This window comes from Canis lupus, chromosome 3 (assembly GCF_048164855.1).
Source record: "Canis lupus baileyi chromosome 3, mCanLup2.hap1, whole genome shotgun sequence".
NCBI lineage: Eukaryota > Metazoa > Chordata > Mammalia > Carnivora > Canidae > Canis > Canis lupus.
In genome coordinates, this window is record NC_132840.1 from 39076060 (window position 1) to 39220238 (window position 144179).

The window sequence follows — 144179 nt, forward strand, 5'->3', positions numbered from 1 at the left end:
CTGGGCCAAAGGCAGGCGCTGAACCACCGGGCCACCGGGGCTGCCCCCGTTTATTAATATTTTTACAAATCTGAATATGAATCCTTTGTGCCTTGAAATCAAGATCAAAGGCTCAACTTTTTCAAGGCATGTGGAAAGACACATTGCCAGACAGTCTTCCAGCCTGGCCAGGTCTGCATGGCTCTCATCCCCAGGAAGCCCCCAGGTCGTGTATCACAACGCTTCTATTGCAGGAATGATTTTTCTGTGCTTTCCCAAATGGATGGAATGTGAACAGAAAGTGATGCGAGCAGCCCCCTGCTCACCGGGATCGCCATCTGTAGATGGTAACGTTAAAAGGAAACAGAGGTGAACCCAAAATGGCTTATTTGAAACCATTACTTTACTCTCTACTTTCTTATTTGAAACCATTACTATACTCTCAGCAAAAACCTCGTTGCCCCCTCCGCTAAATGTTTAAAAAAGATCTCCGAAGTTATCAAACAAGAGATGGGGTTACTTGAGTGGCATCACATGAACATATTTGAAATTATTTTATAACCCCATCTTTTCATTATTCTCTTCTTCCTCTCTCTTGTTACCCTCCTTCTGCCCTCTTTTCTGTCTTGCATCCTCACTTCATCCTTTTCCCTTCTGGGTCCTAGTTGTCCCCCAGAAGAAAGTAACTAGACCCTCCTAGCAGAGGACAGCTGGAGGGGTTGGTGGAGGACCAGGGAGGAGAGACGGGGAAGGGGGACAGGGCAGCTGGTTGCTGGCTTTCACTCCAGAGGGCTTCTCCATGAGGATCCCAGCAGAGCCCTGGGGCACCCCAGTTCTGGTCATCAGCACTGGGTGCATGGACAGGGACAGCGTCTCTGGTTCCACGGACTGGTTGTCACCAGTCAGATGGATTTGTGGGAGTGGTGGGGAGTCATGAGGGCACAAGTAGGGGGACAGAGCACACATATTGCTAAAAGGGCCATTCTGTGTCATTTTTGTGACGGGCATGTACCTTTCCCAGTGGCTCTATCCAAGGTGGAACTCAGTGGCTCCTGCTGCACTTGTAAATTTTTAAACCACTGAAAGTTTTGAAACCACTAAAAAGTTTTGAAACCACTGAAAAGTTTTAATCAGGAAAAGTTGATGTTCTAGAGCCCTCTATATGAGGGATAGGACACCTGCCATTTCAAGTTCCATTCCTACACGTAAGCTCCCTTGGTTGTAAGGATGCCCAGTGAAGGCAATAAAAACCCTTCGTGGTGTTGTTCATTCTCAGCTTGTGGAAGACTGACCTGTTTCCATGAAGGAAGAAAACCATGATGTCAACACCATATCTGTATAGATATTCAATAAATATTGGATGATCGCTCATTTTCCATGGAAATGTGTTCTATCTATATTTTTAAATTTTGCTATAAATCCTAGTAATCCCATGGCCCAGTCTCAGGAGTGTGTGAGGTACTTGAAATTTATCTGGTGATGATTCTATGTTAGAGCTCATTAAGTATCAGAACTGAAGGGACCCGTGACACCACCTTGCACAGAGGAGGAGAAATACTTGCCAACGACCTCTAGAGAGTTTTTGGTAGAGAAAGGAACGATTGCTTGATTTATTGGGCAAAACTTCCCATATAACATTTGCATAAAGCAAAAGAGTATGACGAGTCTTGGGTATTGCCACAACCCTGAGAGCTAGTTCAAGGAGCTCTCTGACCCCAGCTTGCTCTTAATTATTCCCCATTACTGCTTCAGATATATCCTTCCTCAACCTGCTTCCCTTACTGTTGTCGCTGTTGGTTGGAAACCCTCTTAGGAGCTTCCCAGGCATAATCTGAAACCAGGCCCCCCTGGGAGGAAGGCAGGGCGATATAGAACCAAGAGGCACATCACTCCAGGTTGGTGGGTGGCAGTTTTAATAAGCAAAGGGAACTTACATGTGAGGTTTGCCTTTGGCAGGAGCAAGACGAACCAATCCCTGCACCTGCCCACCCACCAAATCTTCAACGTTTATAAAGAGGTCTTAACTGGATCCAGTCATGTATGTCAGGCAGGTGTTCTCAGCACCACATTACTGTCTCAAGGCCATGTCCTTGCACCAGTTTCTGGGAGCAGGAAAGGGAAGCTGAACCTGTATTCCAAGGACAGGGGAGGTGGGAAGGAGCCTCCAAATGCGCCAGGCCAGCTCATGGGTCAGACGGTGGTCACATTTTTTTGAGGATGTTCCTAAACAGTCATCTCCCTGGTCTTATGGGGAGAGATAAGAAGGTCTCTCTACTTCAGATGCTTGGGCCCAGACATGGCTACACGTTCTTCTCCTTTGTCCTTAGCATGGCTGAAGAACGCTGGGGATGGGGGTTTAAATGAGATTTTACTAAAGGGACGGAATAGGAGGGATGGGGGACAGGCTTGCCTCTTTCCTGGTTGATCCACATCATCAGGAGTCAGGTTTACCTACAGGTCCCTGCAGGGTAATCCCCACCTCGTGATAACCTGGTGGGACAAATTCAAGCTGGGAACAGATTTACAGGAGCTGTTTGGGGTGGGTTGGGTGAGCTGCCTTTTTGTTTTGTTTTTGTTTTTTAACCAAAGACAATCAGCTTCTTCCTCTTCCCCCTCTATCTTGGGTTTATTTCCTGCAGCTTTCTCTCCCTTTACACAAGAGGGCGCTGGAGCCCATGGTACTGCGCACTCGGCTGGGAGACTAGGATCCAAGAAAAGGCAGAAAAGCGGCTTGGGTGTGTTCCAGGTAATGGCACCAGCCCTGCCAGCTCAAGGTTTCAGGTACTCAGCGTGTACCCCTGATGCAGAGACTCGAAGGGAGCATATAAACCGCAGCTGGTGTCCAGGAGCGTGGGATCCTGGGCTCACCTGGGATAGAGCCACTGGCCAGCTAGCTTGCAGGGTGTGGAGCAGGGGGCTCCCTGTGGGAAGTGGCTCTGTGAGAACCCAAGGAGAGACTCAGGGCCTGTTTGTCCGGAGAAAAAGAGATTAGGGTGATGGGACCAGGCCCTGCATTTTTGAAGGGCTTTGCCTAGAAGAGAGACTAGGCTTATTTCATGAGGCTCCGGCAGCAGAACTGGGACCTATGATGGATATAGATCAAGAAGGAGATTTCAGTTGAACACAGGAAGAACTTTGTGGGTGTGGGGGGCAGCATGGTCCAGGCAGTACGCGTGGGCTGTGGAGGAAGCCCTGAGCTCACCCGGCCTGCCGTTACTAGCTCTGTGACTCGGACAAACTACTCAGCCTCAGTCCTCTCCTCTATAAAATGGGGATAATGATGTCTACCTTGTAGGCTTGTGGAGAGTGAAGATTTTGAGGAAAGACCTCAGCATAGTGCCTAGCATCCATCTATCTATCTGTCTGTCTTTCTTCTTTTTTTAAAACTCATTTTTTTTAGGGAAAAAAGATCATAGCAGCTAACCTTGAATGCTTATTCTGTGGAAGACACTGAGCCATCTCCCACTCATGATCTCTGAGCCCTCAAGCAACTCGATGAGGCAAGCGCCCCTACCCTTATTTTACAGAAGAGACAAGCGGGGTCTGGAGAGGATAAGAGATTGGCCCACGGTCTCCAGCCCGTGAAGCTGCGAGGCTGGAATGCTAAGCCAGGTCTGTCTCCGGAGCCGCTCTCCTGCCAGGACACCATGCTGCCTGCCTGTGTCAATGTGGGGTCTTCACCCAGAGGGCCCCTGGGCCTGGCGAGCTGTTGGCGGGCTTATCTATCACACACAATGACGCAGGGGCACATATGTTGTTCTGGCAAGGGCGAGGCGCATTTTCCAATGTCGGTCGAAGCAGTGGATGAATAATACACGGAGTGGGATCAGCAGAAGGGGCAAGAGGAGGCCAGAACCGCATCAATTCCCCTGCCCCCAACAGGGGCAGCAGAAGGTGCAGCTGGCGGGCCCCGGAGTGGAGCCGCCAGCCCAATCATCTTGCCGCTGCGTCTTGCCCAGCTTTCCTTCTCCATTCTTTCTCGTTTTCTGACACTTGTGATTATTACCAATCCTGGTGGCGCTGACGCCCGGGAGTGCAATGGTTACCATGGCATGCTTAATAGTGAGAGCAGATGTTTGGCAGGCTGGCTGCACGCATGCTAAACACACAAGGCGAGAGTCGGTGGAGGGCGTAATTGATTTGCTGGCTGCAGCGCGAAGCCAGGCCGTGGCCGCGCCGGCCTAGGGCGCCATATACTGTCACATGGCACATGGCCTCATCAGGAGCTGACCCCTCGCCCGCCCCTCTGGCCTCTCGTGGTCTCCCTTCCCACCTGCTCTTGTCTGCCCTGTGCAACACCTGCAGCCCCACGAATGAGCTCTGGCCTGTCTCCTGCCTGGGTCTTCAAACAAACTGTTGCCTCTATCCAGGACCCCATCCTTCTTCATGCAGGCAATGCCCACGGCCCCCCCCCAGTCCTCAGCCTAGACATCACTTCCTAGCATGCCTCCGTGAAGTCCCAGGCGCAGGATGGCCCTGTTCCTCTCCTCTCCTAGGGCTTCCTGCTGTGCTGTAACTGCTCATTTGTTTACCTTCCCAATAGAAGGCGAGTTTCTGGAGTGCAGAAACCATATTTACAGGATTGATTTTGACTGTAATTCATATAAAAATTACATGAGATAAAAACTTCCATCCTTTAGCACTCAGTATCACATTTCTTGCAAAACACATCGCAACTGGCCATGACAGCAGGTGCCCAGGGCTTCCCTCCAAACAGGGTTATTATTATCTGCACACCAAGTACACTTTCCCACCTCTGAGCCTCTGCTGGCAGCATTGGCTCCATCCAAAAACCCGGGGTCCTTTTCACCTTCACCTGTACCTTAGTCACATCCTGTCCCTCAATCAAGATAGTTGTCAACTCTTTAATATTCTCTGATATGCCCTCCCCCCAGCAAATGTGATCATTTCTCCACCATAGAACCCTTCCCTAACACCTCCACTTCTACCACACTAACCCCACAACATACTGGGTACATCTCTTTCAGTGTCCTCAGCTTTCCAGGATTCAGCCAAAGGCAATGGAGAGCCCGCTCTGGCTTCACATCCCCAGTTTCTCCAAGCCAAAGAGTGTCCCTGTGGGTTGAGTGCACTTTTTTTTTCTTGTCTCTGTGCGCTCAGGGCCACCTGGTGCTTGAAAGGAAATGGTGGAGCCTGCCATTTACTTGTTATGTATAACTTTGGACATGTTGAGTGACCTCCCAGCTTCATTTCCCCCTTTGTTAAAATGGATATAATCACACCTGTTTCACTACCTGGATAGTCATGTGGATTAAATGAGTTGCTGAAGAGGGGCACCTGGGTGGTTCAGTGGTTGAGCGTCTGCCTTTGGCTCAGCTTGTTGTCCTGGGGTCCTGGGTTGAGTCTCGTATCAGGCTCCCTCTAGGGAGCCTGCTTCTCCCTCTGCCTCTCCCTATGTCTCTGCCTTTCTCTGTGGGTCTCTTATGAATAAATAAATAAAATCTTCTAAAAAAAAAGGAGTTACTGAAGAGAAAATATGTAACTCAGTTAATGGAACACCATAAGAACTCATTAAATGGCGGGGGGGGGGCATCTGAGTGGCCTGGTTGGTTAAGCGTCTGATTCTTGATTTCAGCTCAGGTCATGATCTCAGGGTAGTAAGATGGAGCCCTGTATTGGGCTCCATGCTCAGCATGGAGCCTGCTTAAGATTCTCTCTCTTGCCTTCTGCCCCTCCCTGCTGCTGCTTGTGTGCATGCTCTCTTTATCTTTCTCAAAAAAATAACTCATTAAATGGTTGCTATTGTAAACTCACTATTTACATATTTGCCTAATTCCACCAAGGGGAGTGCCCTTCTTGAGGTCAGGTACCATAATACCTCGGTACACCCTGCAGCATGAGCCAAGTCATGGCTGGGTAAATGGAAGAAACTTGCCCACCCCGCTGAGCTCTACTTTCCTTGTCTGTAAATTGGGGTTATGAGATTGTTAAGAGCATTAGATATCTGAGTCCCTTTTAAACTGAGAGGATCAAAAGCAATTTGAGTCAACTTTAAAGAGCTTGCATGAGTGGAAATGCATGGAGCAAAGGCATATTGAATTTCTGCTTCACTTTGAAGATGCTAGGGCTGTGGCTAGTTTGTAGTTGATTACTGCCCTGGTGATGCAAGTAGTTTGCATTCACCTCGCCCAACCAGTTCTGAACCAGGTAAGGAAGAGGCAGAGAAAGAGGTGTGTGTGTTTGTATTTATGTGTATATTCATATGTGTGTATTCATGTGTTTTGAAGAAGGACATGGAAGATAGAGAGGTTTTCTGGGGACAGAACCACTGAGAATTTGCCTGGAGGAAAAAAAGAGGCACTTCAGTTTTTACATGATTTTCCAATAACCACAACCAAGAGTAAAGAGACTACCAGCTTTATGATAGTGACTCATATATCAAATTACTAAAGAAGACCAAGAAAGCCTTTCCAAGTGGTTTGATGTGGGGTACTGACAAAAGTGAACATTTGTGAAGGTCACTGAGCTGACCCCTGGCTGGGTGGTAGGATTGTATCATTTTTGCTATACCAAAGTGTTCATAGCCTTCCCCCTCCCATTTTAATAAAAATTCTGTGATTTTTAAAAAAACTGCTTTAAAAGAAATACAGCCATGACTCATATTTCTCAAATTATGAAGTGCATTTTTTATGTCATGTTTTCAACAGTTGGCATTTCCACCTGTTTTGGAAAGTTACGAGGGATACCTAATCCTTCCCCGGCTAACCCAGAGCTCTCTTGGTTCTGTGCGTATATGCACGAACCTCAGATGCTTCCGAGCACAGTAGGGCTAGAGTTAGCTTGTTCTGACTGCCTCACGTCAGTGCACCATGTGAGAGCTGCGGATGAAGTCTCTGGATTATTGCCTCTCTGTACTTTAAGGACTTCTCTGGCTCCCACCATGGGATGATAGGCCCACACAATTCTGAGGTCTGGAGAGCTGGATTCTGAATCCGAGTTTGTCAGATGTGGTGCACCAGATTTGTTACATAAGAATGTATTTCCTCCATCCTGAGCCTTAGCTTCTCATCTGCAGAACACCAGGCAGTCATCTGGTTTTTCTTCATTAGTCTGTTGATACGATGAATTGCATTGATTGGTGTTTGATTATCAGACCAGCCTTGCATTCCCAAGGGAGACCTCATTTGGCATCACACTTTTCATGTGTTCTTGGACTTCATTTGCTAATAATTTGTTCAGGATTTGAGTCTATGTTCATGAAGGATACTGGTGTCTTAGATTTCTTTGCTTGTAATGTCTTAGGTTTGGGTATCCGAGTAATCTAAAATAATGAATTGGATAGTGTTCCCTCCTCTTCTATATTCTGGATGAGTTTGTATAGAAGTGGTATTATTTCTTCCTTAAATGTTTGGCAGAATTTTTCAGTAGACTCCATCACTTTGAAGCTTTTTCCTATTCTAAACAGCTACAGGATAAGTGAGGGTGCTTGCTGGGGGAGGTTTGGAAGGGTGGCCCACCTCAGGTCCTTTAGAAGATACCTATGAATAGAAGAATAAGGAAACCACTTTTCTCCAAACCATGCATAGAAGGCTCCTCTTCTCCAATCACTTCTGGTGCTATCTCACCAACTTGTAGGCCACAATCTTCCCAGAATTATTTTGAGTCTTTGGGAGACAGTATGGTGTGGTGGAAAAAGCTCAGATCCTTGGCTCTAGCATGTACCAGTCACATGATGTCAGGCCCACATTCCTGAACCTCTCAGAGCCTCAGTTCCTGCGTCTGTAACTGGGCACAGCAAATTTTAGCTGACCAGGCTATTGTGAAGATTGAAGGAGATAATACTTGAAAATGTCTGGCATAGTAGATTTTCAGTGAGTGTTAGCCTCCTTCCTGAGGAAATCGGAACACCTTGTCCCATTTTATTCAGGCCACAGGACCCATCTGGATAAAAAGCCTGTTTAGTCACCTCTGAATGTGAGAGAGAGGTTTGGGTTTTTTTGTTTTCTATTTTTTTTTTTGTTTTGTTTTTGTTTTTTTGAGGAGAGTCAGAAATGCAAAGAAAGACTTTAATTTTTTTTTTTTTTTTGCCATCTGTTCAACAAGACGAATGAGTTTACCTTGAAAATAGTCACATTACAAAGTGATGGCTGGATGGGAACAATTTGTTATAATGCTCCAATTCCACTGCTTCTTTCCCAGTGGGGAGAATGCCCTCTTCAGTTACTGAGGCTCCAGAGCGTTGCTTCCTAATGGGAACTGGAGAACAGACAGCTATTCAAATTCTAACTAGAGCCTAGAAGGATGGTTCCTTTTGATTGAAAGAGAAAAAAAAAAAAAAAAAGTCATGAGTCAGCTGCTTAGGAAAATGCCTCACTGATGATATTAGTACATAGAAGCAATTTCATCAGTCAGGGAAGCGCATTTTCAAGAGGTAAGATTGGCAGGGCAGAAAGGAAAGAATATTAATGAAGCTGTCAGGAGGGACGATAGTGCTGTGTCGGTTCTGAGCAGCAGAGGGAGCTTTGCTTCCTAATCCCGAAACACGTATTTGGCAAGAAGGCGACCATCATGGAGTCTGGGAGAATCTTGACCTCTCCTTGTTGGCTGTCGTAGAGTTCCACAATTTACTTACGAAAATTGCATTTGGATGGCTCTTAGGAAGAACCAGAGAGCAAAGGATGGTTAGTGACAATATTAGCCAACACTGCATAAAATTGGCTACGAGGCAGGCACTGTTCTAAGTACTTCATGTATATTATCTCATTAAATTCTCACAACAGCAGTATGAGGTAAGTAATAATGTTACTAAGCCCATTTGGGGATGAGGCAACTGAGGCAGAAGGAAGTTAAGTGACTTTTCCAAGGTTACACAGCTAATAATTGTCTATACTCTTAGCCATTAAGAACAAGTCGTATTTACGCTTTTGATTTTATTTGATTTTACGAACAGCTCTATAAGGTATTACTATTTTATTACCGTTATTTTATTAGTGGAGAATCTCAGGCCAAGAGAGAGACAGTCAGAGAGAATAGGGTAGAATGAACTTTACAGACTTTGGGCTTGGAGTGTTCAACAGATACTTTTAGTGCTAATATTCTAGACTCTCTATAATTGGCCAATAACAGAAGACTTGGAGAGCAGGACTCTGTTCCGAGCTTAATTCTAAGTTCCCTGCTTCTTACTGCTACCCTGTTTCCTACTACCTCCCTCCTCTGTGCTGGGCTCTGTGGGTGAGAGGTCAAGAGATGCAGAAGCCTAGTCTCTGAGCTGCAGGTACCCTGGACTACGTTGACTTCTCCCCTACTTGAGTTTCTCAGCCACTGGATCTGGAAATATGGGGTGTAATTTTAGCTCTCTCAGTTGGTAGCCTGGTGACTTTGACCTTGGGTTTCTCTAATCAGTCTGGAGCAGTGTGTTTGCAGGAGACAAGACTGAAAGAAGAAACAAAAATATCGTTTCCATCACTATGTGAGAGAGGGAGAAGGGAAGTCCTTGTACCTCCAAGGTTTACTTTCAGTAAAACAGGTATTTGGATCACACAATGGTGACTCTAGGGTCAAAAGTCTCTTTTGGGGCTGACAGTCTATGAAACCACAAGTTTCTGTAAGGCCTTGAGTGTATTATTAAATCTTCATATGGTGGCAGGAGACCTCAACCCAAAGGAATGACTCTAATGCAAGATTCTTCACCTTGGCACTATTTTGATGTTCTGAGTTGGATTATACCTCGTTGTGGGGGGTGTCGTGTGTCTTGTAGCAGCATCCCTGGCCTCTGTCTGTAGCACTATAACCTACTTGAGTCGAGTTGGTTGTCCCATAACCAAGATATAACCCTTAATGGTGGGAATGTACACATCATGGTAGACCAGGAGGACAGATGCTTTGGGTTGTTGATGATGATGATGATGATGATGATGATGATGATGATGAATAACACTTTTTCATTGGCTACTATGACCCACGCCTTGTTTTACAACACAGTCACACATGTAGTCATGATCTCTTTTCATCTTCACAGCCTCCCTATGCATTTGGTACTGTTAACCCTCTTCTGTAGAAGAGGAAACTGAGGTACAGAGAGATTAAATAACTTGATCAAGGTCATATAAAACTCATTAGTAGTGAGTTGAGACTATCTACTCCAGTGCTTACACCATCTGCTTTCCTGGAGGTAGTCTAGATGGCAAGACTCAATGTGTGGGCCACAGTCTGGTGTCAGCCAATAGACTGTTTGCTTCAATCTGTGTTGAAGTAAATCATCTGCATCACTAAGCACACCATTTAGTTCAACTAGTATTTTTTGGTAGCCAGACTTTCTAAATGAAGGAAGGATCGCATAGATTTATACACTGACACAAGCTCCTTGTCTTGTTGCAGGCAAACATTTTGTGGCAAGCAAGCACAGAAATGAAAATGTCATCTAATATGTGCATAGAACTTTATCATTGGCAAATTGTACTCCCTTCTATATAATCTTACATACTCCTTATTGATGCGCCTTTCCCTACCCTGTGAGGGTCAATGAAGAGGCAACATAGAGTAGATTCACTTTCCAGCTGAGGAGACTAAGGCTCAGGAAACTAAGTGGTTTTTCCTTGCTATTAAGTAAGCTGGGAGTCCAAAATACGAGTCCAAGTTTTCAAATTCATAGTTCACTGTTCCAGGTGCTACGATAGGACTGTATTCTGACCATATCCGTAAATGACTCTCTTCCTCTGTCCAGCTCCATGTCATTGCAAGGACCTAAAAATGGATTACCTTTCCTTCATTGGATACTCTCCTATTATAATATAACATGGTACCAAAAGAAACAACAGCATAGTTCTTTGGTCAATATACTTTCCATTCAAAAAGCACAATGCTCTCCTGAATCTGGTATTATGGAAAGAGCCTGAGTTTTAGACTCAGTCCTCACTCCCTTATTTACAAATTATGTGGTTTCAGGCACCTTTTAAAGCCCCTTTGACCCTTAGTTCCCTCATGTGTCAGATGGACATAATCACATTTACCTGTTGAATTGTTGCGATGGTCAAATTACACGTGGTGCCTACAAGATCAAGTGCATGGTGGGAGTGAAGTCAATGTGACTTTTCTCTCCTTCCTTTTATCTAGCATGTATTTTTTGATCCACTTCCATATCTCTAAAACTGTCTCCTAACAGTAACAAATAACAGTAGAAACTAATCTTTATCACTAATGCACAATCCATCTGGGAGAAAACCATTCCTTCTTAAATCAGGACTAATCAACGGGGCTTCAAGACCCAGCTCCGTCCTACCATGAGCTTGTAGGAACAGATGGAAAATGGTCTGGGCAGATGGAAAAAGTCCATTTTCCAACAGGAATTATTTATTTGTGAAGTTGGAACCACTTGGAATGAATATTTTGAATTAGGAGGATGAAATATTGTAAGATTCACAACAGGGCCATGAAATTAACTAATGCACTGTGACTACCAGCGTCACTGTGAGGCAGGGAGTAGGAATAATAATGGGGCCTTCAAAAAATGGTTCAAACACATAAATTATTTACTTGTGTGTGCGTCAGTGTCAATGACTCCCTTGAAGCTGTTCTGCTGATGGCATTATCCTTCATGCCCTTCCTAAGAAAGGCTGTTCTTATTGCAAGGTCCTTTGTCTCTGTGATCAGGTTATTATAGAATGTGAATATTATAAAATACATAGCTATCATTTTATGAGACCTGTTTGGTGTTAGACACTGTATGTTTTCCATGCATTATATCTAGCCTCTATAATGATCCTGCAAAATAAGTACTTTAAGTCTAAAGTCTACTGTTTTATAGATGAAGAACCTTAAATTCAGTGATATTAAGTGACTTACCCAAGTCATACAATTGTGTATAAGAGGTGTTCCTGTCTCTATTCTTGCATCTTAGAACTTTCCCCCCAAATGGCCCCTGAGCAATTGAAATATTCACCTGACCATACCACAGCCCTCTGTGCTTCGTACGGAGTCTTGGTTGGGCATCAAGGGCCTCCAAGACCTGATTCTGCTTTCTTCAGCTTTGCCTCCTCCACTCTCACCTGGAGCATCATGCTTGCAGTGTATGTAACCATAGTTCCCAGTTCCCAGAACAGAGGGCAGATTCATGTCTCAGGGTTTTGTTCACCGTCTTTTGCCTACTTGGAATGCTCAGTCCTATAACCCAAACACTCCCCACCCATCCGTATTTGGCCAGTTGCTTCTCCTTTGCCAGGACTTGGCTCAGTCATAAATGCTCTAGAAAGCTTACTTGACAACAGCCATGCTGCTATCACTGGACTGAGCCATGTGCCCCTCCGCTGTGCCTCAGTACTCCTGGCTTTTCTCTCACATAGCACTTCTACTCTGTTGTATTCAGTAGCTTTAGTGTCTGCTTTTGCTAACAGACTATGAGTTCTATCTCATTCATCTCCATATGCCTAGTACCCTGCACAGCTCTAAGCACAGTGGGGTGTTGGTTTTTGTTGAACCGATGAATGAGTAAGTGGATAGATGGATAGAATGACAGATGCTTCCTGCTAAAGTATCTATGTGGTATATCTGTGTTTTCATAATGGCCTCAGACCAACAAATAACAAAGTTATCCATATAGGAATAAGTCATTAATGCCTCATCAGGATCCCAGAGAGGGCTGAGGGAAACCATGGTGTTGGCTGAGTGATGTTCTCAGAGTGAGAAGGATTAAGTGGGGGGCAGGGGGGGGGAAATAAATGGGAGTAGACATGCATTTCCTTTTTTTTTTTTTAAATATTTTATTTATTTATTTGAGAGAGAGCATGAGCAGGGGGTGAAGGGCAGACAGAGAGGGACAAGCATGCTCCCTACTGAGCAGGGAGCCTGATGTGGGGCTTGATCCCAGCACCATGCTGGAATCATGACCTGAGCTGAAGGCAGACACTTATCCGACTGAGCCACCCAGGCACATCTAGACATACATTTTCTGACCCATTAAGAGCCAGGGGGAGAAACTACCAACAGATCAATCTAGACAGGGGTCAGTTAGAAAGAAGGTAGTCCAAGTAAGCCAGTGTTATTTGGGCAAGGGAATTTTCTGGGAAGTCTAGAAATATTTTGGGAAATCCATTCAAACTGTTTATTGAGACCTGACCATAGTAGGTGCTCAGCAAATACTTGTTAAATAAAAAAGAGACAACTGTACAGGCCTGAATTCCTCGTTTCCCTCCCAAGACACAAAAAACCCAGGATTATTAGAAGCCCCAGAAGGAAGTAGCACCCAGGCCATTTCTGCCCTCCTAGGCAGCCCAGGGTGGGAGTTATCACAGGATTTGGAGCTGGGAAGGTCTGTGTTAAATCATGTCTCTACTGCTCTTTTGCTGAGCCTCTGAGGTTCAGCTCTTCATTCATAAAGTAAAAATAATTCCCATCTCTAAAGGCCATCATGGGTATTAGGAGAAATTATAGTACCTGGCCCACAGCATGGGTTCAATACTGAGAGCTCCTTTACCCTTCTCTTGGGTTCAAGGAACCTTGGCATGAGGCAGCAGGACACAAATCCCAAGGCGTAGCAGTGTGGGGGAACACAGTTCTTGCACTCTGCCAACCTACTGCGGGCAGCTGGAAAATAAGCCAGGATGGAGGGGGACTGGCAGGACTGGTGAGGAATGGCCCCTAAGAGCTGTGTGAGGGAAGGCAAGTTCTCATCTCTGTCTCTAGCACCTCCTGCACCTTTAGCAAAGCCACAGAATTTCTCAGTCTCAGGATGCTCATCTGCAAAATGCTCACCGTTGTTCTTGCATTTTACTCCACTCCTGGCTCACTCCTGTATTTCCCCCTCCCCCAGGATAGAGGGTTTTCCTGAAAATATGCCCTAGATACTGCATAGGATATTACAGCTGAAATCAATTCCTTCAGGAAGTGGGGGAAATAATGAGCCCCAAATGTGTCTTCCAAAGGCAGAGTGTAGATTGGAACTCAGGCTCTGGAAGCTCCCATTGTGCATAGGTCTTTGTTTGGGGTCTTCCTGAGAAATAGCAGGGGTCCAATTAGACTAGGCCTCCTGGACTGCGTGCAGGTCAGCTAGGGGAAATATTGATTTAATTACAAGTGTAATGATGGTAACAAAAGACCAGAGGAGACTAAGCCAATCTGGGGATAGTGGTACCTTCTCTCTCCTTCTCTGCCATTGTAAAAGGTGGCCAAGACCTGGCAACCTTTCAGAGGCTTCATAACCTGAGGCTTCTGTCATTCATGTTATCCTATACTTGGAAGGAACCATCTTTCCCAACACTGACAGATTTCCATCCATCTCAAGGGCTTCTGAGGACAGAAAGCTACTGCTCTTAGGGAGCAGCCCACTTTATTATTTATCAGTTCTGATCACTAGCATGTCTTTTCTCTGGCTGAATCAAAATCCATCTACCTATCATTTTCCCCATTCCTCACTCCCTCCATGGACCCAATGGGAGATAGACTGCCTTTCCTACCTGCCTTTTTGTTTCTTTGCTCTCTTTGTCACCTGCTGAATACATGGTTGAGTAAGGAGTCAGAAGTGTTGCTAACCAAGGCCAGTGGGTGGGGGTATTCTGAGGTTGAGATGGCTTATTTGGGATGGGCTGTTTATTCAGAGGTACATACATAGGAAAGTAAAAATAGAGAGTGTAGGTCAGCATATGGATTATGGAAACTTTTATACAGTAAAGGACCCTTCCCAAGCTATCTATCTCCCCAGTGGGAGTCAGTGGTGGAAGAAAACAAAGTTTTCTTTCCTTTTTTTTTTTTTTTTTTTTTTTTTTGTTGTTGTTGGTTTTTGTTGTTGCTGTTGTTCTTAACTCTAGAAGGGCGGTTGTTGTTGTCATGATTGATCAAACTTTACATCCACTTTGGCCTCAAGGGAGGGTAGAAAGGAGGTTAAAACAGAGACCAATTTTAGAAGAACAAATTGGAGCTGTCTGGAGAAGGAACTGTCTTAGAGATGTTAAGTAGTGAGGTCCACATCCCTGGAGGTGTTCAAACATAGTGAGTCTGAAGGAAACTGCTTAGAGACAACACAAGTATGTTGAAAAATGGTTTTGCTGATTGGAATCTCCCAGGGATTGACCTATTGATCAGTATTTTGGAATTCCAGTGAAACAGAACCCTGGTAAGGGCCCCCTAATGGAATTGTTGAAGTCTGTATGGGAGAGCAGGATATGTGTTTTGAGCAAAGGCTTGGTGCAAGTCACTGACTGCTCTCCACCAGCTAAGTCTTTGTCAGAGCTCAATCTGCTTGTGAATTTGTCTGGAATCCATTCCTAGTGGCACCATCTGTTTGTGATTGTCCTATCATCTGACCATTTACCCTCTGTCAACTCCCCTCCTCTGGGCACTCCCACTGCCAGTTAGAGTTCTACCCATTGTCCAGTCTGGATAAACTGAGTCTGAGACTGGACAGCAGAGAGGGGAGAAGGAGGGACACCTTCCAGTGTGTTGGCATCCAAGCCCATGATGTGTCTGGGAAGTCCCTATCAGGCCTTCACACAGAACCTGGGGAGAGAGCATGTGGCTGAGCCAGAGCCATATTGTGCTCCAGGCAGTCTGATGGCTCCACAAATAATATTGATGCCTTTTGTTTGGAAACTTTTTTTTGGAGGCTTCCCATTTCCCAAGAAGCCATGTTAAATGCTGGGCCTCCCCCAAGCCACTGCCTTTTGCGTGGTCCTGAAGCTAACTGTGCAGGCAGATGAAGAGCCCTGAATGCTAATGAGAGGAATGGCTGGCATTCCTGAGGCACCCCAGCCCTGGGAAACCCCGCCTTTGTTGCTAAGGAGCCTTGGAACTGTAGCTGAAAGGCTCTAATGAGGAGGGGCAAGGAGAGAAAGAGAAGAAAGGCCAGCATTTGTTTGCAGAACTCCACAGTTCTCTGGCCAGCTCCAAAGCTGTCCAGTTGCTGATCCCAATTAGAATATCAAACCCTGTATTGTTTCTCTTAATGATCTTGGGAAATTCCTCTGAAGAGTCAGGGAGCACTTAGCAAACTCTTTGGATTGCCTGATCTATACAGTTGTTTCTCTGCTTGTGCAAACACACAATGCCAAGAGTCCTGAAAACACCTTTCATTTCAGTCCCCGCAAGGCAGGGATGTAGCCCTGAGAGCTGCAAGAGGGCAGAAGGCCACCGGCCTTCACAAGTTTCATGTAGGGGCTCCATTCTACAGATATTTTCCAGGTGCTCACTTGGGAGTGAATTTGGGCTGTGAGCTGGGGACAAAGCTGGGTAAGACCTCAGGCCTTTTTGGGAATGACCTCCAGACTTGCTGGGGTAACAGACCACTCATGCTACAGAGAATTTTGCAGGTTATTTGCTCTGACCTGCAAGCCACTGTTGGACTTAAAGTTGTGCACTGGGTTCTAATCCTGACTCAGTCATTCCCTAGCTGTTAGCCCTTAGGCGAGTACTTTTACCACCCTGGGCCTCAGTTTCTCATCTGTACAATGGGCTTCGTAGTGAAACTAGCCTAATCGGGTTACTGGGAGGAGTCAGAGCAGGTGAGAGAATGAAGAATGAGAATGTGGAGGGCATGGTCCCTGCCCTCGAGGACTACATGATCCTTGAGCCACCTGTTGGCTTGGAAGGGGTCTGTACTTGGAAAAGGGATTTGATGATTTGGGTTACTGAATGGAGTAAATGGAGATACTGTATAAGAGTAAAATAGGAGGCCAGTGTCCCCTCTGGAGCATGTCTATGTGACAGGTATAGTGCTGGGCAATTTGTACCATTATCTCCTTCAATATGAATGACTCCGGGAGATAGGGAGTGAACTGCCCAGGGTCATACATCTGGGAAGGACGCTGCCCAGCTGGTGAGATTCAGCCTCTGTCATGTCTTCAGTGATCCATCTTTAGAGGCTGAGGCTTTCAGACAGTTGGGGCAGACACAGTTGACCCTGAGTCACTCCAGGGCATTCTGGAGTTTGAACAGTCCACCGCACACAGACACCAGTATAGAAAGGTTCTGCTAGAGAAAACTGGTCAAGACCGCAGACACCAGACTTCTCTACCCAAGTGTTAGAAGCTCACAGTGACAGTCACTGAGAGTATACAAAATAACACTAATATCTGAGGGGGGGAAGAGAGAAAGAGAGAAAGGTAATAGATTTTCCATAAAAACAAATCATGGAGAAGTCCTAGGATAGAGGTCAAACCAGTATTCTAGAGCATAATGACCTCATAGCATTTTCCTGTTTATGTCCAATGGTTTGTTTGCCTCAAGGCCTCATTTAACATCTGCTGTCACACTGTCACCTTGATATCTTCGCTTTTCTCTATGATATGACTTAAGTTGAATTTTGTTTCTTTTAATGTTTACTCAGAGAAAATTGAACGAGTATTTACTTTTGCAAGGTGGAAGTCTTGCAAATGCACACACACACACATACATACACAAACCCCTTGGGGGTAAAGTAGTGGACAATTCCAGACAGGAGATGATTCAAGAACAATTGTTCTTTGGTCCTAGAAGACAGATATATCTCAAAATTTGTTTTTGCTATAAGGGTAGCCTTATGTCCCTGTGTCATTTCACGCAGACCATTGTTCAAGCATCCTGATGCTCAGCAGCTAAGAGAAGGGGGCATAAGAAAGGTCCATCTCTACCATGTGTAAGAACCGTCCAAATGGCATGACTCTTGGTGTTTATAACACTCCTGTGAAACAGTGTTTATGTTACTGAAGCTCAGAGAGATTGAACACTTGCCAAGGCTATTACCTACTAAGTGCCAGAGCTGGATTTGGGTGGGTTTTAAAGCCTTTTCTTTTTCTGCTTTCTGTTTAAGAACGGGTAGTGGTGGTGGGATGACTGTGGATCCACATATGGCCATGGCTACCCCACTTCCAGAAGCATTTAGCCAGCCAGCCCTAAGTACAGGGTGTGTATGACTTGTGGTCACATAGCTCTGGGACACCTTTCATGCTGCATTCTGGGTCAGTGGAGTCACCTCCAGCTGTGTGAGTTGGTAGGTGCTGAGGCTATCCATCAGGAGCTAATCTAGATATTGCACACAAAGAATTGGGTAAGGTAGGGTTACACCCTCCAGGACCACACAAATGAGTCTGATAACCCTGGCTTCATGTTTAGAACCTCTCATCATCCAATCCTCTTTCCAGTCCACTTCCCCACAGAGATGTAGGGTGGACAGGGTATTCTTAGGTATGTGACCAGTGTTCTTCAGAAGGCTCTAACCCTCTGGCCAGTTATCAACAGGCACAGCCCTTTGCTTTTCTACCCTTTACTTCTTTGAGTCTCTTTCCTCAACAGTATTGAGTACTGTTGAGTACAGTATTTACTCAATATGGTAAAACCCACCACAGTGAGTCATCAGAATTGGATGAAGCAAAATATGTCCAGTTCCCAGCACAAGTTAGTTGCCCAACGTATACTGATTTGTCTGATCTAATATTCTAATTTCCCTCATTTGACATTTTGGTAGCTTGAAAAAGCCATGTTTATTTGCTTACTTCTCTGACCTCAAAAGCAGCTAGCAGGGCCAAGGGTTCTAGAATGTTAGAGAGATGGTCAGTGGGCCTCAAGAGGCATTTTTTTCTGGGTTACTCCAGGATTGTGAAAACTAAAGCAGGTCACACTTGAAGCCTTTAGAGATCATTGATGTTAGTGAATCAAAATTATTTTGTTCTTAGGGCTTTGTTTATGAGATTTTATGAGACACCCCTCTACATAAAATAGATAAAAAGAGATGCTCAGAGATCTTTTTACTTTTCCCCTTGACCTAACTCCTTTGTTCTGTCTGAAAACCAGAATCCAGGTCACTCAACATTAATGATGGTTCTGGGAACACATTTGTCTCTGAAGTCCTGGGTCAGTATTCCTTCAGTGAGCTCATGCTACCTGTGTGGTGTGATGTGCGTGTTCTGTGGGAGGTGCAAAGTTGGATAGGAGAACTGTGGGAACTTGTGGAAAGTTTTGCTTGATTTTTCTGCCAGAGAGAGCAAAGAAGATGTTGCCTATTTCCAGAATCCTTTGTCCCAGGTGTCACTTATTTAAAAACTTCTGATACTTTGGGAAGAAGATAATCCCTGGGGATAGTGTAACATCATCTTGCTTTGTACTAGAGAAAATATCTCACTTGTTCAGAAAACTTGCTTGGAATTCTGCTCTTACCCTTACCTTAGTATTAATATATTGCCAATAATTTTATCTTTTATAATGCGAAAATCCTACCTAGAATAGTGACTAGAGGAAAGGCTAGTTTACTTATCTAAAAATGATGTATCTAGGGATCCCTGGGTGGCGCAGCGGTTTGGCGCCTGCCTTTGGCCCAGGGCGCGATCCTGGAGACCCGGGATCGAATCCCACATCGGGCTCCCGGTGCATGGAGCCTGCTTCTCCTTTGGCCTGTGTCTCTGCCTCTCTCTCTCTCTCTCTGATGACTATCATAAATAAATAAAAATTGAAAAAAAATAAAAAGAAATAAAAATGATGTATCTAGGTCTCCTATGTGACAGGCATTTTTGGGAGTTGATAAGAATATCTAGCTTTTTTTTTTTTTTTTTTTTTTTACTATTTGGAATTCCAGGGTTTGCAAAAAATAAAGTTTTATCAGCAATATAGGGGGAAAATCATGTAATGACAATAAGGAGCTTTATGAGAATAGAAGAGGACTTTAAGAAATTGAGTTCTTGCCACCTCAGGAGGGGAAACCTGGTTTTCCAGGGTCAGTCTGAGCTGCTTATGGGGGAGCATCATAGCCAGAAAAGAAGTCCAAGTCCAAAGCATCTCCAGTGCTGTATCGGCCTCAACTCTGACAGTGCCTCTACCACTACACTCAGGACAGGGAGGAACACATGTCTGGGTAAAAAGGAAGATAAAGGAAACATCTGTTCTCACAATATGGGCTTGTTATCATAGCTCCTTTAAGTACTGAAGTGCTGGTTCCAAGAGCATATTTTCTCCCACACGGAATCTCCGCAAGGCTTGGTCGATTTTCTGAGGGCTCAGGGACAGGTTGTAAATGAGATTGTAGTTGTGAATGAGACGTCTGGCCCGTTCTTTCTCCAGGACCCCTGCAATTTGGTCAGGTGGGTGGGAAGTTTTGAAAACAGGATGGAGAAAGCAAAAAAGAGAAAAGAAATCTATATTAGCTTGAATGACTTCTGAGTAAAAAACAAAATGCTAATTTTTTGACACTTTCAGCTTCTTAAAGCGATTTAAGCTTGTTCTTTGTGGCCATAAAACTTTACCGGCCAATTTTTAAAACAGGTAGGGTGTCTGCTAAACTCAATTTCTTACTTTTCTGGTTTATTTTTATCTTACTGAAGTAGCCAAACATGTTCCAAACATGCAGGATTCAAACAGCTCATTTTTATGCATCTCTGAAAATGTATTTACTGTGACTCCCTCCTGCTTGCTTAAGTGTAGAGCATGACATCAGCAAAGAGGAACAACTCATTCATAAGCCCCTAATTGTGAGCTGGTATATGTCAGATACTATATACTTAGGAATATAGAGGATTTAGGGAAGGAACATTTTACCTCAGGAAGATCCCCAACCAGTTGGGACAGTAAGATATGCAGAAAATTAGCTAGAGTACAGCAATAGTAACTGAGACTTATGTAAGTAACATTTACTACGTTTCAGGCATTCCCACGAACATTTTACCAATAGTAATTCACTGAATGCTCACAACCACCCATTTTACAGAGGGATAAACTGAGGCACAGAAATGGTAAGCCACTTGCCCAAGATTGCTTGAATCCATGCATTTAACCATGACACTACATCATAGAGTAAGGGGGAAGAGATTGTTGCAAGGAAGGCTCAGATTGTTTCCTAAAGATGTTCCTTGAATTGTGGAGATCTACAACCCCAGGTGTCCAGAAAAGCTTTTCAATATCTTTTGTAGGGATTAAAGATACATCCCTTGCATGTTGTTCTTCTACTTTCCTGTACTCATGGAGGCTATGATAATGATTGTGAAATTCTTTTTCAAAGAGGTCAGATGCAGTCCTCTAGTCATTTTGTAAACACCACAACCAGTCCATTTGAGGTTGGGTCTACTAGACACTTGTTATCTCTGTTTAAGCTGCCAAGTATTTATATTTCAATGAGCAAGTACTGTTGAGTATGATGCTCCCCTCTGGACCTCTCTGTGATGGGTGTTCTTAACAGTGGGCTACAAACATTTTGGGTCCTGATGTGATTTATTATATTAAGTTCTATTTAGTTCTATCCCATCCCACCCCATTCCATCCCCATTTGTTTCTTTTCTGTTCTATGTAGGCTTGTTTATTGTCTCTCTCTTCTATTAGAGTGTTGATCCTTTCTTCTGCAGAAATATCTTTCTTTGGGTTGGCCAATTGCATCTTTGCAGTTCTCTACATCGGGTGGATTCTCTTGATCTGGTCTAGGTTGGATCTCTCAAGACATTGCCTCATAGTCTGCCTCTGGAAATAGAAGTCATAGGCTTTGGATTAAGTGTCTGACTGGGGTAAGTACTTTAACTTTATGAGACTCAGTTTCCTCAACTTTAAAATAGGGATAATTAAACTGTATCAAAATCATTAAAATAATGAAAGCTTAGCACAGTGCCCAGAACTATTAAGCACTCATTAAAGCAAGCATTATTATAGGATGAGAATAGGTATAGCACCAGTATTATTCCAAATAAATAAGAATATGTCTTAATAAGAATATTTTTTAATATATAAAATTTAGTTTGTATTTTAATTAAAAATTAAAAGTAGTAGTAGAAAATATATGCAGGAATCACCACTGGTGGGCATAAGGGACATTTTCTACTATCTTCTAAGCTATGCCACTGTTAGAGGATTCCTTGTGTCAAACAAAAGTCCATTGACTGAAATTTGTATCTATCTAATTTACTGTCATTAGGGGCTGCCCAGGACAGCTGCATAAAATAACCTTTACAATCCATCTTAGTGTTGGGAGGCTATTCTTGTCCCATCACAACCAAAATGAAAGGAATAAGAAGAGCCTCTTTAACATCCACTTCACTCTACAGTTTGCAAAGAACTCTCAAATCTCATGTGATCCTTTCTCAAAGCAGGGAGGTATGTTTTATTATTATCAGTCTTAGTTTATGATGAGGAAATAGGCTCAGAGAATATAAACAACTGACTTTCAGGGCTTAGCAATTAGTAAAGTCTGGACTCGAATCTAAGTCTTCTGGTAAAACCAAACAAATAAACAACTGACAAAACAAGAAGCAAAACCTCATGTTCTTTCTAGTATGTCATGGGAGTTTAGTGTAGTGGGAAGTCCAGTACAACTCGGTTTGAATTATGGCTCTACTTCCCACTGGCCCGTCTTTTACCACTTTGAGCTTGGCTTTTTCCTCCGTAAATAAGGACACTAATCCCTTCAGCATGTGGTTGATGTGAGGAGTTAGTGATTCACTGTGTGCAAAGTCCAGACCCATGCAAAGAATGTCCTTGAGGGCTGTCATTGCATTCTGCCTCCTTGAACTGGAAAACATTTTCTATCTAGCCTTCAGTTCATTGGGAAGATTCCAAATCTACCATTCACCCAAACATTTATCCCAACCGCCCTTCTTTCTTTAGAAAACACAACCAGTTATTCACAGTCATTTCTTATTCTTTCTCCTCAAGGATATTTTCTTGACAACCCCTGTTAGAACATAAGCACAGAGTAGGTTCCCAGAAACACTAATTTGATGATGGATGGTCTGTCTTCACCCTGAATGAAGAACACCCTGGCCTACATATTTCCTTGCACATAATAAAGAACACTGATTCATCAATAGGCAAAGTAGGTATCATCTGCTCAGTGTCTCAAATGAGGCTGTGGTGGTCAGCTAAATACTGTGGGTAATAAACCAACTAAATGACCTCAGTTAATCCTCTTCCCTCATTAAAGATAGTTATAGATGTTCCCAGATCAGGCTGACACATTCCCTGGCTGATGAGGAACTAATGAATTTCATAGAAACAGAGAAAACAGGCATAAATAGTGAAGAGGCCATGAGAGAGGCATTTCAAATCTGCCGGAATCTGTCTCCAAAGTCAACAAAACTCTGTTTTTCCTCAGAACAGTTCAAAAGTATGAGAAAGGTCCTGGTCTTTGGGGAGTCTCTTAGCAACTAAGTTTATGATCCATCATCCATCACTGCAACTCAGCATTTGTTTCTTTAGAAATGTCTTCCTTCTTCACCTGATGTTTTTTGTTTTTGTTTGTAACCCCATCACCACTCTTAGGTAAGAATACCTAGACTTATACATATACAACATCATTAATGTCAGATGTAGAGTTCAGTGATTCATCAGTTGCATATAACACCCAATGCCCATCACATCACATGCCCTCCTTAATGCCCAACACCCATTTACCCTGTCCTCATTATTACTATTTCAGTAACTTTTGGATCACTTTTTCTCCAGTATCTTCCCTAAATTATCTGTCTCCACTTTTATTGTGTTCTCCTCTGATCAAACCTTCGGTGAACACTGGGTAGAGGATTAAGCCTCATCCTAGCACTCAGGATTTGCAGTAGGATCTCACCTTCACTATCTAATCCAACATGAACCTTCTAAGCTTTGCAGAAGATGGTTTCAACTCAGAACGCACTCCCCAACTATCCAAAGTAAACCCCAACCTCTCCCGAAGCCTCACTTAAACTCTCTCTTCCATGGAGCCCTCTCTGAACACTTAGGTCACATTAGATAAGCTGCTGTTCATTTTTCTTCTCTTTCTTTTGGACTCTTTAACTCTTCTTTATGTATTCAATTATTATACTTTATGTTGTCCTTGAAAATGTTTGGTTTTTGGCATTACTATCTGTCTTGGTGTCTTACCTAAAGGTCCTTTAGTCCAAAGATCATGTCTCATTCTTTCTGGGTTTCCCTCTGGTCCAGCCTCTGACACAGTGCTGGGTTTATAACACATGTTTAATAAGTTATTTTCTAATTCAGCTATATGAATTTTTCATTTAAAATTTTCACCTCCCCCTCTCTTTGGTATGATTATTGGAATTCCTTGGGTATTGTGTAGTAGTACCCAAGGGTATTCCTTGGGTATTGTGAGTTCTTTATATTGTCTACACTTAAGTGCTTTGGAAATTTAAAACAAAAAAACAAAAACACACAGAGAATGAAAACACAGGCATTGCTACTGTTACATGATTACTTCTAGAGTGTGCTATATATCCACTATTTTTTTTTTTGTTGTTGAGATATAATTGACATATACCATTATATAAGTTTAAGGTGTATACTGTGATGATTTGATACATGTATATATTGGGAAATGTTTAACACAATAAGGTTAGTTAACATATTCTTTATCACACATAGTTACCATTTTGTTGTGGTTATAGTTTTGGTGGTGAGAGCATTTAAAACTCTACTGTCCTAGCAACTTTCAAGTATACAATACAGTATTGTTAACTGAAGTCATCATGCTGTACGTTAAATTCTTGGAACTCATGCATCTTCTAACTGAAAATTTTGCTCTTTGACCAATGTCTCCCATTTTTTCCCAGCAATTACCATTCTACTTTCCATTTCCATGGGTTCCATGCTTTTAGGCTTCACGTATAATACACTAACTCACTATAACTACAGAATGTCATTAAATACCACCATTTCAGTCCATGTGCATTTGTATCTGCTCCCTCTTCCCCAGGTTTCTGACCTTGTCCTGGACTTTGTTTTCACTTGGACATTGCAAGTCCTTTCTCCTTTCCTTACTTTCAGTTTCTCCTTCAATCTGTAGACAGCCATCTATGATCTTTCTGAAATACAACTTCATCATACCGCCACCCTGCCTAGAAACTCTCAGTGCTACTCACTCTTTTTGAACTAAATCCAAATTCCTCGGTCTGGCATCTAAGATCTGGAATCTTATATTTCTACCTTTATCATTTCACATTCTTCTTAATAACCCTTATATTCTTTCCAGTCCAAACTTCTTGCCCTGAACTTCACACATAACACTTTACTTGGCTAATGTGTACCTTTGCCAGAAAGGTCTATTTTATTCCTTTGCATGTAAAGCACACTTTATCCTTAATGGTTAATTTCACACTGATATCACCGTTCCTGATCTCACTAGGAAGGAATACTCCTTTCTCTGAATGCCCACATAGCACACTGTAATGGTACTTATTACCTTCCATCTTGGATTTATTTATGTATTTACATTCATTCCTTTCTTTGTTCCTTCAAAAAAAATTTGAACAGAATTGTGCAAGGTGCAAGGGCAAAAAACAGAATAGAGTCTACTGGTGAGATTGTTTAAGTCCCCAAATAAAAAATATTTATATCAACTATGATAATGGTTGTTAAAGAACTCCAAGAGGCCAGATAAAAGTTAGCCTAGATCTGTCTGGGGAAATCTTGGGTGTCTCAGGGGAGTAGAGCCTGAGTTCTAACACAAAATATGTTTAGGCATGAGATAGCCAGGTGGACTAGATGGAGAGTTGGCCCAGGGGGGTGGGTGGGGTAGGAAGAGGAGAGGCAGACAGCTTAGATGGAGGGCATAGGTTGAGTAAAGGAGCAGCCACTGGAGAAAGCATGGCATGTTTGAGGAGGGCAAGTTATTCATTATGACAGGATAGGATACACTGAGAGAATACAGTTGAAGGAGAAAGGACTTGTAAGGTGGACAGAACCAGCTTTTGCCTTGCTAAGGAGTTTGGAATTCAGCCTGTCAGGGGGTGCACTGAAGATTTCAGCTGGGAGTTGCAAGATTGGACTGTGTGTTAGACTCCAGGAGTTGAATGGAGGAGGATCAGACACGAAGGACTGTGAGTAATCTGGTGGGGGATTCATGTCTCAGTCTGATTTATCTTTGTATTTTCCAGTTGCGTTCCCAGTATCAGTGCACATGGATTATATACAAATTGTCTTTGATAAGAAATGAAAGAAGAGGTGTCTACTTCCAGACTCGAACAAAAATAGAAAGCATATCAGCTCTCAGCGGCTCACTTCACCTGTATTACTCAGATCACACAGGTAGAGGGCATTCTCCAGCTTCCTGAACCTGTTGATCCACATCTCCTGTTCTTCAGACTCTTTCTTCATCATCATTGGTCTCACAAAAGGCTGTGAGACTGGCCTGACCTTCAGGGCTTGTAGGGGATCATCTGGGGCTGAAATCTCAGCAGGACGGTGTTCTGATGGCAGCTTCTCTTCTGGAGTTTTCTACCAAAACAACACAAGCATTGCACTGGCAATACATTCACCACAAAGAACTCTTCCAGTCTCTTGGCCAAAGATGAGGCCACACAGCTAGCAAGGTTTATTGCAAGGTCTGGCTTTGTAAAGCTAGAGGATGTGTTTCAAATCCTCTGTGCCATAGGACCATATCTGCCAATTCTTGCTGGATATAAACTATGTTGAGTTGGTTTTTTTTTTGGTTGTTGTTGTTAAGAGAAGGGTGGAATCATGCCTTTATTCAGTTTACATTTCTGACTTACACAAAACAAAGGTTTTTGTAACTGAGAATTTTTATGATATTCTACTCTGTTTTATACTAGTGGGATACACAAGAGATAGGCTTCAGGCAATGCTTATAATTTCTTTGTGGGAAACCTCTGCATCATGAGTGTGAGATTCTTGACAGAAAGTGATTGAAACAATACTGATATTATCTTAGGCTCCTGGGCCCATTCTACTAAACCATAAAGCACCTCTGTGGTCTGTCCATTCTACACATTTAACAGAGGAAGCTGCGACCCAGGGAGTGGAAGTGACTTACTAAGCTCATACAGTCAATGGTAGACACAAAACTAGAAGGTAAGTGTAGAGCTTATGTCTAGTCCCTTTTGGTATTCTAACTCCATGTCCAGTACAGAATAGAGGTGGTTTTAGAACAAGTGGACAAATGAGTCCTTACTGTGCCATGTAAGACATTCTATCACCTACCATTAAGAGAGAGAGTGGGCATCAGCTGTTTGATCTGCCCAGCCCCACTTTTCCAGACATTGCCCATCCTCCCTATCTACATGACTGTGGAGAAAACCACCATGTATCTAAGGACATGATGCAGGACTGGCCACCTAATGCAAAATGGGCCAATAAACACACTGTCCAGTGGTTTTGGAACTATTTGTGAGAAATAGAGACAGACAAAGAAAGAAAAATAGAGGCCATTCTGTGTGAGATGTAGGAACTCTAGCAGGTTTTCCACTCTGTGTATTGAAAATGAGAAAAAGATGGTCTTCCAAGAAAGATAGACACATACACAGGAAGATACATAGATAGAGGATGTGAAGCTGACAGCAGAGAGAAAAGACACAGGAAGTCATGATGTTGTTCAAGTCCCTGACTTTAGTGTGTTGTTATGGTTCTGACCTTAGTGTAATATGCTTGTCTATCCTTCCATTATATTAAATTGGTAGAGTTGGCTCTGTTCACCACAATGCAAATAATCTTAACTAATTTGCCTTAGAATTATGCCTCTAACTTCTGTATCTCTGTGGTTCCTCCAATTTTCAAATACCTGAATTTCTCCAGTTTTGTACCTTTTTCTCAAACTTCTCACATGAGTTGTGAAAAATCCCATAGCTCTAAAGAATGGAAATTGCAATAAGACACCAAGTTTTGAGTTTGTTAACAAACACGGATTGAGCTGCTTCTGGGGATTGTAAAGAACTGTTTTGTTTCAAAGAATAGAATGCGATATGAAATTGCAACCATATGGGTGACCAGCAACCGGTAAATTGCAAGAGATTAATATAAAAGAATTCCACATTGATAAAATCAATCTTGAGAAACAGATAAAGTTTTCATAAAGTAAATAAATAGGATTATTATACTTTTTAGAGATTTGGACCCCTTTAGAAATCTGATGAATACTTTAGATAATCTACCCAGCTAAATGCACACTTGCATAGAGTTTGGTGGATGACTTTAGAGAATTTAAAAGAGGTCCTTGGATCTGAGAAGCTGATTTTAAATAACTTTGTATTCCTTCAGATAGTTTAACATTCTCTTTGATCACTAAAGGCAGGGAAAGGGAGGATTTGTATAGACCTGAATTAGGCTCAACTAAGTAAGTAGGTGACACACCCTATATTGTTTTAGTCCCGCTGTAGATGTAACAGGGTAAAGTCCAAATTCCTTACCTGGCACATAAGATCATTCAAGTTTTTGTTCTTTTTCTTCTTTCAAATTCTATGTATGCACCCTTTTTCTCTCATTTTTTCCAGCCTCATAAAATGAAGCTGTATAATGCCTTTATGCTTTATACATGCTATTCCCTCTGTTGTGAGAGCCCTTCTTATCACTCATGCCTTGATTGGTTGGGCTTCTACTCATCCTTCAAGACCCAATTCATATTTCACTTCTTGTGGGCAGCCTTCCCCAAAGCCCCAGGGTGGGTGACGGGTGATTCTTTGCAGCCCTTTTATCCATCGCAGCACTTATTAGAGGATATTGTAACTGTTACAGCATCTCTCTTCTCTACCAGGGGTCTAGAGACTGGGCCTATGAGGTGGTCATTTGTAAACCTTCAAGGTCTGGTTAGTGACCGGCACAGGTTGGTTTTGAAGACATGTTTACTGAATGAATATGGGAATGAATAAATGATTTTCTCTGGGAAAAGAGGAAATGTGTCTTACCAAACTTCTGCTTCAATTTCTCTCTCTAAAGTGGGGCAATGAATGCTGCTTATAGAGAAATGTGAGAAGAATCAATTATTGTAGAGATGCAGTAAAATCCTCAAACAAGAGGCAAAATAAAAGAGCAAAGTATATTTTTTATAATCTTGTTCACAACAGACTTAACACTCAAGGAGAAAAGCATTTGCTGTTGTTTCTTGCATGGCAAGAGGCTTGCCAAAATGGATACTATTTTCTAAAATATTTCGAAGTGTGAAGTGCATGAAGAGGCCTCCCGTCATTTTAAGATGAATTTTGTTCTAATCCGGGCATTTAAAAAACAACAACAACAGAAAAACTCAGGCTGTTTTTCAATTCTATCTGCATCTTCTTTTGGCTAAGTGCTGGGAATATTAAAACGGATTTTAACTGCTTGCCAGATTTTTTTTTTTTTTTTAAATCAAAGAGCCCATTACATTTTAAAATGTGACGTCTGGGGAAAAGGTCACCCTCAGTTTCTGGAAGCTGGACTTAAGATGTTAAAATAGGTCTTATAACCATCTTTTATTTTGACAGCAGTTGGTGGATTGGTCACAGACTTTGGAAGGACACCTGTATACATGCTACAAGTCCAGTGTCTTGGGGCAGACAGCAGGTCCATCACTGCGTGTTGAGAGATTTCTGCTTCTGTATCAGCGGGGACAGGAACCAACCTACGCACTCCCAAGAGTTCTGCCTCCCTTCTCTGTTGGAGCAGAGTCTCAAAGTCAGACTAGCCTGACATCAAGGTGTTGGGTGGAAATCAAAAACCCGGAAGGGAGGCCCTCACCCAGCATGAGAGAATAGAAGGCGAAGGATGGGTGAAGCCCTTCCTCCAGCCCCATATAGCCAGGTGCATACCATATGTTCTGTTTTGCCTGGAGACATCTCAGGAACTTCAGCCGGCACTGCGGTGCCAGAGGTTTTCTTTACATGCTTCCCTGGGCGGGAAAGAAAAAATGGAAGGGTTTAATTTGGTCTCTTTATTTTAGCACATACTCGTATACACTCAGGCAACGAGAATGTTGAGGCTCTGTTAACATGGTTGGCCCTGTGTTCGGTGATAGGGACACACTGGTAGAGAAAAACAGTCCTGGTACTGCCTTGATGGAGCTCACAAAGGGGAAGTAGATGCTAAATCACTCCTCAAATTGATTATTTGGTTACAAACTACCATAAGCACAGCCAAGGGAAATGTGAAAATCTTTACACTTATTTTGAGATGGGGGTGGGAGTGCTGGACGATCAGAGAAGGCTTCCTGGAGGAAGTGACACTTAAACTGGGGGCCTGAGTGATGAATAGGAGTTTCCAGGTAGAAGTGATACTGGTGGTGCCTCCTGCACCAGACTGTTCCAGATAAGCAGAGACAACAGCCTATAGAACCGCCTTGAATCCGGAGGGCTTTCACAGTGTGGAGTGTGGCAAGGGGCCTCTTTCCATAGCTTTGCCTCTTTACAGAGAAGTGGGAACATTTGCCTCTCTCTCCATCCAGGTGTGTGCCTGAAGGATCAGGTAAAAGCTTTGTCTTCCTCCTTCCTTGGTTCTTTCCGTGTTCACAGGTTATCCTGAACCCAGGGGAGTCTACTGTCTGGGTGCTACTTGCTCAGGCTGCTGCCTTCATGCATAGAAGACATTTCCTTAGGATCCAGGAAAAAGACACGCAGACTTTCTGCTCAGGTCCTCTTAGGCTTATTATGGGTATCATTCATTCATCATTAGCACCTCTGGTGCCTTACTCATTTATTTTACAAATCCATGCAATGGCCATCCAGTACAGATTTCTGGGAGCTTCAGCTCCCCTATTTAGCGCGTAATTCAAGTCTGCCAAAACAAATGCACACTGTTTCTGAGTTGTGACTCACTACTTTCAGCAATGATGGTTCAATCAATACGTTTTTTTAAAAGGGTGGAGAGTGGCAGTGTAACCTAATGGTGGAGAGTGGAGGCTCTGCAGCCAGATGCCCTGGGTTTGAGTCCTAGCTCCTTTTTCTATGAGCTGCATCACCTTGGGCAGGTTACTGGTCCTCTCTGTGTCTCACTCAGTGTCCACTTCTGTAAAAGGTGGCTAATGCTGCCCATAGATAATCGTGAGGATTAAAGGGGCTAGAAAATAAAGCAAATACCTAGAACATAGCAAATGCTCAATAACTGTTAACTAAGAGTGCCATCTATGTAAGGAGGTTCATGTAAGTCAACTTATATATCGGATTAAAAAGCCTTTTGTTGCACTTTGAATATTACACCTATGAATTGTTATGAATCCTCTCCCTCAGTTTCTTGGTGAAGACAATGTGACTTAAAAATATCTGAAGCCGGGATCCCTGGGTGGCGCAGCGGTTTGGCGCCTGCCTTTGGCCCAGGGCGCAATCCTGGAGACCCGGGATCGAATCCCACGTCGGGCTCCCGGTGCATGGAGCCTGCTTCTCCCTCTGCCTGTGTCTCTGCCTCTCTCTCTCTCTCTCTCTATGTGACTATCATAAATAAATAAAAAATTAAAAAAAAATATCTGAAGCCCCAGCACCCAGCATTAGAATAAGTACTCAGTACATACTTTATAGATTAAGTGAATGACCATGTGAATGGGTGATTTGGGGTTTAGAAATTAAAGCCGCTGCATATATAGTTCTATTTATCCCAATTCCTTTTCAGGCCCTACAGGAGAAATTTTTCTTCACATTTCTTTATCATCTGATCCTTAACCCAGATGCTGTATAGAGCAAAACTTAATAGATGCTTAATTAGAATCATGATAGCCAGTTGAGGCAGCCCCTTCAGGGCAGATCTGTTTTAATTGCTGAAAATTTGTCACGGGAACCCATCATCACCCCTGGCACCTGTTTATTTCACCCAGTATGTGAAAGAAAAGCTTTCTGGTTACTGTAGGTGAAAAAAGATTCCAGTTACTCTGAATTATCAAGTTTGAGATTTAAAAGGATTCTAGAAACAGTATTTAGCATATAAAATAATCTTTGGTTTATTCAGACCTGAATGCTAATCCTGATTCTTCCCTTTACCAGCTGCAAGCTTTTAGATCCTAATTTCATCAGTTGTGAAAAGGGAATGATACCAGCAGTTTGCAGGAAGATTGTGGAGATTAAAAAAAAGTTACTCACAGAAAATACTTAATACAGGGAAGATGCTCAGTGCAAGGGATGATCATCTGTTATTGTGTTAACCCTATTATATGATCTTCAACAAAGATTATTATAGGATCTTCAACATTAATTATTATGTGCCAGGTATTTTTCTGAGCACTGCTCATGTACATTGTCCCTTTTAGCATAAGATCTAGAACCTAGTCTTTGCCCCAGGCCAGTTTCTCTCTGGTGTCTGCACCTCTCAAAGTTCCATTAGGAGAAAATACATACTAGTCTCCCCGGTCTCTCTTAAGCTCCCCTTTCTCCTAATACCTATCAGCATATAAAAAGGTAATGGTTTGCACGTGTAAAAATGGTTTGAGAAACCCGAGGCTGGGTGGATTTTTTTTCTTTCTAACACAGCAGGAAAGATAAATAATAACCATCTGTCTAGTCTGCCAGTTGATGATTTGTACGGGAGGAAATAAGCCAAGCTGGCTTCTAGAGGTTTCCAGGTGTTGGAAGGGCCAGGTTTTACAGGACTTCCAGTGAATTCTGATAGTCACGCAGCCAGTGCTCCCATCCCCCCCGCACTAATGACTTGAAATCAGTGGTCTTCAGGGCTGCCAGCTAACATGCTCCCACCTGGGGAGCTTTAAAAATTACCAGTGCTTGGGCGGCACACCAGACCAATTAAATTAGAATCTCCGGGGGTGAGAACCCAGCTCTGGACAGGCTAAGGAATTCCCTAGGTAATTCTAAAGTGAAGCCACAGGAGAAAACAACAGATTTAAATAAAGACTTCTGGCTTCATTGGACCTAGTGAATGAAACTTTTACGAGAAGGAAACACAAATAAATATACTTTAAATATCTACATATGCCAGACATCTCTCACAGGTTTTCTTATTTACTCTGAAGAATAACCCTGTGAGGTAGAAATTATCTCCATTTTACAAATGAGGGGACGGAGGCAATACCAGGTTCAGTTTCTTGCTTAAGACAACCGAGGTAGGGTTAGGGCTGGGATTCTAATCCATTCACTCGTTCAACAAACATCCATTAAATGCTAACTGTGATACCATGACGAACAAGACAGAATCATCCCAGGGAGTGCACATTCCAGTGGTGAGGGCAAACAGATCTGTAAAATGACATCAAGTAGCCATAAGTGCTAGAAACGCAGCTAAGGCCAATTATTGGGGGCGGGGGGGCGGTTGGAAGTCTTGGCAGTTGCTATTTTAGGAAAGGGATTCACCAAAAGCCTCTCCAAGTGACATTAAATCAAAGAAACAAGGGAGAAAGACACGCAAATGTCTGCAGAAGGAGCATCTCAGGAAAAAGTTATCATAAACGCAAAGGTCATAAGGGAGGGAGGAGTGTTTGGTGCATTCAGGAAATAGCTGAGAGAAAAGACCAGCTGAAGCCAGATGAAAAGGGAAGAAAAGTGGGTTAAGTATTCACAGAACTGAAGAGCCTCATGGGCCATTCATGTGAGTGGAATTGTGTTTTGTTTTGTTTGCTTCCATCATTCATTTCTTCTATGGTGATTGTTCTCTTCATTAGCTCCCTCTAACGATAGCAACTATATTTTGCTTTGTGGGGACCACTCCTCCTCCATCCTAGTGCTGTGGTTTGGGAAGAATGATCCTCCAGTTCCAATTCCAAGCTTGGTCTCTGATTTTTTTTTTTTTTAATTCATTTATGATAGTCACACAGAGAGAGAGAGAGAGGCAGAGACACAGGCAGAGGGAGAAGCAGGCTCCAGTCACCGGGAGTCCAACGTGGGACTCGATCCCGGGTCTCCAGGATCCCGCCCTGGGCCAAAGGCAGGTGCTAAACCGCTGTGCCACCCAGGGATCCCTTGGTCTCTGATTAGTTGAAGATAGTCATGGTATCCTAATCACAGTCTTGGTTCAAAGGTAGACATAAAACTCAATCTAATCTAAGTCTCTGAGACTAGAGGAGACATCTGCTACAGTTTCTCAACTTGTAAAATTCTCTCCTTCTGGGAAGAACTGGCCAAAAGAGAGAGAGCTGTGAAGATATGATGACCTTGGCTGCCATAGCTATTTTGTTATTGAAGAAGTGTCTGGAGTAGTTGAGGTACCACCAAGTAGAGCCTGAAGATCATGCCAGCACGATATACAGTAGAGCAGAGAGCCAGAAAGAAACCAGGTCCTGGATTTTGATATTTTAATGACTACAGCAAATCAGCCTATAGTTCTTGCTGCTGCCAGAGTTTTCACTTACATAAGCCTATAAAGAGTCTAAACCAACTGCGTTGGCTTTTCTGTTCCTCCAATACAAATAGTTCTAAGTAGGAATTACTATGGATTTTTTTTTTTCTTAATAAAAGAGAGGTTGAACTCTTAGTCATTTTTCTGTGTTATCTTGAGTGATAGATCTTCAAGAGTGTTTGCGGGGATCAATGAGCCTCCGAGGCTACCATCATTCTCTCCAATCTCCCCCCATTAACAGCCTTGCTATAGCCCTGCTCTGTGCTTCCTGCTTTTTCCTCCTATTCCTCACTCACAGGCTCCATAGTGAAGAGATTCAAAGTTGGAGCCTTACTTCATTTTTGCGAAATACTATTTTAGACCTCAGACCATAGCATGTTTGGAGGGGTGTAAGCTCTTTTGTATTTGGCTTCAGGGGGATTCACAGGACTTCCTGGATCTGTGGCTTGAGGTCTTCTATCACTTTTGGAAATTTCTCGGTCATAATTGCTTCAGATATTGCTTCAGCTCTATTCTCTTCCTCCTATCTTTCTATGACTTCATTATATGTATACTGGATATTCTTGCCACTTCCTATATGTCTCATACACTTTTTTGGTATGTTCTATCCTCATTGCTCCTTCATGCTTCAGTCTGGATGTTTCCTGCTGAACTATATTCCAGTTCCAATTCTCTCTTCAACTATACTCAACCTCTTTCCTATTCAACTCACTTGGTGAGTTTTTAAAATTTAGTTTTTATATTTTTCAGTTCTAGATACTCTATATATATTCAAATTACTTGCCGAAATTCTCCATCTTATCCATTTTCTTAAATGTATTAGTTACAGTTATTTCAAAATCCATGTCCTGTTTTGTATCATTCCTGATTATTTGTAATAGAATGCTGGACATTTTATATGAATAATTCTAGAGATTTTTATATGATAACTTCTTCCAGAGGGTTTTTTTCTCCTTTCTTTCTGGTATTCAAATTCCAAATAATAGCTTTCAAAGAGATACTGTTTTGTATTTTAACTACTCTTCTAGTTGATCTTGCCAAGAGGTCTGATTGCTGTAAACTAGTCCATCTAGGGCTTAGCCTAAATCACAGATATTATTTATGTGATTATCATGTACATTAAAAAACAAGTTCATAGGATTCTTGTGAGTCCAAGTGAAATAAAATTTGTGATATATAAAAATGAGTCACTTTGATAGGCTACTATAGAATCTTTGAGTGAAAACAAGCCCCAAGAATGAGAAAATTCACAATTCTTCACACCCAAAAATGAGTAGCTGCCTTAGTATCTTATAATATACCTTCTTTCCTTTCATAACACTCACCTGTGGAGCTAAAAAACAGGCAAATAAAATGCCTCCCTTAGTGCCAAAGAGCACTTAATTATCATAGCTCCAGCAATACAGAAATGGGAAGAGATTAAGGCATTAACTTTCTCAGTAAGCAGTAGGTCATCACAACAACAATCAACAATGGTATCGCTAAAGTCCTGTTGCTCTGTAGGGTGCCAAATAGCCTTAAAAAATTTGTCTGTCAGACTTCTAATCACCTTATCAGAGCAATAGGGAAGATATTTTTTATTTCATATTTTCAGTTCATTTTAGAGATGAAAAAAATGAGTCCAATAGAAGAAAAATAAATGTTCCAATATAAGGTGGCTATTTGGTTGCAAAAGTGAGACTTTGACCCTTCTTTTTATACACTTTTCCATGTAAACCATTATGGATTGCATTCTGTCCCCCTCAAATTCATATTTCAGACTTTAACCCCTAGTACCTCAGAATGTGACTGTATTTGGAGACAGTCCATTTAAAGAGGTGATTCAGTTCAGTTGAGCTCATTAAAATGAAGATACCAATCTGACTGGTGTTTTTATAAAACCAAAAATTTGGACACACAAAGAGACACCAGAGATGTACAATGCATTGAGAAAAGACCATGTGAGGACACAGTGAGAAAGAAGCCATCTGCAAGCCAAGGAGAGAAGCCTCAGAAGAAACCAAATGTGCTTACACTAGGACTTTGAACTTGCAGTCTCCAGAACTGTGAGAAAATAAACATCTGTTGTTTATGCCTTTCTAACAAACTAATGCATTGAATGACTTGGCTTATATTAGAGAGAGAAGGAGAAAGTATTTGATTCATACATTTGTTCTTACCACCTTTTGATATACTTGTCTTTTCAACAAAACTGAGTTCTCTGAAGTTACAGATGACAGCATGAAAGATGAACCCTCAGTCGATGTGACTCTTGATCTTCTAGCACATCTCTTCTATCTCTTTTCTGTAACGTTGGGCTGGGGATCTACTACTATATTTCCCAGATACCCTGGCTCACTGGCTTCAGGCTAGATTCCAACAATGGGAGACAGTTGGAGGGGGATTAGACTGTGAGGAGAGTAAAAGTACTCTCTTCTTATTTTTGGAGTTTGTTAGTATTTGTTCAGCATCATGGGAGAGCTATTGCTGTTGCTACAGCCTTTGGTAAACTTTGAGCTGTCAAGAGAAGCATCCTGGACCTCACTCTTAGGTCTGAATGAGACTCCTTAAGTGTTTTTCAACATTTTTAGCATTGGTCATATGTGAAAATCCAAAATTTAGACACAGGACATCCCATTCAGTAGGCCCATCATTGACCACATGGTGCTTTGTTAGAAATCCAAGCACCAGCCCCATTTGTAAAGGTCGGAGTTTCAAACTATGTGGTGTTCCAAGGATCAGCTGCATGGCACCTCCTTCAAAATTCTTTCTCTAGCTGCTTGCCATATTCTTGGAGGTCCTAGAATCAGCTATGCAGTAGCACTGGCCAAGATTCTGCTAATAGTACACTTTTCCCAATGTTTCTTTAACCCCAAGAATGAGAGCTGCTTTCTACAAACTACTAATCTCTGGGTTGCCTCAACTCTCATGGGTTGAATTGCGCCTTCTGACACAGCTACCACTGGTACCTGTTAATGTGACCTTATTTGGAAACAGGATCTTTTCATATGTAATCAAGTTACCATGATATCATTCTGGATTAGGGAGAGTCCTAAATCCAATGAATAGTGGTGTCTTTATATGAAAAAGAAGATACAGAGAAGACACAGAAGAAACAGAGAGGGAAGAAGACCATGTGAAGACAGGGGCGGACAGTTGATTTAAGCAACCACAAGCCAAGGAATGCCTGGGAGCCATCAGAAGCTGGAAAAGATAAAGAAGAGCTCTTTCTTAAAGCCTTCAAAGGGAGCATGGCTCTTCTGACACCTGGGTTTCAGACTTCTAGTCTCCAGAACTGTGAGAGAATAGATTTCTGTTATTTTAAGCCACATAGTCTGTGGTACTTTGTAATGGCAGCCCTAAGGAAATGAATCCACACACCATCCTCTTTTTTGCTCTTTCAAACTAATGTTTGTGCAACCAGTCCTCCAATCCTCTGTTATAAATTCCCTGTTTGAAATATCCAGCAGGGTTTCTGTTCTTCTGCTGGAATGCAAGCTGAGATACCATCCCTCCCCTCAAACTTTTGGTACCTTGTATTTTGATCCAAAAGGTAATCAGCAAATAGTTGATGGATGTAGTAAATAGAGAAATTGCAACAGCAGATTAATATCAATGCATATTTTTTCACCTGTCATATTTAAAACTTGCTAATTGCTAAATATTTTGCCCAAATTTATCTTTACAATTTCACTTAATATGTTTTGGAAATTTTCCTGTATCAAGGCCAGCCATGTTACTTTACAGCTGCATAATTTTATCAATTGGATATACCATAATTTAATTAAATTACCCCTAAAGGATTTCTCATTGTTTCTATTCCTTTTTTTTCTTTTTAAGATTTTATTTATTTATTCATGAGAGACACACACAGAGAGAGAGGTAGAGACACAGGCAGAGGGAGAAGGAGGCTCCATGCAGGGAACCCAATGCAGGACTTGATTCCGGAACTTCAGGATCACACTCTGAGACGAAGGCAGGCACACAACCACTGAGCCACCCAGGAATCCCTCATTGTTTTTATTCTTATTTTTAATTTTTAAAACATTTTAATTTCCATTTTATAATCATTTACCAAAAAATGCTTCACTAAACTGTATTTTATTTCTAATTTTTTTAATTTTAAAAATTTAAAAATTAATTAGTATCTATATGTATGTATGTATGTATGTATGTATGTATGTATGTATTTTGTGAGACGCCAGTAGGATAAGTACCTAGCTGTGGGATTCCTAGATTTAAGGAACTATGCAACTGAAATTCTAGTAATGTGCACTTCTTCTATAAGCGCTGCATTCATCTGAAAGGGCTCTCACTGGAGAATGCTTCATGATATAACACAACTTGGAGAATCATGCCTTTTATGATTTAACTGGCCTAAAACAATAGCCAGTAAGGCAATTCTGATTCTTCTTATTTTTCTGCACTGCTGAGCCATTTACATTTCTGAGAGCAATGAGATGAAACCCAACAAGCAGGGACACCTGGGTGGTTCAGTGGTTAAGCATCTGCCTTCAGCCCAGGGCATAATCCTGGAGACCTGGGATCGGGTCCCACATTGGGCAGGGAGCCTGCTTCTCCCTCTGCCTGTGTCTCTGCTTCTCTTTCAATTTGTGTCTCTCATGAATAAATAAATAAATAAAATCTTGAAAGAGAAAGAAAGAAAGAAAGAAAGAAAGAAAGAAAGAAAGAAAGAAAAGAAAGAAGAAAGAGAAAGAAAGAAAAGAAAGAAGAAAGAGAAAGAAAGAAAGAAAGAAAGAAAGAAAGAAAGAAAGAAAGAAAGAAAGAAAGAAAGAAGAAAGGAGAAAGAAAGAAACCCAACAAGCAAACCACTGGAGCAAAGCAACAGAATCAACAGTAGCTCTGAGAAATGGGAGGCCTCTCAAGGAACAAAATCGCCAAACTTACCTGCAGGCAAATCATGTGACAAATCAGAGAAAGCTTTGCTCAACAACTCAACGAAGTTCTGCCATCTGTGCAAGAAAAGGAAACAAGTACTGGTTATCAACGTAGAAAGCCCTGGAAGAATGTGCAGTAGAGGTCAGTTTATATTGATATATTGATAGTGATATTGAAGGCGATTTTTTTTTAAGACTTTATTTATTCATGAGAGAGAGAAAGAGAGAGAGACACACACACAGGCAGAGGGAGAAGCAGGTTCCATGCAGGGAGCCCAATGCATGACTGGATCCCGGATCCCAGGGTCACGACCTGAGCCAAGGGCAGGCGCCCAACCGCTGAGCCACCCGGGCATCCCTGAAGGAGCTTTTTGATACCTGTATCATTCAGGGTATTAACTCAGGAAACAGAAATTACTATAGGTGTCTTTACTAGAAAGAGCTTTAATATAGGAAATTAGGTGCCTAAAAAATTATTGCAGGGGTTAGTAGAATGGAGGTTGGCATCTGACACTCGTTCAGGATCAGGCTTCACCAGTTCTGGAGACCAGTGAACTGCAGGAAATTCTGACTGATGTCTCAGTTGCCCTTGACTATGAGGTTGGTGACCAGGCCATACAAATTGCATTTTGGCCACTGCAAGAACTGATGCCTGCCAGGGTCTGGAGTGGCTACTACTTCAGGAAAATAAATACTTAAAATATCCCTGTCCCCACCTCTACCCCTTCTGCCTTTCAAATCTCACGCAATTGCATCTCACTGATGGAGCTTAAATCAATTCCAGAACCTTGGTGTCAAGGGAGTTAGAAATGTTCTTTTGTAGCCTTCCCAAGAATGGGAAGTATTGCAATACAGGAAAAAACAGGAGAGGATAGAAATGGGTTCTGAGTGCCAACAGACAATATTTAGCGAAATCCCCAAGCAGCAACCACATTAAGCAATTATGTGCATGGGACAATCAGGGAATCATTGAAGGCTTACAAGTAGTTTAGGAACATTTTGGCAGTGAAAATCACCTGTATTTGCTTGCCTAGCATCTATCCTCCATTTATATACAAATATGTTCTTCTCTGGGATGATGGACTACAATCAATGTCCCATAACCTACCCTGGCCAATGTTTTGACTCACCTTGCCTAAATAATCTCTATTACATTTATTACATAACTCATCCATCCTTCTTTTCCTCCTTCTCTCCCATTCCCTGTGTCTCTCATTAGTTTTTGGTTCAGGTTTTCTTTTTTCCCCCAGTTTGGTGTCTTACTTCATATCTTTTCAAAATATTTCTTTCTGCTTATGTTAACAAAAGGCAGTTTCGGTTGCTAGCAACTGGACTGCAACTGATAAGAATTTTTATCTCCTTCTTGCCCATCAGAAGTCAAGCAAATATGAAGGCCAAATTGTGAGCTACAGAAGCCCTGAATTTTCTGAAAGAGTCTAATGTCATGTGACCTTACTCTCTTTAAATAAAAATGATTCATTGTTTTGCTTATACTGCATAAAACTTTTCCTATACATGACATCACAAGTCAGAAAAGATCTTTGGTTGGTATGGAAATATGGCCTCTGGAGCTTCATGTCAGTTTGGGTACAAGAAAAGATAAGATGTGGGTATGCAGAATCACATGCCAGGTGAGCTGATGACAATGTCACCTGCTGAAGGGCTACACAAAAGAAAGTTGGAAAAACAGCAATGTCGAGAAATACCAATATTCATGCAAAGGTTCGATATTAGCACAGATCTGAAAGTGAACTAGAGTGGAAGCATCTCCTGTCATCTATGCTTGCTGCAATCTGTCCTCTTAGGAGGACCAGCCTTAACTCCTGCCATCTTCTGACCCTGAGAAAAACAGCCCCAACAACACGACAACAAAAATCTAGATCCTTTGATGTTTCCATATTACATAACACTTATTTTTCAGAGCTGTTAGAAGTTATCAAATATGAGGTAAGGCATCTGGACAAGCGGTAGCAGAAGCCCTTCTTCCCCTTCTTGCATGGTGCCAATAGGAGGAGGGGGAGACTGTGGGAAAATCTTGTTAAGTATTGAGCCTGGACACTGCCTGTTTTAAATGGTGTATAGAACTTATGCAGCCAATGAAATCCTTGAGATCCTTCTAATTAATTTTTCTTTCTTCCATATTCTTTACATTACCCTAGGACCTGCAAAGAGCCATTGACAATTTAAATGTGAGAATGAGTTCCAGTTACCGTAACAGGTACTGTAATTCTATTCACAGTAGCAAGTGCCAAATTCCCAATGTAGAGTTAGAGAGTTCGGGAGGACAAGCTCTGTGGGCCTGATTTAAGATTCAGGCAGATCTGAGTTCAAATTCTAACTTGCACAGATTATTAAGTTAAAATGGCCTTTAGTAAGTGTTCTGAGTACTTCATGTGTATCACTATCTCATTTCATTTAGATAATCATCCTATGAACTGCACAAATGAGTTGCCTAAGGACACACTGATCAATGGGGTTGCCTGAATTTAAACTCTAGCTGTTTGACTCCAAATCCTATACATTTAACTATTGTACTATATGGCCTTACATGTGAATGTAATATTATTTGGTTTCAGCTACATTTTTTCTCATGAACACAGCTCCAGTGTCTTCTGATATTTATTATTGCAGAAGTTTGAGGTCAGTCTGATTTAGGTTCACTTAAAATTAAATTTTTCCTTCCTTTGCTTTGGTTTAGTTTTATTTTGGTTTTGGCATGCATCCTTAAGTAATTCTCTTTGTCTCTGTAAACATAAAACTTTCATCAGGATAGACATGGATACGTTTTTTTCTTAAATTAGCTTAGTCATACTGAATCCTCTCGATCTGTACACCGAGGGTTTTTTCTTTTTTTCCATCTCTGCAAAGTTTTTTCAGTTGTGGCTTTTGTTGTTTGTTCTTATTCCATTTTTCTAGTTTCTTCTTCCACAATGTCAAGGCCTCTTAGGTTCAATTTCTATTCTTACCCTTCTATATCTATGATCTGTCTCATTTTTTTCTGTTTTTTCTTTTCTAGATTTTGTGGAAACCTCTCAAGTTTGACATTATGTATTAGATTTTCTCTAGTATTACTTTTACTTTTTATTGATTCCTGGTTCCCTCTTTTATTTTTTTAAACAATATTTTATTGGGAGGTACCTGGGTGGCTCAATTGGTTAAGCGTTCAACCCTTGGTTTCAGCTCAGGTCACAATCTCTGGGTTGTGGGATCAAGCCCCATGTTGGGCTCTGCGCTTAGCATGGAGTTCTGGTTAAGATTCTCTCTCCCTCTTCCTATGCCCATCACCAACACTCATTCACTGAGTGAATATTAATTAATTAATATTTGACTGGAACACAGCCACAGCCATCTATTATGTGTTGTTTGTGGCTGCTCTCGGGCTACAGTGACATAGTTGAGTAGTGGAAACAGACTGTAGACCTACAAAGCCTAAAACATTTACTATCAGGCCCTTTATAGAAAAAGTTTGTTGACCTAAAAATGTAATACAAATATCTCAATATCATCAAATATCTAGCAATATTCAGATTTCTTTGCCTCGTAATTTTTTTATTGAGATATAATTGGTATGTAACATTATACTAGTTTCAGGTGTACAACATAATGATTCAATATATGTATATGTAGAGACATGATCCCAATTAGTCTAGTTAATGTACATCAACACACATAGTTACAATCCTGATTACCTTTTAATGTGACTTGTAGAAGCTTCAGTTTCCTTGAAATTGTCCATGTTTTACCAAGTTCTTCCTAATTTCTTCTTTTCACTTTAGTGCTTTCTAAATCTCATTTTAATAGCTTTTAATCTCATTATGCTTATTACTTTCCAGTTGATTTCAATAGAGGACATGGTTCCATACAGCCTAGAGAGAACACCAGTGGTTTTCTAAATGTTACCTAGTTCTTAGAATAGATCATTTTCAAAAGTTTGGAGTCTGCAGGATTGTCATTGCCTCTCTATGGTCAGCAGTATTTTTTAAAATTAGGCCTCATATTTGGGGGTTTCTCTATCCGCTGCCAAATGAAGAACTGCTCACATTCTGCATAATCCAAGAGATGGGTTGCATAGATTTTCCTTTGTCCTGTTCATTGCTTACTTAGCTCTGCAGTCAAGAAGTGAGCGATGACCCTCACCGATGCCTGGTGGCCCTTAGCTGGGACCACCACAGAGATGGGTTGCATGTCAGACATGAAATTAGTGTGTATGTCATAACTGATACATTCAAGTGTATACAACTACCCAGGAGCTCCCTCTCTCTGCTCCAACCCACGTGACCTTATTGCCAGGAATTACGCCACAGCATATGCAGACATTGCAGCCAGTTTTGCCCCTTCCCTCCTTCCTCACCCCAACTTCTGTTCTGTCATTCTTTGAAGTTGTACTTTTGGCATAGGTACAGAAAAGCAGCGTGTGGGTAAGGGTATGTGTGTGTATCCTTGGGTGAGGATGGACACAGGCTAACAGTACTCAGATAGCTACAGAGAGTAGCACCTGTGTCATTTTTATGGCATGTTAAGATGTGGGGCCTCCAGGGGCACCTGGGTGGCTCAGTGATTGAGCATCTGCCTTCAGCTCAGGTCATGATCCTGGGGTCCTGGGATTGAGTCCTGCATCAGGCTCCCTTTGGGGAGCCTGCTTCTCCCTCTGCCTACGTCTCTGCCTCTTCCTGTGTGTCTCTCGTGAATAAATAAAATCTTAAAAAAAAAAAAAAAAAAAAGACTTGTGGCCTCCAAATCAAGGAGAAGTTTGGTGAAGGGACAGGAGCTCTTTTGTCTGCTGTACTTCTCACAGGTAGACAGGGCAAAGCATGGGCATCAACTCACTGATTTTCCTAGATTCCATTTACTTACAGTTAGTGGAGATTCTTTCTCAATTTTGACACTAGAGTGCCTATTAGTTTTTGCTACTGGTATGGTTACGATTCTCGCCTCTTTATTTACTCATTGGAATTTTAATCACAGCTTATTAAGTGGATGACATTTTATATAATAAGTCATTTTATAAGTCTTATATATCAAAACAAAATGAAACAAACGTCTACATATAACAAACATACAAAATTTGGGCTATTTCACAGAAACACCCTGGTAATCTTGATGAAGTTAATTCCAGGTGACATGTTTCTTAAAGGAAAGCTAGAAGTCAAGATCAAGGTGTCAGCAGGTTTGGCTTCTGAGGCTTCTGTCATTAGCTTCTAAACGGCCACTTTCTTGCCATGTCCTCATGTGGTCTTTTCTCTATGTTGGCCCATCCTTGGTGTTTCTGTTTTCAAATTTTCTCTTCTCAGATCAGATTGGATTAGGCCCACCCTAACGGCCTCATTTTATTTAACTCAACTGTTAAACAGGCTTTATCTCCAAACACAATCATAATATAAGGTACTGGAGGTTAGGGCTTCAACATATGAATCTGGGGCGATGTAATTCAGCCTATAACAGAAACAAGACTCAAAGAAGTCCAGCTTTGGAGACAATTTACTTAAGGTCTCTGAATTCCAGTTTACTCATCTGTGAAGTGGATATAAATACATAACTCATTGGGCTGTTGGGAGTATGAAATAAGCCATACAAGGCATCTAGTCCCATGCCTGGGGCGTATTAGGTGGCACAAACATCGACCTCTTACAGCCTCAAGTCAGGAGGTTATTTTGGTTATGTTATTTAACTCAGCCACTGGAATGCTCATTTCACTCCACCATCTTCCTTTGTGTTTACCTTCTGAATCATGGGCCCTACATTGTATTCTTCTTGCCTTCCAGTTAATTGTGAGAAGCACAGTCCTTCCCTGATTTATAGGCAATAAATTCTCAAATCCATACCAAAAAAAATTCTTTGTCCATTTGGCAGATGAAGAAATTGAGGTTAAGAGAAACTGGTTACTTGCCGAACTTCCCCAAGCTAGTACATTTCAGAGCAAGGATTTCTATCTAGGCCCATGTGATTCTAGAGCTCATGCTGCCTTTCTCCAAGGACAAGGGATGAAGGGGTAAAGGGGGGTGCTATACCAGTGAGAAGATGTTACCTCCTGGGCTGGGCCCTGGGCTTCTTTGGGTCATGCCTTCCCCTGGAACTTAAGAGCCCTTTTGCTTTTGTGTATGTTTCTCACACCTCTCCTGGGTCTTAGGACAGAAGATACTGAGCTCCTCAAATTCAGACTGCTCAGCACCAAGCCCAAGGGTGGAGCCAGCCATGGAAATCAGTCAGTTTGCCTAAAGCACCTGTGCTTAGTCACTATCCTAGAAACTTCTGAGTTTCCTAGGACTTGTAGGAGAGTCAGTATAGTATATTGAGATTACAGACTCTGAAGCTAGAAAGCCTGATTTTGACTCAGCCTGATAATTCATTTATCAGTTACCTATTGGTTTTGCCCTCTCTGTGCCTTAGTTTCCTCTTTTGAAAAATAATAGTATCTACTTCATGGGCACTTACAAGGATTAAAAGAATTAATATTTATAAAATATTTTAAAAACACTTAGAACATTGCCTGTAATATAGTAATTACTATAGAAATGTTGTCTCTTAATAATAATAATAATATTATTATTATTATTATTATTATTCTCACCCCAATATGGATATGGACTTCTGCAAGAGAAGATGAAATTCACGAACTCTTAAAAGCCAGGTCCAGTTTCCAACACCCAGCTGATGAGCAGATCTATAACATGTCTCTAATTGCTCACTGTCTACCAATTTTCCTATTCCCATTTACAAAGTAATTGCTGAATCAAACACCTCATGTTTGCTTTATCTCCTAAAATCCTCTGGTTGTTCCTGGGATTATCAAACCAGTCCTTTTCAACCTAATTGCACTCTTCATAATGGGCCAGATGTGTATGATAAGTCCTACTTGTGGCTGTGTCAATTGCTCCATTCTATTTACGCAGCTTCCAGAGCAGCTTCATTATTTATCCCCTCCCCCAACACAATTTGGCTTGTGTGCCTGTGTTTTAAACTGGGTTTGAAGCATTTAATTTTGCCAATACAATTTTAGGGTATTAGTTTGCCTCCTGTTCTCTCTGTGCCCTCCTTAATTACCATTTATTGCAAAGTCACATAGAAACATCAAATGCTAATTCTGACTTACATGTTCCTGGCCAACAACGAGGATAATAATTTCCATCCAACACAACCTGAACTCATTTTACATAAGGGTGATTCAGATTCGAGATTTGAAATCATAATCAAGTCTTTCTCAAAATCGCCTTACCCTAGCAGACATTCACTAATGTGTCTGCTAATTGGTAGGCAAATGGCAAAAAACAAAATCTCAGTGTTAAAAAAAAAAAAAAAAGCAAAAACCAACAACTTTGTAACAGCATTCATGAAATTACTCCTCTCATCAGCTCTTGCAACGTGACAGTTTAAGAAGGGAACACAACTCATTTTATTTGGTTAGATGGGGCTAATCCCACATCACCATAATCCCTCCTGATGTTTTATTGATTCTAAAGGACATTTAATCAGGAAGCAGCTCAGCACTAGAATCCTGCTAATTAGCAAGCAGCCACATTCCAAATGGGTTCCCAATTGAACAGCAGATTAATGGACAATATGCACTAAAATAATGATTCGTGCATTCAGCTCCTAAAATGTGTGTCTAAATTGCATCTTTAATCTCTTAAGGATATAGGTTTGCATACAAAGCCTTTAGCAGAATGGATTTAATTCAACAGAAGAAGCTTTAGCCAATGACTGTTTAAGGATGAAACAGGTTTATCACTTATAAATGCAATTCTTCACTGGTTCTTGTGGTTCAATGTCCTTGAACATTCAAAGGTCAAACACAGGGGAATAAAGAAACTGGTGTGCTTCTCTGATATGCACATAAAACAGTGGGAAATTGAAAATATTGCTATACACAGCCTAACCTCATTTGCTCTTGTCCTCATTAGGGACAATCACTCTTGTTCTCAAATCTCTGTTTCCTGGAATCTTAGTTCTGGATCCCCCCCTTTTAATCAAGTATATTATGTACCACGTATACTGTGAGCTTTGATACTTGCATTTTCTCCATGTATATTGGAGCCTTTTTGGAGCTCCCAATTTTAGCTTATTGGTTTTCTACTTGGCTCTTAGCCCACTTTTCTGCTTCTGCTGCTTAACCACCTCCCCCACTTACTCAACCATCCCCAAGGTTTTAGAGAAGGGAAACCCCCACATGCCAAAGCTGGTCTACTGGAAATTCATTGGTTAGACTCAACCTCCTTCCATCATTCATTTATCAATTGATGTTCCCCATAACCTTTACCCTTCTTTGTTTTTCTGTATTGCTCTTATCATCATGTGATATATGTCACACATTCCAGCTTATTTATTGTTTCTCTTCCCCATTAGAATATAAGCTTCACAAGGGAGGAGATTGTTCCACTCATATTTAAATCCCCAATGATTAGAGTAGTGCTTGGTATACAGTAGGAACTCAATAAATATTTGTTAAATAAATTAATAAATGAATTAATAAAAATATATATATTTAAAGATTTTATTTATTTACAAGAGATACAGAGAGAGAGAGAGAGGTAGAGACAGGCAGAGGGAGAAGTAGGCTCCATGCAGGGAGCCTGACGTGGGACTTGATCCCAGGTCTCCAGGATCATACCCTGGGCTGCAGGTGGCGCTAAACCGCTGAGCTACCCAGGCTGCCCTGAATTAATAAAATATTTATTGTGTGCCTATCATGTGCCAAAGTATTGGCCTACAAGATGTTGGGGATATAATGTGAGGGAAATAGTCATGTTCCCTATCAGCATGGAGATTACTATCTAGACATTAAAGTAACAAGCCACACAAATACATGCATAATTACACATAATGATAAGTTTTAGGAGAGAAAATAATTGAGTGCTAAGAGAGACTATAGCACAAGGAACCTGATTTTTTAAAATTTAGATTAGCTAACATATAGTATATACTTTGTTTCAGATGAAGTGTTCAATAATTTATCAGTTGTGTATAACACCCAGTGCTTATCACATTATGAGTCCTCCTTAATGCCCATCACCCAGTTACCCCATCCCCCACCCAACTCCCCTCCAGTATCCCTCAGTTTGTTTCCTATAGTTAAGAATCTTTCATGGTTTTTCTCTCTCTCTGATGACTTCCCATTCAGTTTTTCCTCCCTTCTCCTATGATCCTCTGTCCTGTTTTTTATATTCCACATATGAATGAAGCTGTATAATTGCCTTTCTCTGATTGACTTATTTCGCTCAGCATAACACCCTCCAGTTCTATCCATATCCATGTAAATGGTAAGTATTCGTCATTTTTCACAGAGCTGGAATAAATAATCCTAAAATTTGTATGGAACCAGAAAAGACCCCAAATAGCCAAAGGAATGTTGAAAAAGAAAACCAAAGCTGGTGGCATCACAATGTCAGACTTCAAGCTGTACTACAAAGCTGTGATCATCCAGACAGTGTGGTACAAAAACAGAGACACAGATCAATAGAACAGGATAGAGAACCCAGAAATGGGCCCTCAATTCTATGGTCACATAATCTTTGACAAAGCAGGAAAGAATATTCAATGGAAAAAAGACAGTCTCCTCAATAAATGGTGCTGGGAAAACTGGACAGCCACATGTAGAAGAATGAAATGGGACCATTTTCTTACACCATACCAAAGATAAGCTCAAAATGGATGAAAGACCCTAAATGTGAGACAGGAATCCATCAAAATCGTAAAGTAGAAAACAGGCAGCAACCTCTTCAACCTTGGCAACAGCAACTTCTTGCTAGACGTATCTCCCAAGGCAAGGGAAACAAAAGCGAAAATGAACTATTTATTGGGACTTCATCAAGATAAAAAACTTCTGCACAGCAAAAGAAACAGTCAACAAAACTAACGGACAACCTACAGGAACGGGAGAAAATATTCACAAATGACATATCAGATAAAGGGCTAGTATCCAAGATCTATAAAGAACTTATTAAACTCAACAGCAAAGAAACAAACAATCCAATCATGAAATGGGCAAAAGACATGAACAGAAACTTCTCCAAAGAAGACATACAAACGGCCAACAGACACATTAAAAAATGCTCTGCATCACTTGCCATCAGGGAAATACAAATCAAAACCACAATGAGATACCACCTCACACCAGTCAGAATGGCTAAAATTAACAAGATGGAAAACAACAAATATTGGTGAGGATGTGGAGAAAGGGGAACCCTCTTGCAGTGTTGGTGGGAATGCAAATGGCATAGTCACTCCAGAAACAGTGTGGAGGTTCCTCAAGAAGTTAAAAATAGAGCTACCCTATGACCCAGCAATTGCACTACTGGGGATTTACCCTAAAGATATAAGTGTTGTGATCTGAAGGGGCACCTGCACCCCAATATTTATAGCAGCAATATCCCCAATAGCCAAACTGTGGGAAGAGCCAAGATGTCCATCGACAGATGAATGGATAAAGATGTGGTCCATGTATACAATGGAATATTACTCAGTCATCAGAAAGAAACCTGATGTTGATGAGGTCTTTAGGAATGGCCTTCTTCAATTTGACCGTCAGAGGGACTTTTCAGAATCTGTGTATCTGCACGCATCCCTGAGAGTATTCTGAGAGTCTATCCTTTCCTTAGTTCAATTCAATTTCATAGATATTTGTTGAATTCTAATATGTACCAGGCAGTGCTCTAGACACTTAGGATACATCAATGAGTATAACAAAAATTCTGCCTATCCCTGGCACTATAGTTTACCATCTGTCAGAAACCCACAGATGACAACAATAAACATCATTCATCAGCAAATCACCTGATACATTAGAAGTTGACAAGTATGTAGAAGAGAGCAGAAGGGAGCAAGTTAAAAGGAAGAAGGGCTGAGAGACTACAACTTTAACTAGATGGCTAGTGTAGGCCTCATGGACAAGGTGACATTGGAGCAAAAAATAAGATGAGAGAGTTAACATGAAGATATCTGGGGAAAGAACATTTTAAGTAGAGGAAACATTCAGAAGTTAGTTGCTGAGGTGAATATGTACCTGGTGTAAGAAAGACAAGGAACACAGTGTAACTGAAACAGAATGAACAAAGGAAGTTGTAGATGGAGCCAGAGAAGTAATGGGGGAGCAGAGCATTTAGGACTCTTTATAAGTATTTTAATGTTTTTTTCTCGCACCCCCCCTCCTGTGAAATAAGATTCTCTTGCAGTTTCATGAGCAAAATAATGACATAAACTGTTTAAGGTTTTGATAGACACTGTAGCTGCTGAATGGAGGAAAAACTAGGGACAAGAGATAAGCCTACTTCAATTAGGAAGCTATTTTAGTATTCCAGGAGAAAGACAGTGGTAGCTTGAATGAGGTGTAATTAAGTAACAATAGAGGTAGCAAAAAGTGGCCAGATTCTGGGCATACTCTGAAGATAGAATTGATTCACTAATGAATTTTTGTTGGATTGGATAGGAAATGTGAGAAAAAGAGAACAGCTAAGAATTACAGGTATGTTTTGTTTTCATTTTAATTCAGTTCATAATATTTTCTAATTTCCCTTTTCCCTCTTACCATAGGTTATTTAAAAGTGTGCTGTTTAGCTTTATGATGTTTGGAGATTTCCAGGATTTTCATTTGTTTGCTTTTAATTTCTAATTTAACTCTGTTGTGATCAGAGAACTATTTTGCATGATTTCATCATTTTAAACTTATTGAGACTTGTTTTATGTCTCAAAATATGGTTCATCTTTTAAATATTTAATGTATGCTTAAAAAGGATCTGTATTCTGTTATTGTATGGAGTGTTCTGTAATTGCTAATTATATCAAGTTGTCTGATCATTTAGTCCAATTTTTTATATTTATAATGCTTTTCTATCTGCTTGTTCTATTAATTACAAAGAGGTATTATATTCTCCAACTGTAATTGTGAATTTGTCTATTTCTCCTTTAAGTTTTGTGTTTTTGTTTCATGTAAATTAGAGCTACATTTTTAAGGACATGAACATTTAGGTTTGTTATGTCCTCTTGATGAATTAAGTTTTTGGCATCCCCTGCTTTGGAATCCACTTTCTCTGACATTAATGTAACTAAGCCAGCTTTCATTTAATTAGAGCTAGCATGATTTATCATTTCCATCCTTTTACTTTTAGTATGTCTTATGTCTTTATATTTTAAAAGGGTTCATTGTAGATAGCATTTAGTTGAGTCTTGCTTTTTTTTTTTTAAGATTTTATTTATTTATTCATGAAAGACACAGAAAGAGAGGCAGAGACACAAGCAGAGAGAGAAGCAGGCTCCATGCAGGGAGCCTGATATGGGACTCAATCCTGGGATAGCAGGATCACGCCCTGGACCAAAGGCAGGCACTTAACTGCTGAGCCACCCAGGCATCCCGAGTCTTGCTTTTTTAATGAAATCAGAAAATCACTGCCTTTGAATTGGTGCATTTGGATCATTAATATTTAATGTAATCTTGATATGGTTGGGTTTAAATCTAAGACATTGATATATATTTTCTATTTATCTTATTTGTTTCTTGTTTCCTTTTCTTCTTTTGAATCTGTTATTATTTAAATATGCTTATGCTTCCCTTTTATCTTTTTAATTAACATTTTAACTTATTACACTCTTCCTTCAAACAAAATATAATACTTAATTTATAGTATAAGAACCTTATCAAGTACATTTCCATTTCCCCCTTGCAGCCATGTATGCTATTGCAAAATGTGGCACTCATATTATGAACTGCATAGTGCATTGTTTTTATTTTTGTTTTAAACAGTAAATTTTCTTTTAAAGAGCTATTTTTAATAAAAATGTATTTTTTAATTTATCCATACATTCATTATTTCCAGTACTTTTCTTTTTGTTGTGTGTGTGTAGATCCAAAATGGTCATTTTTCTCTGCCAGAGGACTTCTTTTAATATTTGGAGTATTACTCTGATGGTTTTGAATTCTCTCATCTCCATCTTATCTTTGTTTTAAAGTCTATTTTGCCTGATGTAATTATAGTTCCTCCAGGTTTCTTTTGGTTTCCATTTGCATAGAATATCTTTTTCTATTCTTTCACTTTCAGTCTGCTTGTTATTCTTACATCTGAAGTGAGTCTCTTACAGGCAGTATATAGATGCAACTTGCTATTTATTCAGTCACTCTCTATCTTTTGATTGGAGAATTTGGTCCATTTACATTTAAAGTAATTATGGATAGGTATGTACTTATTGCCATTTTGTTCATTGCCTTTTGGTTGTTTTGTAGATCCTCTATTCCTTTCTTTATCTCCTGTTCTCTTCCTTTGTCGTTTAATGACTTTAGTGATATGTTTAGAGTCCTTTCTCATTATCTTTTGTGTACCTGCTATAGGTTTTTGCTTTATGGTTACCATGGGGCTTACATATAACAATTTATATTTATATTTTTAAGTTTTATATGTAAATATTTAAATTATATTAAATATATTTAATAAATATTAAAATATTTAATAAATACATATTTAACTTTATATTTATATTCCCCCCACTGTGGCCTTGGGTATTTTCCTCAAGTGAATATATTAGCCAGTACCCAAGAGCAACTATTTAGAAATCTCCGGAGAGAACTCTCTGGGGATATCTCTTTTCTACCACTCTGTACTGTGCATTCTAGCTTCTTTGGTCTCCTTGAACTCCAAACTCCATCTCTTTAACTGAAGAGGAATTCTGGGCTCTGGATTTCCTCTTCATGTTTAGTAAGCTTAGCTTACCTCATTTATTTTTTCTCCTTTAGGAATCACTGTTTTGTGCTGCCTAGTGTCATTTTTAAGTTGTTTAAGGTGGAATGGTAAATCTGATTCTTGCTAGTCTATAATGGTGGGAGTTTGAAGCTTCCTCCTTTGTCTATGACTAAGAGGATTCTGTTCTTAATATAAGCAAACATTCTTTAACTATCTTCAAGTGATGAAACATTGTTTCACAGATGTCTGGGTGGCTTAGTTGGTTGAGTGTCTGACTCTTGATTTCAGTTCAGGTCTTGATCTCATGATTGTGAGATCAAACACTGCATTGGGCTCCATGCTTCCTGGGGAGTCTGCTTGAGATTCTCTCTCTTCCTCTCCCTCTGCCCTTCCCCCACTCACGTGTACATTCTCTCTCTAAAATAAATAAATCTTTAAAAAAAAAGAAATTGATTGCTTCACACCTAAAACTTCTAAAGACAGACCTCAGTATTTGCTATCTTAGTAGATAACTCTGTGAAGAAAATATCAACTTACTTTATTTCACCATGGTAACCCAAATCTTGATGATTTAGCAATGTTTCCAGGAAACTCAAAGTTAGATATAATCCATGCTTTCCACATATAGCCCTAACCTGCAAAATAAGAAAGGATTTGGAGTTTCATTAGAATAAGATTAAGATTTGAATTACTCTCCCATAATTAGAACCCACATGATTTTGACAAAGAATTAATACCCAGGAGTGCATTATCTCATCATAATATCATTCAGGACAAGAATGTCCAACTGAATGAGCACTGGGTGATGTATAGAATTGCTGAATATTGATCACCTGAAGCTAATAAACACTGTATGTTAACTATATTGGAATTAGAATATAAACAATTAAAATAAAAATAGCAAATTTTTATTTGATTGATGCAGAGGTATTGTTCATTACTCAGAAGCTGTTGCACTTTGAAATGTTGATCTTAAATTTTTGTCAGCAATGGGATGGGTGGACAAGGACTAGAAGTTACATACGCTTATACAGGTAAATTGCAAAATATTTTTGTGTATCTCCTTTGATTTATAAAACAAGCTTGATGCATTAGCATGGTCAATATTGCTATCTGCATTTCATATGTGACAAAACCAAGACTTAGAGAGATTAAGTCACTTCCTTGATGTTACACAGTTCATAAATGATGAAACTTAGTCTAAAAACCAGATGCCCAATAAATTTTTGTTGGATTAATAAGTAAAGTGTCATTGTAATTTCCCAAGTACTATTTTTTTCTTTTTTAAGATTTTATTTATGTATTTGAGAGAGCAAGCATGAGCAGGGGGAGGAGCAGAGGGAAAGGGAGAAGCAGACTCCCTGCTGAGCAGAGAGCCTGACACAGGGCTGGATCCCAGGACTCTGGGATCATGACCCATGCCAAAGGCAGATACTCAACTGACTGAGCCATCCAGGCACTCCAGTCCTAGGTTCTTAATATATTCTGAGTCTAGCTGACAAATCAGTTCAGTTCTCAGGTTGGTGGGTAGCTAACATTTAGATTCAAAGTTGTCAGACTTTTACAGGTATGATAGCATGTATTATGTGTTAAGCATTTTGTTTTTGTTTTGTTTTGTTTTGTTTTGTCCTGTTTTGAGACAGAGTAAGAGACAGCATGGCACAAGGGGTTGGAGAAGCAGAGGGAGAAAGGAAGAGAGGCAGGGTGAGGGAGAAGGAGAATCTTAAGCAGGCTCTATGCTCAGCATTGAGCCCAATATAGGGCTTATTCTTAAGACCCTGAGATCATGACCTGAGCCAAAATCAAGGGTTGGACACTTAACTAACTGAGCCACCTAGGTACCCCTAGCATAATGTTCAAACATAAATTTTAGAATAAAACAGGACTTACTTGGGACACCAGATCTGCTGCCTATGATTTGTGCAACCTTTCTGTGCTCAATATTCCATCTACTAAATAAGACTAATATTTTAGAGGCACCTGGGAGGCTCAGTCAGTTAAGCATCTGCCATCAGCTCAGGTCATCCTGGGATCAAGCCCTGCATTGGGCTCCCTGCTCAGCAGGGAGTCTGCTTCTCCCTTTCACCCTGCCTGCCACTCCCCCTACTTGTGCGTGCACGTGCTCTCTCTCTTTGACAAATAAACAAAATCTTTTTCAAAGGCTAATATTTATTTTCCCTAGGGTTCTGTGAGGATTACATCAGAAATTAGCAGTTAGAATAGTGTCTCACTTTTACTACGCACTTGATTAATATTTGTTGAAATGAAGAGAAGAAAGAGGAAAGAGAGGTGAGAGGAGAGCATAGGAAAGGAGAGAGAAAACAAAGAAAGGTGAGGGAAGGGAAGAAAGAATGGAAGGAAGGAAAGAAGGAAGGAAGGAGGAAGGAAGGGAGGGAGGGAGGCAGGGAGGAAGGAAAGGGCAAAGAAAAAGAGATGCCTTATTTAGTGTTTGGACTAAACAGTAGCTACTATTATTACTTTGAGGAAGTTCAGTATAGTGACTGTATTATGTATGTTTTTGTACTCTTATGATTTGACATCTTGGGCTGTGCTGACCCTGTAGTGATTGCCCCTTCCAGGGCTAGCTATTCCTAAAGATGGTGAAGGACTGGCTTGGAAGTGTGCTTTTCTCTCATGTGCAAACCAACCTCTTCCTTTACAGGCGGTAGGGAGTGGGGGTGCGGTTCTCACCGTGGGGCCTGTTTTGCTACCCTTATCACCCCACGGTCAAGTACTAGGCAAGTAGGGACAGCCCCTAGGCCCCAGAGCTCACTGAAATTATTCAAACTAGCCAATCCTAAACCTTATCTTGCCTTGCCCATTCCACAATTAGGGCTCTTGCCCACATTATCCCCTCATCCCCTTTGCCTCCTGACCAACCCTGCCACTTCTGGTGGAGCCTGTGTGGGTGTGCCATGCTCCCTTCCCTTGGAAACTGTAACTATCTCTTCAGTGGCAGTCATCTCCTGATCTATTGGTCTGAACATAGCTGAATAATAATAAAACCTATATTTTAAAATGGTGAGAAAAAGCTAATCTTTATGGAAGGAAACAAACAACAAATCTAGGTTCAAAACTCACACATGTTACTTACTAGGTATATAGGAGTCACATCAGGAATGCATAACAGAGGGAAAAAAGATCAATTTAAAACATAAAAAACTGAATAAAAGTTTACCAGAAGTAAGTAAGGGGTCAGGGAACATTTTAGGCCGAAAAAAATCATGCTTCTTAGAAGCTGCAAATATTTTGCCATTATCCACTCTACTATAGTTTTATACCCTTTTCTAGGCTGGGCAGTAATGATCTGGTCATGAGAGCTTCTCTACTAAACACTGGCTTACTGAGGGCTACAGCTGTGTTTCATTCATTCTTCAATCACCATTTGTCTAGCACCATGTTGAAAAATAAGTATCAATAACTATTGAACAAACAAATATGTAGATAAGCAAGGAAGTGAATGAATGAGTTGAAAGCAGTAAGGAGTAGAGTGTGTATGGGCAGAGATTGGCAAAAATAAATTTAGAGAGGTAGAAATTAGTCACATTGTGCCATTTTACTCCTTAAATAAGAACTGGATTGTCCTCATGATTATAGCATATTAATGTATTTTTAAACATCAGTGTAAGTAAGAGGTTATTCTAAAAACAGTTCATTTACTTCTGGCAACATTGAGTTTTGCTGTAGGCTAAAATGAACAGCAGATTAGAAATAGTACATCAGGGTTCCTAGAAGCAGATTGATTGATGGCTGCTAAGAGCTGACAGTTACAAAGGAGCAAAAAAACATCAAGCAGAAAATCCTGGCAACTTAGTGTTATTCAGGATTATTACTAAAATTGTTTAAAGTATGAATATTCATAATGGTGACCCTTGTTCAATAAGAAAACATTTCATTAAGTGTAGTTTCTTCTGTTTGGTAAGGAAATGTTTTTTAATCAAATGTAAATAAAATGTCTATGTTATTTAGAAAATGACATGTGAAATAAATATTCATTTTCCCAAAATGCTCCTTGAAAGAATGGCACACAGATGCTCTATCAACTTCCTCTCTTCCCACTTAAGGCTCTATTTGCATTTTACCCCATCACTGTACTTCAGCTGTATTTGCCAAGTCACTGGTAACTTCCATGGTTTGAAATTGCATGAGTACTTTACAGTCCTAATTAGATGGTCTCTTCATAGCATGTAACATGACTGATCATGCCATCCTTCTATAAATCTCTTTTTTGGCTTTCTTGACTACCTCCCATGCCTCTTTTGAGGATTTTAGTCTCCTTTGCCAGCTTCTCTTCTTCTACCTACTTCTTGACAATAAGTGTCCTCCTCTACCTTCCCTTCTCACTTTCCATTATGTCCTTGGGTAACCCTAACTATTCCTGCGGCTTCAACTGTATATTGAAGAACTTTAAATCATTATTTAGATTTTTATCTCTCAACTGAGCGAGTACAATGTGTTTAAAACTGAACTTCTCATCCTCCACCCCTCCAAAGCTACTCCTTGTCTGTTTCCTATCACAGAGAATGGTATCACTACCTACCAAGCTGACAAAGCCAGAACCTTGGGAGTCATTTTTTTATTCCTCCTAAATCAGGGCCCACTTCTAAGTTAGTTGTCAAGACCTCCTTTCCTACCTCCTTAACATCTATATCTCTCCTTTTACTGCTCTGGCTTAAAACCTCCTAATTTCTTGCTTGAATTGCTGGCTAGCCTTCTAAAGGGTCTCTTTGCCTCTAATTCTTCATATTACACTAGAGTATTTTTTTAAATTTCAAGTTTAATCATATCATTCACTGTTTAATATACTTTGATGATCCCTTTGGGCCTTCAAGATAAAGTTCAGCCCCTTAGAAAGACCCTTCATGAACTGGCTCCTACCTTCCATTCTAACATCAACGTGGGCAGCATCTCCCACCATCCCCAGCTGCCACACACCCACTATGTTCTGTCTATATGAATGACTTAATGTGTCCCTGAATGAGTCCTGCTCTTGTTCTTTTTACCTAGAATACCTTTCCCATCCCTTCTCCTGCCCCTCCTCTTAATTCTTTGTCCAATTCACTTGTCCTCTAGGATTTAGTATCTGCACCATCTACCCTGGAGGGGTTTTGAGCCAGGCTAGGTAGTTATTCTGTCTCTGTGCTCCAAGTTACTGCATCTGTCATACAGAACTGTGACATGTTTAGAATGCCATCTTTCCCCTGAGTTCCTGGAGAACTCAGGAACTGAAATCATAAGAGCCTCTTGTCCTTAGTGTCTTATCATAGTGCTCGGAACACTGGATATGGATCTACATTGCTATATCCAGAAGCCATTGTTGCATCAAAGATGTGCTAGAGGAACAGGAGGAGTGAGTTACAGAATGAGGATGGTAGGTATTTGATGTGTTTTTGACTATGAGAATGGCAAAATTTTATTCATTTGAGTGGCAAGATCCACAGAGTATCCTTCAAGACTGCATTTATTTATCTGAGAAACTACAGATGATCTGTGAGCCCTCTGAAATGGCTGTAAGGACGGCCCCTTTCCCCAAGCCCCACACAAAGGGGCACAGGGTGCATAGATTTCATGAGAAACTTAAGGAGGTCTGTGATTCTTTCCCTTACATTCCAAAGAGATTAAGAATTGCTGTTCAAAAAGAGAAGCCCTCCCAACTCATAGCCTTTCCCAGCCTACCCTGAAGTCCTGTGTCCAGGAACATGAATGGTGGGGTGCAGCTGCTGCTGCTTTTGTATCCAATGTCCCTTGGGCCTCAATTTGTCTCACGTTCTGGGGAAACAGAATTCTATTTTACATGCCTCCCAGACTGCAATATACTTTGAGCGAGTTCCAGATGTCTTAAGAGATGCCAGATGGCTCAAGAGAGACCAGCTTCAAGGAAAATGTGCCCCATTTCCTTAGATATGAATCACAAATTTAAGCTTTCAGGGCCAGCTCTGATAGCCAGTGCTCAATGTGGCCATCACTTGACCCTGGAAATATCCTCCTTCCTTGGGCTGTTGTAATAATTCAACCAAATCCGTTTGTTTGTTTGTTTGTTTATTTATTTATTTATTTATTTATTTATTTATTTATTTTTATTAGAAGAAAGAGAAACTAACATTTACTGAGTGCCTCACATATTAGCATGCCTTTACATACTTATCTTGTTTAATCCTCACAATAGATGCAGGAGATAGGTATTTGAAACCAAGTATTTTTTCATTTGGAAAAATCTGAAGACTCAAAGAATTAAAGCAAATTTATTTTGATTCACAAGTTATTTATGTTTTATTCTACAAGTATCACCTGAGAACTTTCAAATTTCATTGATGGTGTTTGTAATTTCCAATCTAACAAAGAATTGTTGCTTTTTATTCAATTTCCCCTGATCTTATGAACTTAATAAAAGCCATTTATGTTGTGTGGAATCTCCTGTAGCATACTCTCTCTGTCTCTCTAGTGAAACATGCTTGCACGTGTAATATTCACATACACATACACACGTACACACTGTCATGACCTTTGCCTTTGCATAGTTAGCTGACTGTGTAATGAAAGCATAGAGAAAGCTGCTTCTGTCCTGGAATGAGAATCTACTTTCAGCATATTATGTCCTTGCTTCCTTAGTAAACATCATATGTTCCTTTTAATTCTCTCTCAATCTAACCCACTTACCTAAGTGAAAGATTTTCTAATCTTTTCTATAGCACTTTCTCCGCCCCCTCCCCCCTGTAATTTTAAATCCCTTCTACTCCTCTGGAATCTTAAGTCTTATATCCTGACTCAATGGATGCTTTCAGATATTTTTGGCCTCATAGAGTTCCAATTCTGGCTCTCAATCTCCAGTATTCTTCTATACTTTAAACCTTGACTCTGGTGCTTGCTAGCTAGCTGTGGCCCTTGGGTGATTCAATTGACCTGACACGCAGTATTTTTCATTAAATGGGTATTATAACATCTATCTGGATTTTGCAGTTCTCTGCAAATGTTAAATAAGATAATGTAAATAAAGCATTTAGTGCAGGGGTTGGCATTTAGTAGGAACTCAATAAAGCGTGGTGGTGACAAGTTGTCATTAACGGAATTGTAGTAATAGACATAATTATTATTTCTTCTTTGTCTGAGGTAGCCTCATGACTAGGGCTTGTTTAGCTAAAGACAACAATTGAATTAGTATGGTTCTGGATCCTGTTCCATAAAACACATCTGCACTGTTAACGCTCCAAAACAGCATGCTAATCTCTATCAGCAATAAATCACATTAGTTCCTAAAATTGGATGCTCCTAAGGAATGGGATACCCCATGTTCATGTCACTGGAAGCTGGTAGAGGGTATAAGAAATGAACATCTGGCCTTGGAAAAAAATATTTGTTGTCCATTGTGAAATATTATTTGGGTGTTGTCATCTTCGCTATTATTAACATAGAATATATCCTAGTGTAAGTAATTCTTGGACTAATTCCACTAATTCCACACATTTTACAATTCCTTTTGTTTTTCTCCTCTCAGGCATAGAAAACAAATATAATGTGATCCACAGGCAGAACACAGATCATAACTGTGCTTCCTGATAGACCCTGAGGTAGCCTTTGAAGACAAACACACCTGAACTCTAGTTTTGGTTACCTTGGGTGGGGGCAGGGAGCCAGAGAAAGAGCGGTCTTCTTTCCGGAAACTCAGGCGGAGGCCCTCTATGTCGAGTTTGCCACTGGTTGTCCTTAGTGCCCTCAAGATCTCCAACAGGTTCTGGCTCACTTCTGACTGAGGGCTGGCATCGTGAAGAGTGGTCCTGCTTGGAAGGGCAGGGGAAAGATAGACTGTGAAAGCATGACCCGCCCAAAGCTGCTATGCGTTTTCATACCACATCTCTCACCACTGACATATATTGTGAAACCAGAGAACCCACCTAGTAAGGTCTTCTAAATCTCAGGAACCTGGTCATGGGGTCTGTGCATGGAGATTTCATAGATTGTTTCCAATCTATTCCATTCTACTGACACCAGAGTCTCTGCTCCAGGAGGCTCCAACCAATTCAAGTAGAATATAACGCCAAATCTGTCATCTACTCTCTCACCCCTTTTTACAGCTTGAGAGAAAAAATTACAAGTGGCCACAATAGTTTACTTTCACTGCTTGATCTGAGCCCAGATAATTATGAACAGCAAATCACATCTCCAAACTGTTCATTGGCACAGGCAAAGCAGAGCAGATCCTGCCAGATTCCTATAACCATGGAACTTCTATAGAAGGAAATCTTGGATCAAGTGAACATCCCATGTTATCCTTGACTCAGCAATTTGTATCTGGAAAACCCAGAAAAGTTTTGGGAATAATGATTTTTCAAATGTTTGGAACTATTAAAATGGTTTATCTTACGGACTCTTGTTACTTTAAAAAATAGGTGAAAACCCACAGGGTGACAAAGTGTTATAGTCATTTATTTTATGAAACTAGTTTGAGATGTTTACTCATTTAGCATCCAAATGATGTGCGATCTTCTTGGCAGTGACATTTCCCCTAATTTCCACTGTCTCAATATAAAGCGCCACTTTCCTACAGGGACATTCTGTGACATCCCCCAACCTTCACTTCTGTAAATCAGCTTCCTTTCAGGAAACATTAAATCAGTAAACTTTAACAATCTGCTCTCCAAGATAACGTCCTAATTTGTAACATCACTAATTTTCACGGTGTAAGAACTCCCACCATGGCTGACTTCAAGCTACCAATAGGATGTCACTGAATGAGAACCTGGGAAGGGTGCTCCTAATTGGCCCTCAACGATGCTTCAGCACCGGCTGCTTGATCACCTCTTTCATTGTTCCTTGTCTTTTTCTTAATAAGTCTCAGGTTGCAATCATATGTTTATTTCTTTAGCTATTGCTTCATGTCTGACTTCCTTACTAGACTGCTCCATCAGATGTGGGTCTGGTTTGTTTTGTTTCTTACTATATTCTGGGGATCTAGTACAGTACTTGGAATTGACTATTTTTATATGTATTTAACTTTTACTAAAGGCCATATTGTATCTTCTTTTTTCTTTTTTTTTTGTATCTTCTTTTTTTCTTAAAGATTTTATTTGAGGGGGTGGGGAGGGAGTATCTGAGGTGGGGTAGAGCCTAGGGGGAGGCAGAGGGAATGGGAGAGAATCTCAAGCAGACTCCCTGCTGAGCACAGAGTCTGACAAGGGGTTCCATCGCAGGACCCTGAGATAACAACCTGAGCCGAAATCAAGAGGTGGCTGCTTAACCCACGAAACTACCCAGGTGCCCCTGTTATCTTCCTTTTACTCATGATTCTTAACTCAAGTTTTGGCCTAACAGCTCATATTTTCTGAAAGCTTGGTCCAGGAAAGGAGTGGCTGTTTGTCTTTGTTTCGGTCACATAGTTTCTACATCCTCCTTCCTGGTCCAGACAGTTCTCCAGCTTAGGAGTCTGCCTCTCACCCTTGCAGAGGAAAATGCAAGCCCTGTGCTTTACTGGTCTCTCTTTGCTGAGAGAGCACATGACCCAGGCCTTGCCAATCAGATAGATGGATCTGTCCCAGATCTGAATCACACAAGTTTTCCTTCCTCTTTCCTTTTCTTGCAATGCCAGTTCCTGGGGGTAGGAATTCGTGAGGCTTTGGCCCCTGTCTCTGAACAGCAAGTCCTAAATGGGCAGGGGTTGTATGGAACCCATTTGCTTCAGCTGGTAGGGTTTCTCAGGAAACCTGCTTTAGGAGTTTGTTTCATCTGGTCCAACTTAGGTAATGAGAGCTGTTGCCACGCTTGTTGCCACTGGTGACGCTGGAGGCTTTTTAAACATCACAGAGCTGCCCTATTAAAGGCTCTACCTGCAGAACATGGGAGGGCCTTTTCCTGAGCAGCACATTAATTAACAAAGAGCCTGGGGTCATTACAGGCCATCAGTTCTGCACTTCCACAAACTGTTTGGTTTGTATAAAGCTGCACCTTCTCTGATGAGTTCAAAGTGATCTCTCTGTGCACCTTTTTTTATAGAGTAGGCATCCAGATGTCCCCGCAAGTGGATAATTGGAGGTGCCAATTACATTAAAAAAGTATTCATCAAGCATTTCCCATGTGCCAGGAACCATGCTGGAAACCGAGTTGGCCAGGGCAGACACTATTACTGACCTCAGATGTCAAGTGGCTAGTTACCAGTACAATGGCTTTCAGGCAAGGAAAGGACTGTGGGCCATACCACAGAGAGATACAACTTAGTATAGGGCTGCCCAGGACTCATAAGACCCCTATCTGTCAATGGGTAGCCATGTATGTTAGTGTATAGTCTACCTTTCAGGGCCCAAATCTCATGGTTAGTGTTTTATGAAGTGTGGTTGCTGATTATTAAAATTTCTGGGGTTTTATGGCCCTCTGTAGGACAGTTGTTCCCAGATATTTGACTGGTGTACACATATCTTTCTTTGCACTTTGAGCCTTGAGGGAAAGACTGGGCCTTGCCAACCTCTGGATTCACTGTGCCCAGCAAGGTGTGTCTGGCAAGCAGCTGGTATTCAATGAATATAAAAAGGCACATAAAGGGCACACTGTAGAAAGGAATCAAGTCTAATGCTTGGCCCGGGGACATTTTTACAGGAAACTTCTTTCCGAGAGTGAAGTGATAAATTACAATACCGTGGCTCTTAACCACTATGTCCCATTGTTTCTAACTGAAAAGAGTGTCTTCTGGTAGGAATAGTTTAAAAATAGTACAAAAAAAATTCTTATATGGCATTTACTATGTATCCGATACTGTTTTTAAGAACTATGAATTGATTAAGTTACTCTTAACATCTACGAAGTGAAGGGAAATCTCTTATGGATTCCATTTTATAACGGAAGCACAGAGAGCGTAAGTGATGCCCAAGGTTACAGAGCCCTTAATGGCAGAAACAGGAATTAAGCCTAGGCTGCTGGTAATGGAGGCTATGCTCCTAGCCACTGCACTTTGTCAACTTTCTTGGAGAACACAGACACTATCATGCTTTATTGTGCCTCATCTTTTAAGATATTCCTCATGTTCTATTTTTACTTTGTGTCATTTCTTTCCCTCGAGATTACATGAAAGGATTATTGATTCTTGTACCTGAAACCTTTCTTTGCTAGTGCATGTAAGCCAGGAATTCATTGACGGAATGTATTTCCAGAATCACACTGTATAGACTGGAGCTCTGCACCAGTATACAGTCATTTTTTATTCCATAACGAAGGTTTACACTTTCACATGGCAACCTCACAAAAAAAGACACATGCTTAATCTCAAGAAACCCATGCAATTGTTGCAAATAACTTTCTGTGCTGGTCTGCATACAAGAGAGAGGAAAGGAAATGATAAGCATAAGCCAAGTGTTGGTGAAGTGATTCTACAAAGTGATTCTACATTGGGTGAGCTTTTTGGGTGAAGGGTCTCCAAAATCACTGGTAGTTCTAGAAGTTTAGGAACGCTATACCCAAGAAAAGAAAGAAAGTACCTTTGGCTATGATGATGACAACTTTGAGTTTTCATTGGGTTGCTGCCCACAGCTCTTGTGCTTTGCTTCGGATCATCTGAAGTGGCAGCTTTTAAAAACCAGAGGAGCTTTCCATAATTCACCTGAAAATCCGATATGAAACAGAACGTCCTCATTTAGTGTACATGCAAGAGAAAGAAATGCCCATAGGGAGATACCTGTTGAGGTAGAGTATTTGGGTTAAGCATCTGACTCTTGGTTTCAGGTCAGATCATGATCTCACAACTATGGGCTCTAAGCTCAGCGTGGAGTCTGCTTCAGATTTTCTTTCCCTCTCCTTCTGCCCCTCCCACTTGTGCTCCCTCTCTCTTGAATAAATACATCAAGTCTTTAAAAAAAAAAACTTATTAAAAGTTTTTAAACTGGCCTTAAAAATAGAGTATAATGATTACCAGTGCTTTTTACCAAATATTCCTGTTATTCTCCCTTCCTGTTTGCCTTGGGGTTGGGTAGGGCCATGAGAACAGTTCTGGCCAATGAATTATGAGCAGAAGTGACATGTGCTCCTTCTGGTTGAGGATTAAACTGTTCACACAAGACCCTCCAGAGATTTCTTTTTTTCCCCCTCTGCCAGCAAGTCCAAAAATATACCAGAGTTACTACTTCATCAGTCTGGTTTTGGAGCTAAGATAATGACAATACTATGGCTGATTTCTTATGGAAATATAAGTGAGAAACAAACTTTTGTTGTTTTGGGCCACTGGAACTTTAGGGCTATTTGTTACTGCAGCCTAATCTTGTCTCTAGCTTCTCTCTCTCTCTCTCTCACATCTCTTATATATTTATAATATATAGAATAGGCTTTTATTTAGATATATCTAGCAGATATATTCAGATTATTTGAGGGCAAGGCCTTATTAAGCTAAGTGAAAACTCCCAAGGACCCCTCGCCTTTTTCTTACAAGGGAAAGGACTGAAGGAATCTTGTCCATTTGCACTCTTGGTCTGGGTGACATCCTAGGGATTCTGGTGGGTAGACAACTCCAGGGTAGTGGAGGGGGCAACAGGTGGGGAAGGAAGCTATATAAAGTTCTGATATAAACTTGGCCTCAGACCAGAGAATTTGATCAAACTGAAGATTCATAGTGGTTGTACTAAGTTGATATTGTATTGTTAAATATTATCATCAACATATAACTACTTATAGTTAGAGATGGGCAGGGGAGAGAACTAACATTTATTTGAGAACCTACTAAATGCTAAGCACATGACCAGGTAAATTGCATTTATTATTATTTTTTTTTTAATATTTTATTTATTTATTCATAGACACACAGAGAGAGAGGCAGAGACACAGACAGAGGGAGAAGCAGGCTCCATGCAGGGAGCCCAACATGGGACTCGATCCCGAGTCTCCAGGATCACACCCTGGACTGAAGGTGGGGCTAAACCACTGCGCCACCGGGGCTGCCCAATTGCATTTATTATATTATTAAATTCTCAGATTACCTCTATAAGGTTGAGTTTGGCCTGGTTTTCTATCAACTCATGCCCACTCCTGATTTACCCATTGCTATTACCTCTCCTTGTTGTAGGATATATTCTTCTCTAGCTCTCGAATTTGGTTACATTTGGATCCACCCACAAATGTAAGCTTGGAAAGTGCAGAACCCTGGACTTATCACTGGGGAGCCTTTATATCTGCCCTGGGTTTGGCATTAATGCTCTGGGTACACTGAGCAATTTCCTTACTCCCCTCTGGGTCTCAGTTTTCTAATTAGTAAAATGGTGGTGAGTCATATTCCAAAAATACCTCCCACCTTAACTCTCTAGGAACTGTGCTGATATATCCTAGCCAAATTCTCCAGTCTTACCTCAGAGCCTACAGACTGATCAACTTATAAATGAGACTCAAGTGAGCCCATTATTCTAAATCTGTAACTACCCCAAAGTGCTAAGAGCAGACTAGGAAAGTCAGGACAGGAAAGTCTTTTAAAAAGAAATCAAATAGGGCTAATAGACCAACATCTATTTTCTATTTTCGTGTATTCTGACTAGAAATTTACATATATAGATAAAAATAAGCTTTATATCGTAGGGTTCAATAGTAAACATTATTATTATTATCATTATTATTATTATTATTTTAGTAAACATTATTTTTAAGAAAGATATTAATTACATGACTCTGGTAGATTCAAGTTAAATAAATAAAAGGAACCCACACTTAAAATAGCAACATGGCTGTACCATTTCTGGAGTGTCCCGCCTAGAAAATCTCTGGCAAAGGATCTTGACTGTTGGTAACTGTAGAGGGACTTCATGCCTCAAGAAAAGGCAGTTAAGTTGGGATTGGAGAAGAAATCCTGAAGAGATAGGATCCAGGGTCATCAGCTCTTTCTGAAGTTTTTCTAGTAAGCCAGCATTCAAGGGGCATGATCTGAGTTCTCTTCTGACCAGGGCAAGAAGAAAAGCATCTTCTCTTGTTCCACTTGGCTTCTGGCCAAAATCCTGACAAAAGAGCAATAGCAACAATAAATTAACATGGTTCTAAAATAAAAAGGCTGAAGGCCAATGCAAGAAAACAGAAGCCTAGTGGTATCCACTTTCAGGTCTACCCTAGAGCAGGATAAGTTGATAACACCCGGGGCAAGTGTTCAATCTGGGTGTATTTATTAGTTTGCAATGGCTTGGAACCATTGCCTTCAGGAGAAGAAAAGAAGCAAATCATTTCAGAGCGTATACTCTGTGAGGAGGCTCCCTGGGTTATATAAGTTATATCATAGGTCTTCTGTAAATATTTTTTTAATTATAAAGGAATTTAGAATGCCAACTCTTAGAGACTCATTGGATCTCTTAGAGACCCATTGGAGCTGGAAGAAGGTAGGAGGAAGATGAGAAGTTCGGTTGAGACATTAGCAGTATGCCTGTGAGTTACCAGGGAGCTTCTTGGAGGCTGATTGGATGTATGGCTTCTGATGTCCTCCAATCCATCCTCGAACTGTCTCATTATCTGCTCCACATTAAAATCTACAGGCATCAAATAATACCCATCATCCACAATAGAAAATAAGTCCAGTCTTAGTACAGGTACCTCAGGTTGGTCAGAGCTGCCCCTTGCCATCCGTTCCAAGGACCAGTCTCTTATGTTTCTCCTGGGGAGACCATGGATATAGGACAGAGACTGGTCTCCAGTTGGTACCGAGCTGCAATAGACATTTGCCTGGCTGGGAATCTTAAAGAAACAAAGACAAATGGTAGTAAGGATCAGAAGAGGAGAGGGAAACGAATGAGGAAAGAAGAGGGAATATGAATAAGGAACCAATCTCTTAAAACATATTCCCAGTTCCAAGTGACTTCAGCCCATATAGTCATTGAATCATTCAGTCCCCAAAGAAGAAAGCCTGCCTCAACATCAATCTCAGCATTATTCAATTAACATGTCTGACAAATATATTAACAATAAAACAATGCTGCGTCATTTATGTGAGAAAGAAGGTGTCTGTGACAGACAAAGGAAGAATAGGTATAACATAAGGTATTTATAGGCAAATGTGGAAACCTATTAGAGATAAGGGTATCTTTAGGCTGTTTTATTTTTATTTTTTTAAGTAGGCTCCATGCCCAATATGGGGCTTGAATTTACAACCTTGAGATTAAGAGTTACATGTTGTACTGACTGAGCCAGCCAGGCACCCCCTTAGGCTGTTTTAATTAGCCAATTGAGGAAGGGCAACAAAGGTAACTGAGTTTTGTCAAGAACGGAGTAAAATAGATTAAAAAGCCCAGGATGTTATATCCTAAGAGCAATGTTATTAAAGGTTACCATAGACTAAATGATGGAACAAAGGTCAATGATGAAGTACCATTGCCTCTTGCAATGGAGTATGGTATATTACTGATGTTTTTTTTTTTTAATTTTCCATATTTTATGATGTTTTGACATCTTGGATAGCATTGCTGGCTGAAAGAGACTGCCCTTCCCAGGGTTAACTAATTTCTCTCAAAGCAAATATATCCCCTGCCCAAAATCAACACAGTCCAGATACTGGACAACTAGGGACAGCCCCTGAGCCATTTATTCAAAATTGCCAGTCCTAAACTGTTTACCCTACTCTGCCTTGCCTTTCCTGTGGAGACCCCAGTAATGCTTGTAGACTGTGCTTTCTGCTCACTTCTACCTCCTGACTGAGCATAGAACATCCCCATGTGTTCCTATGTGGTGTGGCTTGCCCCCTTTTCATGGAAATTTTAACCCCTTTTCATGGATATTTTAAGAAACTATTCTTTCAAAAGCAGTTGTCACTCTGTTTCCTTGTCATACCAGATAAAAATAACATTTGGGGTACAAATCGAGATACATGGGTATTTTTAATATCAGATCATGGAAAGGAGACAATTAACAAAATGATTAATTGAAAATGGAATGTCTGCCCTCAATTGATGGTTCTGTGAAATAACCTGTCAGTGTGAATAGCAACCTACAGGTGCTTTATAGTTATGAAGTATTTCAAAGAAAAATCAAGAGGCTCTCTAGAGTGGGAAGAGTGAGCAGGAGAGAGTTCTAGAATAAGCATAAAGACAGCAAGATGTTTATTGGGCACATACTCTGTACAAGGCACCATATGGATGCTTTGTTTATAACATTCGGTTTAATCTTTACAATGACCCTATAAAGCAGGTAGTGTTAGCACCCTTCTATATTTTGAAAGCCAAGGCTTTCAGAAGCTTAGTAAGCTTATATTACCTAGAAGTAATATAAATTAAGAAATACTTATGGCTTGCTTAACCTGGGCCAGGCAGGGTGATGGGCCCTACAGTGAACAAAACAGATTTGGCTCCTGCTCTCATAGGGTTTGCAGATGGTGAGGGTCACAGCAAGCACTTGTGACAGAACGATATGGAGTAGTGAGGGTCACTGTCAGAACTGTCCATAGGTCCACTCAACCTGGACTTGGTGGGCCAGATACAGAAGCAATGACCTTGAAGTCTAGGCTTGAAAGATGAGTTCGATTTGGATATGGAGAGGCTAATGAGTAGAGGGAGAAGAGAAGAAGGAAGGGCCCAGGAAAGAAAGCTGGGTATTGAAAACCTCAAAGGTACACACAGGCTCTGAAGAGAGAGATGGATGCTTCCAGAGCATAGTTTAAGTTTTGAGAAAAGCAAAAGATAAGGCAGTAGAGAGAGATAGGAGAAAGGGGGTGAACCCTCAAGTCGTATTAGCCTCTGTGCTTTCTCCTGAGGGCCATGGGGAAATGTTTTCAGCAGAGCCAGGACTAGGTCAGAAGTGTCCAAAATTTACCCCCAAGTAAATTGTGCAGGTAAGACTTGAACCCTGCTTTTTACCACTACCCCAGGAGGAGACAGATTCCACATTCATTCAGTCCACAGAGCAGATTCATCCTATGAAATATTTGGCTAGGCATTTCAGGTGTTTCCTAGAACATTTTCTTAGAACAATATATTTCTTTGGAAATTACTTACAATTTAAACATTTCCATTGGCAGCCACACATACATATTTTTCTGCCTCTGAGAATTGCTACATGTCTATATTATAGTTTTCTGAAGCTGCATTTATCAATACTTCATCATCCCAATGGAGTCAAGGAGGGGTGTCCCTTTCCTCATTTAAATACCAAAGTTTATTGAGCACCTTTATTTTTAGCACTACAAATACAGGTGAACAAGGCAGGTATGATTCTTGCCCTCATAGATCTTTCAGCCTAAGCATCACAGAATAAATTTTATAGCCTTTACTCCCAGGACTGCTGGAGCAATGACTATTATAATGTATTTAAACATTTTGTAAATTCCAAAAGTTTGTTCCTTGCTGTATATCTCCAATAGAGTGTGAACTCTGTGTGGGCCAGAATTGTTTTGTATCCTGCTTACTCCCAGCACCTAAGAAGGGTGCCAGATTGGAAGAACAAATAGAGAAACACAATGTCAGAATGGTGATGATGGCTTGTGCAGGCCCAGCCTATGCGGGGCTTCCGGATTTCTCTCTTCACTGACATCAATCACCCTGGGCTGTTGTTTTTCAAAACAGTATATCCACAAAGTGTCAAAGAAGATAAAATGGAATCATCATGTTTCTGACTTCAGGAGTTGCCAGAGTATCTATAAAAGTTCCTGTCATTTGCTTTACTTTGAATCACAAAATAGTGCTTGTGGATGACACAATAGGCTGAAATGAGTTTGGGGCAGAAGACTAGTTTTGTGATATTTACCTAGAGGAATTGTTACAAATGATGCACAGAAATGTAACACAGATTTAGTAATCCTTGAGGTGTTGGAAACTTGCAAGTGTTGGGAGTATAAACAAGTCTTTTTTTAAAAGATAGCTTATAAATTATTTTAAAGTGGTGATATTGTGGAATCCATGAACACTTCCCTCCAAGACAAGTGAACACAACAAATTGTCTTAATATTGTGCAATGCATAGCTGGGGCTTGGGAGAAAATCTGCAGAGATGGCATCAAATGCAAATTTGAAAAGTTCTGTTTCTTCAACATTTTAGACCAAGGTGTTGATGTGTTCTAGAAAGCTGTTAAATGGCTCAAAAAGGGATGCTAGTGATAATAAATACGATGAGAAAGATGCATATAAAAAGCTTGATAGGATTTCTCAAGAAATGTAGAATTGAGAAAAAACAGTATTTCCAAATTAATAGATTTAACATGTGATGTTAATATATACTTTAAATCAAAAGAGTAAAGTATTAGAATTAATCATTTGAGTATTTTAGTTATATTTGTAAAAATCTATATTTTCTTTACATTTTCACTTGTGATTATGGAAAACTTAAAGCATAGGCACATGTACCCAGGATAGTATAATGGAACTCCATATACTCATCACCAAGCTGTAATTATCAACTCAACTGACATTCTTGTTTTATTTATATCCACACCACCCGCCACCAGAAATGAAGTGAACCACAGATGGTGTATTATTTCATCCATATTTTTTCAGTATGCATCTATAAAGCAGTGGTTTTCAAAGTGTGGTCCTTGGACCAGAAGCCTCAGCATCACCTAGAAATATATTAGGAATGTGAATTCTTGAGACCCAGCCTAAACCCACTGAATGAGAATTTCTGTGTGTGGGGTCCAGAAATCTGTTTTGTTTTATTATTTTTTAAAGGTTTTATTTATTGAGAGACACACAGAGAGGCAGAGACACAGGCAGAGACACAGGCAGAGGGAGAAGCAGGCTCCCTGGCAGGAGCCTGATATGGGACTCTACCCCCGGGATCACGCCCTGAGCCAAAGGCAGACACTCAACCACTGAGCCACCCAGGTGCCCCCAGAAATCTGTTTTAGTAAGCCCTCCAGTACTCGTAGTGCATGCTAAAATTTGATAACTACCTTAAGGATAACAACTCTTTGAAAATATAACTATGATAACATTTTAATACTTTTAAAAATGTGATTCCTTAACATCATCAAATATTTCAAATATTGTTATTCAGCAATAGATAACTAAAGCAGACTTATTTTGTTTTTGAGTTTAGGAATTGATTTTTTTTGATTTTTAAATTTGTTTTATATTTCTGTAAAATAGTTATGCAGTTCCAAGGCCAAATCTACAAAAAAGATTTATTTGGAGATGAGTTGTTTCCATTCTTGATCCTTCCAACATTTTCCCTTTATCCCAATAGATAACCATGTTTTAAAATCTTTTTTATTAATTCCTTCATTTTAAAAAACATAAGCAATAGAGAGATGATAGGTAGATAGATACCTCAAAGCAGAACCTATATATTTTCTTCACTTTCTTTCATTTAATTAATGTTAGATTTAGTTAGATTACTTCATACAATGATAGTGAAATTAACATTCTGTATATATTGTGATAGTCTTCGTACCCTTTTACAGTTTTAAAGTTTTTATAGGGCAGCCCCAGGTGGCTAAGCGGTTTAGCGCCACCTTCAGTCAAGGGTGTGATCCTGGAGACCCGGGATGGAGTCCCAAGTCGGGCTCCCTGCATGGAGGTTGCTTCTCCCTCTGCCTGTGTCTGTCTCTGTCTCTGTCTCTCTCTCTCTGTGTCTCTCATGAATAAATAAATAAAATATTTTTAAAAAAACAAAGCTTTTATAATATTCTGTATGGATGTACTGTAATTTATTCAACCTGTCCCTTATGGATGGGAATTTAGGTTGTTTATAGTTTTGTTTTATTTTTTTAATAACAAGTAATGCTGCAATGAGCACTTCCTGCATAAATCTAACATTTTTTTCCAGTGTACCTTTGTGATAGTTTTCTGAAAGTGAGATTTTTTTTTCATGTCAACAAATAAGTGCATATGTAGTTTTGCTAATTATTGTCAATTTCCTGCCAAAACAGTTCTACTTTAAATGTCCTCTACCTTCCAACAGAGTATGTTGTCAATTTTCTGGACTTTTGCCAATGTAATTGTGAGAAATTATATCTCAGGCTGGTATTAATTTATATTCCTTTTATTAAGAGCAATGCTATATTTTTTGGTATGCTTAAGGACCATTTACATCTGTCTTTCTATGAACCATCCCTATGATTTGCCCATTTTTTCTAATAGTTTAATGCCTTTTTTTCTTTCTTCTTTCTGATAGAAGATTCTATATGTTAGGGATATATTTATCTATGATATAAATTGCAGATTTTTCCCCTCAATTTGTTGGGTATATATGTACACTTTGCACACAATGGTTCTGGCTACATATATATAGTCAAAATCATCACTTTTTTTCTTATGGTATCTGGATTTTGAGTCACAGTTGAGAAAATTTCCTCATCTCAGATTACAGAAGATTTTCTTGCACCATTTTCTTGCACTATTGTGTAGGTTTATTTTTTTACATTTCAACCTCTGATATCCATTTGGAATGTATTTCAGTGTACATTGTATGTGTGTACAATATACGAGAGGCCCAATTTAAAATGTTCTCTGTGGCTATCCAATAATCTCAGCATTACTAATTAAAAAGTCCATCTTTTTCCTACTAATCTGCAATGTCATCTTTATTAAATACAAAACTGCAATATGCCATTAGGTCTGTTTCTTGATATTTCTTTTCAATTCCATTAGTCTCCTATCAATGTGCCAAAATCACATTATTTTAGATATAGAGATTCTATATTTGCTAATGCTACACCCACTGCTCTTCTATCCATGACTATTCTTTCTAGTTTGTTATTTTAAATTAACACATCAATTTGACTAGTTCCAAAAATCTAATACCATTCTTGTTGGAATCATGTTATGCTCAGGGAGGATTGATATCATGATGTTAACTTTCTTTCATGACGTTTTTTATTGTGGTAAAACACATATTACAAAATTTATTATCGTAACCATTTCTGAGAGCATAGTTCAGTGATACTAAGTACATTCATATTTTATGCAGCCATTTGCTCATTCATCCCCATGGCTCTTTTCATCACACCAAACTAAACTCTATAACCACTAAATGTTATCCATCTATTCCCTCTTCCCCCAAGTCCTTGGGGCCACTATCCCTCTTTCTGTTGTTATGATCATACACTATTTGTCTTTTCATGGCAGCCCTGTTTTACTTAGTAAATGTCCTCAAGGTTCATCCATTTTATATCATATGTCAGAATTACCTTCCTTTTTAAGTCTGGAATAATATTCTATCATATGCATATGCCCCAGATTTTGCTTGTCCACTTACCTTTTGTTGGACATTTAGGTTGCTTCCCCATTTGGGCAACTGTGAATCATGCTGCTATGAGCATGGGTGTACAAATGTCTCCTTGAGTCCCTCCTTTCAATTCTTTTGAGCATATATCCACAAATGGAATAGGTGGAGAATATGGTTATTCTGTTTCTAATTTTTAAATATTTTTGAGAAACTGCCACACTGTTTTCCACAGTGGCTGTACCACTTTACATACCAACAGTGCATAGAGTTTCCAATTATTCCATATCCTTTCTAATAGTTGTTGCTTTCTGTTTTTTGTCTTTGTTTGTAGCTATCCTCATGGATGTGAAGTGGTATCTCATTATAGTTTTTATTTGCATTGTCCTAGTGATGTTAAATATCTTTTCAGGTGCTTATCGTCCATCTAAAAATCTTCTTTAAAGAAATGTCTATTCAGGTCCTTGCCCATTTTTGAATGAGATTGCTTGTTTTTTTGTTGTTGAGTTTTTGAGTTCTTTATGTATTCTGGATATTAATCTCTTATCAGATATGTGATTTTTCAATATTTTGTCCCATTACATAGATTACCTTTTTATAATCAGTTGTGTATTGTGGCACACAACATTTTTTTTAAAGTTGCATTAAGCCCAATTAGTCAATTATTTATTTTGGTGCCTATGCTTTTGGGGTCATATCCAAGAAGTCATTGTCAGATCCAATCTGAAGACTTTGCCTTATTTTTTTAGTTTTAGTTTTTTGTTGTTGTTGTTGTTGTTGTTGTTGTTTTAGTTTTATAGTTTTAGATCTTATATTTAAGTCATGGATCCATTTTCAGTTAATTTTTGTATATGGTATTAGGTAAGGGTCCAACTGCATACTTTGGCATGTGGATATCCAATTTTTCCAGTGCCATTTCTTGAAAAGACCACCTTTTCCCCATTGAATCATCTTGGTACCCTTGTTTAAAAAAAATCATTTGACCATATATGTGAGGATTTACTGTGGACCCCTATTCTATCCTATTGGTCTCTATGTCATTATGCCAGTACCCTATTCTTTTTATTATTTTACCTTTGTACTACCTTCTTTTTCAGATTTACTTTGGATTTCAGGATTCCTTGAGATTCCATATGAATTTTGGGATGGATTTTTATATTTCTGCAAAAAAATATTATTGGGATTTTGATAGAGATTGATGACATTAACTTTTTTTTATGTATAGGAACGTACTATACCTCCATTGTTCAAATCTACTCTTGTGTCTTTTAGGAGAGTTTGTAATATTTTTTCCTCATAAAGATTTGAACATTTCTAGTTAAATTGGACTGCATTTGATTTATTTACTTATTTAGCTAATTTAGTTATGATTTTATTTGGTATTATAAATGCTGCCTTCCATTTTACTAGTCTTTGTTTATAGATGTGAAGGCCACTGATTTATGTATATTGATATAACCATGTTTGGCCAAATTCTCCTAGTGGTTTAGTAGTTTCTTCATAAGCTGTTTTGAAATTTTATATGTATAATCTTCCATCTGAAAATAATTTTTCCTCTTCCTTTCTAATTATTATGCCTATAATTGCTTTCTTTTGTTTAATTACATTGGCCAATGCCTCCGACATAATATTAAAAACCAGTGGAAATGATAGATATCCTTGAATTCTTCCAGACTCTAGTGTGAAAGTCTCTAGTGTTTATCCATTAAATAGGATGTTGGCTTTGGGTTAATATATAGAGAGAAGCATTTTGGAAAAAAAAAGTGAACAAGGAAATTCTTATTCTCAGGAAAATTTACAGACTTGTGTAAGGAGAAAAGGAAGTCTATTTTTTATTTATAGAAGATATATTAACTTATTTATAAGATTTATTTGCAAGAAATTTCACTATAAATTATGTTTATGAGAGGCATTATATAGTGCATGCTTTTTAAAAAAGATTTATTTACTTATTTGAGACAGAGAGAGAGAATGTGAGCGGGGGAGGTGAAAAGCAAGAGGGAGAAAGAGAGAGAATCTTCACAGAGACTTCCTGCTGAGTGCAGAGCCTGATGCAGGGCTAGATCCCAGGACCCTGAGATCAAGACCTGAGCTGAAACCAAGAATCTATTGCTTAAATGACTGAGCCACCCAGGCACCATAATGTATGCATTTTTCTGAATGTTGCCCTTAAGGAAGCAAAAATTTCTAAAATATTTCAGTGATTGCCAGCACTCCAAAGCTCAACTCTACTCAACAAAACAGTGTTTCTTGGTGTTTAATTCCTCTCTCTTTAGGGAAAGTTTTAATTTTTCTCCTAAGGATGGAGTCCAATAATGAAAAAGAGATTGAGAAACACTGGTATGGTGGATCCAGACTACTTAGGTTCACATTCTAGACCCACCAATACTCGACTGGTTCTATGAGCTTTGGCAACTTACTTCATGTCACTGTGTCTCAGTTTTCTCACCTATAAAATGGAGATATTAGCACCTACTTCACACCATTGCTTCTTAATTTTTTAATTAATTTTTTTATTTGAGTGTAATTGACACACAATGTTAAAGTAGAGGAAACAACTGTTTTTAATAGTGTAACAACATCTGCTATAGGGATATGTACAGATTGATTTACACTTACCTCAATTTTGGTAATCAGACAATGATGCTTCTTAGTAGACTTGACCTATCTAAGTTGAGACCCTAGTGTAATTAGGAGTTAAATGAAGATAGAGGGAAATTTTCATACTAAGGGAATAGCATGGGCAAAGCATAGAAGATACAATGAAACAGAATTCTATTTGGGAAGTGTAAGTTGTTTAGGGAAAGGTGGGCATGGGAAAGAAGTAGAGAGTGGATAGTAGTGAGTTAGAATGGCAATCAAGGAGTTTGCCTTTTATACTGGGGTAAGGGGGGATTAAACAATGGTTTTAAGTATTTTAAGCAGTGGCTACACTTGAGTACTTTTGAAGTTCTTCCTAAAAGAGGCAGAATATATATCCTTGCCCCAGTGGTATTGTGCTTTGGCTTGTGGCTTGCCTTGGCCAATGGGATGGATGTTAGTGAATATGACACATGCAAAGACTTAAAATGTACTTATGGTTGAGTCTGTCCTCTTGAAATGTTTCATTGCCATAAGAAGAACTTGCTTTGAGGATCCCGCTGGATTCAGAACAATAAGAAAAACACAGAGCAGACCTGAACCAAATCTACCAACTGGAGCCAAGCCTAGAAAAGTTTAATTTAAAAAAAAAAAAAAAAAGCAAAAGATATCTTAACTCATATCCACAGATGTGAGCATAAATGATTATTGTTATAATCTGCTGAGTGCTGGGGTGATTTGTTGCACAGCAGTATTATAATAATAGCTGACCAATACAGAGAGGGAGACATAGAAAAGGATAGCCAGTTTGAGGATAATTAAAAATCACTGTGCTGAAGTACATGGTGGTCTAACTAGGATGATGGCAGAGGAAGCAGAAGGCATTTTTGAGAAATATAGAGGGTAGAGTTTAAAGGGCTCAGTGATATTAGACTTAGAGAGAGAAAGGGGGAAAGCGTGCCCAGGTTTCTTGCTGGTATAATTGTGAGAATTGTGGGATTGTTCAGTGAGACACAGACCACAGAAAAAGAACAGGATCAAAGGTTCTGTTTTGAACCTGGTGAATCTACCAATGCACAGCCAAGTGGAAATGTCCTTGACGTCTATCTATTCACCTACAAAATGAGGACGACATCATGTGCTTCTACTTACCTCACAAGACTACTGTGTGGAACACCTAAGATAAAACACACAAAAGCACTTTGAAAAGAACACATTACCAATCAACTATGATAATTATTAAAATTAAAGCACTAACACTTTCATTTTCATGCTGCCAGATGCAAAAAACTCGCTCTAATTTTATTTTTGAAACCGTGCTACTGAGTTTGTAGCTAGTCACACATTCTTTTTTATTTTCTGAGAGAAGGCAGAGCTGATGCCTCTGAGAAATAATACAAATGATATTTGTATTTTCAAAGACACATAAGGAACAGAATTTGGAGAAAAAAGATTCTTGGGTTACTGTTGAGAAGAGTCAGACTCTTGACTTGTGAGACCTCAAACTAATCACTTAAGTTCTCTGGGCCTCCCATTCTTCGTTTCTGAAGTGAAGTTTTGTACTTGTTGATTTTTAAGATATCTTGCTATTCTCAGATATATGAAACCATAGGTTTTCATAGCATTTTCAGCTCTACTTACCTCCTACTAACTAATGATACTCTTCAAATTTGATTTGTAATTTAGAAAAGAATTTCACACTTGCCTGTCCTCACCCACGTTAGCTCAGTCTTTATCAGCAACTTTTCTTTTGGAGCAAATTCAGGCAGCCCAGATTGCCTGTTACATCCCAGGCAGGAAAGCTTATTTTCATCTATGTGTGAGGAAGAAGGATCTAGAAGGAGTTCTGATTGGTTTGCTTCTTTCACTGCAGCAAAATTCCATTTACCACTTAGTCAAGGTGGTAATGAGGGTCTCTGTATCAGGCAACTGTGGCTGCCATCTGGCAGGCCAGCACCATACACTCGGCAGACAGAACCAATTAGTCAGGCCCCACACCTCCCAGGAGGCCTTGCTGTATTTGGTGGCTGGGTGTCAGGTCTGCTGAGTCTCCTACAAGAAACCTCATTGAGTTCTGGGAGGGGTAGGGCAAATCATCTCCTTCTGGCACTATAGGGCTAGCAAAGAATCCAGATCTTGGAGGTCCAAGAACAGCTTACTCAAGGAACATTCTGCCTATGATAATGGAAATGCAAAATCTATACCAGAAATGGACAGCTTGATGTGGTAGAGGAAGTATCAAGAAACAAATGTCCATTTATAAGAGAAAAACTAGAAATGACTTCAATGCCCATCAGTCAGGGATTAGTTAAATGAGCCATGTTATATCCATCCAAAGGAATGAATAGTATTGGTGATGGAAGACCTAGGACTTGGGCTTTAATGATGGCTCTGCCACTGCTCAGCCTTATGACAAGGGCAAAGCACTTGATCTTGCTATTTAGTTCCTTCATCTATGAACTGAGACAACAAGAGTTCCTACCTCATCGGGTGCTTGGGAGTAGTAAGCTAGTTAATATATATAAAGAACTTAGAACAGTGCCCAGCACATAGTAAATGCTATTTAAGAGTTTGTCCTGAGTGTGATTTTCTTATATTCTCCATCTGCCAAAATTGTACATGAGTATGCAATACCTTATAATGAAAAAGAGGATTTTAAGAAAAAAAAAAAGGAAGAAAAGACTAGAGGAGAAAAACTGGATAAACATCTTATCTCTACACTTAAGAGTGACTTCAATTTTCTGAGCCTCAGCTTTATCATCCATACCATAGTGATCAAAAAAACACTGATACCTACCGTAGAGTGTTAATTCCAAGGAGCAAATGATAAAAATTACCAGAAAGTAATCAGTCAATAATAAAGGGTCTTATAACTATAATATTATTACCAAAGTCATCTTGCAAAGTAATAACAAATACATCAATGACAGAGTCAAAATTACATAAAATCTCAGAGGTCTTTAGAAGTTCAAAATGAATCATTTCACCTCTTCAGATGTGCTATGTCCTGCCCCAAACTTAAATTCAAGAACTACTTATACGACAGTCAAAAGAGGGGCACCTGGGTGGCTCAGTCAGTTAAGCATCTCTCTTTGGTTCAGGTCATGATTCCAGGATCCTGGGATGAAGCCCCTTGTCAGGCTCCCTGCTCAAGAGGGAAGTCAGCTTCTTCCTCTACCTCTATCCCTTCCCCCACTTGGGCACTCTCTCTCCCTCTCAAATAAATAAGTAAAATCTTAACAACAACAAAAAGTCAAAAGAACACATTAACTGAGGATTAGAAGGCTCAAGTTGCAGTGTAGGCTGTGTCATTGACATTTTGGGCAAGTCACTTTTGTTTCTGGACCCATGTTCAATTAGACCTTGCAGAGTATGGTCTGAAGTCCCCTGGTAAACCATTAGCCACTTTAAATTATAAGCTTTGCAGGGTTCTTATGAGCAAAAGATCACAAACCCATAGGCTTTTATTTTCTCAGATGACTAAAGACTAGCTGGTATCTGAGTGATTTAGTAAGGGCTATTAAAATTATAAACTAAAAATAGTTATGTTAGAGTTTATTGCAGACTCTAATTCAGTATTCTACTAAAATATTTGGCTGTCACTTAATGCTTGGCAGCACTGCAAAACTCCTACTCTATGTATCCATCTAATTGCAATTTCAGCAATTTTTGGAAATGATACTTTGTTATCAATGAATCCTTAGTTTTGTCTTGATTTGGATCCAGTTTTCAATTACTGCTATTCTTGTGTTTTAATTACAAATTACTAATCACATAGATTCATCATTATCAAGTTAGTTTGTTGTGAATTGTTTGGTTGATTCTTAAGAGTACATTGATGTATATTTCTACCAAGATTTTTGGCTGATAATTTTTTGATATGTAGACACGGTTGCACCAGATTTTGAAAATAAATGATTCCTGTAATGTTACAGCAGACAGACCTTTCTCTTGCACCATAACCCAAATTTGCATGTATTACTATATGAGTATCACTGAGTTAGCCACCAATAGAGTCAGTTGGCCAACTCAACTGGTGATCAACCAGGATGCAATATACAAAATGACCTAAAAATGTAGTTTCAAATTAAAAAAATGAATTCCAAGCCTACCTTATGCAAAATATATTAATTACCATTAGTACAAGTGTGTGTGGGTGTGAATCTGTTTCAAACTAATTCTGATTTTTCTTAGTCAATTACCAAGAAAAGCTTGGATATTTGTCACTCACTTTGCCATCCAGAAATCTGTTACTGCGTGCTCCTGCTAGAAATTTTTGGTTGTTCTCTGGTTTCTGGTTGTTCTCTGGGTGCTTGCTTTCTTCCTTATCATCCAGGTCATGATTGATTTGATGATCAGTAGGATTAGTAGGAGTTGGGGAGTCTCTGCTTATCTGCCTTGCACCACCAATCATGGATTTCTGGAGTACTGTTTGAGTTTCTGCCTTCAAATTCTCATTTTCCTTGCTGTGAAGAAACAGTTTTGCACTTTGTTACTCATAGGGCAGACTCTGCATACACGAGGCTGGTATAAGAAGCAGAAGGTGTTAGTCTGGTGGTGTGAACAGTGGTAACTCAGCATGGTGGAATGAAGGAGTAAACATTAACTGTGTGTGGATCATTTACCATAGAGAGACTGTGTTACTATCTTCTCAGAGTTTAACTTCTCCTACCCTCTTCCTCATGTTCATAAAGAGAATCTATCCATCTGCTCCTATACCCTTAATGTAAAAAATGGGAGTGTCAAAAATGAACCCCACAGTTTATCACATATCTTACTGACAAATCTAATGGGTATTTTCAGTGTTTGCAACTAGAAGAAGAAGAATTCCAGTCCAGGGGGTTTGCTAGCTGCAGTCCTGCTCTGTGTCTCTCCTTAGCTGCTTCCTCTTGTGGCTTCTTTTTAATCTTGGTAGTTCTCCATTTAAGTTTAATCTTAAACAGAGAAAAGAAAAGAAAAAAAGAAACTGTAGGAATGATTCAGAAAATGGAAATAATAAAAATTTAAAAAGACTCAACCTTGTTTAAAAACTAAAGACTCACAAATCAAAACAATTATATAAGACATCACTTTAAATTTAGGAAACTCCTTTAAAAGTAAGAAAGTCAAATGCTAATGGCCGTATAAATAGATATAATTCATATAGGGTGAACTGATAAAACATATGAAGAGTCAGTCAGGAAGTTGCAATGGTTTAACCTACTAAGTCAATATTTAAGATTGTGTATTATGGGGAAAAATGGAGAAGAAGAAAAATGTTAAACTCTCAGTATTGAGTAATAGGTGAATATGCTGAGTATTTCATTCTATGTTCATATGATAGGATTTATAAAGCCATGAAAATAGGAATGATTTTAATGATACAAGAACATATCCAGTTATACAAATAAGTGAAAAATAATTATCTTACATATGTGAAATGCATGTGCATAATATATGTGCTTGTATGGGAAAGTACAGAGTTTATCTAAAAAGAAATATGCTAGAAATAAGCAGCATCTCTGGGAGACACTTCACTTTGCTTCCAAGACCCTACACTCCTGGTTTCCCTTCTACCTTATGAGAAGTTCTTCTAAATCTCCTTTTAGGGCTCTTCTTCCCTCTGTACATGTAGGTGTTCCAGTGGATGCCAGACTGAAGTGGGTTGGGGAAAGAGGCGGCCAAGAAACCGAATACAGAAGTATAAAGACCTCTGTGAAGAGGTTTGGCTGCAAGATAGGAGAGAGAGGAGTTGGTGACTGGAGTGCAATGTAGGTTTCAGATGGGGCTTTATGATTATCATGTGGGGACTTTAACGCATTAAATGCCAGTGGTGAAGAGCCCATTGAGCCAGGGGGAAAAAGAGGATATTATTGATGAAATATGATGAACCCTGACAAAGTGAGATGGGGTATCATTGGGAGAACAGAGATAGAAATGAAACCTCAGGGTAGTACAGTAGGGAGATAGTGAGGATGTAGGCACATTTATTTGTACATTTGGTGATGGTTTGACTTTTCTCTTTGATATATAAGGTATGCTTACCTGTTGGCTCTCAAGCGGGAAGGGCTAGGGAAGGAAGTCTGAGCTAAGGGCAGATGGCTTGAGATAACCGCTATGAAGAGTGGAAAAGAGCTGATCAGAACAAGAAGGATGGGCTGGGTACAACCAGGTAGCCATGAAGATTGGAGACAACAGTTTTATGGCTTCAATCTGAGAGGATGTATATTCTTTTCTGAGATTTCCTAGGAGTCCTTGTGGAGATGGAGAGGAGAGAGTGGGGCTCATTCAGGGCTGGGATTTTCCAGATAGTACGGTTGAATGATAACACAACAGAATGGGAATGTGAGAACAATAGTGTATATTTAACAAATAATTCTTCCAATGAGAGGAGACATAGGACATACGATCCCCGACCTAAAGAAATTTAACTTAATTTGGCTGTCCAAAAATAACACAAATAATAAAGTTAACAACTGGTATAAACTTGCTTCTAGGAGTCAGATTGATAGCTTCTACGTAGTGGTTACCTTTTTAGAGAGGTGTAGAGCCCAGAAGGGAACACTAGGGCCTTCCATGGTATCCATACTATTGTTTTGTTTTGTTTTGTTTTATCTTGGAGTTTGTTACAAGGGTGTATCACGTTTGTGAAAATTGAGTGAGACCATATATATATCATGTGGGCTTTTATGTGTGTATGTATAATAGATAGATACATTATGTTTCTATAACATGTTCAAAGAAATGGGTTTAATTTATGAAACATACGCAATTAGTATATAAATCAATGTCACGTGAATGTTACAAAGAATCAGTGCTGTTGAAGTTCATAAGAGAAAAGAACTATGATTTGTGATGGTTGCAAAAATAACATTACTGAGCATTTAACTACATGACAGTCATATTATAGCCATTCACATACATCAATCTTCAGATCAACCCTATAGGTCAGTGCTTGTATTATTTTCATTAGGACGAAGGAATTAAGATTCAAAGAGTTTATGTGATATGTCCACTTGTACATGGTTTTCCAGTAGTAGAACCGGAATTTCAACATAAGTAGGCCTGCTTGCACTTAGAAGCCTACTTATTTCCAGCAGGGTCAGGAGAGAATCCATGGACGTTTACACTAGGTGAGGAGCAGAAAGAGGAGGAGGAAGTGCAGATTTAAAGGCAAAAATGGGTTCGGGACAGAGAGTTAACTCCTCTGGCTGAACACAATCAGCTTTGCTTTAATCACCTTCAAAATCCTTTTGTGGGCAGTCTCAGGACAGAATTGCCTGAGAAACGTGGAATGTATCTGCCTGCCTGTTAAAACAGTCACAAGTAGATGTAAAACCAAAAATAACCTGTTAAATCTGTTCAAAGTGAAAGCTGTTTAAAAAAAAAAAAAAAACATACATAGCACTTTAAAATTACCATGAAAATGACTCCCCAGCTGAGAAACGGCATGTGCCTGTTAGCGCAAACAATTTGTCAACACACACTGGTTGTTATGCTGTTCACAAACTCACAGCTCTTTCTTCTAGACTTGTGTACTATCTACCTGAAGCACTGAAAATAGAAGTTTGCCATTTCGAAAGAAGAAAGAAAGATGCCACCAACACTGTCTTGGAAGCAAGGCACAACCAGCTTCTTCATACGTACTTCCAACCTCAGCTGCTGCTCTCAGGGACGCTGTGAGGAGTTTAGTGTCATCCTGGAACTACAGCAATTAGGGAGGATTACGGTATTGCTGGATGATAAATAAATGAGGTGAAAACTGTTCAGTTGTTCACTGTCACACTGGGCTCTTCCTGCAAACCAGCCCGACAGTGCCACCCTCTACTAGAGCTGAGTCTCGGGGTTAGAGGGAAACATTGCAAGGGTAGGTCTGATAGCATCCTCTGCCTAAAGCAGTGCGGAGACCTCCCATCGGCCCACCTCCCATGTAACTCCAGCTCACCAGATCTCACATTTGATTTGGATTACACCCCTGCCGAGAACATCAAATCTCAAATGGAGGACCCAGGGGGGCTCAGCAGAAAGGTCACCAGATGCCATCTTAAAGGTCTGCCAGCCTTGGCAGAGACTCAGTGCCACCAATTTCCAACTGTGCGCCATCTAACAGGGCTCCAACCCTCTGGAGAAGACAGTCCTGAGTGTGCCAACTCAGTGAATGGGGATCTAATTTCAGTAAATGAAAGCATGTTCTTATTTGGAAGTCATAGCAGATAATCATCAACACAACCAGACTTTCCTTTTTTAAAAAGACAACAACAAAATAAAAATATAAAATGGGACTGGGGAGGGTGGTGCAGCTGAAACTCTCACTAAACTCCATGGGGAAGCTGAAATGTGAAGTCTGTGCTAATGTAGCAAATGTTATTGTGACGAAGTGTGAGGGGTTTTTTTTTTTTTTTCCTTTTTCTTTCTCTCTCTTTTTTTTTTTTAAATGCCAGAGAGCCGTGCCTCGTATTATTATCATAGAAAGTTAGTCTTCAGAAAGATTTTTAAAGTGCTGAACTCCCAAACCTATGCCCGAATCATATCTTTGTCATTGGAATTATGAGCTAACATTTTAAATGCTTATATGTCTCAGACACCACATACACATTTACATAAATTCTTTCATGTTATCCTAATAATCCTGAAAAATAGGTATGATTATCACTATTGTGCAGATGAAAAAATGATGATCAGGAAGGTTAAGTACATTACTCAGGCCATCTTGCAAACAGAGATCTTAGACTCATGGCCAGATCTACGTGGCTCTAAAGCATATACCCCATTTTCCACATTACTCCTCACTTTTATGCCCATATGTACAAAATGTTTAAAACAATAGTATTTTTATTCTCTTTTAAAGTGTTAATAAAAAAGAACATATATAAAGGCATCTTGTCTGGGTTATTTAATATACAAAATTAGTAACCCACCCAATCAACAATTGTTCTTTGTATGATGTACTTTTAGCTTTTAGAAAATGATATCCCAACACACCTACTCTTCTGCATCCTTCTTTCTCCACTTATATGCATTTCTACAGCATGAGAAACATATTTATACCATGGTGGATGTTTTCTTCTATCTGACTTGTCTTTCAGCTATGCATTACTACCTCATTGGTCAGTGTTATATTGGGCATCCAATGGACTGTTTTGTCTTTAAATTTATGAAAAATAGTGTGATAACTGAAAAAATAGAGTATGCGTAAAGAATATCATAGAGGAATTTCAAACCAAATTTGCTTAAGGAAAAGGTGGAAATGATTCCATGAAGGTGTTGGCTGAGAGAAAGAGGCTAGAAAGCAACCAAAAGCATTTGTTTGAGGTCTTGAGGGATTGCAATCTTGGAGACACAAAGTTGACCAAAAAAAGTTTTTTTTTTTTTTTTAAGATTTTATTTATTCATGAGAGACACAGAGAGAGGCAGAGACACAGGCAGAGTGAGAAGCAATGCTCCCTGTGGGGGGACATGCAGGACTCAATCCTAGAACCCTGGGATCATGACCTGGGCCAAAGGCAGACGCTCAACCACTAAACCACGCAGGTGCCTCAGAGTTGACCAAAATGGAAACTGTGCTCCAAATTATAAGCAGAGAGTGCAGGTTTCCAGAGGCAAAACCCACAAGATTACATAACTTGTTGTGAAGGAATTATGACTGGTGCTGAGAGAGTTAAAGTAAGACACAGTGGCTCTTTAGTTGGTAGATAATATATGTTATCTGTTTCAGTCCAAAGCAGGAGGATGTGTCCCAGGAGGTGGCGGAGGTGCACTGTTTAGTTGCAACTGACAAAAGTCAGAAGTCCATGGTGTTTCAAATATTGAAACAGGAGACAGTGTACAGGCCTTGCTTCCTCAATATCCTCTCCTTCCTGTTTTGAGTGATTCTCTTAGAAATGCTTACTTCATTTTGGAATGTTCTTTCACAAAGGAACTACCTATAAAATGAAGAATACTCCAGATTGGATGAAGTGCTTGTGTTGGGAGAAAATGACAGTGATTTCTAACCTTTGAACTTCAGACCACCTAAGGTGGGTGATAATCATGCAGGGTGCTGGATAATAAAACACAAACTTGGAGAACACTGAGCTCATTGAATTGGAATTTCTGAAAACAGGACGAGAAAATTTGTATCCTTAGCAAACGTCAGATGATTCCTAGGTACACTAAAGTTTGAGAAACAGCAGCATAGAGAGTGAAAAAGAAAGTCTTTTTCATAATTGTGCCAAATCTGTGCATAGTTATAAGCAGTATAGTATAGTGGTTGAGGACATGAGCTATCTGTTCCATGGACCTGATTTTGAACCCTAGCTGCAGATGTGATTTGACTTTGGCACGTTATTTCACATCTCTAATTTTCAGTTTCTTATCTGTGGGGTTAGAAAAATAATCCTTATCAAAATAAGATGTATAAAATATTTACCACTGAACCTGGTTTTCAGTCAACCCTTGACAAACGGTAATTTTGTGTTAGCCATAAGGTAGAGTACTATCATCCTTTTTAAACACCTCCCTCATCACCCGAGTACAGAAGGGATGCATTCATTTGGAACCTCAGAACTTTCTTTATAGGCAAAACTAAAGTTCAAAAGATCACAGTTTTGTAGTACACAAGAACTGAGAAAAATTTCTTTAAATAGGTAAAAAGAGAAATCATGTAATCTAACTGACTACCTTGCAATTTACTAGTAGCAGTGAATACAAGTTCTAGAAATCACCCACTTAAAAAAATAAAGCAGATTAATTAGTATCAAAATCTGCTCTGATTAAGCAGAATTCTTCAGAATTACTTTTTAAAATTTTACAGAAAAAAAAAAAAACCCAAAGCATTGTCTCATCATGATGTCCTCAAGTGGATTTTACCCAGGAGTTTTGCAGACTATGCTGCTTTTAAATCTTTGAGCCAGCCTTTATCAGCTTGAAATTTAATGTCCTTTGCACTGCCTTCTAGCCTGTTTTGCTTTTGCAAGTCTAAGCAAAGTGATTGTGCAACTGGCTCACCTTTCCCCCAATTATCTCAGCACTTTAAGGCACAGTTTCTGAGCCAGGACTTCTGTCCATATTGTGAGAGGATGCAGCACAAACAGTTCTCTCTCTGGACCATCCTCTGGGTACATCCACATGGTCTATAGGAATGAGGAGTAATAATTCTTGCTATGTTATTTTGTTTAATTAGGTTGAACTAAATCAGGGTATCAGGAGGTCGTAGATTTAAAAAGTGTACCATAGGGAAGGAAGAGAGGGATGAATAGATGGAGCACGGGATTTTTAGGGCAATATCATACAGAAAATACTCTGTATGATATTATGATAACAGATACATATCATTATACATTTGTCCAAACTCTTAGACTATAAGACACCAAGGGTGAACCCTAATGTAAACTATAGACTTGAGATGATTATGCTGTGTCAATGTGAGTTCATCAACTGTAATAAATGTATTGTTCTGGTGGAGGATGTAGATAACGGGGGAGACCCTGAATAAGTGCGGGGCAGGGGTGGATGTGGCACCTCTGTACCTTCCTCTCGATTTTGCTGTGAATCTCAAACTACTCTAAAAAATTTAAGTTCTAAAAAAAAGTGTACTATACAAATATAAATCCGTGCTTTCTCAAAATTATAAGTGGTTAAACTCAAAGTGGCAAGGTATTACATGACCTCTTTATAGAAAATTTCCAGATAGGCACACCAGAACTTGTTTTGTTTTGCTTTTAAACCAAACTAGGATTATATTATTTTATAATCTCTTAAAAGAATTTCCAGTCCACGGTATAATGCAGATATTGTTACACATGGATACTTCTATCTCTGTGAGGACATCTGAAATGTCTAAAGAGTATTTCACTGCATGCATGTACAAGAGTTTATTTATTTTTATTTTTTTAATTTTTATTTATTTATGATAGTCACACAGAGAGAGAGAGAGGCAGAGACACAGGCAGAGGGAGAGGCAGAGACACAGGCAGAGGGAGAAGCAGGCTCCATGCACCGGGAGCCGGATGTGGGATTCGATCCCGGGTCTCCAGGATCGCGCCCTGGGCCAAAGGCAGGCGCTAAACCGCTGCGCCACCCAGGGATCCCTATAAGGGTTTATTTAACTAGTCCTATATTGTGGAACATTTACTGTTCCACAATTTCTACTAAATTAAATATTGCTGCCCTACTGGATGTGTTCCTTTGCTGCTAGCTCCTTGCCTTCTTCCTCACCCCAGGAAGCTGCTCTGTGTGGAGTAATGATCTGCTCTCAAGCCTTCTGATTGTGGCTGGTTTGGGCCAAAGCATAGCCCTGGCAGGAGATGGCTCTGTCCCTACAACATTGCCCTAAGCTCCTTGAGTTTCTTGCTCAGAGGTCACTACATGTCCCAAGGTGCCCTGAGCGGCAGAGTTTTCCCTCCTCAGTGACATTCCCCTCTTCCCATTTCCGCAGACTGAGGGCTGGTCACACTTTGCCTCTGCTAGTGGTTCGTGCACCACACCTTGGATTTCTCTTACTCTTCTAAACAAACCCTTCTCGAATCATCCTAATCTGAATTATGTAAGCTGTTTTCTACTGGACCCGGGCTTGTACATTATTATGTAAATTTCTGAAATCAAACCATATATCCATCTATAATTGTTTCTACAGAATTGATTGATTCATAGATAGAGATCTTATGCCAAAAGTATACACACTTTTTAAAAGTTTTTATTTAAATTTTAGTTAATTAAAATATTGATTTCAGTTGTTTCTACAGAATTGATTCATAGATACAGAGCTTATGCAAAGTACATACACTTTTTTAAAGGTTTTATTTAAATTCTAGCTAGTTAACATATTGGCTTCAGGAGTAGAATTTAGGGATTCATCACTTACATATAACACCCAGTTATATCACCATAAAGTACGTGCACTTTTAAGGCTTATGATAAGTATACTTAAAAACCAATACCATATGAGTACTCTTTTTTCTAAATCCTTGTCAACCCTGGATATTTCCATTATAAAAAATATTTCTAATTTTTATTGGTAAAAATAATGCTTCGTTGCTGATTAATTTTTTTAGTACCATTCAGACTGAATCTCCCCCACCCTCATCAGACACATATTTAGTGTTTATTTTTATTTCTTCTTTTTTGACTTTCCCATCTACATCTTCTACTGTTTTATGAAAGTGGGCTGTTCGTCCTTTTCTTATCGATTTGCAGGAGCTCTTTATACAGTAAGAGGATTAATTTTTCTCCTGTTATGTATGTTGTAAATAGTGTTTTGCTTTTCCCGTTTACTTTTTATTCTATTTTTTAATATAGAATTTCAAATGGTAAAGTAACAACTTTTAACTAATAGCCACAATATTTAGAATTGATAGGCACCTATTCTTTTTTATAACACTGCTTTCACATAATGCCATATACTCTTACTGAAAGTTTTATGCTTATGCTTTGTGCTAGAGGCATAGGTCTAAAGTAGTATCTCATGCTTCTTTATACTCCTCACAGTGCCAATAATAATAATAATAATAATAATAACAAATATTATTAACAACCCAAATAATAAACAACCCATTGTAGGAGATTAATAAACAGCTTCCTGTAGTAAAAAAGACATGAGAGAAGTATGATTTTAACATAATACGCCATCGCTTTGAACTTGTGAAAGTAGACATAATAGTGTGTGCTCTGATGTTGCTCTGCTTTAAGGAAAGACTGAGTTCATGGATATTAAGGTATGTAGATTACATAGCAAGCAAAGCAAAAGACAAAGATGAGGTATTCTGATCAGTTATTTCTTTTTTATGAAGAGTAAGTAGGTACTTGAATTCTTAAATCACAAAGTTTTATCCAGGTTTTACATAGAGACTATAACTGGTCATTGCTACAATCTCCTGCATGGATTACCATAATGACTCCCTAAATGGTGTTCTCTTTTTTTACCCATGTCTCTCCCAATTTATTCTCCACAGAGTAGTCAGAACCATTCTTTAGAAAGAATTTTTGATTGTGACTTCTGGTGCTTGCAACTTTCCAATCCCTTTCCATTTTACGTAGAACAAATCCTAAATTCCTACCATGGCCCACAGGGCCAGTGATGGCCTCTGGTGGCCTCTCTGACCTCATTTCCTATCCCTCTTCCCCTTGTTCACTCTACTACACCATCATTGGCTTCCTTGCTCCACCCTAAATATGCCAGGAGGCTTTCTATTTGCTGTTCCCTCTGCCCATAATGCTCTTTCCTCAGGGATTTGCATGGTTTATGCTCTGGGCATCTGCGGAAGCGCCAGGATCATGGTGAACACCTGTAGTGTCATTGGTACACCCTGAACCTCCTGGGCAGGATAGCAGTAGTGACGTGGGTGCCCTGATCTCTGGGTACTATACTGGAAAGCCATGTTCTGTCACTCCTTATGAAGTGTGCATAAGGCAGCCTAACACAAAAAATCTGCTTGGGCTCCAGGTGGTCAATTTAGGTGCTGTTTGTAGCAGGTGCTGTGTCTAGCAGTTGCCGGGAGAGCCAGATGTCTAATATTTGGAGAGCTGTGGGAAGTTGCAGCCTCTTCTTTTGAGACAGGAGCAGGAAGAAGAAACTAGAACTACTAGTTTTATGGAAAGTTGGAGTCTGGCGAGCCACGGCCACCAGGATGAAGTTGGGCCAACCCCAGCCAGCTCACTGCTAACTAACCATGGATAATTCTCACTGGAGAATTCTGGCTCATGTCTCAGTTCAAATGCCGCTTGCTCAAACAGGCCTTCTGGGAACACCCTCTGTGACCCATTACACCCTCAGGACTTCCTCTATTTTTCCTCATGGCATTATGCTCACTTGAACAGTCATTACTCAGATGCTTGCCATGTGTCTCCCATCGTTAGAAATTTAGGTATACTGCTGTATTCTCAAGGCTTGACACTCACTAAGTACTCAATTAATGTTGTGGAAAGGATGTCGATGGAATTTCATATATGCATTAATTTCTAAAACTGTTAAAATTAGCACTTTTTAAAAGTTCAAGAAAGGAAAAAAATAATGTATTAAGAAGAAGGGGTTTGGGGTATCAAAAATGACAGAAGATGCACTCCAAGATAATCATGTGGGAAAATACCAAAACTTTGTACTTCTAAGCTATAAATATCAACACACATTATTACAGATATTCGCTACCCTTTCCCATAAAAGTTTGCAGCCAGCTTCCCCTGTACTTAACAATACTCTACCAACAGTAGAATGAATTGCTTTGGGTCATTGATTCTTGGCATTGGAAGGAACTATAGAGGCCAACTTTATTCACTGGAAGCATCTCTACTCACAGGCATTTCTTGAAATGGACTCAAGTCCTCTTTTATTTAAAACTCAATCTTCAGATTCTAGAAATGTTCCCCTATGCCACATTTCACACCCCAGATCTTCCATTATACTACACCTTTAGCACCCACACTTTTAGTGTGCCAGGGTCCCTCCTAAAATGTGGCGTGCAGAAGAAAGTACAGTACTGCATAGGTGGCATACACAGTTAGTTCTGAATACATTGGGCCTCCCACATCCCTCTCTGTGGATACTTTCAGCTCATGCTGAGCACAAACAGAAATGTAAAGAGGAAAACACTCCATTTTATCCTCTACTCTCTACTACTACCACACCAAATGTGTGTGGGTTTCCCCATACCAAGCAATTCTTCAACACCAGCTGGGTATCCCTATAATTCAGTTCAATTCTGAAGCTACCTACCTAGAGCACAGACCCTACAGGTTAAGGGCTCAGTCCCACAAGACTGTCCCCTCCCCTTCAGACATCAATCCCAAGTCCAGGTTATTATAACCTGTATTTCTGATAGACCCAGTATAAATCTGGATTCTCACAACCCCCTTCTCAGGTTTGATTTGCTAGAGCAGCTCATAGAACTCAGGAAAACAGTTTACTTACCAGATTGCTAATTTATTATAAAAAAATATGTTAGGAGTGGCCAAATAGAAAGGATGCATAGGACTAGGTAGGTGGGAAAGGGCGTGGAACATCTGTGCCCTCTCCAGGCACACCACCCTCCCAGCACATAGACATGTGCAGCAACCCGGAAATTATCTGAACCCCATACTTTTGAGATTTTTAGGGAGGCTTCATCATATAGTTATGCTCAATCATAAACTCAATCTCCAGCCCCTCCCCCTTTTTCAGAGGATGGAGGGTAGGGTTGAAAGTTCAAAGGTTTTTTTGTTTGTTTGTTTTGTTTTGTTTTTTAAGTTCAAAGTTTTTAATCATGGCTTGGTCCTTCTGGTGACCAGCCTCCATCCTGAAGCAGCCCAGAGCCCATTGAGAATATACTCATGGGAACAGAGACATCTCATCACCCAGGAAATCCCAAGGGATTTAGGAGCTTTGTATCAGGAACCAGGATCAAAGACCAAATATTAGGTCAAGAGATGTACCTGGTGCTCTTACCTGTTAGGAAACTGCAAGGGTTTTAGGGATTCTGTGCCAGGAATTGGGAGCAGAAACCAATAGATATATTTTCTATTATTTCACAAGTAAAACACAAACATTTATTCCATATAAGCATTTACATGTACTCTCTAAAGACAGACTTTGCATCCATCTCCATTGGATTAATTTTGTCAGTTTTAGCTCAAACCGTCCCTGCCAAGGCATTCCAGCATTCTTCTACCTACATGTTTCCTGAAGTGATCTGTCTTCCTTCAGTTATGGATTAAAAAATGCTGACTGGGGCACTTGGGTGGCTCAGTGGTTGAGCAACTGCCTTTGACTCAGATCATGATCCCAGGGTCCTGGGATTGAGTCCCACATCGGGCTCTATGGAGGGAGCCTGCTCTTCCCTCTGTGTCCCTGCCTCTCTCTCTCTCTGTGTCTCTCATGAATAAGTAAATAAAATCTTTAAAAATATTGTTGACTAAAAACAGGGTCACATAGATCCTCTCAACCTCCCCACCTCCAATATGCCATGTTGACATTAATTGTTCAGTCACCACCATGTTAGCATCATCTGGTTTTAGTCAACATGAACCAACTCCTAGTGACCATCACTTTCGTGTTTTGTTTTCACAACTAATATATTTAATTCTTTGGCCTACAGTTTTACCAGGGATTGCCCACAGGCCTCAGGTTTTGTGGTTTTATTACACACTTTTATCTCCTTATAGAAAAATGGGAATACTTGTCTCCTGTCCATTGGCCTTGTCTTCCTCTCCATGAGCTATCAAACAGTACCCCTCAGGGTTCCATGGTAACATATAATGCTACTTTAGCAACATAGGCTTTAGACATGGATTTAAAGCAACCAAGTATTGTCTTTCTAGATCTTTATTTTTCTTGGCATCTATTGTGCTCTAGGCCATTTATTAGGCTTTCAATGTGTATAAGACTTTGTACTCAGTGGTGAGGGTACAGTGGTACACACAGGATTTACAGCTAAATGGAGGAGACAAAAATGCACAGGAAATGGTCATAGAGCGTAACAGTCCCTTAATGGTGTTACAGGAGCCCACAGGGTAAAGTCCTAACCTCCAGGACTTCAGAGCTATTTGGAAATAGGGTGATTGTAGATGTAATTAGTTAAACTGAAGTCATATTAGAATAGGAGGGCCCCTAATCCAATTGACTGGTGTTCTTATAGAAAGGGGAAATTTGTACACAGACGTATATACAGGAAAACTGCCATGTGAATCTTATGGGTTATGCACCATGAGCCACAGAACTACCAGAATCAGGGAGATAGACCTAGAAGCTCTCCTTCCTGGGTAGCTTCAGACTCAGACAGAGCACAGTTGTACCAACACCTTGATTTCAGACTTCTAGCCTCCAGAACTGTGAGACAATACATTTCTGTATTGTCTAGGGTACTCAGTTTGTGGAACTTTGATACAGCAGCCCTAGAAAATTAATACACTGATTTTACACCTTGAAGATCACATTCAGGTCTGACATACCATTCCATCCTCTCCACATATCCTACAGTAAATCTGAACTAAATGTGCTTACACAGGAAGATTTCTGTTTTCCATCCATTATTAGTTTGTGATTTTTCTTTTTAGAGATTTCTTCCCCTTTTTGGCGTTCAACTCGTTTCTTACATAGATATTTTACTAATGGACTCAACAGATTCCACCCCAAGAAAAAGCCCTCTTGAGACCCAGGCTGAAAGCTATAGATGTAGTCCAACTACAATGCTTCAGAGGCAGATTATGGGACATATATGACTTGATAATGGTGATCCTTCTGAGAATCACTTATTTTTGAACAATATAGCAATATTTTAGCAAAGCATGTTAGTAGTCCTATGTCATTCCAGCAACAGTAATATCAAACCCATAGAAAACAGAAATAAAACAACCTACCTTAATTTTTTTAAACATTTTTTTCCCACAGTTGTCATAGAAGTAACAACTGTGTCTTTTATTTCACAGTTTATGTACCTAATCTAATGTATTTTTGTATTTCCTGGACTGTGAAGTTAAAAGAATAAAGAGAAAAAATAAAAGGCACCTTTTTATAAGACAAAGGAATTTTTCCCTATATAAAAGGACAAGGACACGCCCCTAGCATCCCCTTTAGGAACATGTTAGACAATGATTCCCCTGGAAAAAAGAAGGGATTTGGAATGAAAGGGGCTAAACAAAGAACCCCAGAGGGGAATGGAATTAGTAGAGTAGTAATACCGTCTTCTGGGTGGGAGGAGAACTGAGCAGGGCATCCAAACTGATCCTAGTACTTTCCTTGCCAACCATGAGCATTTGGTAGGAGATCTTATAATTATGATTATTATAAGATTATATCACAGTATCTTAGTTTTCTCATCTACAAAACAGAGGCAAACTGCCTCTCAGACATAGAATATAAAAGGGATTGCAAGCATTGCATAGAATGGGATTTGATTTTTTTATTAAATGTCTTGTATCCCTGGAAAGATATGGTTTAGTCCTAATAGCAGAACCACTGATTGAACATGTTGAATATACTACTAGGCACTGGAAAGGTGTTTTGCCTACTTTTTCTCATCTGGTTTTCACAACAACCCTCCTAGGTCCATGTGTTTTAGCCTTACTTGAGAGATAGGAGAATCTGAGGCCAGAGATATTAACTTTCTTAATGTCAAAAGGCCAGGAAGGCACAGAGGCAGGATTCAAATTCACATCTCTCAGCTCTGTAGGGATCCCAGATGCAGGACCCCTGTGCCAGAACAGACATTACTACTTGATTACAGCACTCACTTTGGTATTTCTCTGGGCTGACAGTACTGATGGTGGGAAGTTTAACCAATTTGCCCTCCTAAGGCCTGTGCTCCCTAATCCTGATAACCTCATCTTCAGAGATTCTAATTCAGTAGGTCTTGGGTTGGACCCCAAATCTTTATTCTTAAGGATTTTCCAGTTGTTTCTGATGACAGGTTTTATAACCACTACTTTCTGCACCTATGTTCTGTGAGGCCAGGTCTTTTCTGTTTGTCTATTTGTTTGATCTGTGGGTTTCTGAAATAAAAGCAAAAGCTCTTAGGAGGGGAAGGCAACTATTGACTGCTGCTGTTTATGGAATGACTACTAGATGAAAAGTGGGTTGGGATCCCCGGGTGGCTCAGCGGTTTAGCGCCTGCCTTCAGCCCAGGGAGTGATCCTGGAGTCCCAGGATCGAGTTCCATGTCAGGCTCCCTGCATGGAGCCTGCTTCTCCTTCTGCCCGTCTCTCTCTCTCTCTCTCTGTGTGGGTGTCTCTCATGAATAAATAAAATATTTTAAAAAAATAAAAAATAAATAAAAGTGGGTCTAGGGACACCTGGGTGGCTCAGTGACTAAGCGTCTGCCTTTGGCTCAGGTCATGATCCTGGGGTCCTGGGATCGAATCTCTCATTGGGCTCCTTGCAGGGAACCTACTTCTACCTCTGCTTATGTCTCTGCCTTTCTCTGTCTGTGTCTCTCATGAATACATAAATAAAATCTTTCAAGAAAAAAAAAAGAAAGGCGGGTCTAGTGCCTCTTTTTTCTTTTCTGAACACTGGAAAGAAGACCTAGTCATACCCTTCTGTGCCAAGTATCTGGTGAATTTTAGAGATACTTGAGTGTCCTCCCTCAAATGTGACTGTGATGAGCTTGAAGAAAGAAAGACCTCTTAGCTATTCTCTGAGAAGTCTTTGTTTGGAGGAGTATAGACTATAAACAAGAGTAAGTAAAAATCTTATAATTTATGATTTATTATTAATCCCACTCCTCTAATTCATAACAAATTGACTAACACTATTCCTCCTCCCTCCCCAAAATCACTACATGTAGTAGATTACAAACGTGATGAGAAGCAGCAGCAATACCCCATTAATAGTTATAAATGTCTCAATGCTTATATTCCTCATCTATTTGGAAAATCTGCCTAAGTAATTAAAGAGTAAGAGGAATTAAAAAGATGAAAAATATCAGGAAAACAGTGCGCATGGAAGTTATCAACACTATTTTACTTCTACTATTACTTTTTAATGACTTTATTTTCCATGGACAACAGTTTAAAAATGTTAATTTCTAGATTAAAAAAAAAAAAAGCCCCAGACTTCATTATCTTCCCAGCAAAGCAGATATTTTTCAAACAGTAAACTTACATCTTTGGCTTCTCCGAGAGGTACCGGAAGTGTTTGCTTCCAATGATTTTCACCACTGTCTCAGACATTGCTTCTGATCCACGGGGAGTCTTCCCAACAGAAGACATGCTTTTTCTCAAAGTCCTTTAAAATACTTGGGTTGGAAAATAAGTAACTCTTTTTTCCTCTTGATTTCCCATTAGTCAATTTAGCATCCTCGTCTATATTAACAAAAACAATAGCAGGACCAAATGCTATTTGGTCTTACCTCACTTGACATTCTTAATAAAGACATGAGTAAGATATTTTTAATTACTATTATCATTCTTGTTTTAACTTTGAGAGAACAGGCAATATGTAGTTCTGTAATTTACTCAGTAGCATAGAATCAGTATTTAGCAGAACTGGGAATCCCACTCAAGAGGTTTGCAAAACAGGTCTACTGAGCCATTTGGAAACTCTACCTTCCTGATACCAGATTGGATTCTTTGGAGGTCAGAGAGGAAACCAGGGCTTTAGTATATGAAGATCTTATATTCAGCTCTCATGCTCAGTTTCCCTTTTTACAAAACCGGGATAATTCCAGTTCTACTTCCTGGGATTTAGGGAATCCAGTAAGATAATGCATCTGAAAGAGTGCTGTACATAGGAAAGAGGGAATTTTGTTGTTTTTGCTGATGCGTGTTTCTGTAATAATCCAGCGAATCTGAAATTGAGATCCTGTACTAGATAAATACTGGGTGTTTACACAGGTTTGATGCCAAGGGCAACTTAGAAGTTCTATAAACCTGGCCCCAGGCTGATCACTTTCTTTCAGAGCCTCTCACAGATTGAAAGCTCTTCAGAGATCATTCTAATCCAAATGCTGGCTTTACAGATTGGTACACCGAGGCCCAGAGAGGGTGTATCATTTGACCAAGCTCACACAGCGAGTGGAACCAGCCCCTTTTCTAGTATTCTGGTCTGAAGTAGACCAGCTCTTCCCAGTACCCCAGCTTCACTTAGCGTGTGGTCCGCACTAAAGAAAGACCTGCTAGGAGAGGATAGCCCTACCCAGCGGGACCTGCAACCTCTTGGAAGCAGTCTGGAAACTTCAAGGGCCACAGTTCGTGATGGTGGGGTCCCTTCTCTTCCCAGCAGGTGCGTGTCTGTACTGAGCCCTTTCTTGGGATAGAACAGAAGGGTTGGCCTTACCGCCGAGGCAGCGTTTCCCACCCGGGCAGCTCAGGAGTACTCGGTCAGTGCTCTCCCCTGGATCGAGCCCCGCGGCGGCCTGCGGGGAGCAGGGCGGGCGATTGGAGCCCAGGAGTCGGGCCAATCACAGGGCCCGGCTCGTGGGCGGGGCTGTTCCCCCGGGTTGCTAAGGACGCAGAGGCTGTTGCTGGGCGGGGGACCAAGTTTCCATCCCTGTCCAGGTGGCTGGGGCCTCCTCCGCGGGCGCCGGGAGAAGAGTAGCAGTGTGCTCAAATCTGTGTTTTGGAGGTTCTCCAAGATCTCTGAGCTTTTTTAAATTTATTTTTAATTTATTTTTTATTTTTTAGCTCATCTCGCTCACCTGTGTTGCCACGCATGTCCTGCTCTTTCCCTTAAGCTTCATTTCCCTTGGTGAGATTGGCACGTGGTTGGAATCTTGCCCCTGTAGGTTTAAATCCAGCCCCTTCCACTGTATGGGTTTGGATAAATCTCTTCTTTTCCCTGAGGTTCAATTTCCTTATCTGTACAATGAGGAAGAGTAATAACACAGACGTAAAGATAAGTCGGGGATGAAATGAAATGAGAGTATAAAAAAATAATTTTATGCCAGATCACTCATTTGAGCCAGACAACTATTACTATAAGTTAAAAATGACCAATAGCATAATTTTATTTATTTAATAAAGATTTAAAAAGTAAGGCTTGGGGGTGTTGAGTAATTACCCAAGGCCCCACCAAGGCAATTGACAGATCCCCGATTTGAATATACTCCTACACCTCCCGAATTAACAGCAATTTTTATTATGTTAGAAGACTTCAGCAAGCATGGGTAAAGACTTCAAATTGACTCCAAAATGGTGTTAACTATTTCCAGCAGCAGCAACCCCAGCATCCATACGGTCTGCCTCCTGCCCTCTGGCTGCACTGTGTTTTGTGGTTTACTATATCACCTACTTGCATATGTGATGTGATACACTCAGCTCCCCTCTAGGGCTTGCTCTCCCGTGGGCAAGACACACTGGCACATTCTGTGATATGCAAAGTACCTTGGTGTAGAGGAAAGGGGACAGCTCCCTATTTATTCTTCCAGCCCAGCTTCACATTGTCACTAGATCAGTCCTCTTAAGCTACACTAGATAAGCCCCGTCTAGTCCAATGTCTCAAAGGATTCTGATCAGCCATAGAGGTTGTCTGTGGTTTCAAAGTCTTCTGTGCCCTATCCTCAGGCTAGATCTCTAGGTGGATCTCCCACTACTTCTCCCAGGCTTGCTATACTCCATCCAACCCAGTACACTAACTGACCTGAATCTGTCTTTTATTTTTCAGCCTCTGTACCTTATTCATTCTGTTCTCTCTGTATAAGACCCTTCCGTTTGCTCTTTTTTTTTTTAGGTTCAAAAAAATTATAATTTTTGTACACCGCTTGCTCATTGTGTCCACCTGCAATCCATTCTTTAAGTTCCATCTCAAATGGTCAACAGTATGTACCTGGGAATCAGATACCTTGGGTTCAAATCCTAGCTGTGCTAGTTCAAAGTGATCTTTGGCAAATCACTTAAAATCTTTGTGCCTCAGTTTCTTCTTTTATAAAATAAGAATGACTTTTTGTAAAGATTGAGTTATATGAGTAATGGCTTAGGATAATGGCTGACATATAATGAGAAATATAAATGTTTGCTATCATCATTATTATAATTATCTGTCGTGAAGCCGAGTCAGATCCCAGAAGCTGAAAATGGTTTCTCTGTTCTCTGTATAATTTGTGGTTTCTCTCTTTTATAAAATGTGTCTTTCTTTGCCTGATAGTTGACTATCTGTTTGCATTGGTTGCCATACCTTCCTGGACCATGTCTGTGGTAGGCTGAATAAAGCCCCCCCCTCCCCCAGACATCCATGCCTTAATCCTTAAAATCTGTTCATATTATCTTCTGTGGCAAAAGAGACGTAGCAGATGTGATTAAGAATCTTGAGATGGGGAGATTATCCTGGATTATCCAGGTTGGTCTTAAATATAATTGCAAGTGTCCTTGGAAGAGGGAGGTAGAAGGATGTTTGACTACCAAAGAGGAAGGAGGAGATATGACCATAGAAGCAAGAGGTTGGAATGATTTAAAGAAGGGATTTGGGCCAAGAAATGCAAGTGGCCCCCAGAAGCTAGAAAAGGAAAAAAAAATTCTCCTCTAGAGGCTCTGGAAGGACCAAGACCCTGCTAACTCCTTGACTTTAGCCCAGTGAGACTGATTTTGGGCATCAGGCCTCCAAAACTCCAAGAGAATAAAGTTGTATTGTCATTACCTGCCAAGTTTGTGATAATTGACAGCAGCCATAGGAAACAAATGCAATGCTTGAAGGACCCACTTCTTCAAAGAACTGATTGCACTCCATGGCTTAAGTAGGCCAGAATTTTTTTTTAAGATTTTATTTATTTATTCATAAGAGACACGGGGGGGTGGGGGCAGAAACACAGGCAGAGGGAGACGCAGGCTCCATGCAGGGAGCCCAACATGGGACTCGATCCCAGGACTCCAGGATCATGCCCTGGGCCAAAGGCAGGCACCAAATCACTGAGCCACCCAGGGAGCCCAGGCCAGAATTCTTATTGATGACCAATGTATAGGTGTTGGGTGAAAACGAAGCCTTCTATCTGTTGGGGTCTCTAAAGTGTGAGGGTAAGATATGGAGGCTGTTGGCAGATGTTTATGTAAATACATAAATACCTTTTCAGCAAATAAGGAGCAAGCCAGATTAGAGCCGAAAATAGAGCCAGCATGGGGAGGGGATGGGAGCAAAGAGCCTGGACCCAGCTATGCCTGAAGCTAGAAAGATTCTAGAACTCCCAAACATTGAAGTGAAATATTTCCCTTTCTTAAGATATTTTGAGATGAGCTTCATTAACCTTTTACCCAAAGAGTCCTGGGGAATGCAGAGACTTTCAAACTTCAGGTTACTATGGCTCATATGTGGGGTATAGCTAATTGATTCAATGGCATTTTAAGTTTCATTGTTAATTCTGTGATAAAGCTTGAAGAAGTAAATTAATTTTGATCAAGTAAGATATTCTAATAAGGACTCTCCTTTGACCTTATCTTGACTTAAAGATTTTATAAATGCCAACTTGAAACACAATGACATAAGAGGGAGGCTTTCCACTGCAGCTCTTCTGTCAGTTTGAAGCTATTCATTTGAAATTCGATATATTTTTTCAGACCCCAGGGAACCTCTGCTTTGCTGTTTCCTAGCCAAATGACCTTGAATTAGCAATTTCACTTATCTTTGAGGTGAAGACAATAATTACTCTGAAGATTGCTATCAGGATTAGAGATAATATTCTGAGAGCCCCTGACATGTAATAAGCTTTTATAAATTGTATTCTTGTTCATAACAATAGCAGCTAACATTTAGTGAATATTTATTATGTGCTAGACATTGTGCTAAAAACTTTTCCTTTGATATCTTATTTAATCTTTACAACCATCTTATGAAATAAGGACTTAATATCCCCATTTTAGAGATGAGGAATCTGAGGTTTAGAGACGATAACTTGCTCAGAGAGAATGTAGGTAGGAAGACTCAGAGCCGCGAAAAAAATCAAGGTATATCTGATTCTAGAAGCGCCTTTGTAGCCACTACTCTATACCTCCTTTGTGGAAGTTAGCCATTGTTGTTATATTATTACTGTTGTTATTATTAATTGTTAATGCTTTCATTGGCACTGTTTTAAGGTTCTAGTTCCCTTTGAGAATGCAGATTCTATGATAGAATTCTTAAGAAGGGGTGGCCTTTTCTTATCTGGGATTTCCTATTTCACACTCTGGTTTATGAAATAACACAAACAGGAAATGTCTCTCCAGTGGTTTATATTAAACAAGGTAAAATAAAAAGCTATATAATAAATGTCTCCAGAAGATTAAAATACTGTGGTTAAAACTTTCCTTGAATTCAACAGCTTTAGGTTACAAGTCACCAGAGAAAGATTCCAGAGAAACATCTTCCGACAGAGTCGGCTCTCTTTCTTTCCCCAAAGAAAGATAAATAGCTATAATAAGGAACTGAAGAATGCTCCCTCCTAAAATTTCATGATTTTATGTTTACCACCACATACAGGAAGGAAAAGGAGAGAAAAAAAAATTATTTCCAATGTTGTTTTTGCTCATACAAGTCAAAGTAGAATGACTTTATAAATAGGAAGCAATAAAACACTGCCTTTTTGGGAACCTGGGTAGCTCAGTTGGTTGAGCAGCCGACTCTTAATTTTGGCTCAGGTCATGATCTCAGGGTCATGAGTTCAAGGCCCTGTGTCAAGCTCCATGCTCGGTGCAGCCTGTTTAAGATTCTCTCTTTCTCTCTCTGCCCCTCCCCCCTAAATTAAGTAAATAAGATCTTTTAAATTTTTTTTTAAAAATTAAAAAATAAACATCACTTTTTTGAAGTTTAATCAAAGAGCCATAAAAATGAAGGATTTTACATTGAGGTCTTGTTCAAAAATAGAGGGGTCAGATACGGACATTAAATTAAGCTGTATTGGGGTGCCTGGGTGGCTCAGTGGTTGAGAATCTGCCTTCAGCTCAGGGCATGATCCTGGGGTCTGGGGATACCCCTCCAGGGGAGACTGCTTCTCCCTCTGCCTGTGACTCTGCCTCTCTCTCTCTCTCTGTGTCTCTCATGAAGAAATAAGTAAAATCTTAAAAAAAAAAAAAAAAGCTGTATTGCAAAGAATTTGGGGCATTATGCTTTCTTCTCCCAAGAAACATATAGGACCCAAGCCAATGATCTTTATGACTAATGGAGGACTTCAAGTTAAAAAGATGAGCAGTGATGGGCTGATTTTAGAACAGAATGCAAACACAGCCAGGTTTCTTTTCCTTTTTAAAACCTCTCTCATGGCTTTGGAGAAACAAGAGCATATTAGCATACTGATTAGATGGGCCAATTTTTGGCCGTACACTAATTTACTAGGGTTACCATAATAAATGAAAAAATGGGGGGATTAAACAACCAACATTTATTATTTTACAATTCTGGAAGCTAGAAATCCAAAAAGGTATCAGTACGTTGGTGCCTTCTGAGGGTATAAGGGAAAATCTTTTCCATGCTTGTGTCTCCTTGCTTTGGGTGGTTTACTGCCAATATTTGGTATTCCTTGACTGGTAGACTTCAGCCTCTATGCTCACATAATGGTCTCCCTGTGTGCACACCTGGACTTACTCTACTCCAGGAGAACTTCATCTTATTTAATTACCTGTGTAATCACCCTATTTCCATATTACCTCATATTTTAAGATACTCGGGTTTGGAGTTTCAGTTGGGGGCGGGGGGATCCCTGGGTGGCGCAGTGGTTTGGCGCCTGCCTTTGGCCCAGGGCACGATCCTGGAGACCCGGGATCGAATCCCACATCGGGCTCCCGGTGCATGGGGCCTGCTTCTCCCTCTGCCTATGTTTCTGCCCCTCTCTCTCTCTTTCTCTCTCTGTGACTATCATAAATAAACAAAAAAAATAAAAATAAAAAAATAAAAAATAAATCAATTGGGGGCGGGGATAGAGTTTGCTATCAACTGAATGTTTGTGCCTCACCCCCCAAACTTCATATGCTGAATTCCTAATCCTCAGTGTGATGGTATTTGAGGTGGGGCCTTTGGGAGGTAATTAGGTTTAAGTGAGATCATAAGGGTGGGGCCTTGTGTTGCAATTAGTGGCCTTATAAGGAAATGAAGGCACTGGTGCTCCTTCTCTCTTGGCTCTGTGAGGGTAAGTCTGACCTTTGCAAACCAGGAAAAGGCTGTGTCTCAGAACTGAATTGGCTGGATCCTAGATATAGGACTTCCCAGACTTCAGAACTGTGAGAAATGAATGGTTGCTATTTATCCTGTTTAATCTGTGGTATCTTTGTTATAGCAACTTGAATCAAAACACAATACAAGCCTTGGCTGCTTGAGCTCCAAACCTGGCTCTGCACTTAGTGTGGTGGTAGTTAGCAATCTGTAACTTTATTTCTTCATGGATAGTACCAATACCTACAATAATGGAAGGTCTAAAGGAAATAACAAATATTTAGAACAGTGTTTGGTATCTGGTAAGAATTTGTTGCCATTAGCCTTACCTCCTTAATATAACATGTACATCCTTTATTGCCCACTTGATTTGGTTCCTGCCCACTTTTCTACTCTCCTCCATCACCTCCGCCCCTCTCCTCACCTAATTAACTGAAGCTGCCCCTACATTACCTGCAGTTCCTTGAAGCTTCCATAAGTTTTAGCCCTTATGCTTTTGCAGAGGTGGTTGTGTTGGCTTGAAATGTCTTCCTTGTGGCCCTGTTTCTAACTTGAAGATAAAGTCGAATGTTACCAACTCTGTGAAGCTGTCTATTCTCAATGTCCCCAGGCAGGGAGGTGTGCTCTCTTCAGCAGTCTTAACACCAGTGCCTCTTCAATGTGATTACTGCTTCCATATCCTTCTCCCCTGCTGAGTTGCTCCTGTGGATGCTGAGTACTATACCTTATTTGTTATTCAGCCCAGTTCTTTTTGTTTAAAAAAGATTTTATTTATTTATTCATGAGAGACACACGGAGAGAGGCAGAGACACAGGCAGAGGGAGAAGCAGGCCCCCTGAGGGGGGAGCCTGATGCAGAACTCAATCCCTGGACCCTGGGATCATGACCGAAGCCGAAGGCAGACACTCAACCACTGAGCCACCCAGGTGCTCCGTATTCGGTCCAGTTCTAAGCACAGTGCTGGTACCTAGTATGTGATCATAAATATATGTTGGACAATTTATAATAGGGTAATAATGATAATGTTAAGTAAACACAATTTAACAAAGGATAGCATCTTCTGTTTATTTAAGATTTCCTATGTGCCAGTCACTGAGGGAGGCACTCATTTAATTTCAATAACGATCCTATAAGGGATATATTCTTTGTTCTGCTGATGAGGAATCTGGTCTTGAGTGCTGGATTAGACAGGAGTATTGGTGGTAAAGAGCAGAAACCCCACAAACGCAAATTCTAGTAAAAGGCGTGTTTGTCCTGAAACCCAAGTGCAGAAATGACCTGCCCTTGGACACAGTCAGGAACGTTGAGGAGAATTCTCTTTTTCCAATCCTTATTTCTGCTCCTCTCTGTGCATCAGCATCATTTATTCTTTTCTCTAGTATATATTGCTGCTTTCTGATTGCAAGACCACAGGAAGGAAAGTCACCCATAACAATTCATTGGTTTACATCATTTCTAGTTAAGAGACCAGTACACCTAGAATTTCTTAGTCCCATTTACTAGGGGAAAATTATGGCTGGCCTAGTTTGGGTTAGGAGATATTTGAACCAATAAATTTTTGCTCAGGTGGAAAAGGAGGTAATAGCAGAATCATGAATTGTTGGAGAAGCCCTTAGCTCTGGAGAAAAGCTAGTATCCAGAAAGCTATAGGAATCTGGTAGAGATTAACCAGATAGGAGGTTGGATAACTTGCCTAAGGTTTGTAGCAAATAAGTGGTAGAACAATGGTTCAAATTCATATCTGTGTGATTCTAAGCATTGCATCTTCTCTTTGGAACATGGGTTTTTAACTTCTATAGTATAATACAAGAGGCCTGGAAAAATGTGGTTGTATCAAAAGGTTCTAGAGGATGATCACAGAGAAGTTCTAAACCACAGAAAGACCATTCTGGCCACTTCTGCCCTGAATTTTTGGGAACCTTATTTGCTTTTAAGTTTGAGCATCTGTAAATCACAGAATTTAGAGGTTGAAAGGATTCTCACAAGTTACCTTGTCTGATCATTCTTCCACCCAGCCAGATGGAGCATGGACATTCTTTGTAACATTCTTGCCTAGTGATTCTGAAGGCCTCAAAGAGGCTATGGTTGAAGAACTCAGAGCATTGACTCTGAGGCCAGAAGGCTTGGGTTCAAACTCAACCCTGTCATTTACTATTGCATGTCTTTGGGCAGTGGGCTTAGCATTTATGCCTTAGTATCTTAATCTGTGAAAAGAGAATAATAGCAAAATTACATTATTTTTTTTCAAATCAATATTTATTGTACACTTATTATATGCAAGCCCTCTTCTAAGTGTTTAGTATTAACCAATACATTTATCCATTTATCCTAATAATTCCATGAGGGATGGAATATTATTTTCAGTTAAGGAAACTGAGGTATAGGAGAGTTAATTACCTTGCTCCAGGCCTACCCTACTAGTGGCAAGGCTGGGGTTTAAACACCTGCAGCCTGGCTACTATACACTATCCACCATGTTATCTCCCTGATGTTCTTAGGAAGAGCATGTGATAAAACAAACATAAAGCACTTATCACAGCATACTCTATATTCTCAATACATATCAGTGCAGTTGCTACCCTCCTCCCAATTCCAATCTTCTTAACCCCAACTACCAAGCCTGAATGCCACAAACCCCTCCATTCTTGAATGCTTTTGGGAAAAGCAGGAAGCCTGCTCTATTTCCTTGTACTGCTTCATGGCCTAGAAGAAGGAATTTGTGTAGATATAGTACTTTTTAGTTCCCAATATCCCCATCAACCTCTAAGCATGGCTTAAGATAATGCTTCTATTTTTGGAGGGGAGGTAAGAAGGTGGTTGAGAAAAGGAATGCTCCTTGATAGTGTCCTAAAAAGGCCTAAGTTGGTTTTATGATAAAACTTACTATATTAGTATCCCTCATATATCCATACCTATTAAATATTTACTGGGCATAATTTTAAGGCCTTGAGTTGAGTGCTAAGGATACAATAATGAATCAGATTTGAACAGTCCTCTCAAAATTACCAATAAGAGAGTTAAAGTTTGCTCATAAATAATCATAATCCATGACCCATTGGTGGGTTAATACTGTTAAAATATCTATGTTACCCACAAGCAATCTACAGATTTTATGCAATCCCCATAAAAGTTGCATGTAATTTTTCACAAAATAGAACAAACGATAGTGAAATGTGTATGGAACCACAAAAACCTCCAAATAGACCAAGAAATCATGAGAAGGAAGGACAAAGCTGGAGGCACCATGCTTCCTGATTTCAAACTACATTACAAAGCTATAGTAATAAAAGCTGTATGATTTTGGCATTAAAAACTGACATACAGATGAATGAAACAGAACTCAAAGTCCAGAAATAAACCACATATAGATGGTAAATTAAATCATGATAAAGGAGCCAAGAATATACACTGGGGAAAGAAGAGTCTCTTTAATAAATAATGCTGAAAATGGGCAGCTACATGCAGAAGAATGAAATAAGACCTCTCTCTTATGCCATGCACAAAAATGAACTCAAAATGGTTTAATGATTTGAATATAAGACCTGAAACTATAAAAATCCCAGAAGAAAATACAGGCAGTAATCTCGTTGACATTGGTCTTGGCACTGCTTTTTTTTTTTTTTTTTTTTTTTACATGAAAAGCAAAGATGAACAAGTGGGACCATATCAAACTAAAAAACTGCACAGCAAAGGAAAACCATCAACAAAATTAATATAATGAAAAAGCAACCTACCAAAAGGAAGTATTCAAAATCCTATATCTCATAAGAGATTCACATCCAAAATACATAAATAGCTCCTAGAAACTCAATAGGAAAAAAAAAAAATCCAACAATCCAATTAAAAATGGGTGGGGGCTCTGAATAGACATTTTTTTTCCCCAGAGAAGATATACAGGTGGCCACGTACATGAACAGGTACTTAACAGCACTAATCATCAGGGAAATGCAAATCAAAACCACAATGAGCTATCTCCTCACAACTTGCAGAATGGCTAATATAAAAAATAAAAGAAATAACAGTTGTTGGCAGGAATATAGAGAAAAGAGAACCCTCATGCACTGTTAGGAATGCAAATTGCTGAAGCCACTATGAAAAGCAGTATGGAGTTTCCTCAAAACATTAAAAATAGAACTACCACATGATCCAGCAATTCTACTACTTAGTATTTATCCAAAGAAATGAAAATGCTTACCCAAAAAGATAAATACACTCTGACATTCATCATAGGATTCTTTACAATAACCAAGACATGGAAACAACCTAAATCGTCTGTCCATTGGTGGATAAGTGGATAAATAAATTATTATATATTTATAAAATGAAATATTATTCAGCCATAAAAAAGGAAATCTTGCCATTTGCAATGACATGAATGGATCTTGAGGGCATTATCTAAGTGAAATAAGTCATATGGAAAGACAAATACGGTATGATCTCACTTATCTCTGGAATCTGAAAAACAAAAAAACAAACAAAACTCCAAAGGTATAGAAAATTAGTCATTGCCAGAGGTAAGGGATGGGGAATGGGTATAATGGGTGAGGGGATTCAAAAGATACCAGCTTCCAATTATAAAATAAATGAGTTATGGGGATGTAATGTACAGCATAGTGACTATAGTTAATAATAATGCATTATGTATTTGAAAGTTACTAAGAGACTAGATCTTAATAAGAGTTCTCATCACAAGAAAAATTCTGTTTTTTTTAATAAAAAAAATTTTTTTGGTAACTGTTGATGGATATTAACTAGACTTATTGTGATCATTTTACAATATTTACAGATATTGAATCACATACACCTGAAACTAATGTAATATGTTAAAAATTATAGGATATAAAGTAAGAAGGAGTAATACATATGCAAATTTAAAGGCAAGAGCAATTACTTCAGAATAGTAGGATAGGGGGAGGGGCTATGGAAGAGTTAGCATGTGGGTTCTGCCTCTTAAAGATAGGTAGTAACTTGACATATGAAAAGGGGAGAAACCATATACTAAGCAGAGGGAGTGAAGATAAAAAAAGAAAAAAGAAATTGTGAAATGTGGTCAAGGAATTGTCTAGTTTCATTTGGGGAATGGTGGAAGACCAAATTTGGATAGTAGGTTTGGCCCAGATTGGAGAAGACCCTGGGTATCAGATTAAAATGCACATATTATTTTTGATTAGGACAGGGAGAGATGGATTCTATTTTACAGTATGAATGGAATGACCTCACCCATGGTGTTAGTCAGGAGAGTCCCAGTTACGCCATAGTTACAGACCTAAATCTCAGTGGCTTAAGAAAACAAAAGTCTAGTTTTATTCATGGGCATTCTGCTGTGGATTTGAGCAGTTCTCTAGGACAGTTATCCTCCATGCGTTAGTTCAGTAGTCTGATCTCCACGGACCCCATGGCGTCTTTGTTTCAACATGTGCTTCTGTGATGACTGTGGTAAGAGGAAGAAAGTTGTGGAAGGTTACCCACCTGGAACTAAGTACTTTGTTCTGGAAACCATACATATATTGCTTCTGCTTATACCCCATTGGCCAGATGAGTAACGCAACTGACCTCATAAAAATGGGGGCTGGGAATTACGGTCTCTGAATGCCTGGAAAGAGAAAAGTAGACACTGATGAGCCCTAGTAATGTCTACCACACCCACACTTACATAGAAATTACTATGATTCAGAACAAGATTGTATTTACAAACAAAATAAAAATATGTAAGATTTCTAATATACTATTAACAGAAATTTTCCCATCTGTTGCATTTACCACTTTCAAATGTAGGAAATGTTGTTTACAGTTTATCCACCCACAGCACATAATGAAAGAAAGATATCTACTTATTTCTGTAATCTGCCTGTTATTATCTCTGGCGTAGCATGAATTGGTATACATTGCATGTGATGTAGGCTCTGCCAACACACAGCTGATACCTCCTTTGGCTTCAGCTGCAAGCTGCAGTCTAACTAGTATAGACCATGCCTTCCAAAAGAACACCCCCTTGTCAGAATGTGATTAGAGAGAAACTTGTATGCAAAGAATTAAGGACACCTACGTGATGTGTATACATACAGTTGCCTACATGCGATGTTAACAGGTTACATGGTCTCAGATACCTTATTTTTACAAAGAGTGGAATGTAGAACTATTAGAATTTGATCAAAAGTGCCCGAGTTTTGGAGTCAGAGATAAGTTAGAAGCCTAACTCTATGAACTAATGGCTCTGTCACGCTGAGCCTCAGTTTCTTAATTTTAATAATGGCATTGCTAGGGCACCTGGGTGGTTCAGTTAAGTGTCTGACTCTTGATCTCAGGGGGGTGAGTTCAAGCTCCACGTTAGACTCCACGGGGGGTGTGGAGCCTACTTGAAAATGGTATTGCTAACAACAGAATTGCCAAAATGTATTAATAATAATAGCTAAAATTGAGAACTAAGTGTATACCGAGCACTTTACATATATTACTCTATTGTATGACCAGCAATCATACTGGTCATTGTATGTATGACCAGCAATCATATTGCTGTATTGACCAATCATACTGGTCATTGTATTGTATGACCAGCAATCATATCGCTGTATTGATCCAGCAATCATCTATCATCAAAATGTATAAGGACATTGGTTTAGCTCCTATGTAGCGGGAGGGAGTGTTTCAGATTGCGTCTAAACTGAGATTTACATGTATCTGGTAAACTGAACTGGTGAACAAGACCTGAGGTATTGGGTTTGCATGAGGGATTTTTCCAGGGTTGGAGAGGAATTGCTGAAGGCATTGGTTTTATGTGAATACGTGGGACTGGGCCTGAAATAGGATAGACAGGACAGTGTTTGTCTGAAATTTAGGTATCCCACCTGTGTGGCCCAAGTCTGCCTATAACTAGAAGCAACTAACTGATCAAGGGGATGATGTAAGAAGATGCTGAGACACAGAGACACCAGCAGCGCCTGTTTGGTGAGCAGGTGACAAGGTGTGACACAAAAGAGAAAAAAGAGGATGTTTCTCTCTACTTTGGTATGAACACTGAGATTCACAAGGCAGCTCTGCTGGAATCTATCAGGGGGGTGCTCTGGACCACAGCATCTTTGGCAGGTAATTGACATTCTTTTGGCAGGTGCCCTCATCTCCGACAGTGGCAAGATTCTGCTCTTCCCAACTGGCTTCCTGGTGAGTTACTACATCCTCAAGGGAAGAAAGAAAATAATAGTAACGTGTTACTTTTGGTAAGAACACGTGGAATACCCACTGGGATCCTTTGAAATTTATGGGAAACCGTATCTTTCCTATCAAATCTGTAGACTCTAACCCGAGGTCTGACATGAAGGGGCTCAGAAAGTCCTTTATCAAAGAATGAAAGAAGGAGTGAAGAATTGTCTCAATCCTCCAGTGAATGGTCTCAATCCTGCAGTGAATGCCATGCTTTCCCGCGGGGACAGTACTGGCATTCCTGTGCAAGACTGTCCGGCATATTGCAGGACATTTAGCAACTTTAACCCCTGAGCACTAGATTCCAGGATGCCATTCAGTGTAGCAATCAAAACACAGGACTTTGTCCGTTTCAAATGCTCAGTGTGGGGATACTATTCTTGAAACTCATTGATCTAATTGGACTCAACATTTCTCTGCAGCCCTTGAAGCAGTGTTTCTGTGGGAACCCATAGAGTCTCTGTAGAACAGGACCATTCTTCTTTCTGTATGCTCAGTACATTGGGACTGGATTTTTCTCTTGCTTCCTTTGCTCTGTACTGTGGGAATGTGCTAGAGAGGAACTCCACTTGACATCCCACTGTTCTTGTCCAGGGCAATGAGTCTGCCAAATTCAACCTAACAGTCTGAGGGAATGATCCCGGCTACTATCTTTTCTGACTAGAAGCTTCTCTGTAATGCATCAGCACTGGTAGAGATTTTGGAAAGGGAAGTCAAAATATCAGCTTTGTTAATAGTCCAGTAGATATTAAAGAACACAGCTCTTAGGCAAAAGTAGATTTGGGATCTTTTCTACCTCATAGGCCATAATCCATACCAGAGCCTTCTAGATTCTGACTGGAATAGTGTATGTGTGTGTGGGAAAAGCAAGATGAGTAAGGAGAGACAGTTGCTCATCAGGATGGTTGGTTTGTCATATTCTTAAAAACATCTGCCTCCTGAAACTCCAACTGCAAAACTGCCAGTTCTAATATACACCATTAGGTGGCAGTAAAACAGAAATGTCTGCAGGGAAAGCAGAAATCCCTTCAGAATTATAATAAGTTTTATAGACCAAGACAACTGCAGTTGTAAAACATTATGGTGTATCAATTGGCATATTTGCTGATCAAATCTTTACAAGGTTCGAATAGGCTCATAAATACCGGGTTTTCTAGTTTGGCCTATTCATGCTTCATGCTTCTGTTTAAGACATTTAGGGAGGCGGGAAATCCAACAAATGGTTGAAATACCAAAGCAATATGCCACTGACAATTTGTTTTCCTGTGATTGAGGCAAAATATATATGCCTCGATTAGAAGCACTACCCAAACAAGCAGAATCTGCTACATTCAAAGATGAGCTCATTTCTCATGCAAAGCACAGCCCAGGCTGGAGTGAACCAACAGCTAAATCGTTTTGCTACTTGATTTTTATAAGTGAGTTCCAATTCCTTTACCATTCCCACAAGGGTCTCTTTATACAAGGATGTTTCCTTTTTTTTAAATATATATATAAGTGGTTATTGGCTGATGATAAAATCAGGTTTTAAATGCATAAAATCACAGGGCAGGAGGTGATATGAAATCACCCCTTTCACTAGAGTGTTGGTCTCATGTGAATGGTTGAAAAGAGGAGCAGACTGGATTATGACTGTCAACATTTGACAATGGGGAAACTGAGGCTATGTGTTAAACAACTGGCCCAAAGACATATGACCAGTGAGTTATTTAGCCAGATTACGAAACCAGATTTCCCATAAGGCGCTGGATTGGCTGTGACACTGATTATTTTAAGAGACCCATTCAAGAATTTTTGGCTACCCAAGCAAGTCAAGCAGCTAAGCTTCTCTCAGCTTTGTTTTTGTACACGTGCACACTGACCATGTTTTTAAAAAGAGAAACTGAAATTCCTTGGAAAGATCACCTTCATCATATGGTGGCTGCTTATCTTATATTTGTAGATAAAGATCTTGTCTCTGGCCAGTTAGTTCCCAGAGATCCTGCCTTAGAAAATGTCTTTCAGCTTCTTCTTTAAAGCTAATGCGTGTATGGCCTTCGCTCTATCTAGAATCCTCTGCCTCTGTGTTCATCTGGCAAAACTGCGTTGACACTGAATTTAGGGGCCCTTTGATGTGTTCCCCAGATTCCTATGCTAGGTACTTTCTTCAGGGAAGGGAATCCAAAGTAATGGAGTATAAAGATATAATATAAATTACATATTATATATTGCATATATTTATAATCATTTTAAATAACTGAGTTTTAATTTATCCTCATAATGCTATGTATATATATATGTAGATAGTTTTATATATATACTATCATCTATGTACCTATGTATGTATCTGTGTATCAATCAAATATATATAGACTTAATTGTTCTGCTCTAGGGAAAGAGAAATTAATAATTATTGATCTCTGTTATGTGCCAGTTACACTATTAGGTCTTCATGCATATTGATGCTATATAATCTTCAAGCAATTCAAGCAATTCAAGTGATAAAATTAGGGCTACGAAACTGGATAACTTGTGTGTTCAGAATGTAGGAAAGCTGGGTTTACATCCAGATTTACCTTCCTCAGGAGTTCTTGGTTTATTGCTATTCTCCGGAAGTAACTGGGGCTCTGAGAGCAGAAGTCACTTTGCTAAAGTATGACGGCTAGTCAGTGGCGGAGCTAAATGGTAGGATCTGGAACTTTTGGCCTTTGCCTCCTCTTACTGCATCAGACTTTCTACTCTGTATAATGATAAAAGATAAGAATTCATTTTCATTCAGCTGGAGTAATTTGGCAGATTTCAGGATTTTCATGAAGCCCAGACTTTCCTTTGGTTCTGTTTATATTGAGAAATGTATTCATTTGGCAACTGCCTGAGACCCATGTGAACATCTGCTAACTTGTGGTATTAGCTAGTTCACAGATTCCTTGGTCTTCCTGACTTAAGCTCCTGCAGAAGTTCAGGACTGGGAAACAGATTTTGTAATTCATTTGTTTGCATGTAAAAATGCCTTTTCAGTTCTCCCATTCCTTAGTGATTCTCTTCTAAACCATGTTGCTGTGCATTTATCAAGGAAATTTGCCATCTTCAACTTGGAGACAACAATTCAAGTTAAAGTTAACCATTAAAATTCATTGAAAAAAATATTAGAAACAGTTTAAAAACAAGAATGGCTGTGTTTGCTCTATAACAGAGCATTAAAAAAATCAATAATAAGAACAACTAATGGTGATAATGTCTTCCCTGACTCATAGGGATATTTAAAAGTAAAATGATGTAATTGTTGGGAAACACTTTGAAAAATAAAAGCGCCATGCAGTACAAGACATTACGATTATTATACGATTGTCCTGAAGCACAGCTGAAAGTGAGCCTTATCTCCCTGAGGATCAGATGTCATCATTGATAAATCATTTGTGTAATTCCCAGAATGCAAAGGATGTCTGCAGGGCTCCAGGATCTTATACTTGCTGTTATGATCTCTCTATCAGGGTGTTCAGGGGATGTGACCAAGGGTGAGTCACAACCTCTCTGAGCCTTTGTTCCCATATCTTTGAGCTGGGAATTAATATTATTATGAATGACTAACCATCTATAGAGCAATTCTGTGTCCAAGATACAAAGCATCTTGGGCTTATAATTTAATTTAATGCTTATGACCCCATGAAGTGCCTTATTTTATAGATGAGGAAAATGAAGCACAGAGCAGTGAAACATCTAGGCCTAGATCACACAGCTAGAATATTGTGAGGTGTCTGTAGAAATCTACGGATCTCAGTTTTAGGTACACTGTATGTTGTGGATTGTATAGACTTGGCTCTCCAGCATGCTTTCCTCTATTCTTTCTCCTTTGGAGAATTGCCCTTCCACCAGAACATATTTCCCCATATTCTGATAGGGCTGCTAATCCCACGTACCTCCTCATGTCACCACAGGGTAAAAGTATGACCAGGCCTAGCCAGTCACAATAATTCACATTAGTTTCATTAATTGACTTAAAAAGTAGGTTAAGAATGAAAGCTTGGATAAGTCAGAATCCTTGGGATTTATATATACAAAAGGGAAGAGAGAGACTTTCTCTCCTGAAGGCCTGCCAGCCAGAGTGAGTGAGAAGACACTGGAAGGCTGTTTCTAGTAGGAAAGAATGAAGCCAATAGAGTACCAAAGGCAAGAGATTCTGATGGCATCATTTCAGCCCCCAGTCCAGCAGTGCATGAAGTGAGATCCACCCCCATGCTTTTTGGTCATTGGAGACAGTAAATACCATATTTATTATTTTTTTAAAAAGACCTATTTTTAGAGCAAACTTAAGTTCACTAAATGATCGAAAGTACTGAGATTGCCTGTATCCTCCTGACCTCACAATACAGAGCCTCCCTTCTTCTTCCTGACCAGAGAGGTATATTTGTTACAACTGGTGAACCTACACAGACACATAATCACCCAAGTCCATAGTTGACCTTATGGTTCGGTTCATTCTTGCTGTTATACATTTTATGGGTTTAGACAAATGTATGATGACATGTATCTATTATTATAGTATCACATAGAGTATTTTCACTGCCCTAAAATCTCTGTGCACCACCCTCATCCCCAGCAACTACTGATCTTTGTACTGACTCTATAGTTTTGCCTCTTCCAGAGGGTCCTGTAGTTGAAATCCTACAATACCTAGCCTTTTCACACTGACTCCTTTCATTTAACAATATGCATTTAAGATATGTTTTGTTTTTGTATTTCATAGCTTGATAGCTCATTTCTTCTTTTTTTTTATTTAAGATTTTATTTATTCATGAGAGACAGAGAGAGAGAGAGAGAGGCAGAGACACAGGCAGAGGGAGAAGCAGGCTCCCCACGAGGAACCCAATGTGGGACTTCCTGGGCCGAAGGCAGCACTAAACCACTGAGCCACTGGGGTTGCCTGATATCTCATTTCTATTTAGAACTGAATAATATTCCACCGTTGGAATGTACAGCAGTTTATCAGTTTATATACCAACAAAAGAACATCTTGGTCCCTTTCAGGTATTGGTAAGTATGCATAAAGCTGCCATAAACACACACGTGCAGGTTTTTGTGCAGATATAGTTTTCAATGAACACCAATTTTTGAGAAAGATTTTATTTATTTATTTGAGAGGAATAGTGAGATAGAGAAAGAGCATGAGTGAGAGGAAAGGGAGAGGGAGAAGCAGGAGCAGGCTTTCTGCCTGAGGCGGGGAATCTGATGCAAGGCTTGATCCCGGTACTCTGAGATCATGACCTGCACTGAAGGCAGATACTTAAATGACTGAGCCATCCAGACACCCTAATAAATACCTATTTAAAGTTAATTTGAGTTAGATTTTTAGTACTTACCACCAAGAAGTTTCTGATTGCTAGAATACAGAACAAAGTATGTTCACATATATTGTTTTCCTGAGTTCTCACAGCAAGCCTGTGTTAGTTTTCTCATGTATGGCCTTTTCTAACAGAAGTAAAAGAAAGAACTAGAAAAACTAGAGACACACTTGATATTTACACTCAGTGTTTGTGTTTCCAAAGACCTTGCTCTTTCGACAATATTCTGCTAGATATAGAAGGTAGAACCAGATATGGTAATGGACTTTGATTTTACTGTAAAACAAAGGCAGATAATCAATCATATTGGAATAATTGTTCGTTGATTCTGCATCATCCAAAAAAAATTAACAAATGTTTTTTCTAGCTATTAAAGTACATACATATAAAAGCCCCAAACTTATTTTAATAGTATCTTGATTTAAATCTAACATACGTTTTACTCTATCATGTCTTCTTGGCAACAGAATTCTAATTTTGATTGTATTTCTACTTGATGATCTAGGTCATAGTTGTCCCTGTCATAAGAGACAGCACAGCACACTTGATCATGTTGCTAATTAAATTGTTTATCTTTCCAATTAGATGGTAAGGTCTGTGAGGGTGGGTAGCATGCTGCTGTCATAATAATAAGAATCCCATATGAATTTCCAGTTCTTAGCCCAGTACCTGGTATCCAAAGTTAACTAAAGGCCTGACATAAATGCATGTATAAGTGGGCCTGAATAATTATAAAATGAACCTGAATAATTGTAATGCAATTCAATTACTGATGTTCTAGAGGCTACTAAAATATGCGAGATTGGCCTTTTGCTGAGCCTCAGGTCACTGAGGCTTTTGTCTGTGTTTCTGCCCCTGGCTGTGGGCTTTATTTAGGTTATGTGTAGAGAGAAAGAGAGATGTCTAGTATCCTATAGATCCTACCTCTGTCCCTTAATATTTGTGTGACCTTGAACACATCCCTTCTACCTCTGATCTTCACTCTCCTTCTCTGCAAAATGGGAACTTGAAAAGTTTCCTAAAGATGTGTGATGAGGATTAATTGAGATAAAGCCATAAAAATCACCTAGTAAGTGAACAACAAGCACGTTTGTTTGTTTGTTTTGAGAGAGAGAGAGCAGGCGTGTCCACAAGAGCACGTGTAGGGAGGGATAGAGGGAGAGGGAGAGAGTATCAAGAAGTCTCATGCTGAGCTCAGAGCCAGAGCTCAAGACCCTGACATCATGACCTGAGTCAAAATCAGGATTCAGATGCTTAACCAACTGATCCACCCCAGTGCCCACCATAAGCATGTTTTAAATGAGATTTTAGAGGAGTAGGAAACAGTGCTGAAGTGTGTAGAAAAAGCACATGAATGCTTGAACAGTGCATCAGTGGAGAAGTGCACAAGGAAAGGAAAACATCGCACAGAGGATTTTCAGTGTAGTCTCCACTCTGCAGGTGAATGATCAGTCTGAGGCCAAGGCCAAGCTGAGAACAAGGAGTTCCTTCCCTAGGATGGAAGGAACATAATTTGCTTTGAGAGCAAAGAAATGTTTTTTCTTTAGTGACTAACGAAATGAGTGCACATGTATAAACACTTTTAGAGCCCTTCTGTCGTCAGCATGTGCAAACCCTGCAAACACTTCTAGGGACCCAATTCCAGACGGCTTTGTAGGAAATCAAGCTGTTGCTATGTCTTCTCACTTTTCCTTTCCCGAGTCACCCCCACTGTTCATCAAAGATAAAGGAAGATAAGTGCTAGGAAAACAATTTGGGAAGTGGGTAATCCTTAGGCCTTTTTACCTGGCCTTTCAAAAAAAACATGCCTAAGTAGGTGATTTGTTCACAGTAGAGAGTGGCGGTTGACAATAAGGCCTGGAAGTCCCATAGACAGGGATTCAAATCCTTGCTTCTGTGTTTACTAGTTTTATAAATTTGCACAGTTACATCACTTCCCTAAGCCTCATTATACTCCTCTATATAATGGGTATAAAAATACCTACTTGGCATGATCGAAGAAAAGCCCAGAGCCTGGTACCTAGGACTTAATTGACTGCTCAGTTGTAAAGTTTTTTTTGTCCAAGTACAGGTTATGTCCCCATTTCAGGTAGCTAGCAGGAACACCTGTGTGTGAATCTTAGCATTATTAGATACTGCCCAAAGGTTTCCAGGGTAGTTCAACCAATTTACTCTCTCACCAGCAAAGAATGAGAATTTGTTAGCTCTCACCTACTCATCAACAATTGGTATGGTCAGAATTTTAAATACTACCTGTCCCCACTGGGTATGTAGTGATATTATTATGCCAATTTGCATTTCTCTAATGCCTAAGGAAGTTGAGTGCCTTTTCATATGCTTATTGGCCATTTGTATGTCTTCTTTTATGAAATGCCTATTCTGGTCTTGTCTTTTTGTCCTGATTTTCAAGCCTAAGGAAGTTGAGTGCCTTTTCATATGCTTATTGGCCATTTGTAAATCTTCTTTTATTAAATGCCTATTCTGGTCTTGTCTTTTTGTCCTGATTTTCAAGTTTCTTTCTTTTTTTTTTTTTTTTTAATTTATTTATGATAGTCACAGAGAGAGAGAGAGAGAGAGGCAGAGACACAGGCAGAGGGAGAAGCAGGCTCCATGCACCGGGAGCCCGACGCGGGATTCGATCCCGGGTCTCCAGGATCGCGCCCTGGGCCAAAGGCAGGCGCCAAACCGCTGCGCCACCCAGGGATCCCGATTTTCAAGTTTCTAAAAAATTATTTTTAAGGGATCCCTGGGTGGTGCAGCGGTTTGGCGCCTGCCTTTGGCCCAGGGCGCGATCCTGGAGACTCGGGATCGAGTCCCGCGTCGGGCTCCCGGTGGATGGAGCCTGCTTCTCCCTCTGCCTGTGTCTCTGCCTCTCTCTCTCTCTCTCTGTGTGACTATCATAAATAAATAAAAATTTTAAAAAAATTATTTTTAAAATTCTGGATTTGGATTCTCTTAGATCTATCTATCCTACTTTGTGGTTTGACTTTTTTCTAAATGCTATTTTTGGCATATAAAAATACTTAAGTTTTGGGGTACCTGGGTGGCTCAGTGGTTGAGCATCTGCCTTTGGTTCAGATCATGATCTTGGGGTCCTGGGTTCGAGTCCCGCATCTAGCTCCTCAGGAGGAGCCTGCTTCTCCCTCTGCCTGTGTCTGCATCTCTGTGTCTCTCATGAATAAATAAAGTCTAAAAAAAAAAAAACCACCAAAAACCTTAAGTTTTATATAGTGTGACTTACAACATTTTCTTTATTTTGTGTCCTATTTAATATTTGCTTACCTTCAGGTCATCAAGATATTTCTTTTTCTAGGGGTTGTAATGTTCCACTTTTCACATTTAGATCTACATTTCATGGGAATTCGTTTTTGTTGTTTGGAAGGGTTAAAGACTTATTTTTTCCATTATAATTTCCAATTGACCCAGTACCATTTATTGCAAAGGGCGTTATTTCTTTACTGCACTAAAGAGAATTATCTGTCCAAATCAAGGGACCATGTAAGTGTAGCTTTAGTTTTGAACACTCTCTTGTCTTCTATTGATGAATTTGTCTATCTATGCATCTATGTCTACCAATACTACAGTGTCTTAATTGGTGTAGATTTAAACAAGTCTTCATATTTGGTAGATGAATCTTCCAGTATTTTCTCTTTCGAGACTGTCTTGGCTATTGTCAGCCTTTTGTGTTTTCACATGAATTGTAGAATCAGATGTCTTTTTTGACAAAAAAAAAAATAGCTAATTCTGCTGGAGATGTTGAATGGGGTAGTACTGATCCTGGTGAACCATTTTGAAAGGAATTAACATTTATATAGTAGGAATTTTCTAATATGTCAGCATGCTATATACCCCCTTTATTTTGGTTTTCTTTAAGTTCTCTAATGAATGTCTCTTAGTTTTGAGTGCAGATGTCATGCACATTTTTCATTATCCTTTTCCTAAGTATTTCATGTCTTTGATGTTATTATAAATGGCATTTTAAAAATACTACTTTTTTTTACTGATTGGAAGGGATACATGCACCCCAATGTTTATAGCAGCATTTTCAAATAGCCAAACTATGGAAACAGGCCAAGTGTCCATCCATAGATGAGTGGATAAAGAAGATGTGGTATATATATGCAATGGAATATTACTCAGCCACAAAAAAGAATGAAATCTTGCCATTTGCAATAGTGTGGATGGAGCTAGACAGTATCATGCTAAGCAAACTGTCAGAGAAAGACAAATACTGTGTGATTTCACTCATATGGAATTTGAGAAACAATACAGATGAACACAGAGGGCAAAAGAGACAGAGAGAGAGAGAGAGAAAGAGAGGCAAACCAGAAAACAGATTTTTAACAAATCTGTTATACAGAGCAAACTGGCAACAACTATTTGGAACTCAGCCACAGCAACTTCTTGCAAGACACATCTATAAAGGCAAGGGAAACAAAAGCAATAATGAACTATTGGAACTTCATCAAGATAAAAGACTTCTGCACAGCAAAGGAAACAGTCAACAAAACTAAAGGCAACCTATAGATAAAGAGGTAGTATCCAAGATCTATAAAGAGCTTATATATAAAAAAAAAGAAGTTATCAAACTCAACATCCCAAAAATAATTCAGTCAAGAAATGGGCAAAAGACATGAACAGACATTTCTCCAAAGAAGACCTATACATGGCCAACAAGCACATGAAAAAATGTTCCATATCAGTTGGCATCAGGGGAATACAAATCAAAGCCACAATGAGATTCTACTTTACAGCAGGGAGAATGGCTAAAAGTAACAAGACAGGAAACAACAAATGTTGGTGAGGATGTGGAGAAAGGGGAATCCTCTTGCACTGTTGGTGGGAATGCAAACTGGTGCAGCCACTCTGGAAAACAGTGTGGAGGTTCCTCAAGAAGTTAAAAATAGAGCTACCCTACAACCAGCAATTGCACCACTGGGTATTTACTTCAAAAATACAGGTGTAGTGAAATGACAGGACATCTGCACCCCATTGTTCATAGCAGCAATATCCACAATAAAATGTGGAAGGAGCCGTGAGGTCCATTGACAGATGAATGGATAAAGAAGATGTGATGTGTATGTGTGTGTGTGTGTGTGTGTGTGTGTGTGTGTACACACACAAGCGAATATTACTCAGCCATCAAAAAGGATGAATACCTGCCATTTACATCAATGTGGATGGAACTGGAAGGTATTATGCTGAGTGAAATAAGTCAGTCATAGAAAGACAATGATCACATGGCTTCACTTATATGTGGAATTTAAGAAATGGTGAAAGAGACCATAAGGGAAGGGGGGAAACTGAGTAGTGAAAAATTAGAGAGGAAGACAAACCATGAGAGACTCCTAACTCTGGGAAACAAAGGGTTGCAGAAGGGGAAGTGAATGGGGGGATACTGGGTGACAGGCATTAAGGAGGGCACACAGTGAGATGAGCGCTGGTATTATACTCTATGTTGGCAAATTGAATTTAAATAAAATTAAGAAACTGAGGGTTGCTGGGGGAGATGGGCTAAATGGGTAATGGGTATTAAGGAGGGCACTTGCTATGATGAGCACTGGGTGTTGTATGTAGGTGATAAATCACTTAATTCTACACCTGGGACTAATAGTATGCTCTATGTTAACTAACTGGAATTTAAATAAAAATTTGAAAAAAAGGAAAACAATACTATTTTCTATTTGTTATTGCTATACAAAACTATATTTTTATATTAACCTTGTTAAATTCATTTGTTACTTTTAATTACATATTCTTTTAGATTGTCTATTGCATACAATCATGTCACCTGTGAATAAGAACATTTTAATTTCTTCCATATCAGGTCTTAATTTTTTTTCTTCCCTCATTTTACCAGCCAAGTCCTCAGTACAACATTGAATACAAATGGTAGTATCTGGACATTTGGGTGGCTCAGCGATTGGGCACCTGCCTTCGGCTCAGGTCGCGATCCCAGGACCCTTTGAGGAACCTGCTTCTTCCTCTGCCTATGTGTCTGCCTCTCTCTTTCAGTCTGTGTCTCTCATGAATAAATAAATAAAAACTTTAAAAACAAAACAACAAAAAACAAATGGTAATACAAGCTTGTTTTTTATTCCCAGTTTCAAGAAGAAAGTTTTCAATATTTCACAATTAAGTATGATAGTTGATATGTTTTTAAAGGATAATATTTATGCAATTAAGAAAGTTCACTCTATTCAAAGTTTGCTAGGAATTTTTAGAATGAATGGTGTTGGATTTTATCAAATGCTTTCATCCATTGAGATTGTCATAATTTTATTCTTAATTCTATTAATGTACTGAATTACATGGATTGAACTTTGGGTACTAACCCAATCAGGAATTTTTATTTCTGGAATAAACCACAATTGGTCTTGTGTACAATCATTTTTACATACTACTAGATTGGACTTGTTGAATTTTTTTTTTATTTAGGATTTTTGCATGTTCTTGAGAGAGATTCTCTGACATTTTCTTTATTGTAATATTCTTGCTAGATTGTTGAATCAAGGTTATGCTAGTCTCATAAAGTTAGCTTCCCTTTACTATTATTTGGAAAAATTTGTGCAAGATATTTCTTCCTTAAAATATGAAAGAATTCAGCAATTAGACTTTCTAGGCCTAGAGACTTCTACATTTGGTAGATTGTTTTAATTGGAGGTTTAACTTTTTATAGATCATCCAAATTTTCTATTTATTCTTGTGTCACTTTAGGCAAGTTTTGTTTAAGGAAGTTGGCAATTTTATTTAAATTTTAAAAATTTATTGGCATTAAGTTATTCAGAATATCCTCTTATCCTTTTTAAAAGAATATATTAGTAAGATATGTTGTGGTATGTTCTTTTCATACCTGTTTATCATCTCTATCTCTTTCTCTCTTTGTGCTGAGTCTTGCTAGGAATTTATCATTATGTTATTCTAATAATCATTCTTGCTTTGTTCATTTTCTGTATTCTTTCCATTTCATTATTTTTTGCTTTTAAAAAATTTTTCCATCCTTTGACTTTTTGAATTAATTACTTAAACTGTTGGATTTGGGACATTTAAATTTTCCTTATGCATTTTCCTCTGAGCTTATACTTCAGCAGTGTCCTGCAAGTTTTGATATGTTTTATTGTAATTTAATACAAAATATTTTCTAATTTCTATTATTTATTTGTCTCAAGAGTCCTTTAGAAATATTTTACATAAACTTTGGTTTTAGGGATTTTTTAAAAGATTTTATTTATTTGAGAGACAGCATGAGAAAGTGAGCAAGAGAGTGAGAGAGCGAGCAGGGGGTGGGAGAAGCAGAGGCAGAGGCAGAGGGAGAGGGAGAAGTAGACTCCCCTCTGAGCAGGGAGCCCCACAAGAGGCTTGATCCCAGGACCTTGAGACCATGACCTGAGCCTAAAGTAGGCGCTTAACTGACTAAGCCATCCAGGCACCCCAGTTTTAGGGATATTCCATATAGATTTTTGTTACTGAATTCTAGCTGTAAACTACTGTGTTTAGAGGGCATATTCTCTATGATTTCAATTATTTGCAAGTTGTTGAGACTCACTTTATGATCTAGCATATGGTCAGTTTTGATAAACATTCCATGTACACTTGAAAATAATGTATATTCGGTTACTGCTTGCTTTCACTTGCAGTGTTCTGTCAATCAGTACCAGAGTATTATTTATGTTATCTAGACCCTTTAAAAATCTATTTTATTTATTAGAGGGAGAGAGAAAGAGAAAGAGAGAGAGGTGGGGAGAGGGGAATAGGAAGAGGAGAGGGACAAGCAGACTCTGCTAAGAATAGAATTGGAAGCTGAGCTCAATCCCACAATCCCATGACCCTGTGATCATGACCTGAGCCAAAATCAAGAGTTGGGTGCCTAAATGGCTGAGCCACCCAAGCACCCATCCCGCTGCTTTTAACTGATATTTTTGTTAGCATACATATCATTATTGAGAGAGACATGCTGATATTTCTGTTATGATTGCTGATTTATTTTTCCTTTTATGTCAATTTATATTTCATATTTGTGAAGCTATGCAATTGAATTTATATTAATTAATAAATGCTGGGGCACCTGGGAGGCTCAATGGTTGAGCACCTGCCTTTGGCTCAGGTTGTGATCCTGGGGTCCTGGGATCGAGTCGTGGATCTGGCTCCCTGCACGGAGTCTGCTTCTCCCTCTGCCTGTGTCTCTGCCTCTCTCTCTCTGTTGTCTCTCATAAATAAAGAAATAAATGACATCTTTTTAAAAATTAGTAAATGTTAAATCTTTAATGAAATATTCTTTTTTAAAATGATCTATTTATTTGAGAGAGGGCAAGGAAGAGCAAAAGCTGAGGGAGAGAGAGCCGCAAGCAGACTCCCTGCTGAGTGCAGAGCCCAACACAGGGCTTGATTTCAAGACCCTGAGATCATGACCTGAGCTGAAATCAAGAGCTGGACTCTTGATTAAGTGAGTCATCCAGGCATCTTTATGAAATATTCTTTATTTCTGCTAACATGTCTTGCCTTAAAGCCTACGTTGTCTGATATTAGTATGGCCACACTGATTTGTTTTTGTTTTTGTTTACTTAATGTTTGCATGGTATATATTTTTTCATTTGCGGCTGAAGCTACTGATGCCCTGCTCCTATTTCCTCAGCACTTACTCTTCCAGTACGTGTGAGAGCATCCTACTGAGTCCTTGTGAAGCCCCCCATGACTCTCTGACAGGTTTATCTTTAAAAAAAGTTTTTGTTTTTCTTTATTTTTAGTAAAGTGTTGTTGATGTGACTTATTGAGCAGACAGGATGTAGGTGATTGGTTGTCCTCCAGATACAGCCCTCTACTGATAAGGTAGAGAGTTTAGGGAGAAATATTTCAGTTTCCTCATTCCTCAGGTGAGACAACTGTGATACATATTTTATGCCATCCCTCAGCAGTCCATGCAAGGATTCAATTATAATTGCCTCAAGAATTTAACTGTTTATTAATAGAACTCATATTCCCTTTTTTCCCCATCTTATTTTTTCTTGCTACCCTACATATGATCCTGGCATGACCTAATATTAAACGATTTGCACTCAAATTCTTGTGCTAGGGTATGTTTCTGTGGAAATCTGACCTAAGAAGCTATCTTTCAACTTATTTGTCTACCTCTTTATGTTTAGAGTGTCTCTTATAAGGAGCATATTGTTGTTTTGTTTTGTTCAGCCTGACAATATTTGTCTTTAATTGAAATATTTAGTCCATTTAATGTGTATACTGTTATATTTGTTGATTTTATTTTCTCTACCATGTATGTCCTTATGATTTCTCCTCCATTAACTAGTTATACATTCTTTTACCATAATGGGTATTCAAGAAGTTTCAACAAACATCCTTAACTAATGATAGTGTAATATGAATTAGATCTTTTATAACTTCCCAAACATTACTAGGATCTAGAACACTTACACTCCATTTACTCTCTTCCTAATTTTTGGTGATTGATGCCAAGTGAAGTAATACACACATTTTAGTGTTCACAAGACATTATTATTGTTTTATACAGATAATAGTCATTTAATGTTATATTCTTTTTTTTAAGATTTTTATTTTATTTTTTAAAATTTTTATTTATTTATGATAGTCACAGAGAGAGAGAGGCAGAGACATAGGCAGAGGGAGAAGCAGGCTCCATGCACCGGGAGCCCGACATGGGATTCGATCCCGGGTCTCCAGGATCGCGCCCTGGGCCAAAGGCAGGCGCTAAACCACTGCGCCACCCAGGGATCCCTAATGTTATATTCTTAAGTATCTTTATCAATTGCCCTTAATTCTTTCCTGCATTTTGATTTTATTGTCTAGGATCATTTTCCTACTGTCTAGAGAACTGCTTTTAGGGTTTCTTTTAGTGTAATTCTATGGGCAACACATTTTCTGAGAGTTTTTTGTTTCTTTGCTTGTATGGATATATCGTATTTACTCTTTGCTTTCTTGATGTAAGGAATATTTTACTGAGAAACAACTTACATATATTCAAAAGCACAAATCTTACATGTTTGGCTTGATGATTTTTTGCATGTATCACCCAAATCAAGGATTTGAACACCTTGAATACTCTCTCATTCACTCCTCCAGACAATGCCCTTGCGGCAGAAGTAACTATAATTCTGTGTTCTCCAGCCATGAGTTAGTTGAGTCTGTTCTTAAACTTCATATAAATGAAATTAAATAATATGCACTTTTCTTTCTGGCTTCTTATATTGAACATGAGGTCTGTGAAATAATTTATCTTTTATGAGTACTGTAGTTCATTTTTAAAATTGCCATATAGTATCCCATTATATGAATATACCACAATTTGTTTATCCATTCTATTATTGATGGACACTAGAGTTTTTCATTTTTGGCCATTAAGAATAACTCTGTGATGAACATTTCTGTACACATCTCCTTTTTGTAAGACATAAACACTTATTTGTATTGAGTATATACCAGTTTTCATTGGTTTTAGTTTTGGGGTAGATATTTATTTATTTATTTATTTATTTATTTATTTATTTTTTTTTTTTTTAAAGATTTATTTATTTATTCATTCAGAGAGAGCGTGAGAGAGGCAGAGACACAGGCAGAGGGAGAAGCAGGCTCCATGCAGGAAGCCCGATGTGGGACTCGATCCTGGGTCTCCAGGATCACACCCCGGGCTGCAGGCGGCGCTAAACCGCTGCGCCACCAGGGCTGCCCAGATATTTATTTTTTAAGCCACTTTTAAAAGCATTTTTATAGTTCTACAGCTTCTAAAGTTTCTACTGAGAAGTCAGCCATTAAGTCTTGTTATTACTTCTTTGAAAGTAAATGTGGTTTTTCCTCTGACTGTTTTTAATATGATTTTGTTTTTGTTTTTTAGTAGTTTTATGATGATAGGCCTAGGTGTAGTTTTCTTTGTATATTTCCTGCTTTAATCTGTAACTTCATGTCTTTTGTAAATTTTTGATAGTTTTCAGCTATTTTAAATATTGTCTTTGACCCTTTCTCTTCTCCTTTTATATGATTCCATTTATATATATGGACCTTTTAATCATCTCTTATATATTCTCATGGTATTTTCTAAGTTTTTATTCTTTTTTGCTCTTTTTGTGTTAGCTTGAATAGTTTCTGTTGCATCCTGGTTCATTGTTAGGTTCATATTGAATTCTTAGTTTTGATTATTATATTTTTTAGTTATACAATCTCTCTTTTTTTAAAGATTTTATTTATTCATGAGAGAGAGAGAGAGACAGAGACAGAGACAGAGAGACAGAGACAGAGACACAGGTAGAGGGAGAAGCAGGCTCCCTGCAGAGAGCCTGATGTGGGACTCAATCTCGCATCTCCAGGATCATGCCCTGGGCCAAAGGCGACGCTAAACCGCTGAGCCACCCGGGCTGCCCAGTTATACAATCTTTATTTGATTTTTTTTATGGCTTCCAGTTCTCTTATTACATTCTCCATCTTGTCATTTGTTTATTTTTAAGGAAGGAAATCTTATTTATATATTTTAAAGTTTCAGTATAATTAACATACAGTGTTACATTAGTTTCAGGTATATAATATAGTGATTCAACAATTCTAAGGAGGGTACTTGTGGTGAGTACTGGATGTTGTATGTAAGTGATGAATCACTAAATTCTACTCCTGAAACTAATATTATGCTATATGTTAACTAACTGGTATCTAAATAAAAAGTTGAAAAAAAATTCTTTATATCACTCAGGGCTCATCAGGATCAGTATACCCTTAATCCTCTATACTTATTTTACCCATATACCCCATCCTCCCTCTAGTAACCACAAGTTTGTTCTTTGTATTTAAGATCCTGTTTTTTAGGTTGTCTTGTTTTTTTTTTTTTCTTTGCTCATTTGTTTTGTTTCTTAAATTCCACATATGATTGGAATCCTATGTTAATTGTCTCTGTCTGGCTTCTTTCGTTTAGCATTATATCCTCTAGATCTATTCATGTTGTTGCAGATGGCAAGATTCCATTCTTTTTTATGGCTTAGTAACATTCCATTGTATATATATACCACTACCTCTTCTTTATCCATTCATCTATTGATGGACACTTGGATTGCTTCCTTATCTTGGCTATTATAAATAATGCTGCAGTAAACATAGGGGTGAATGTATCTTTTTGAATTAGTGTTTTCATTTTCTTTGGGTAAATACCCATTAGAGGAATTACTGGATCATATGATAGTTCTATTTTTAATTTTTTGAGGAGCTTCCATACTGTTTTCCATAGTAGCTGCACTAGTTTGAATTCCTATCAACAGTGCATGGAGGTTTCTTTTTCTCCATATTCTTGCCAACACTTGTTGCTTCTTGTGTTTTTGAGTCGGGCCACTCTGATGGGTATGAGGTGATATCTCCTTGTGGTTTTGATTTGCATTTCCTTGATGATTAGTGATGGTGAGGATTGTTTCTAGGGTCTGATGGCCATCTATATGTCTTCTTTGGAGATATATCTGTTTGTCTTCCACCCATATTTAAATTGGATTATTTGGTTTTTGGTGTTGAGTTGTGTAAGTTCTTTACATATTTTGGATACTAACCCCTAATCAGTATATAATTTACAAATATCTTCTCCCATTCAGTAGGTTGTCTTTTTGTTTTGTTGATTTTTTCCTTTGTTAGCAGAAGCTTTTTATTTTGATGTAGTCCCAATCATTTCTTTTTGCCTGTTTCCTTTGCTCTAAGAGACTTATCTAGAAATATATTAATGTGTCCAATGCCAGAGAAATTACTGCCTGTGCTCTCTTCTAGGATTTTTATTGTTTCAGGTCTCATGTTTAAGTCTTGAATCCATTTGAATTTGAGTCTTGAATCTATTCTTGTGTGTGGTGTAAGGAAAATGTCCAGTTTCATTCTTTTGCATGTGGCTGTCCAGTTTTCCCAACACCATTTGTTGAAGAGGTTCTTTTTCCCTTTGCTTATTCTTCCCTCCTTTATCATAGATTTATTGACCATAAAAGTGTGGGTTTATTTCTGGGATCTCTATTCTATTTCTATTTCTATTTCTATTTCTATTTCTATTTCTATTTCTATTTCTATTCTATTCTATTCTATTCTATTCTATTCTATTCTATTCTATTCTATTCATCTTTGTCTTTTTTGTACCAGTACCATGCTGTTTTGATTACTCCAGCTTTGTAGTATATTTTGACATCTAGCTTTGTGATGTCTCTCAGTTTTGCTCTTCTTTTTCAAGATTGTTTTGACTATTTTGGGGTCTTTTGTGATTCCATGCAAATTTTAGGATTATTTGGAAAATGTTGCTATTTTGATAGCAATTACATCAAATCTGTAGATTGATAGAATATTGTTTAAAATGTCCATACTGGGGATCCCTGGGTGGCGCAGCGGTTTGGCGCCTGCCTTTGGCCCAGGGCGCGATCCTGGAGACCCGGGATCGAATCCCACATCAGGCTCCCAGTGCATGAAGCCTGCTTCTCCCTCTGCCTGTGTCTCTGCCTCTCTCTCTCTCTGTGACTATCATAAAAAAAAAATAAATAAATAAATAAAAAAAAAATTAAAATGTCCATACTATGCAAAACAATCTATGGGCATGAAATATCTTTCCATTTGTTTGTGCTTTTCAATTTCCTTTATCAATGTCTTATAGTTTTCAGAATACAGGTCTTTCACCTCTTTGGTTAAATTTATTCCTACGTATTTCATTATTTTTGGTGCCATTCTAAATGGGATTTTTAAAAATTTCTCTTTCTTCTGCTTCATTATTAATGTGTAGAAATGCAACAGATTTCTCTATATTGATTTTTGTAGCTTGAAACTTTACTGAATTCATTTACCAGTTCATCTAGCAGTTTTTTTATGGTATCTTTAGGATTCTCTATATATAGCATCATGTCATCTGCAAATAGTGAAAATTTTACTTCTTCTTTATTAATTTAGATGCCTTTTATTTCTTTTCGCTGTCTAATTGCTGTAGCTAGCACTTTCAGTACTATGTTGAATAAAAGTGGTGAGAGTGGACATCCCTATCTTGTTCCTGACCTTAGGGGAAAAGCTCTCAGTTTTTCACCATTGAGTGTGCTGTTAGCTGTGGGTTTTTCTATATATGGCCTTTATTAAGTTGAGATATTTTCCCTCTAAACGTACTTTGTTGAGCATTTTTTTTAATCATGAATGAATGTTGTACTTTATCAAACATTTTTTCTGCATCTATTGAAATGATCGTATGGTTCTTATCCTTTCTCTTGTTGATGTGATGTATGATATTGATTTGAAAATATTGAACTACCCTTGCATCCCAGGAATAAATCACACCTGAATATGGCAAACATTTTTTTTAAAAATGTATTGTTGGATTTAGTTTGCTAATTTTGTTAAGGATATTCGCATCTATGGTCATCAGAGATATTGGCCTGTCGTTTATCTTTTGTGGTGTCTTCGTCTGGTTTTAGTATTGGGGTAATGCTGTCCTCATAGAATGAATTTGAAAGCTTTCCTTCTTCTTTAGTTTTTTGGAATAGTTTGAGAAGAATAAGTATTAATCTATTCTTTAAATGTTAGGTAGAATTTCCTGTGAAGCCATCTGGTCCTGGTCTTCTGTTTATTGGATTGTCATTTATTTTTAAAAAACGTGTTAGTTATTTTCAAGTTCATGTTTGATGACTCCCTAAACCAGGTCATTTTAGGTTACTTTTCTATTGTTTATGTTTTTCTCTTAGTCCTCCTCACGGATACGTTGTCTGACATCTTTAGTTAAATGCCAGACTCTATGTATGGGAATTTATAGGATCTCTTGGCGATTATATTTTCCTCCAAAGTGGCTTTATCATCTGCTCACAATGGTAAGTAGAGGACAGATCACATTAATACAGTCCTAGGATGACATGGATTGAAGCTGGGTTGTAACTTTGGTAAGGTTCCATTTGTCTCTGGTTTATCCCCCAGCTAGACAGTATCCCTCACAAGCATTATTTATTTTATCCTTATATTGTGTCAGGTAGGATTCCCTTGGCTGCTATAAGTTAAAAAAGAAAAAAAGGTAGCTTAAACAAAATAGGTTATCATCTTATAAAATGAGAAGTCCAGAGATAGGACGAGTCTCTTTGGCTGTTAATCCATAAATCTGCCCTATCCCTGATCTAGCTTGGCTTTTCTACAATTCTCTTGGGTTTGTTCTCATGGTCCTTACATGACTGATAAAGTTGTAGGTGTCATGTGTAGCTAAAACTGTCTTGAGATAGGAAAGTGAAGTTTGTCTTTATGGGGCATTATGTAAGAGTGAATAATTATTCTAGAGACCTCTTTCTCCCAAAGACTTTCATTTGTCTCTTTGGCCAGAATTTTGTCAAATGCCAACTCCTAAACCAGATATTGTCAGTGGCAATGGCATGACTATGTTTCACTTAAACTGGTCAAGATGAACCACTTAGGCCTGGGGAGGCATTGTTTCTCTGAATATATCCAGGGAGACTATTAACACCTAAGCAAAACCGAGACCTGATTAACAGGGAAGAGGGATTCTTGGGTATTTGTCACAGGGAGAGATAGCTGTCTCCCACTCACAGACAGTCATATGAGAAACATATTATTATTATCCATATCCTTTAGTTATGAGAATTCTATGAGTCAGAGTTTATCCAGCATAAGGTCCAGTATTTAGTGGCATACTTTCTATTGAGACAAGTCATCTGATCCCAATTTTGTACTTATTTTAATGCTCTATAGTCTCCCAATAAAGCTCTAAGTTTTCTTTTTTATAACCATTCCTACAAGATGTTCACATATACAAATTGGGGTAGATAGCACCATTTCCCCCCTGTCTTCTTAGACTTTAGCAGAAGCATAACAATTAGGGTAAGAATGCTACATGGAGAGTGTTAATCATCTATAGATCTAAGATTGCCTACAACTTTAATTCCTATATTTATGTGGCCATTCCTCAGTATATAATGTACATAAGCCATCTAGGGCCTAAGCATTATAAGGTGTTGCTCTTCAGGCTGAAATCACAAGAGACCAATTAGATTTTTCACTTCCATTAGCAAATATGATTTGTGTCCAATCCCTACTGTCATTCATAATTTGGAACTTCACTCTACTTAAAATGTTCCCTCTCAGCTTCAGCTGAATGATTTTCACAAGAATGTTCCTCTTTGAGAAGTACCCTCAGAGTGATGGATTAGCAGTCCTGATAGCATTTGCTAAATTGGGAGCACATTAGCCATTTCCATCTCTCTCCTCCAGAGTGGAGGTGGGAGCCAAGAAGTTCTGCCTTCAGAAGAGTTGGGGAATAGACCGTTTTATGACAAAGCAGCTGAACAACCACAATTGCGGCCCTTGAGAACAGCTCATGCCACAGGGTCAGAAGAGCAGCGTTTTATGTTCCTTTGTAGAATAAACTGAATATGTTTATAAGAAACAAATCTTCCATCTATGATCCTTCTCCCATTAGTGGGTCAAGGCAAGAGCAAATCCAAGAGGCTTAATTTACTTAGGAGACATTCAGTATAAATACTATATTCCCTTGTGTGATGTTCTTGTTCTGTTGGCCTTAATACGTGCAAACAAAGATGACTTACTCAAAGTTTTGATATGCCCAAAGACCATCCTTCTTATAACATGGTGTTCCTTTTCGGCTGGGTGTCAAGAAGATCCAGAAAGTGTGCATCAACACAGAATGTATTTTCCCTCCACTAAACTAGTATACAATCTGTAATTGCTAACCCCACAAGTTTGAAAGTTTACCTTAACATTTGTGAGAAGCAGATGGTTTCCATACACTGCCAACCTGTTGTTACCAAAGCATTTTCCAAGAATTGTTTCCCAACCACAGTCACTAGCATAATTAACCTTTCTGTGGATTGTATAAACAAGAAAATGATCACCAATCTGCATGAAAGCCAAGTGTACCATTCAATATTTTGCCTCAGAGCAAGCTCTGGGACATACATAAACTACACACAGCATGATGAATGGCCCACTTCTGGTATGTTTTCTGATGGCCACTATTCTTTCCTTGTCTCCTTTTTCATTCCATAGCACACCGTCTCTAGTCATGTCTTCCCTTTTACCTATTTCAATCTGCAGCCATTGGTCTGACTGGGTCCTGAGATATTTATCTTCACGGAATAGTAACGAGGCAAGAAGTATCTAGCCTGTGAGAGAAAATGGCCTCAGATTTGATTCTTTAGGACTCCCACTCCAAGGCTGTTCATTTCCCTAGAGGCTTCATGCAGCCTTTTTCAATACTTGAGAATTTCCTGCACTTTCTCCTGCCCCCCTGCCCTCTCCTGCTCTTTGCCTCATTTTCTGCTATTAGTGTCTTGCTGATTTCTCTCTCTCTCTCTGGTTTATATGGTTTCCCCTGATATATTTTTTTAACTTTTTACTATGAAACAATTACAGATTCATAGAAAGTTGCAAAAAAAAGGTATAGAGAGGTCTCTTGTATACTGTTCAACTAGTTTTCCTCAGTGGTTATATCTCTCATAACTATGTACAGTATTCAAACCAGGAAATTGACATTGTTACAATTCCCAGAGCTTATTCAGGTTTCACTAGATTTAGATGCAGTGTGTGTGTGTGTGCGTATGTGTTCTGAGTTTTAAAGAGGAAACCTCCTCAGTCTTCTCCCTGACTTCAGAATGGTTTAGAGTCAGATTCAATAAACACTCATTAAGGGTATGTATGAAACATTCTTATATAACTCACATGAGCTTGTTCAGTTAATCTTCACATCAATGATCTTCCCAAGGTCGTCTAAGTAATGGCCTGACTCTAAGCCAAGTGCTCATCATGTTACTTAGCCTCTGTATAGACCATAGCCTCTGTTTTCATGGTTTCTGTTTTTCATGTTTTCTCTATTTGATTCACAGCTTTGCAGGGTCCTCATCCCTTCTAGCTTCCCTGTCTGGTGATCCACAGCCTAGATTCACTCCTGCCCAGTGTGCTCTTTGCTTTTCTAATTCTGACATCTGCTGGGGGTCAGAATGTCCAGTGACTTATGGTGGTATTTGTACTTATGCCTTAGATATTGGGAGCAACTTACGAGGCTCTTCCACAAGTGTAATTTGTTATATGAGGGATCAACATACTGAAGTAAGTAGGGCTGATATTACTATTCCAATTTTTTAGATGAGGTCTCTGATGTTCTGGAATGATAAAACCAGAAAACTGAACTCAAAAAGCCAGAGGTGGGGTGGGGGGTACCAAGGTGGCTCAGTTGGTTAAGTGTCTGCCTTAGACTCAGGTTATGATCCCAAGCCCTGAATCATTGGGCCCCCTGCTCAGTGGGGAGTCTGCTTCTTCCTCTTCCTCTTCCCCTCCCCCTACTTGTGTGAGCTCTCTCAAATAAATAAAATCTTAAAAAAAAAAGAAAAAAAGAAAAAAAGCCAGAGGTAGAATCTGGAATAAAACTCCGTTCTTTTGACTCTTGGTGAAAGTTCCCCATACTGTTTAATGTCAAAGTGTGGGAAGATGTCTTTCTCTCTGTGATGATGGGTTTAGTTGAGAACTCACTGTGTGTCATGAACTATGCTAGGCTTCCTACACACATTGCATCATTTGTTCACATAGCATTCGTATTAGGTGCTATTATCATCATCCCCATTTTACAAGTGAGGAGATAGGCTCAGAAAGTATAAGTAACTTAGTATCAGGCCTAGAATTAGCAAGTGGCAAAACTGAGATTGGAGCCTAAGACTGACTCCTAACCTAAACTTGTAACCCACACTTCTTGCTTTGAAGGAAACAAATAATTACCTCCAGAAACAAAAACTAAACAGAATGGTTCAAACCGTATAATATAGGGTAGACATTGTGTACTACACATTAAAATTTGGAATTACTAATAATGGTTTGCCATAGTTCTCTGCAGGCTTGTGAGTTGTTGATGGCTCCTCAGACTAGTACATCAAGGAAATGGGATTTGGAGTTAAAGCCATAGGTTTAAAAATCACAATTCTAATATTTCCTATTGTCTATGGCAGTCTTGAAACATAATTGCAGGTCCTTTGACATTTTCTCCCATCTAGAGATGGAGTTTATGTTCTCTCATCTTTGTGTGAATTTATGATTACTTTGGCCAATAGAATGTGGGAGAAGTGACTATGTGGCTTTCACGGTTAGGTCATAAATGTCATTCAGTTTCCACTTTGCTCACTCTCTTTGGGCACTAACCAGGGATCATCATGGTGGAGAGGCCATATGTAGACACTCTGGTCAAAAGTCTCCTTGATCCTAATAATCATTCCACAGCATATATGAATACCAGATAATCACATTGTATTTTTAAATCTATACAATTATATTTGTCTATTATTCCCCAATGAAGTTAGAAAAAAGTCCCCACTGAATGCAACCTTCCAGCTCTACTTGTCAAGGCACCAGACATAGGAGTGAAGCCATTTCTGACATTCCAGAGTGGATCTGCTGGATAAATACCACTGAGACATCTCAATGCAACATGGAACAGAAGAATCATATAACTGAGCTCTGCTGAAATACTTAACTGGAAAATCATAAGATACAATAAAATGGCTTTTGTTTTAAGCTTTGGAATAATGGTATTTTTATTTTCATTTTTTATTCTCAACAATACATTAGACAAAGTACTCTGTGCCCCAGTTTGGTTATATATAAACTAGAACTCATAATAGTAGATGACCTATCTTCTTCATACAGATGAAACAAGAAAATGAAGGAATGGATTTACAGCATATTGTAAATTACCAAGTGGCATTTAAATAAGGTCATTAAGATGATTCTAAAAGGCTTTAAGATTTCTTTCAAAGGAGATGCAAAACTGCAATTCAAAAAAAAGTAGTGGACAGGTTAAATTTTTTTTTTTATCAAATGCTTGTGTAAGAATTTTAATTAGAGTCACATGTCTCAGTGATATGCTCCTATAGCACCATGGCCTTTTCAGTATGCGGTATGCCCACCAAATGTCCTTTTTATGTCTGCAGTGATGGAGAACATAGGGACAGTACTCCAGTGAAACCTTGCAACTTTCAGCTATGTTCGGACATTAAAATACCCAGAATGAGGGTTTGATGAAAAGTCAGCCAAGTAGTTTTTACTGGATAAGGAGCTAGTGTTGGGAAGAGAAATAGGTCACCATAGGACTGAACACAGAGAGAACAGGGTGGAATGCTTTTGGCAATTGGCTGACTGAAGGTCCAGAGACACGTCTATTTATTTTTTATTTTTTATTTTTATGCAACATATTTCTACAGGGCACTTTTGGCTGTAGTAGGTGATTATAGTACAGCAGCAAGGTTTTATTCAAGCCTTTCCCTTTGCTTCCTCCGATAAGTGGCTCTTCCATAGGTTTTTTTTGCCTGGGATGATCTCCTGACTCCCCTGCCTAGTTAACTCTTACTCATTCTTCTGATTTCGGCTCACACATCTCCGCCCCTCAGCCTTATTTGATCCCACTAATTAGATGAGGTTTCTCTGTAGGAGATTACATTGTTCCCTGTGTGTTTACTTTACTGTCATTGGCAGAGTGATGTTCTTATTTATTTCCCTATAGGGGAAATAGCCTATGTTAGGTATAAAAGAAAATCAAATTACTATCATTGGCAGAGTGATGTTCCTATTTATTTCCCTATAGGGGAAATAGCCTATGTTAGGTATAAAAGAAAATGTAGCTACTGTGTTTTCTGTAATGGATCTGATCTTTGTCAGGAGTGGCAACCTTGCTGGCTTAGCAGGAAATCTCAACTTGGACAAATCACAGTGCATCAATTGCTGTCCGAGTAGGGTCAAATGGCTGGTTTAAATGGCCAATCGTTCCATGTGCCTCCACTACTCCACACTTAAGAAGGCATCCAGTGGCTAGTAATGCTAAGCAGGTTACGGTGACCTTGTGGCTTTGGGGAAAAGAGGAGTCTCTGGCCAGAAGTTTATTCTTGGCCAGTCTCTCTACATTGTATAGTGCATACTGCACGCTTTGATGTATTCTATATAAACTATTTGGTTTCCTGCCCCCCCCCCCATTTTTTTCCTCAGAATAGTAGTTAAGAGCTTTTGCTTTAGAGTCAGGTTGATTTTAATTCCCATCTTGTCTCTGCCATGTGTTAACACTCTTCTTTAACCAGATGCTTCACTATTCTAAGCCTCAATTCTTTATCTACATAATAGAGGTATTAGTAGGTATCACTGGTTTTGATGAAGTACTTAGCCACGGTGCCAAACACCTAATTAGTTATCTTTCCTTTGGTTCTTTTTTTATTCCTTTGGTTCTTTTTAACTCATTCTAGTTACTAAGTTTCTTGTTTGTAGGACATTTCATCCTTGGATATCCTTGGACTTATGTTCCTGATATCTAATCTCTCCCTTTAACCCACCAAAATGAGAAATCTTGGGTTCCATTTATTTATGGTCCTTCTAAAAATAGGGTAGGGTTTGGGGAGATGGCATGCTCATTCTTTCAGAGAATGAATGGCCCTGGACAAGAGGCAACAGGTTGCAATGAATTGAGCACAAGTCTTGAAATCAAGAATTTGGTACTTGTAGGATTTTGTGGATGCCTCTTACATTGAGGCAACTTCATGTCAAGCCATCATTTTAGAACACTCTTCATGAAAGGAGATACAATGGGAGAGGAGTTTGCCGTCTGTGACTCTAAATCAAATTTACTACTGTAGCTCAGAAGGAAACTTCCTTGATGTATTCAATATACAGCTTCTGATGTGTATTCCAAAATATCCGATTCTGGACATTTCAGATTTCCTGGTCATGGTATGATTATTTGGTACCTTTCTTTAAAGTGCCCACTAATTTCCTTTGAGGCAAATAATTTGTTTCATTCTTTCTCACAGTAGTTTGGGAAAAATAACAATCAGTATTTATCTCCATATTTGACTTATAGCCCAAGAAAGGAGACGCCTTTAAATGATGTTACTGTTATGATAAACACAAACTCATGATGACTAACACAAACTCAATGTGAAAGTTGTAATAGAACAACCTCTTTTTCCAAGATTAGATTTCTGAGAGTCTAGGCCTTGACTGTTTATGTGTTCCCAGAGCCTGGGCAAGATCAAGAACATATAGGCCTATATATGTTCTTGGTAACCGTGGCCCTGTTGGATGGGCATAGGAGTATCTGGGAAGATTGCTACGCAGTTAAATACTTGCTCTACTGGTCCCTGAAGCTGGTTTCAATATGTGTGGATTCAGAATTACATCACGAAGCATGAGCTACAAAAAACACTTTGTCAGTAAGGCCTGTGAATGTAATGGATAGCTCTTTGGTTTTTCAGCATGAGTTGCTTCAAACTCACATAAACCTGGTTAACTCATCTTTTCAGACCTATTTCTTTCTTCTCTGAAAAAAATGCTTGAGTCATTTCAACACAATTAGTCACTCTACTCATTGTGGCTCTATTTTTTGTAGTAATCACTTTGTAGGATGGCCAAATAGCATTTATTTATTTTATTTTTAAGATTTTAAGATTTATTTATTTGAGAGAGAGTGAGAGAGCATACACTCATGTGAATGGGGGAAGAGGCAGAGGGAGAGAGAACTAAGTAGACTCTTGCTGAGCCTGATGCAGGAATCCAGGACCCTGAGATCGTGACTTGAGATGAAAACAAGCATCTGACACTTAACCAGCTAAGCCATCCAGATGTCCCAGCATTTGTTTTAATATTGGTCTTCCTTACTAGACTGTGAGCTCTCTCCAGATAAATGCCATGCCTGGTTCTCTAACTAGTAAGAGAAAATACTTACTAGTTGCTTAAATAATTATTTGCAAGGCTTTGGGGAAAACAAAAGCAGAAAAGGCTTAAAAGACCTTGGAGGCAAGAAGGGGGACATAACCAATATTATTTCATGATTAATATATATATGCCACTTAATATAAAATAATTTGCTCCTCACAGCATCCTTTAGAAAAAAGTCTTTTTGTCCTCATTTGACAGAGCAGGAGCTGAAGCTTAGAAAATATAATAAATATATCAAGGTCACATAGTCAAGAATTGGCAAATTCAGAATTTGACTTGAAATCTGTAAGATTCTAAAACCATAGTGTTTTATATATTTCCTTTGAGGCAATAGAGTATTATATATATATATATATATATATATATATATATATTACTCTTCCCTACTCCTCAGTGAGACTAGAAGTCATAGTTTGTTTGCTTCTAGGGAATAGGCTTTCTGGAAGTCTGATTGGTTTTGCTCTATTTTGTCAGAAGAGAATGTCTCGTCACCACTCAGACATCAGTCGTGTCTTTTCCCTATGAACTCCTGACTTCCAGGCTACTTCTAAGATAAATATTGTCAGGCTGATTGTGGAGAGATGAAGCACCTGGCTAGGCTTTGGCTGCTAGTGAGTGTGGGGACTGTGCTCACATAATTCCTTAAAGCCTTACTGAGGTATAACTGCTATACAAAAAACATGTATTTGAAGTGTGTAATTGGGTAAATATCCATGAAAATTTATATATATATATATATATATATATATATAATCTTATATATCATATATAAATATAAAATTATATAAAGTAATCTTGCATACACACATATTTATATATATAAATTATATATATAAATCATATATATATAAAATCTCCATGAAAAACAAGTCACCATAATCAAGATCATGAAATGTCTCTCATTCCCTAAGTCCCTTAAGCTTCATCATGGCCCTGGACAGAACATCCAGTGAAAAGTTGAAGAGAACTATAGTCCAAAGTGGCATCTTGACTTGCTCCTCATCTTAGAGGAAAGCATTCAGTCTTTTACTATTAAGTATGATGTTATTAAGTATGATGTTAGCCTTAGGTTTCTTTCTTTCTTTCTTTCTTTCTTTCTTTCTTTCTTTCTTTCTTTCTTTATCTTTTTTTTTTTTTTTTTTTTAAGATTTTGTCTATTTGACAGCAGCAGCAGTGGGAGAGACAGGCAGAGGGAGAGGGAGAAGCAGGCTCTTGGCTGAGCAGGGAGCCTGATGTGGGGCTCCATCCCAGGACCCTGGGATTGCAACCTGAGCTGAAGGCAGACACTTAACTAACTGAGCCACCCAGGTGCTCTGTAGCCTTAGGTCTCTTGTAGATGTGGTTCATCAGTTGAGGATGTTACCTTCTGTGCCTTGTGTACAGAGAGGGTTTTGTTTTTGTTTTGGCTTTTTAGTCAGAATTGGATATTAACTTTTGTCAGATGATTTTCCTGAACCTATTGAAAGGATTGCTTGTTTGTTTTTTTCTTGTTAATATACCTACTGGTGAATTACTCTCAAAATCCTGTATATAACATTTTAGATTCTGTGTATCTAAGATTACAAGTTATTTAAATAGTTGGGACCATTTTAGCAAAACTCTGGTATTGCTTTAGGCATTATATAGCTAAGGACTAATAACTAGGGATGTTTGAGTGGCTCAGTGGTTTAGTGCTGCCTTCAGCCCGGGGCCTGATCCTGGAGACCTGGGATCGAGTCCCACATCGGGCTCCCTGCATGGAGCCTGCTTCTCTCTCTGCCTCTCTATCTCTCTGTGTCTCTCCTGAATAAATAAATAAAATCTTAAAAAAAATACTAATAACTAAAGAAAGTATAAATCTATATTTCAATTAGGATAGCAAATTCATAATTATTAGATACATTGTTGGATTTCTGCTCAACTTATCATGCAAACAAGTCACATGGACTTTAGCATTTATTTATTTTTTATTTTACATAAAATAAAATTCATTCCTGGTCATACAGTTTGTGGGTTTTGATAGAGAGTAAGGCATCCACTCCTGGAATCATGATACAGACTCCTCTCACTCTCTCCACCAAAATTCTCTCATGTAATTTATTTCTAGAGAAGGCCTGCACCCCCCTCCAACCATGGCAACCACTAATTTGTTCTCCAGTCCCACAGTTTCACCTTTTTTCTGAAATTTTTATGCATAATTTAAGAAAATGTGCAGGCTTTGGGGAGGGGCTTCTTTTATCTAAAAAAATGTACTTAAGATTTGTTGATGTTTCCTGTGTCAACAGCTTGGGAGTACATTTTCCCACTCATTTCCTGAAGGAGAAAAAAAATAAGGTGTTGGGAACGTGGTATATTTCTCAAAAAGAAATGGAACCAAGTATATAAATGGTGAAGTAGGGATTTGCTTTGCTCTTTGCTGTAGTAGTATAAAACTTATATATATATTTTCACCATGTAAAACAAAACAATAAACTGTGAACTCTGAGCCAAAGGTGACAATGACTTTTGATCACACAATCAGGAGTGACATTGTACTAGGCCCCAGTCCTTGGCATTTTTTCCTATCCACATTCTATAGTCAGTCTTCCTGTTTTGCATATATATATATATATATATATATATATATATATATATATATATATTTTTATGATAGTCACAGAGAGAGAGAGAGGCAGAGACACAGGCAGAGGGAGAAGCAGGCTCCATGCATCGGGAGCCCGACGTGGGATTCGATCCCGGGTCTCCAGGATCGCGCCCTGGGCCAAAGGCAGGCGCCAAACCGCTACGCCACCCAGGGATCCCCTGTTTTGCATATTTTGTAGTAATTCATCAAATCCTTGATTGGTGAATTAAGCTGGATTAGATAGCATTATTGTGTCTGTTGTCTTTTTGGTATTGAGAATGAAATAGTAAACAGAAATGGGGTAGGTGGGGTCAGACTTGTGACTGGATTTCTGTTTTCCTCTCCGGCGAGGAATATATTTTCAGCTCAGGCCCTTATTGGTCAGGTACTCTGATAGAACAAGCAGTATGAAACAGAGCAGTATGACATCCAGAGGAAGAGTTTCAGCAACAGCAGGGAAAAAGGATAGCCTAGAAGATCGTATTGGCTTAGGCATTTCACTCTAAAGGTTTTCTCCGACTCTTTGGGGAAGTAGAATAGTACATAGATATCAGGTTCCCACTGTATTGTATATACAATGGAATGTACATTATGCTTTTGTTAACCATATTACAAGCTTATAATATACTGTTAGTCCATAAAGTAGGCTCAGCTCTTAACTGATGCCTTAGCTATCTTGTAAGTCCTAGATGTAAAACAAACAACAAAACAATGCCCACCTTCCTCTTCCACCCCCCTCCCAACAAAAACAACAAAAACAACAACCCCGACTTCTCTAGATAGTTCTAAAGACTGGAAGGTATATCTTAGGAGAAGCCCTCCTAATCCTAGCACAAGTCCTATCTGACCCATAGCTCAGAAGGCTTCAGGTCAAGGTAGTTGGTGTTGGGGTAGGGGTAGGGGGAGGGGAGCAGCACATCCTAGCGGTAGGTTGGGAGATTGACATTGATGCTTTGTAGGGCAAATTGGAAAATAAAGTTTCCTCCCTAGACAGCAGGGAGCAAATTACTAGGCAAAAGAAGCCTACACTTAAAAGCTGTCAGGCACTCATTTACAGCAAATGTCAGACTCTAGACACCAACTGCTAATGTGTTAGAAAACGCTGATTAGGGATTACTGAAGCTGCCTATAAACTTTCTATTACCATTATTTAAGAAAGCCTGAAATGAGTTAATTCTAATTCCACCAGCATTTTTATTTTTCCTATAGTTTTCAAATCTGTGAATGTCAGCATTTACAAAATTGAGATGAGTGACATATTTCTAATAAATGCATTATAAAAGAAGGAACCAGGTATTTAAGAAATATAAGCATCAGCTTGACCTCTCTTCTCTCTCTCTCTCTCTCTATATATATATGTATATATATATATATACACACATATAGATAGCAATAGATATATCAACTTTCATATATACTGCATTAACTTTGGAATTGATTTGTATGATGCACATAAAAATTATGTACATTTAAATTGGGTAAGTTCCACGAAGGTAGAATTTTAATTGCTTTGTTAATTGATACATACCGAGCCCCCAGAACAGATTTGTGCATAAAATAAGCTCTTAATAAATGTGGTTGAAGTAGAGACAGGAAATACAATAACAATATAAATATACAGACCAGGTTTATATAGTTGCTATGATTAGACTAGAAATTTGACTCTGAAGTTCTCAGAAGCTAAAGTGAAAATGAAATTATACTTAATTATATAACTTATATTGTCAAAGAGGAGAAAGGATACTAATTCATTAAGGGGAAATTAAACTTACCTAGGGCTTAACTCTATAAAGACTTCCAGTGTAGAAATCCACAAGAAGCAATAGTGGGATTTTATTTTATTTTATTTTATTTTATTTAAGATTTATTTATTTATTTATTTATTTATTTATTTATTCATGAGAGACACACACAGAGAGAGGCAGAGACACAGGCAGGGAGAGAAGCAGTCTCCATACAGGGAGCCCTACATGGGACTTGATCCTAGGTCTCCAGGATCAGGCCCTGGGCCGAAGGCAGTGCTAAACCTCTGAGCCACCTGGGCTGCCCAACAGTGGGATTTTAGGGTGATTTTTCATAGCAATTGTAGGTAAAAGTTGAGAGCACAAGCTAAACCCAAACATAGCAAAGATATTTATAAATGAGTTTAGAAGATAGTCTTTCTATTATAAGATGGGAGGAGGTGGAAAGGGGAATCAAGGAGTGATACATAAAATTGTATAAGTAGGTAAAACTCCATGGTAGCCAAGAGAATTTGGCTCTTAGATATAGAAAGTGTTTTCCATTTGCATTTTTTTGCCATTTCCTGTTAGATCTTGATTTAATCATTTTACTCAAAATCATTTATAAATCACTTTTTATGCCTCAGTTGCTGTGACAGGTGCAGAAGATACAAGAACAAATTTAGGACAGCATAGTCTTGTCCTTAAGCAGTTCTCAGTCTGGTGAAGGAGAAAAGCAAATCAATTGTCCATTACGGAGAACTGCTATGACTAAGGTACCCATAGTGCATGGAGGGACACAGAGGAGAGGCATCTAAATTTAGCTGGAGTCTAGGTAGGCTTCCCAGAAGAGGAGACCACAGAGTTGATTTTTTTAAAGATACGTTTGGGCACCTGGATGAACAAAGGGGAGAAGGCATCCAGTGGAGGAGTGGTAAGCAGACAGAGAAATTACAATTATGGACTGGGGTGGGAGGTGGTGCTATAAAGTGACACCTGCCTCTGGGGATTAAGGAGAGAGTAAGGCAAAGAATAGGAAGAAAGGAGATCAAGGACCTTGTAGGTGAAGGTAAGAACTTTGAACTTTATCCTGAAAGCTATGGGCAGCCATGATCATTGGAAAAATTCTTAGTGTTGCAAGGCACTTT

The 144179-nt window shown here is 39.3% G+C and overlaps 1 protein-coding gene and 3 long non-coding RNA genes across 15 annotated transcripts; 2 read left to right on the forward strand and 2 right to left on the reverse strand.

The window, feature by feature from the left end:
* The first annotated feature begins 9113 nt into the window (after window positions 1-9113).
* Window positions 9114-28527, forward strand: LOC140630402 (uncharacterized). Of its 2 annotated transcripts, none has more exons than XR_012028174.1 (3): window positions 9114-9214; window positions 21228-21383; window positions 25737-28527. It is a non-coding gene; the product is annotated as an uncharacterized lncRNA (long non-coding RNA). The 2 variants fall into 2 exon arrangements; XR_012028175.1 differs by having other exon boundaries at window positions 9116-9214; window positions 21304-21383.
* On the reverse strand, window positions 19461-97851 carry C3H1orf87 (chromosome 3 C1orf87 homolog). Of its 11 annotated transcripts, none has more exons than XM_072820476.1 (13): window positions 97727-97851; window positions 96554-96753; window positions 80261-80495; window positions 66899-67039; window positions 66055-66315; window positions 63826-63947; window positions 59979-60144; window positions 52907-53004; window positions 38719-38783; window positions 29376-29455; window positions 25866-26076; window positions 23728-23801; window positions 19821-19958 (listed from the first exon to the last, which is right to left on the reverse strand). In XM_072820476.1, the coding sequence occupies exons 2-12, from the start codon at window positions 96658-96660 to the stop codon at window positions 23758-23760; spliced, it is 1530 nt and encodes a 509-aa protein (XP_072676577.1). In that variant the 5' UTR covers window positions 96661-96753; window positions 97727-97851; the 3' UTR covers window positions 19821-19958; window positions 23728-23757. The 11 variants fall into 11 exon arrangements, with proteins under 11 accessions (XP_072676576.1, XP_072676573.1, XP_072676574.1 ...); XM_072820477.1 differs by lacking the exon at window positions 19821-19958 and adding an exon at window positions 19991-21339; XM_072820475.1 differs by lacking the exon at window positions 23728-23801 and having other exon boundaries at window positions 19461-19958; window positions 59979-60141.
* LOC140630400 (uncharacterized) lies at window positions 57611-83773 on the forward strand. Its single transcript, XR_012028172.1, has 3 exons — window positions 57611-57740; window positions 65134-65243; window positions 83538-83773. It is a non-coding gene; the product is annotated as an uncharacterized lncRNA (long non-coding RNA).
* Window positions 97852-105545: 7694 nt separating the features above from the next.
* On the reverse strand, window positions 105546-116139 carry LOC140630401 (uncharacterized). The gene is made up of 3 exons (XR_012028173.1): window positions 116029-116139; window positions 108965-109088; window positions 105546-105699 (listed from the first exon to the last, which is right to left on the reverse strand). It is a non-coding gene; the product is annotated as an uncharacterized lncRNA (long non-coding RNA).
* Window positions 116140-144179: the final 28040 nt, after the last annotated feature.

Bases quoted from the DNA above. Each gene is read 5' to 3' on its own strand.
- C3H1orf87 (XM_072820472.1), bottom strand. From the start codon at position 96,660: ATGTCTTCTGTTGGGAAGACTCCCCGTGGATCAGAAGCAATGTCTGAG. The intron at 80,496-96,553 runs GTAAGTTTACTG...GTTTCTTCACAG, and splicing joins CTCTCGGAGAAGCCAAAGAT to CAAGGAAAATGAGAATTTGA. The intron at 66,316-66,898 runs GTACCTGTACTA...CTCTTTTGTCAG, and splicing joins GCAGCTCTGACCAACCTGAG to GATTTTGGCCAGAAGCCAAG.